Source organism: Notamacropus eugenii, chromosome 1 (assembly GCF_028372415.1).
Source record: "Notamacropus eugenii isolate mMacEug1 chromosome 1, mMacEug1.pri_v2, whole genome shotgun sequence".
NCBI classification, from domain to species: Eukaryota; Metazoa; Chordata; class Mammalia; order Diprotodontia; family Macropodidae; genus Notamacropus; species Notamacropus eugenii.
In genome coordinates this window covers 722,549,420-722,670,178 of record NC_092872.1, presented here as the reverse complement: position 1 = coordinate 722,670,178, position 120,759 = coordinate 722,549,420, and the positions used below count along the sequence as shown (strand labels likewise).

The following is a 120,759-nucleotide window of genomic DNA, read 5'->3' as shown; positions in this document are numbered from 1 at the left end:
CCCTTGTCTCTGTCTTCTCTTTTGTCCTGTAGGGCCAGATAGCTTTCTGTACCCCTTTACCTGTATTTCTTATTTCCTAGTGGTAAGAACATTACAGTTGATCCTAACACTTTGAGTTCCAACTTCTTTAGCTCCCTCCCTCTCCACCCCTTCCCTTTGGAGGACAAGCAATTCAATATAGGCCAAATCTGTGTAGTTTTGCAAATGATTTCCATACTAGTTGTGTTGTATAGGACTAACTATATTTCCCTCCATCCTATCCTATCCCCCATTACTTCTATTCTCTTATGATCCTTTCCCTCCCCATGAGAGTCGACCTCGGATTGCATTCTCCTCCCCATGCCCTCCCCTGTATCCTCCCCCCCACCCTGCTTGTGCCCTTGTCCCCCACTCTCCTGTATTGTGAGATAGGTTTTCCTATCAAAATGAGTGTGCATTTTGTTCTTTCCTTTAGTGGAATGTGATGAGAGTAGACCTCATGTTTTTCTCTCACCTCCCCTCTTTATCCCTCCACTAATAAGTCTTTTGCTTGCCTCTTTTATGAGAGATAATTTGCCCCATTCAATTTCTCCCTTTCTCCTCCCAATATTTCTCTCTCACTGCTTGATTTCATTTTTTTTTTAAGATATGATCCCATCCTCTTCAATTCACTCTGTGCACTCTGTCTCTATGTATGTGTGCGTGTGTGCATGTGTGTGTGTGTACTCCCACCCAGTACCCAGATACTGAAAAGTTTCAAGAGTTACAAATATTGTCTTTCCATGTAGGAATGTAAACAGTTCAACTTTAGTAAGTCCCTTATGACTTCTCTTTGCTGTTCACCTTTTCATGGTTCTCTTCATTCTTGTGTTTGAAAGTCAAATTTTCTTTTCAGCTCTGGTCTTTTCATCAAGAAAACCTGAAAATCCTCCATTTCATTGAAAGACCATTTTTTCTCCTGAAGTATTATACTCAGTTTTGCTGGGTAGGTGATTCTTGGTTTTAGTCCTAGTTCCTTTGACTTCTGGAATATCCTATTCTATTCCCTTCGATCCGTTAATGTAGAGGGTGCTAGATCTTGTGTTATCCTGATTGTATTTCCACAATACTTGAATTGTTTCTTTCTAGCTGCTTGCAATATTTTCTCTTTCACCTGGGAATTCTGGAATTTGGCCACAATGTTCCTAGGAGTTTCTCTTTTTGGATCTCTTTCATGCGGTGTTCTGTGGATTCCTTGAATATTTATTTTGCCCTCTGGTTCTAGAATCTCAGGGCAGTTTTCCTTCATAATTTCATGGAAGATGATGTCTAGGCTCTTCTTTTGATCATGGTTTTCAGGTAGTCCCAGAATTTTTACATTGTCTCTCCTGAATCTATTTTCCAGGTCAGTTGTTTTTCAAATAAGATATTTCACATTATCTTCCATTTTTCCAATCTTCTCGCTATGTTCTGTGATATCTGTCTTTCTCATAAAGTCCTTAGCGTCCATCTGTGCCATTCTAGTTTTGAAAGAACTATTTTCTTCAGTGAGCTTTTGAATCTCCTTTTCCATTTGGCTAATTCTGCTTTTGAAAGCATTCTTCTCCTCATTGGCTTTTTGAACCTCTTTTGCCAATTGAGTTAGGCTAGTTTTCAAGGTGTTAATTTCTTCAACATTTTTTTGGTTCTCCTTTAGCAGGGAGCTGATCTGCTTTTCATGTTTCTCTTTCATCCCTCTCATTTCTCTTCCCAGTTTTTCCTCCGCCTCTCTAACTTGATTTTCAAAATTCTTTTTGAGCTCTTCCATGGCCTGAGCCCATTGGGTGGGCTGGGACACAGAATCCTTGATTTCTGTGTCTTTGTCTGATGGTAAGCATTGTTCTTCCTCATCAGAAAGGAAGGGAGGAAATGTCTGTTCTCCAAGAAAGTAGCCATCAACAGTTTTATTTCTTTTCCCTTTTCTGGGCATTCTCCCCAGCCAGTGACTTGACCTCTGAATATTCTCCTCACACCCACCTCGCCTCCTGGTCCTCCCAGCCAGCGTTTGGGGACTGGGATTCAAATGCTGCTTCCCGCCTTAGGGCTTTTGGCAGGGGCAGGGCTGCTATTCAGTGTGAGAATTAAGTTCAGGTGGTCAGATCAGGGCAGGGCCGCCTCTCAGGCTCAGTTCCCATGGGGGCACCCCACTCCCCTCTCGACCCGCCAAAGAGACTCTCTCACCGACCCCCGTCACCTGTGGGTGGAGGGGCTTGTGCCGCCACTGGAGATCCCGTCCCTGAAGCCTGCTCAGATCTGTACCTCTCGGAGCCACAGCCGCAGCAGGTCTGGGCTGGGCTCTGCTGCGATGGACTTTTTGCAAGAGGTTTGCAGGTCCCTCTGTGGGTGGAGGGACCCGCGTGGCCACTGGAGATCCCATCTCCATAGCCCGCTCGGATCTTTTCCTCACGGTGTCGCAGCCGCTGCAGGGCTGCACTCAGCTCCCAGTCCCGGCGCCCAGTCCGCAGCGCGAAGGACCCCCCGCGAGAGGTTTGCAGGTCTCTCCGGAACAGAAATCTCCCTCGCTCCAATATTCCGTGGCCTCTGGGTGCAGAATTCACCATGAGTTGGTCCCCTCTAGCCGTTCTGTGGGTTGTGGGTTCGGAGCTATGTGTATGTGCGTCTTTCTACTCCGCCATCTTGTCTCCCTTGATCTGTTTTCTGACCCCCTTATCTGTGGACTGAGAGTTTCTGAAGCTGCTGCTGCTATTTAAGCCACTTCCAAGGCCCTGCTGCTGGCATTGCCATAGTGGGGCCTGTGCTGTGCTCCAGGTCCAACCACCACCCCAGTGGAATAGACCTCTGCTACAGATCTCCTAAGTTGTTTTAGGCTGGAAAATTGTTTCATCTATACCTTTTGTTGGTTCTACCATTCCAGAATTTTATTTGAGGCATTATTTTGAAGTCATTGGAGGAAAATTTGGGAGAGTTTAGGTAAGTTCCTGCTTCTATTCTACCATCTTGACTCCTTTACCTCTCACAGTGAGGGAAGGATATGTATTCTCAACTAAACAAGAAATAGAGGAATAGGGGGAATTATAGAAAATTATAAAAGATAAAATTGATAGCTTTGATTACATGAAACTGAAAAACTTTTGCACAGACAAAATCAATGCACCTAGGATAAGAAGGGAAGGAGCTGAATTGGAAAAAAATCTTTGCATCAAATTTCACCAATGATGTTTTGATATTTTGGTGTCAAAAATTGTCCAATCTGCAAGAAAAGTCACTGAAGCAGGGCTCCAAGTCAGTAGCACTTTATTAAAGGGTCCATAGCCCCCTCTAATGAAATGAACCTAAGATCTTCCTTATGATCTGGGATATCCTTGGTCTCCAGGACATTGCTTTTATAGGATTTGATACTGGGTTTGATACCTGAACACCCTGGAGAGACAACACAAAATACAAAATTCCATCGGTTGATAGACCTTGTTTTGCGGGCTACGAATGATGTTATCAACTAAAAAAAATGCCATGGGTGAAGTAGAGGATAGCTCCACTGTCTAAGTGGTCATAAGATAGGCAAGGCAATAGTCATCTCTGGTGACTAGATGGTCATAAGATGATCACCTGCTTATGTTGGACAAGAGAGTGGTCTTGAGATATAAAAATAAGTTGGAGAATTTTCCAAAGAATCAAAGCATCCCACCAATGGGTTTGGACTTGGAATTTGAGCAAAGCAGAATGGAGATATCTTCGTCAGCATTCTTATGGTTGTGCTAGTGAGCCTCATAACTGGTAAAAAGTGGTGATGATTGAATTAAAGTTTGAGACCTACCGTAAGAACCTATCTTATCTAATTATCCTTGTATGATTTATATAAAATGTCAAACTGATTAATATTGATTGAAATATAGTAGGGGTCCAAATGAATCATTCCTTACAGTATCCAAGATATATATATAATATATATATGTATGTATGCATGCATATATATTATAATATATATGTATTTGTAATATGAGATTACCCTCTGAGAGAGGCAGAAAAATGGGAAGCTAAGGAAAACCATGCTGATGTAAAAATAAAAGGTATCAATAACAACTTAGTTTTTTATAAAAATGCTTACTTTCTAGGGGTCAGGAGTTAGGATACAACTGATCCTAAAATCTCATGTAGTTCTCACTGTATATGTGATTAGTATCTTTTTTGAATTGAATGTATAAGTGATTATTACTCTTTTGGATTGGACATTGGCACATAAGGAAACTTCTTCCATCAATGCAAATTGGCCCCTGATGTCCAGTTCTTAGAGTCACTTGCAACATCAAAAGGCTAAGTAGGTTCAAACCACTGAGTACTGGCACAGGAGCTTTGACCTGCTCCATTTTCAACTTGGGCTGGTTTGCCTCTCCTTAGGCATCCTAGTAGATCCCAGATCCTGGAGGCTCACCACAGTGGTGCAAGACTTGATGTTTTTCTCATCAGCTTTAGCCCTACCTCAATCCAGAACTCCTGAGTCCAAGATATCCAACAGCCTTATCTTCCTTGGTGCTAGGGATTAACAGGCATGCACTCTGCCCCAGAGGTAGGACCTGGACCCAGTTCTTCCCACTTCTGAGCCTGGCTCTCTGTCTGCCATGATACCATGCTATCTCAGGCATACATGTGCACACGTCCACATTTTGCCAATACCTAAAGGACCTGTAATTTATTTGGTTCTGGGCAGATGTAGGTCACAATCCTCTATGGCTGGGTGGATGAGCATGGAGAGTTACTGTCACAGAAACATCTAGTTATGTGGTCTCATGGCCCCTGGGTCAGCTCTTGAGGAACAGATAAACAGACTGTGAGCTTGGGCTGCTGATTTTATTTCCAGCTAAACTGCATATTCCAGAGCTCGTGCCCCGTACAAGAGCCTTCAATAACCCATGAGCCATTCGATTAGTGGAAGGTAATGGAAACTGAAGAATGAATACCTTCTGAAGTGTGAACAGTATAGATACAGAGCCTTGCCCGTGGTCGCCAAACTGGTATTTGTCAGGTAATAATAACGACGACTCGCATTTATGGAGCATTTGAGGTTCCCAAAGCGTTTGAATATGTTTTCTCATTAAACCCTCACAAGGGCCCTGGGAGGTGGGCACCATGGTTATCCCCCTTTTAAAGAAAGTCAAAAGCCATGCTTGCTTGGGTGTCGCTGAGTTCAAAGTCAGCATGTAACCAGGACGTGACGTCACACACACCGTCTCACTGTCTCTCACTGTCTCTCTTTGTCTCTCTGTCTCTCTCTGTCTGTCTGTCTGTCTGTCTCTCTGTCTCTCTGTTTCTCTGTCTCTCTCTCCCCTCGCCTCCCATACTCACATTCAACTCTTCCCCCCATCCCCACATTCATTCACCCCACCCCCACTACCCCTCCAGCCCTAAGGAGCTGTCCAAAAACAAGCGCCTGCCTGGATCTGCGGCTGCGCAAAAGCGCCGAACTACATTCCCCAGAAGGCTTCCAGCACAAAGTCGCGGAGGGGGCATGAGGCGGCAGGTGCGGAGGGACTCTGGGAAATGGTGTCTCGGTGTTCCCAGCAGAGACCGAGGCACTGCACCCAGGGCCCGGAGCCCTTTCTGCGCAGGCGCACTTCCTTCACGCCCCGCGTCTCGTGCGGAGGGGGGCGTCTCTTCCTCTGGGGTCCCGCAGCGCCACCTCGGCCTCTCTCTTCCCGACGCTTTCAGCCGGTCCTAGTGCCTGTCTCGGTCTCAAGTCTCTTTCCACTGCTGTCCATACCCAGGAGGCCGGGCCTTGCCTCTCCGGCCTTCTCTCTCAGGACTCCCCCTTACGGTGCAGGATTGGGCGGGATGAAGCCTATCCCGGGGCACAGCCCCCCTCCGAGCCTTTGCACCGTCTGGCCCCTGGAGCCCATTACTCCGGGGGTGGTCGGGCTAGGGCGGCGCAGCAGCGGCACTGCCTCCTCATGCAGCCTGGAACACTGCCTGGAATGCGGGCCACCCTAACCCCAAACACCCGAGTCGCCTCGGCCTCGGAGGCCCCTACCTCCCTTCGAGATCGGAGCGATGTCCCGGCTCCATCCCGCCCCGCCCCCCAGGTTACCTGGATCTGCTTTGCAAAGGGTCCTTTGGGGTCCGCGCACACCGCCGTGCTGGGGACGACGTGAACGAGAAGAGCAGGTCTCCTCACACCGACGCTCTGCTATCCGACCCTCCGCACCGCCCGGCGCCGTGCGGGACTCCCTCGTGCTCTGCTCCCGCGCACTGCGCGAAGTCCTCTTGCTTTCCCGCCGCAGGCTCCTTGTGCAGCCGGGCTGACTCTGCCCGGCCCCGCTTTGGCTGTGCTTGGGAAAGATGCTGGAGGGCTTTACCCTCTCCTCTCCGGCTCGTTGGACAGATGAGGAAACTGAGGCAAACGGGGCCAAGTGCCTTGCCCAGGGTCACGCTGCTAGGGGGTGTCCGAGGCTAGACCTGACTCCAGGTCCAGAGCTCTGTCCCACTGTGTCATCCAAGCTGAATGCTGAAGTGAAACACAGGCAAAACATTCTTACCAGCCCTTGTTTAGGAGTGCTCCGTCCATTACTAAGGGTCCATCTGTGTTTTATTTTATGCTGCGGTGGAGAGGACCAAACCCTGTTCTCAGACACTGTCTTTGTCTTAGGTTCACTTCCCAAGTCTGCCTTTCTCTCCTGAAACCCAAACACCACCTATGCCTAGTCTTCTGTCTCGCTTCCCAAAGCAGCCCTGACCTTCCATTTGGAGAGAAGCATGAGTGTCAGCGAGCAAAATCCTGAGAAGAACTTACCTGGGGGGTGGATTAAAACCAGCCAGATGCATCAGAGTGGCTGCTCAGTAAAGGTGCTGGATAGGGAGCTCTCCCTAAAGACTCTCTCTCTCTCTCTCTCTCTCTCTCTCTCTCTCTCTCTCTCTCTCTCTCTCTCTCTCTCTCTCTCTCTCTCCTGCCCCTCGTCTATCCCTCCTTTTTATCTCAGTCTGTGTCCCTGCTCTCTCTGTCTCTTCTCTGCCTCCCCCTCTTTCCCTCTCTCTCTCTCCTGAGAGGAAGAAATGTTCTTGATTGTGCCCACCCTTCTAAATGTTCTCCAGATCCCATTCTTTTCCTGTCCTTTCTTTTGATTGTTTTCTCCTCTTTCATCTTTAATCTCTCTTGCTTCAAAGATTCCTTTTCTTCTTTCAGATATATTTAAGTCTGACCTATATTTTAAAAGAACAAAGCCTAATCATCTAAATTCTGATTCATCTCAATTCTTTCATCATCAAGCCTTAGAAAGATGTAGTCTACACTTTCTGTCTCCATTTCATCTGGTCTCTCATCTTTCTTGAAATACTAAGATCTGCTTCTTAGTCCTACTGCTCTATGGAAAATGATCTTTGAAGTTGCCACTGATTTCCGTGATATGAGCAGTAGCTTCCATACATATGGCACTTAATCATTTACAGTCTGCTTTTCCTACTTCTAAGGTGAAGAGTGAAAAATATCATTATCCCAATTTTATAGACAAGGAATCTGAGTGAGGCTCAATGAAGTTTTGGTCTCTCCATGGTAGTAATATGGCTAGCAACAGGATATGTTTTCCATCTTGAGTCCAGCACTTTCTTCTCTATGTAATGCTTCTTTCTTCTACCCAAATTAAAGGTTATTTTCTCAGATTTTTTTCCTTATTTCACATCTTTGCAGTCTTTCACAATATCCACTATTCATGACACTAGCTAGGCATTTGTGGAGGAAATTATGCCTTGGGCATGTGGGCATTTGGATTAGAAGATTTCTGAGATTCTTTCCAATCTGATTTTCTGTAGTGTTGCCCTGAACTCTGCCACGATCAGACAATATTTGTTATATTGTGTGAAGTTCTAGGTGCCACAATTTTGTAAAGAAATAGACAAGTTGGAGCACCATCACAACAGAATTATAAAGGCAATGAGAGAAGTGATATCCAAGGGTGAATAAAGGCACTTGATATAGTTGAACCTGGAGAAAGAGAAGACTAAGAAAAGAATGAGTGAAAAGGCATTTATTGTCCATTTACTATATGCAAAGTATTGCGTTAAGTGTTAGGGCTACAAATAGAAAACTTGGTCAGTCCCTTCTCTCTCTCTCTCTCTCTCTCTCTCTCTCTCTCTCTCTCTCTCTCTCTCACTGCCAAGCCTAGAGGCCTGTATTGGGCTACCCGAGTCTTCCTTACCTCACCTCCCGAGGTCTTCGGCTGGCCACGCCGGATGCACATATGAGAGAAAGGACGTTCCAGAGTCAAACAGGGGTTGAGCTTTATTACAGGGTTTCGGTTACAAGTGCAGGGGGTCTTCTTTCTTAGGACGAAGAGGGGGAGATTTCCTAAGGAGGCTAAGCTTAAGGGATTGGAAGTAGAAGTACAAGCAGGGAGAGAGGGGGAGGGGAGAGAGGAAAGAAAAGAAGCGGAGCCCTACTTTTCTCTTTGGCTCCACACGTGCTAAGAGCTTTTAGGCTTCCTCAATCCTACTTAATCTTCAGCCACACAGTTTGCATCTCAATACCGTGCTGTTAGGTAACTAGGTGTGCTCCAATCCGGGACGACCTCGAGGGCAGGGAGACTCCACCCATCAGGTATCTCCGGGGGAGAGGCGGAAATACCAGAGCTAGCCGAGCTAGCTCGGTCTGACCTTCTCGAACCCCCGCTGTTCATGGAGGGCCTCATAAGACTCTAAGATTTAGAAGTCCCACTTTTACCTGCCCGAGACTGTCCACACGGAATTGAGCTTCCAGTCCCAACATCTCTCTCTCTCTCTCTCTCTCTCTCTCTCTCTCTCTCTCTCGGAGAGAGAGAGAGAATTGTTGGAGAGAGACAACACATATAGGATATTTCAGCTGCAAGACACATGGAAATACCCAGTGGTCTATGGGGTGCATTGGCAAAGCATTCAATCAATAAGCATTTATTAAATGTAACTATATGCCCAGTCTGTACTAAGCAATGGGGTACAAAGAAAGGGAAAAATACAGTCCCTTTCTTCAAGGATCTCACTGTCTAATGGAGGAGTCAGCATGCAAACAAACTATGTTCACAAAGATATATACAATGGTTAATCTCAGAGGGAAAGCATTAGTAGTAAGAGTGGACCTGGAAAGGTTAGCTGCAGGAGGTGGAATTTTGGCTGAATCTTAAAGGGAACTGAGGAAACCAAGAAGTAGAGATGAGGAGGAAGGGAATTCTGGGTATGGGGTACCACCAATGAAAAGCTAGAAGCTAGGAAATGGAGTCTTGTCTTTAAGGGAAGACTCCAAGACTAGTGTGGCTGGATCATGGAGTGAATGAAGTAAGAAAAAGTGTAAGAAGAATAGAAAGGGGGTGCAGAAAACACTGCATCTTCTTTAATGCTGTTTTCATGAGCAGAACAATGTCTCATATTGAACCATTCGATAGTGCCAAGGACTTTGGCATAATTGTTGGACAAAGTCTCTCACGTTATTTTAGTGACAATACGAAAAAAATATGGTTCAGATAAAAGCACAGCTGAGTGAATTGTTACCCAGTGTAAAACCCTTATTTAAAGAGCTTTAAATAAAGATTTTTGTCATTTTAGAGTTAGTTATCTAACTCTGAACTTAGTGCTATTATACTCAACATTTCTATTGAGACTCTGAATAAAATCTTACTGCTTGCTGTCACTGGTTTTGCTGAGGACATAAAAGTAGATGGGATACCTCATATAATGCATGACCAAATACATGCATGATAAGAATTTTTAAAAATCTCAACAAGAAGGATGTGCCAAAATATGTGAAATTTTAAAAGGTTCTAAGTAAATTCTTATACGTAAGTTCAAAATATCATTTTCCTAAGGACAGAATTGAGGTTACCTGGTTTGGCAGCAAATCATATTCAAAAGACCTAGGAAATTCAATATTTCTTCAGTTCAAACCAACAACATACTATGGACACTAAAAATATTTTTATGCATTTGAGGTACAATAATAGATGTGCATTGTATAGGTTACAGAAAGTAAGTCTTATTGGGCTCTGACCTATACTGACTACATTTCACATTTTCTGCTCATTTCTAATGCTATAAGTTTGACAGACACAGCTTGTGCATCCAGAGGCTTTATTTGGTTTTGTTAGAAAGCTGCAAATTGCAGTTCAAAAGCAGATAAATGATCTATTTGTTTATTATGAGCCAAAGGAAGAAAATTAATATAAAGAAAACTTTGTCTACAAGTATAAAGAGAGGCACAACTAAGAGATAAATTGCAATGGCTGTTTGTCATAGGAATTAGTCACGTCATTAGCAAAAAGGACAAAGAGAGTATTGTTTCAACAAGGAAGGAAAACAACCAGAATTTTTCAGTGACCTGCAGACAGTGTATGACATTTGGCAAAAGATTCAAAAGAAAGCAGATTTGGAAAGTGAATTTACTGGCTAATAAGACTGTATATGAGATTTAGGATTTCTGGACCACAGATCTTTCCCAGGGATGGTATACACCTTGGAAGTGGTTAACAGTGTGATTCATATTTGAGAGAAAGCCAGCAATGACTGCAATGAACATGAAAAAGTCTTCAGCTGGTAGGGAACAAAAAACTCCTACTGAAGAGAAGACTTTTTAGTGTAATGATTGTGGGAAAGCTTACAAAGGTATACAACATGGGATAATGCATACTGGAGAGAAGCCCTTTAAAAATAAGGAATGAGGAAAAGCCTTAGGACAAAAACAAAACTCAGAACTTTCATTCCACAGAGAAACACATACACTGCAATGCAGTTGAGCCTGCTTTCAAAGTTGAAAGGTTAAAGATTTTAAGAGACTTCCTCCTGCAGAGAAACCATTTTTGAACATAGTGAATATGAGAAAGCCTTGAAGGTTGGACAAATTTTTGCCAACATATAAAATTTCTCATTTAAAAAAGTGTTTAGTGTGTTTAAGAAAGACTTAAACTAGAGGGAACAGGGTAGATGTCCTGCACAGGCCACACAGCCTCACATTTCCTTCAGTCAGTCTTCTTCATGTGACATCAGCTCAATACTTTTCAACATCTCAATTGCCTTCCTTTGGAACTGCCTCTCAGGAGCTTATTAATGTCATTACCAAAATGTAGTACCCAGAATACAATGCTCTAGATGTGGCCTAAAGCAGAATATAGTAGGACTATCACCTTCTTCATTCTGGGAATCATATTTCTCCTTATGGAGATGGAATTCATTTTCTTGACTTGCACTATCAAACTGTTACTCCTGTTGAGCCTGTAATTTTACTTAAATCTCCAGATATTTTTTAGACATCTTGGTACCAAACTATACTTTCCCTACCTTGGATTTGTGAAATTGATTTTAATTGTTCCACTTTATGCTTTTCCCTTAGACTCTATCTTAGTACACTTGGCCCAGTGTCCTAAGCCTGTTAAGAGCTTTTTGAATCTTGGGTGTCAAGTATGTGAGCTGATCCTCCAAGATTTCCATAATCTGTGAATGTAGTAAGCATGTTATCTATGGCCTTAGTAATATCATTGATTGTAACAAATATTAAACAGTGTTGGGCCCAGAACAGATATTGCTGTGGCACTACAATGTAGAACACCTTCAAAACGGAGGGGAGTTCTTGTCAAATGATGTCATCATTCATTAAATACTGAAGAGTCAAGACTGTTGATTTTGAGACCACCTTTAATTATTTGTTGCTATCTCATTCTTTGTATTTGTAAACCCCTAGTCAAGTCCACTGTCTTGCACATAGTAGTCAGTTAATAAATGTTTATTGACTTATTGTTTATATGGAAAAAATAATTGTTATCCTTTATGTCTTTCTTTCTTGGAATAAGCAACTTACATAAGGTGACACAGTGCCAGTTATTGGGGGAGATAAAACATAGTCCTTGATCTCATGTGCTCAGAGTGAAGGGACTAGGGCTAGCGTTAGGGACAATATGACACGCACATAAATAACTATGATTCAAACAGAAAAGTTTGAGATTCAGGCAGGAAAAGATCATTATTTGCTTGAGGAAATCAGGAAAATTTTTGTGAAAAAGATGACATATGTGTTGGGTTATAAAGTGATGGATAGTGTCTCAACAGTGGGAAGAACATCATAGTCTGAAGAAGCAACATGAATGGAATCCTGGAAACAGGGCAACACAAGGTATTTATCTGGGTTGGTGAGCAGTCTAATGCCCTTGGAACACAGCACATGTATAAGAGGTAGCAGTGTATAAAGCAAAGGTGTCAAACATATGAACCTTCCAAGAGCTGACAGAATCAGATTAAAATGTAATTTTGAAATAGGTAACAAAATAAAAATATAACAGAACATTTGTTGTTGTTTGGTCAATTAGTCTTGTTCCAACTCATGACCCCAGTTGGGGTTTTCCTGGTAAAGATACTGGAGGGGGTTGCCATTTTCTTCTCCAGGTCATTTTACAGATAAGGAAACTGAGGCAGACAGGGTTAAGTGACCTGCCCAAGTTCACACAGTTAGTGTCTGAGGCCAGATTTGAACTCAAGCTCTTCTGACTCCAGAGCCAGCACTCTATCCACTATACTACCCAACAGCCCATTTAGTAGAACGCAGATAATGTTAATATATGATTTTCTAGGTCAATATGTAGCCTGCAATACACACACACACACGCACATGCACACATATATGCATATATACACACACATACATAAAATATACACACATATACACATATATGTATATATACATATATTTATATATACATATGTATGTACATATATATATATATCTATAGTGGCCCCATTTCTAACTGAGTTACACACCACTGGTATAGAGGGCTGCACTTGATAATTCCTTGGAATGAACCAAGTTATGAACGATTACATCTTAGCATCAGTATTTCCATGTGGTATGTGTATCTAACAAAGGTTTTACCCAACTGATCCCTATTGCTAAACTAGAATCCACTATTCTAAAGTTGTCACCCTACTAATTAACAAACATTCATTAAATATTTACTACATGTGAGGCATGTGTTCACTAGTTTTTCCTCATGTTCTACCAATGTTTTTATAAATACAGTGAGATCATGCATATAAAACAACACATCTAAATAATTCAGGTAACCAACCACATTTTCCAGGGGGAGAGGACTCCAGAAATTCCTTGGGACATGCTCTCTCATTGGTAGTATTCTATTGAATGAATGAAGGCAGTTGCTTCCTAACCCTCCCCTGCCAGAAGGATCTGATTGCATCTGCTGTGCACTTGCATCATGGAGAACCACTGGTTACCTAGCAGATGGTCCTGGGTATCTGGAATTCCTGGCAAAGTCATAGGGTCATAGATTTAGAAGAGACTTTAAGTGGTCATGGAGCCCAATCTAATTCATTTTAACTCTCATCTTCTAAGTCTGATAATTCATAGATAATTTTAAATTTTGTCATATTAATTTATTCAATTCAACATACAAGTGCTCTATGCAAAATACTATAATGCAGAGAAATACAAAGATACAAAGGAAACAGTTTCTCACAATCAAGGGGTTTCCATTGTACTCGGAGATGCGACATATGCAGAGACAAGTAAATACAAAATAATCTCAGGCAAGACAGAGTACTAACTTGAGGTATGTGACATCAAAAAAAGATTTCTGGCAAGAGGTGCTATTTAAGGTGAGCCTTGAAAGAAATATAAAGGTTCTAAGGGGTAGAGGTGAGGAGGAGTACATTCCAGGCATTGGGTAGCCTGTGTAAAGGAATTGACAGGAGAGATCATGGGTCAAGTTTAGAAAATCCCTAGTTGCCAGGTTTTCTGGGAAGTATTCATGAAGCAAGAGTAATATGAAATAATTTTGGACCAAAAGGCAGGAGCCTGATTGCAGAATGCTTTTAAAGGCTGACTGAGGAGTATTTACTTACTTTCAAGCTCTAGCAGCAATACAGAGCTACCAAAGACAGATTTTGTTTTGACATGTCCCAACAATATCCCACCTCCATAATACTTTACAGTTAAAATGATGACTATGGATGACAGTATATGCAACTTTCCAATTTTTTTAGTAGTTTACTATTAATAGAAAGAGCATGTGATTTCATTTTAATAATTTGGAATTGCCATGTGACCTGAGTTTTGTTACCTATTTATGTAGTTTTCATTGACACATTTATCGACCACTTTAATTCTCTTGCAGTAGTGGATAGAGTGTTAGAATTACACTTAGGAAAATCTGAACTCAAACCTAGCCTCAGACACTTTCTATGTGACAAGTCACAACTTCTCTGTGCCTGTTTCCTCATCTCTGAAATGAGGGAGTTAGAATCAATGACCTCTAAAGACCTTTTCAGTTCTAAATCTTGTCCTGTTATCAATGATCCTGTAAAACGTCCTTTAATGCAAGTCTTTCCGTGTTTCTCTGAATTATTTATAGCCTTCATTTGTACTGTATGATATTCTCTGATGACCACATAGTACAGTTTGTCAGCCATTTTCCAATTATGGGGCAAAAATGATTCTCAGCTTTGGAATGGCCCAAAGAATTGCACTTATGTATATTCTAGTATACTTGGGAAGTTTCTGTCATTGAATTCTTCAAGTTATGAAGCTGGGATCATCAGATCAGAGTAGGTGAACAATGTCATGACTTTTTATCATCATTCCAAATTGTTTTCCAGAGTCAACGGACCAACCCATGGCTCCATGAGTAGTGAATACATGCATCTGTTTTCCCATGGTTGCTTCAACATTGACTTCTTACATCATTTGCCATTTTTGCCAATTTGTGGTGATGCCCTGGAGTTATTTGATTTGCATTTCTCTTATTCAGAAGTGATTTCTTTTCTATCATAATTTAGTGATTTAGAACAGGGGTGGCAAACTCAAATAAAAATGGGACCACAAAGCTATATGTAAAGGGCCCCTGTGGGTCACATGTTAACTTAGTTTTAAAATGTAACATTAGCTGCGTTTTATTGTATTTTTATTTTGTTCAATATTTCCTCCATTGCATTTTAGTCTGGTTTGGAGCACTCTGGAGTATCATGGGCTATGTGCGACTGCAGTCCAATTGTTTGATATGTCATATTATTATCGATAGTTTGCACTTCTTTTGAAAACTATTCATATACTTTGAACATTTGTCTGTTTAGCAATGTCTCTTAGTCATGTGGATTTATGGCAATTATGCATAGATTTTGGATGTTAGACTTTGTAGTATGGCTTATCTGATGGTCTCAGCTGGTGCTTCCAGTTTGAAATTGGAAGAAAATGAGAGACTCTTAGAATATTTAGCAGTTAATAAAAAGAGGTTTATTTAGTCATATCATGAACAGTTCACTAAATGAGGATGCCAAACTTGGCTCGAGTAGGAAGTCCCCTTCATCTCCATACAGAAATATTTTGATAAACAGGGAAGGGAATGGTGCCTCAAGTGGCTGTGATATATATCTCAAGGCTAAAGGGCACTGAGTCCACTTGAGCTGACCTCTTTTATGCCCTTAGGCCACCAAGAAGCTAGGTCAGTGGCAATGGAAACCTTAACCATCTGGGCTTAAAGAGTCTTAGGGATAATGTCCTTGCCTTTGAAGGGGAGCTAGGTAAACATTGCACCTACGCCAACATACCCCATTTGTGTCAAGATCATGCATGTCTTCTAGAGGACCTTCTACCACTTAAATTGATTCTGGGCTATTAGTGGACAATCCTTACCTTAGGGATGTAGGAAGCCTGGCAGAGACAGAACTGGGTGTGGAGGGTGGAGGTGGGGCTAAACCAGAAAGACAGGATTAAAGGGAAACAAAATTTAGTGACCCCCCTGAAGGAGTGAATGACTGTTGAAGGGTATGAAGACCAGAAACCCGAAACTCTGCCACCTTCCTTCAGAACACCTGGGTCTTTAATTTCCATGGTCTGGATCCATGTCTGTAATTCACCAAAGGGCTCCCAATATAAATCAATGACTGTAAACTGGAATAAGTACTTAGGCCATACTGATAAGTTTGGTGAAATCATTGATTCTCATTACAAATCAGGGTTACCTCTAAGGAAGCTTGAAATAATTTCCTTTACTGTATAGCCTGTCTTGGAACCAGTGTTAATATTGAGACTTGCCCTATAGCCCTTTAGTATTACCCATCCCACCAGTCAGAACATTCCCTCTCCCTGGGAGTCTGGTTGTGGGGAATAGCACCAGATTTCTTCCCTTTTAGAAGTTTCTGCTGAGTGATTGCCTCCTTCTTTCTTGGGGAATTAGAAAAAGATGCTTTGTTCATCACCTTCATCCAGAAACTCAAGATTACCAACCAAGTCATCTTTTTGTTTCCAGACAAATATACATTTCCTAAGCTATACAGAGACATCAGGGCACCTCCCAACAAACCAAACCTTAGTCCCCAACGTCCTTTCTGAGAAGCTGTCTGAACTATCTGTTACTAGAGGAAAAAGAGATCTGCTAACTGAATGGGACCTTTGCTGTTTCTTCAAGGTGTAAAGAGGCCACTGAGGGGACAGGTACCTCAAGGCTGGGGCAACTCTGTGGCAAAGGATGGAATAAGGAATGGTTCTAGTGCCTTTCCTCTATTATTTCCCTTTAGTTGTGTATATAACTTGTTTGTACATTTTTTTGCTTGTCTCTCACATTAAATTGTGAGCTCTTTGAGATCAAGGATTGTCGTTTGCCTTTCCTGTATCTTCTGCACTTAGCACAGTGTCCAGCACATAATAGGTGCTAAATAATAGCTTATTTTAACTGACTGACTGAGAAAGGGTGAACCGTAACTATGCCAAAAGTAGTACATTCTTAGTAAGTCTTCCTAAAGACTAGATCTAAGAAAACTCTCCACTGGAGAACCACCCCCCTTTGCAGGATGTCATTACTTTATTTCAGACTTGGTTTCTGGGAGGTAGGACACCTACCCTGATTGAGCCATGAAGGCAAAGTTTTTGATTATTAAAGGCTAATCTCTTGATCTGAGGTGGGAAAAGATCAATTTGCCTGTTGGAGACAGGTTGAAGACCATGTGGTTTTCTGAGTAATGGGTCCTTAGAATGGTGTGAGACCTGTTGGGCAGAAGTTGTTGCCTCATCCATGGCTAGGAAATCAATGGTCCTGCATCTTTCATAGCATTATAGCAACATGACCTGGATTGGCAAATGGATCTGCTCCTCAACATCTATCATTCTCATAACAACTTCAGCTTGGCTGTAGGTTTCCATAGTGGGCATATGATACTTCCAATGAAAAGAAATGGTTTCTGATGTACCCTACAACAATTATCCAATAGGAAGCATATTCCTTCTCTAGAGCTGATACCAAAGATGAGAACCTTTGATTTAATTCCTGTTCTCTCCAGTTACCAGGGCCATGGCCACCACCAAAATCATTATATATGAAGATCTTATCTGACCCATCCTTCAAGACTTTTTTATATACCACTCATGGAATTTGCATCTCAGTCCACTAGAACATGTTAGTATTCCCCCTTCCACCACCACAACCCTTCAGAGTACCTTATGACTAGATTAATGGCTGTGAAAGTCCAGTGGCACATGGCTTTCTTGTAGTGGGTAGGTTGGGGACCCAGGAAAAATGGAGTTGCTCTTCATTAGGAGCCATGTCCTCACAGGTTACCAGAGAGGGCAGGGTGTCAGGGCTAGGACTGGAGGCCTTAGTCTTTGCAAAGTTGTGACTTGTTCATGAAGAGGATTAAAACTCCATCTAGTATGGTTTCAAATGTACTATATCCATTTAATGAGAGAGGTCCCCTGTGCCCTACCCAGCCAGTTAGAGCAACCATCTTGCATTACTCAATTCATAATAGGCAATTGTGAGCTTTACCCCAAGAAAGTCATTAATAAGTTCCCAAATATACCAAAGTATTTATATAAGCCCTTTTGTGATAGCACAGAATTAGAAACAAAGTAAATGCCCATCAATTGAAGAATGGATAAACAAACTGTTGTAATGATTATAATGGAATATTGCTATACTATAAGAAATAATGTGTATGATGAAAACAGCAAGGAATGGAAAGATCTATGTAAACTGGTGCTTGTGTTGTGCTTGTCCTTCATTCTCAAACAGAACCATGATATCAGGGAATGATGACATGACCTGCAGTTGACTTTGATTTGAGTGAGGGAGGGCTGTCAAAGTCACCAGACTCACTTTCTCCTCCTGAGCCATCTGGGTCTACTGGCCTAATATTCATCAGGATGACTGGAGATGACTCAGGATGCAATGGGAGACCCTGGCCCTTTTAGGCTAAGGTCTTTTCAGGTTCTCATTCTGAGGGAGGTAATGCCCATTCAGCAAATAGGACTCTTTAAGAAGTGAGTCAAGGAATGGCTCCTTTAATAATAAAAAAAATCAAACTGGGATGGGAAGACCCTCCGGGTTGCTGACCAAAAGAGAAACAGTTACTATTTACTAGTTATGTATTTTGCTTGCTATTTATTTAAGTAAATAGTAAAAATGTAAACTGATGCAGAGTGAAGTAAGCAGAGCCGAGAAAACAATATACACAATGACTATATTATTATAAAAGGCAACAAGTGCACATCACAAAAAGGAAAAGTGAATGTAACAAAGTTGTAAAAATTAAGTAGACTTTGAATGAGAAGTTATGGGAGAACACCCCTAACTGCCCCCTTCCTGGAAGTGGGAGGTCCACAGATGCTAGGCTTTGCACATGTTTTCAGACTTTTTCAATGTATTGATCAATTGTGCTGATGTTTCTTTCCCTCTATAAACTATAGTATTTGTTATATAGGACATCTTTCTAGGAAGTTGAGGATGAGGTGCATGTAGGATAACTGTGATGACATAAAAAACAGAAGACAAAAATAGAAACTTATTTTTTTAGACAGGAAAATGCCTAAAAAAATAGGCATCTGGAAAAAAGAGTGCTAGTATGATTTTGCATCAACCATTCGATATAAATGAGAAAGTATCATCATCTGTTCAATAAAAAGAAGGTATCCAGGTGGCCAACAGCATTAATGCAAGAGAGAGGTCTAGGAGAATAAAAACCTAGAAAAGACCATCATATTTTTCAATTAAAAGATCATTTATAACTTTGGAAAGAGTAGTTTCAACGGAATGAGGAATTTGGAAACTAGATTGAAAGTTGTTTTGTTTTGACAAGTATTCATAATCTCTCCTTCTCTTTGGGATCACTTGTGTATGTAGAGGAGTTGGCAAACTACTTTATTAACAGAGACTTGAGGAAAGAAGTGTTTAGGATGATGCTAAAAGGGTTTGAGAAGAAAAGAAGGGGAGAAAAGAAGCTCTCAGGTCAATGATGGTCCAAATATTTAGTATGTCAAGAGTTGATTTGATCAAGAGCTGATCTTGGGAGGTTGAGAAATCCTATCAGAACCTAGCTAGAAAACAATCAGTTCACAATGACTGAGACAATTCAGAACGTAATCAAAATGTGACATAGGTTGTCTATGCAAATTTAGAAAGCACTTATTAGCATTTATGTGCTAGGCACTGTAATAAACCCTGGGGATATGAATACAAGCAAAAAGGAAGATAGCCCCTAACCTCATATAGCTTACATTCCAATGGGACAAAACAACACGTAAAAGGGAGGTTAATGGTGTTGAAGTACATAAAGTTAGAAGCACATCTGGGAGAATAAAGATAGTGAGACCCTGGGAGGAACTCACCAATGGGGGCAGGGGCTGGAATACAGAAGAATATTCCATGGTGAGAAGTCCACAAGGATGAATGAATATCCCAGGGTGAGGAGGCCTCAGGTATTAAGGCAAGTTCTAGGGTGAGATTACAGCTGTGGGTATAGTGTCGAACTCCAGGATGTCAGAAAGATATCCAGGAAGAGAATGAAGGTTTTAAAAGGGAATGAAATATTTAAATGATGAATTTAGTGAAAATCTGAACCCTACTGCTGTACTCTATCCAGATGACTTCTTGTTTTCTTTATAAAATATCATAATTTTTTTTTATCCTAATGAGTTAATTTATACCAGTGATCTTAGGTTTTGAATAAATTAGGACTTGTTCTGGCCCCAGGCAATTGACTACAAACTTATCCTGTCCATGGATGTAGGATATCACAGTATGTGAGGCACTAAACAGAAGACTGCAAGTGAATTTTACAGCAAATGTTTACTCTGTGAATAACAGGCTTAAGAGACAGGAATCTAGTTGAAGAAAGTACAGAATAAAATAGAAATTCAGGCCATGAATAACTTTGGTAACTTTGACCTTTATACAAACTCATGGTTGCTTGTGCAAGGGAGATTCTCAGTGTCTAACTCAAGACAATCCTCTTGAAATTTAAGGCAACTTAAAAATATACTCCTTGTGGGAAGACCCAGGCCCATATTAATTGGTCATTATTTTCTACTGCTCCTTTGCTCTCTATGCTTTCAGCCTTAATAACACCCAAATTAAGACTACTCTCCCCAAATAATTTATACAACAATGATATTTTAAAGACAAATAACTTTGAAGGACTTAGGAACTCTGATCAACACATTGGCCAACTACAATTCCAGAGGAATCATGATGAGGCATGCTACATACCTCTAAATAGAGAACTGATGGACTCAGAGTATAGATTGAGGCATATATACATATTTTTTTAACAGGGCTAATATGGACATTTCTCTTGCTTGACTATACATGACTGTAATGGGTTTTGTTTTTCTTGCTTTCTCAATGAAAGGAGAAGAAAAAGTGGGAGAGTTGAAAATAAAATTGAATTTTAAAAATAACCACCCTCCTCAAATTAAGCCAGATTCCAATGTGGCTACTTTGCTAGATTACTTTGCTTTACAAGTTATTTGCTAAAATAGCTGCTGTTAAGTATATTACTCATGGGATGAAATTATCTGTGAAAATATCTTGGTTGATTCCATAGACAAGATTATGACCTTGTCACCTTTCTCTTCTCCCCTGCAATCAATAACCATTCTAGAAGACCAGGCCATCAATCAAACCTTGGTGATTCTTTGTTACCTTGCCTGCATGATTTGGAGCACAGTGGATTTCAGCAAATAGTCCAAATTGTTGGGTATATTCCCAGTTTCCTTTGGTAACCTAATTATCTTGCCACATCTACCCCACTGACTAGGCCTTTGCTTTGAGAGAGTAATCAAAATGAAGAAAGAAACACCATCCAATTTACAGAGTCCATTTGTTAATATATAAGTACATTTTATTATTTGACTAAGTGTTGTAATTATTAATATATTCTTACTCTAATATGTGTGTTTTCAGAATAGGCTGAAGTCTACCCTACTGCTCAAAATGCCTCCAAAAAATATTGAAAGACTTTGTAACCAAGCACTATTAATTCCCAATATTGCTACTAAAAGTCAATTTCCTGAGTTCCAAGTTCCTAAGTCCCATACCAAATAAATTTCTGTTCTTATAGAGTTTGAAATAAGAGGGCAGGGTAACTTCATCCTTTCATGGACAAACTGGCAATGAAAAAAAGGTGGTGGTGTTGCTGCTACTACTACTAGTAGACTTTATATTAAGCCCTTATACTTAAGTCCTGTTGAGTGTCCTGAAAGAGTAAATCACAAAAGACTTCGCTGGGAACAGGGAATTTATCACTATCTAGATTTTGAAGATGCCTTATAGTTAAGGACCTTCTGCCTGCCATCTCCTACTTGAGTGGCTATTAGATAAAGAGTACCAAGAGGCTCTCCCAGTGTGCTGCAATCAGCAGTCACAACCACTATTTTCTCAACAACCACTCTTCTTCCTAAAGAGGATCATCTTTAGCTCAAAGTAGTTCAAACCACCCCACTTAGCTAACTTTATCTCACAGAGCACCACAAATGTGTTTTTTGAGAAGAGATTTGATAGGAAAACACACTGCCATGCAGACAGGTCTGTAATGGTTGACATGATGATGATGTGTGATGATCATACTGTCCTTTATGATAATATTGATGTATTGCTAAGGGAATTGATATGGTCACAGTTCTTGTTACTCATCAACTGAGCAGAGTGGGACTAATTTGACATCTCATTATAGAATCTAAAAATGAGTAAGAAAAAAGGAGATACCTGTAAATGTTATGCTAGAAGTTGTAAAATGTACCCTTTCATTAATAGCTTTTGACACTTGCTTCCCAACACCTCAGTTGAGGAGTAGCTATCCAACTGGCAAAATTCAGAACTCTTATTAGTGCCTGGGGGATCCTTATTGCCTGGGAGAGGTGAGATTTAACTGGAAACATTTAGGATGGGGACAACACTGCAGTATCAGTTGAATAATAAAGAAAGAATAAATTGGTTCAGAAGATTAGAATAAGGCCTTGTCCTTATGTTAGAAGCCCAAATGAATCAATTCCAGGTGGCTTTGGGAGAGCTCTTAATCACTTTTTTGCATGAGGCAAGCACATAAGAAACTTTTCCTCATTAGTAAGTGAAATTATAAAAATAAACTAAGACACTCTTGTGAGACAGAGTGTGCTCTGAAGGCCATGATTTCTTGAAAGATCAGCTTCAGGGATTATATAATGATTCTATCCATAACCTAACAGTTTAAGTAATTCAGGAGTTCTTTCTGATTGAAGTATGCTTGGAGGTGCTCAGGTTGCAACTCTCATAATGTACCGTTCATTAAAGGTCTCATTAAGAGAGTCTGGGACCAAGACATATGGGACCCTGAATGCAGAGAGAATATATGTGGGATTGAACAGTCCACCATATTATACATCCAAAGATGGCTAGAGTTTGGGATTGCTTGGTTCAACAGGAAAGCTAACTACTGCCTCCTAGATGGCCCCTACCTCTTGTTGGAGGAGCTAGTCTTTCTCACCACTTCCTTGCAACTCATCCCCATTGGCATGACTTTTCCTTAGTCAACAACTTTATGCCACCCCTTGGGGGCAGATAAAGCTCTTTGAATTTGCTTCTGGAGAAAACAACAGGAGGGGAGTAACCCATGACCAATTTACTCTGAGAAGCTTAAAAAGAAAACATCTCCTTACTAAGCCTGTTTTGCCTAACACCACAGTTTAGGGTGATTGTGCCCAGAAGAAACCATTGTAATGATAATAGCTTCTATTCATGATAAAATCCATTATAATAATTGCTGCACTTTAAGGTTTGCAAAACACTTTGCAAACATTATTTCAGTTTATCCTCACAACAATCCTGGGAGGTAAGTGCTGTTATCTTCACTTTATAGATGACAAAATTGAGGCAGACAGGCTAAGAGACTTGCAACAGCCAGGCAGCTAGTGTCTGAGACAGGATTTGAATTTAGGTCTTCTATGTCCTGTAATCTATCCACTGTGACACTTACCTCTAATTATGGTTTAGACTGATTTGACTTAATCTTTTACCTGCTAATGAGGAGTTATAATAATGCTCATCAATAAAATCTGAGATATTTCCAGTCCTTACCTGGGGGATACTCCAGTGATTTAGGAAAAGTCTTCTTCAAGCTCCGTGTAGCTGACTATAACTTCTCTTAAAACTGCCCTTGAGCAAATGTGATATATACAATCCAATTACACATTGGATTAACTAATTTTTTCTTAATATGGGCTTACATAAGATAGGTGAATAGTAACATAAACTGATAGAAATACAAACTTGCTATAAATAATAGTTTTATATATATACATATATGTGTGTATACATATACATATAACATACATACACACACCTGTGTGTGTGTGTAGGTATATGTATGTATGCATGTATAAACTTAAGAAAAGTGAGATGAACTTTGGGATGCTCACTGACCCTTACAAAGAAGAGGAGAGAGGAGAGACAGGAAAAGCAGACAGTCAGCTACAGTCTTTTAGGGATCAGTTTTATGTGGATTCTGCACATATCACTGCCCAAGCATAGTGGCAGTTGTGGTGGCACCAACAGTAGCAATGGCAGCCTGAGTGCCCAGAGGGTCTCCTGTTTCAATCCTTCACAACTTGGACAAGACCCATCCTTCCTTGAGCACACTGCCCACTTCTCAGCTCTTGAGATTCAGATCTCTCCTTACTTTCAGATGAGAAGTGAAAGAAACTGTCTTTTTAAACATGGTTACAACCTCACATTTACAAGGGGCATAAAGTAGGGAAGATACTCAAATCTGCTCTGCTAACAGACATTGTATCCAGGGACAGGCATGTAGGACATCAAGACACGGAGAGAGTATAACATGGGTTCTAATGGAAAAATGCCAGATACATGCTATGGACATGGAAATCAACAAGCTACCTGGTCTCTCTAACTCTCCTAGATGGAATGGGTATAGAAACTGATGATAAAGGATCTAGTTAGAGTACAACATAAGGCTGGTTGGGTGGAAAGTATCCTTTCATGATGAGGGTTATTTTTTTGGCACCAATATATGCATTAGAACAATTCACACAAAGACTCAGAAAATGCATTCTATAGTAACTATGGCTAAGGAAAACTGGACTATCTACTATCCCTGCCTATGCCCAAGCTTATATTTCTCATGTCCCCTCCTTCCCCCCCAACCACTTCACTGTCCTGACATGATATGCAATGACTATTGTTGTTTTCATGTCTGACTCTTGGTGATCCCACTTGCCCATGTTTTCCTGGCAAAGATACTGGAGTGGTTTGCCATTTCCTTCCCCAGCTCATTTTACAAATGAAGAAATTGAGGCAAATGGGGTTAAGTGACCTGCCCAGGATCACACAAGTAATGAGTGTGTAAGGTCAGATTTTAATTCAGGAACACTCATCTTCCTGACTTCAGGCTCAGCACTATATCCACTGTGGGCATGCACACACACATCAAAAGTAACTATTGCAACATTATAAAGCAGGGAAGGAAAGGGAATAAACATTTATATAGTGCCACTATGTGCCAAGCCTGATTAAGGATAGCTTAAAAGAAGAGTTATGAGATGTTCCTAGTCCATTCTTTTAAAGATGTGGGAAGAACAAGAGAAGAAGTGTTTATTTTTGCCTAAGATGTGCTAGGTATTGTGTTAAGCGCTTTACCTATGTTAACTCACTTGATCTGCACAACAATCCTGGGAGATAGGTGCAGTTATTTCCATTTTGCAGCTGAGGAAACTGAGGTAAACAGTGTGTAAGGGAATTCCTCAGGGTCACCTAGTGTCCAAGGTAGGATCTGAACTCATAACTTTCTGACTCTAAGTCTCATACTCCACCCACTGAGTCATCTAGCTGGCATATTACACATATTTTTAGACCTTTTCAATTTACTGATCAATTACGCTGATATTTTTCCTCTTTTTCTTTGGTCTTCAAAATATTATTTTTGTTGCTATTGTCACTGTTATATGAGATGGTTTTCTGACAGGGAAATGGGAAGGGATACTGGACCAAATTATGGTGATGCAAAAAACCCAAAAGTTACCAGTAAAAACTTAGTTAAGACAAAAGCTAAAACCAACATACACAACGACAACAATGTAAAATGGAAAGAACCACAAAACAATCAAAAGTGAATTTAACAAAATTACAAAGAAGTATTGCCCCAAAGAAAAGGTTATGAGAAGACACATGCTCCCAATTCCTTTGTGGAAGTGGAAGATTCATGCATACAGAGCATTACATATAGTTTCAGATTTTCTCAATGTAGTCATTGCTTTTGTTGTTTTTTTCCTCTTCCGCTTCTGTTTCTTTTATTTAAAAATATTCTGGTGGGAGGGAGAGAGAGGAAGACTGGGAGAAATTTAGGCAATGTGAAGACAAAATGCCTCAATAAAATTTAATAGAAAAAATAAATTTAGAATATTAAGTAATCATTTAAAAAGGAAATTTTATTGAATCATTATTCCTTAGTGAGATTGGTCTATAGTTCTTTGCCCTGCCTCTTCCTGGTTTGGAATCAATATCATATTTGTCTCAGAAATAACCTTTGATAGAATGCCTTCTGGGTCTATTTTGGAGAATAATTTTTATAGCATAGATATGAATTACTTTTAAGTGTTTGTTGAATTCATTTGTAAATTCATCTGTTCCAGATTTGCACCCCTAATTTGGCTTGCTCATTTTTTTTTCTGAGATTGGGGGTTTAGCTCTTAATTTCTTGCTTTACTAATTTTGGTAGTTTGTATTTTTTTAACCACTTGTCCTTCTCCTCTCAATCCTCAATTTTGTTGGAATATAAATTGTGGGCCATAGTTTCTTAAGTCAAACCAGCTCATGAGTTTGATAAGTTCTATAGTCTTTAGTGCATCTATTTTTCTCTTAATTTTTAAGGCTTCTTTAATACTTTTAGGGTTGATAAATTATTTTCCATTCTTTGTGAAATTACTATCAGTTCACTGATCTTGTCTTTATATTATTTTCAAAGGTAATTTATGTATCTCACAGGCTTAGCATAGTCCCTAACATAGGGTAATCAATTAATGCTTGTTTGTTGAATATGATAACAACCTATTTCCCCAATTCCTTCACCACCGTACTTCTTCTCAAGCTTTGGGGCTGATCTGATTAACAAGCCTTAAATCAATCTGGGAGCAGGGTCTCCCCTGGGACACTATAAAAGAGTTAACTATAAAAATTAATGCCTAAAGCTACAGCTAACATGAGGCATTCAGGACCAGTGTGGTTATGGGCTGCATGTAGAAGATAATGCTTGGCTGGCTCATTTATCTTCAGTTATTACTTTTTTTTAAAAGGATTACCTTGTGGCATATTGTTTTATTTTCTTCTGTCATTGCTGGCTTTGCTGCATTTGGGGGACACTTTTCTGATTATTTGGGGTGGTGAGGGAGAGGTACATCTTCAGTTAACTCCTACCAATACGTATACTCAAAATACATATTTTGTTTCTGTGATTTATTTTTTGACAAACTGTTATGCTGGATATCATTATTTACTCTACATTTAAGTATTTATCTATTCCATGTGTTCTTCATACCAATTATTTTTTATTATTATAATCTAATAAGGGAAATATTTTTGCCTTTTCCCATTTATTTATGATTTCATGTCCTCAATTTTTTAAGACTGTGTGATGCTAAGACATCTGTATATTCTTTAATGTTCTTACTCAGAAGACATCATCTTTGAAATCTAAATTTTCCAGTAGTTGGTTAGGCGATTTTCTTGTCATCTTTTTGTTATATTAATCTGGAATTCTGACGTCATTATCATCTATGCCTTTTTGCAATTCACTTAGTTTCATCTTTAAGAACTAAGACACTGTTATTTGGGGAACATATATTTAATATCACAGTTGTGTCATCTATAGTGCCCATAAACATTATGTAATTTGACACTGTATATTTTTACTGTTGTCCTATCTGAAATCATGATTCCAACTCCTTTGTCTTTTTAATTAGCCTGAAACATTATCCTCTCCCACCCCACCCCCTTCCCAGCCCCTCATTTAAATTTTTTCTGTGTTTATTTTTTTGACGTGTTTCAAAACATTTAGGAAATTGCTGGGTTTTATTCTTAGCCATCCTGCCATTCTTTATTTTTTTGGGGGGGGGGGGAAGAGGGCAGAAGGAATTTAAGTCATTCACATTTAATGTTATAATTGTTAAGTTTGGGTTTTTCTACATTTAACTCAGGTTGATGGGGGGGGGGAGGGAGGATTTTTCCTTTCTCCTCTTATGTCAGTACTAGGTTGCTATGATTAGTTTTGTTCCTTAGACCACTCTCCTCCCTTCCCCTATCTCAAGTTCCTGAATTTGCTTTTATTACTTTTTTCCTTCTTCCGTTCCCAGCTTGGATGAGACTACAATTCAGAATATTCTCTGCTATGAACCTTCTGGGAACTGTGAATTTGTCATCCACCTTATACCCTTCCTATGCTGGGATATTCTAAAAGGGAATCTTCCATGTATGGGCTTTATAGTCAACTCTCATAAGAGATAAGGCTTCTGGAAAACAAAAACCTCACTCCCACTTTAGTCCAGTTCATCTGCCAGTGCTATTGTAGATTTCGGCCACTCTGTTCTTTTTCATTTCTTTTTTGGTCTGTTTTGTTTTTCTGAAAAGCATCCCTTTGCAAAGCCTGGCTCCTGGAAATGCTGCTTTATGAAGGCAGCTTTGTGTTAGAAGTTGCTCTATATCTCTTTTTAAAGGATATCTCACTCTCTTCCAGTCTCATCATTAAGCCTAAACTGTTCTTGCCAAAGTTACTAATGATCTCTTAATCGCCAATCAAGTGGCCTTTCCTCAACCGTCATTCTTCCTGATCTTTCTGCAGCCTTTGGCACTGTTGATCCCTCTCTGCTCCTTGATATTTCTAGGTTTTTGTGGTGCTACTCTCTCTAGGTTCTCCTACCTATCAGCCCCTTTCTCCTAATGATCTTTTCCCACTTGATCACAGATCTCCAGACAGGGTGAAAGGTTGAAGAAATCCCCTTTTCCTCTCAAACTAATGTTGAGGGTGAGAGTATCTTTGGTTCCCTCCTCTCTCTTCATTCTCATTTTCCCCTTGCCAAGCAAGTCTTTGCCCCACCCCCACTCCCAATATTCTGATTTGTTTATGAGGAAAAGTGGGTTTTAGTCCAAACAACATAAATCCTTCCTCCTTCCGTCCTCCTAATTCCTTAACCCCGCTGGTGATCAGCCTCTCCAACCCTTGTGCAGCTAGGTTTCTTTGTGTTCTCCCCTTGACTCTCAGCTACGGTGAGATTTAAAAAGAGCTTTGTTTCCCTAGAAGTCACTGAACATTAATTTTGTTGCTCACTTTCTGTTATCTGCGTTTATTTCCTTTCCTCAGTTTTCTCTTGAGAAAATTACTTGTCACCGATTCACTATATAATATTTATATATGTGGTTCTACTATTTCCTAGATTCTTCGTTCCTTTCTCCTTATTTGTTTCAATGCACTGAATGTTTATCTGCCTGGAGTCTGGCCTGACACCCAACCTTCTTCTCTTAGCCTTCCTGCTTACCACCTCTTATCATTTCTTCCACATATACTTTTATCAGGACTTCATTACCCTGTTTGATTCCTTTCTCCATACGATGCTCCTTGCTTTTGGCTATCTGCATAACCACCTAGAGTTAACTGTTAGGGGGTAGAACCAGATGAAGATCTGCCTTGGAGAGAGATGACTGAAGCTGAGCTTCTACCATCTCCTTCTACACACCACACAAGTCCCTTCCCCTCTGACTGGCTTTGTATTTCTAAGTTTCCCCACAGTCTAGAGTAACCTGATTTCTCTGTCACTGAGGCTGGATGAGTTCTGAAAGAACTTAACAGGGGACAGACTAGATGCTACCATATCCAACATTGGAAAGTCAGACGTAATAGATGATCACCCTGGGAGCAAGAGGGGCTTGGTACATAGAGGAGAAGTCGGTTCATAATCTTCTGATGCCTTTACCTTGTGGAAAAGTGTTTCTTTTTTTTTCACTCTTCTTGCAGTAACTGCAATTGCTTTTGAGGCATATTTGTAATGTGGGTGAGGGAGGGAGATATGCTGTTATGTAAATCTCTCACTCTTGCTATTTTTGTAGAAACTCTCCCAGCTTTGGATTTTGGAGGGACCTTGATCAATTAAAGTGACCTTTGTTCCCAGTGAAGCAGGAAACAATCTTAGTTATTCCCAAAACGTTCAGTCTTAAAACTTAAGGCAAGGCCTTGACTTTCTCCCATCAAACTATGGATCACTTTCTCTACTGAGACAATAACCCTCAAGATATCCTGTAGCAGAGGCAGATATCCTTATCCTGGAACTCAAAATAAGGTTGAGGAATTCAACACATACTTCTCAGGGCCACAGCTGCAGAGCAAAACTTCTGAATCTTTGAATAGGAAGGGGGTAATGAGTCCTTTAACATCATCTCCATTGGTCAATTCCCAGCCAATTCCAAACCAATCCAATATAGTCCAATTCCCAGCCCCAGAAGATTTACCATAATAGATTTAAGAGTTGGAAAGGACCGTAGAGGTCCTTTTTCTTTGTTTCAAATATTATTTTATTTCTCCCCCTCCCCCCCAAATTACATGAAAAATACAATTTTTTATACTTGGTGTTTTTTTTTAAGTTCTGACCAGACAAGTTAAATGACTGACTTAGGGATACTTTGAGTGTTTGAGGTAGGATCTGCATCTTCTTTACTGCAAATTCAGCACTCTGTTTACACCACCATGTTGCCTTTCTTGTACAACATGAGTTTTACTGCTTAACTGAGGGCTTAGCCACCACTGGGATGGCTACTATACCACCCTTCAGGATCTTGATAAAGTATAGATTTCCTTGAGACACTGGCTTTAAAAATAAAGCCAGTTGAGGAAACAATAAGCCAGGGTTTCCAGTGCCATTCAAGAACCATTCAGTGAACGTTCATACTAAGGTCAAACCTAGATCTCCTCATCAGAGTGATCTGGAGTTCTTGGAGTTGCTATATTTTCCCCTTGGATCAGGAAGCAAAAAATTTTTTTAAGTCCATTTGTTATTTTCTCTACTTCTCATACTTAAGTTCCAAAACAGTATCTGAACTAGGTAATTTTTAAAGTCCCTTCCTTTTTATGATGCTATTTCAGACTGGGAAGTACAGTTAGAGTAAATCTCATCCAAATAAACCCAAGGATAATTAATTTACATTTCAAAAGAACTTCCAAAGAGATAGTTCCCATATTAAACATCCGATGGAGGTGGGGGAATCATACTAGGACACTTATCTACTGTATTTTATTCCTTGGTTCTAAGAAGTTATAAAAGTTTAACTATTTTGTTAATTAATATTTTGGTGTGTTTCCTAAAACTATTTTTAAAAAATCAGACGAGTTATATTGGCAGTACTTCATATTTTGCACTTTTGCAACTGAACTGCCACCTGATTGGTAGCTAATGTAACAAAAACAAGGGACATAAAGGATGGGGCTGTTTTTTTCTTCTCAAAGCAACAATTTAATTGATAATAAAACTTGACATTTTGATTCTCCAGTATTTAACAGATGATAAAACTTTATGAAGCATTCCTTCAATTTTATGCATGGTCAATCTCAAGTATGAAAACTCTGGTGAAGAGTGGACTCCAAAGATTTTACTAGAGTCATTATGCTTCATAAGGGATCAGCTCATTCTGAGGGCATTTCCACATTCATTATATATATGAACATCCTCACCAGTATGAATTATCCAATGTTCTACAAGTTTTTCTAGATTGAAAGATTTCCCAAATACATTATAATCAAAAGATTTCTAGCCAATATGAATTTTCTTATATATATCAAAGCTTTTATGTCAGCCTGAAAGATGTACAACATTCATTACATTCAAAGAATCTCTCCAGTATGAATCAACTTCTGGTACTTCAGGTTTCTACTCTAGGTGAAAGCATTCCTACATTTATTTCACTGAAAGGATTTCTCTTTAGTATGAATTCTTTGATGACTAATGCAGGTTGCACTATTGCTAAGGACCTTATGAAATTTATTACATTCAAAGAGTTTTTCTCCAGTATGAATATCCTTGAGAGGTTATTAATTCGTATATTGGACAGAGCATAAAACTTAAGAGTCAAGGAACCCTAATCTGATGCTATCTGGGCAAGTCACTTAACATTTCTAAGTGTCAGGAAACTCTAAGACAATGTTAAACATGGATTGTGATTTACATTGGTAGATGGAGTTCCCACACTTTTGGAATCACAAATCTTGTTTATAATGATGAATGAATCCACTTATGTCCTTCAGTTTTCTACTCAAATTGAAAACTTTCTCACATTTTTTAATCATGAAAACTTTTCTCTCCAGTATGAATTCTCTGATATGCAATAAAGTTGTTTTTTTTTTCCTGCTGAAGGCTTTTCCAAATTCCTTATATTTGAAATGGTCTACAGTAGAAATTCTCAAATTTTTTTTAAAGGAATGAACTGTTTTTTAAAGTTTTCTCACATTTGTTTATATTCAAAGGGGTTCTCTCTATTATGAATTTTATCATAAGCAACAAAATTTGGACTATAAACATTTCCTCTTTCATTCCATTCAAAGAGCTTCATCCCAGCATGAGTTTTTTTATGTTCTTTAAGGTTTCCACTCCATTTGAAAGCTTTCTCACATTCATCACACTGAAATGGCTTCTCTTCAGTATGAATTTTCTTATGTCCTTTGAGGTTTTCACTACGGGTAAAAGCTTTCCCACACTCCTCACACTGAAAAGGCTTCTCTCCAGTATGAATTCTCTTATGTTTATTAAGATCTCCTCTCTGGCTGAAAGATTTCTGACATTCATTACAATGAAAGGGTTTCTCTCGAATATGAGAAAATATCTGATGTCGAGCTAAGCTCTGGTTATTGGTGAAAGCCTTTTCACATTCATTACATCCAAAAGGAGTTTCACCTGTATGAATTCTCTTATGGGTGTTAAGGCTTCCCTTCCGGCCAAAGGCTTTCCCACAATCATTGCATATATAGGGCTTCTCACCAGTATGAATTCTCTGATGTTGCACAAGAAATGAGCAGTATCGAAAGCCTTTTCCACATTCGCTACATTCAAAGTGTTTCTCTCCAGTATGAGCAATCTTGTGTGCATTAAGGCCTCCCTTCTGGCTAAAGGCTTTGTCACACTGATTACATTTATAAGGTTTCTCTCCAGTATGAATTCTTTGATGTCGCATAAGGGATGAACGGTGTCTGAAGGCTCTCCCACATGCATTACATTGAAAGCGTTTCTCTCCAGTGTGAGTTATTTTATGTGTATTAAGGATTCCCTTCTGGTTGAAAGCTTTTCCACATTCATTACATATAAAGGGTTTCTCACCAGTATGAATTCTCTGATGTTGCATAAGAGAAGAACTGTACCTGAAGCCTTTTCCACATTCATAACATTTAAAAGGTTTCTCTCCAGTGTTATTATTATTATTAATTACCCTACGTTTAGTAAGGTAAGAGGTGTTGCTAAAGGCTTTACCAAATGTATTCAATACATATGGTTTCTCTTGAGAATGAATTCGTTGATGTCGAGTTAGGTGTCTATTACTGCTGAAGACTTTTCCACATTCATTACATTCAAAAGGTTTCTCACCTGTATGAATTCTCTTGTGTGTTTTGAGATTTCCCTTCTGGCTGAAGGCTTTTCCACATTCATTACATATATAGGGTTTCTCTCCAGTATGAATTCTTTGATGTACAATAAGGCGTGAATTGTTACTGAAGGCTTTCTCACATGCATTACATGGAAAGAGTTTGTCTTCAGTATGAAATATCTTATGTGTATCAAGGTTTTCTTTCTGGCTGAAGGCTTTCCCACATTCATCACATATAAAGAGTTTTCCTCCAGCATGACTTCTCTGATGTAGGGTAAGGTTTAAAATGCTATTAAAAATTCTGCCACATTCATTACATTTAAGAGGTCTTCCTCGAGTGTGTGTTCTATAGTAATGAATGAGGTTTGATTGATAATTGAAGGGTTTCCTGTACTTACTATATTTATAAAGTTTCTTTCCTAATTCAATTCTATTATATTTAATTAGGTCTGAAAATTGTTTGAAACTCTCTCCAAGTGTATCGTATTTATGGGGACTTTCTCCTCTAGGAAAACTCAGTTGTGGAATGAGGAAAGACCCTAGAATGAGCTTTCTCCCAAATATACTGTAGTCATTAGTGATTGGTACCTGCCCTGGCTGTCTCTCTTGGTTTCCCTTTTGTCTCTCTAACCTTTCATGATGATCCCAAGCTTCTCCCAAATTGGAATTCCAGGGATCCTCCTTTGTGAGTCTCTCATTGGATGGTTCTCCCATAGGAATATACTGCTTTGGCATTGATTCCTTGATTTCATATCCTGTCTTCTGAATAAGAGAATCTGAAAAAAACAGAAAAGTGTCAATATTTACCGTGCTGTGAGAAAGAAAAGTGATTTATACTAAGTTCTAGATTTTGCCTTCTTATTCAAAGTAAAATAACTATTAGTCTAGAAAACGCAGAACACTGAGGGAAGTGAGAGACAGTAAAAGGAAGAGAAGAGTAAAAGAGCACCTAGCTGCCCAGAATTTAATGAATTACATTCTAAGGTATGGAAAAACTTTATAGATTTCATTAGAGTACCAATACTGGGAATTCCACTGCTTCTATTCCCTGTCCACTTTGCCCAAAAGTTTTCAGTTACACGTTTTCTCTTTAGCAATTTCAATTTCTCATCTCACCACTGATTTTCTCATTCACCGGCCTGAAAATATGCTCAGGTCTCTCGAGTCTTAAAATTAAGAAAACAAAAAAAACCCCTAAGGCATTCTCTTGATCTTTCTGGCCCAGGCTGTTTACTGTCTCACTCTTCTAAAAGATATGTACATCTGCTGCTCTCACTTCTTCAAAGCACACTTTGCCTCAACCCCTTACAAGTGCTTCTGCCATGATTCTGGAATCCCTAAATCCCAGGATCTTTTCTCAAGCCTTATCTCTCGAGGACTCTGATCAGTGTTGGTCACTGTGGGCTGCTCTTTCTCCTACTGGATACTCTCTCCTCCTATGGCTTCAGGTGCACCGCATTCTCCTTCCTTGCTGGCTTATCTTTTTTTCTGATCCCTTGTTGTGGGTCTTCCTAAAGGACTGGTCACTGACTCTTCTTTTCTACCAACACTCCGTCTTTGGGCACTTTCACTTACTCCTAAGTTTAAATTCCACTTCCATAAAGATCAGTCCTCAATAAGGGGGAGTCACGTTACAGTGGAGAGAGTCAAAGGATCTGGGTTTAAATCCTGTCTCTGCCACTTACTACCTGTGTGACTATGGGTAAGTCATCTGAACTCAGAATTCAGTTTCCTTATTGGCAAGATGAGGGGGCTGGTAAAGATGGAAACTAACATCACTAAATGGATGATTCTATGAACAGAGAATACAAACACGTGGCAGGGAATCTTGGTAAGTGTGTATGGCCAACTAGTTGAAGGATAGATCATTAAGATGTTTGAAGGTGAAGCAGTTTAGAATGGACACAGAAAACAACAAGGAACATGGGATCTTGGAGAGAGACCATCTAGTCCAGGAATCACCTTCACAACATCCCCAGAAAGGGAACTTCTAGTTTTGCCTAAAAACCTTCAGTAAGAAGGAAATCATGACCTCTCAAGAGAACCCATTTCAGTTTGAGGATGCTCTGTTAGCATGTTTTCCTTTACATCAAGCCTACATCTGACTGTAATTTCCAATCTGTTGGCAATCAGCAGTCAAGCTTCCTGATTCTTAATGATAGGGGTAAATGCCATCAATGCATGCTGCTTCAACAATGCAGTGCAGCAGGGCACTAGGTGTAACCCCTCTGTCCCATATCCTGGTGCTGAAGGGGGCAGCTGCCTCTGCCACTATGTGTGTGACCTCTTCTGTAACAGAGGCAACATCAGGTTGGTCATTTCCCAGAGGCAAATTTCTGGGGAAGGGAAAGTTGCAGAAGACTTGTGACCATGAATGTGACAATGTAAGGGACCCTTGAGGAATGATGACTGCTAAATGGCAAGGATAGAATTAAGATGGCTTCCAGAGAGTCCCACAATGCACAAGGACCAGAGTATGATATAAGTTGGGCATACCAGCTCTGGAGGGCAGCCTGCTGTGGGATAATCAATGCCATTCCTTCTGCCATTGTGACCTGAGGATCACTGTCACCAAGGCACAAGACCTTTCTCTGCTTCAGAAGATGAGACTGCATACTTTTATGGCAAGAGACAATGACTGAGATAAAATAAAACTCTTTTTGTGAGACAGTTATATCCTTGTCTCTCTCTTCACCATAATCAAGACATAGTCTTTGCTATGAACTCCTTTTCACTCACAAACTCCCAACCCCCCAGTTCAAATTCCTTGCCTCCCAATGCCCCTGGATATTTCCAGGTAGGCCTTATGCCTTCTCTTGGGCACACTAAAATGTACAAATAAGAATCACTGGCCTGTCTGCTGTTTCTATGAAGACCTCTAAGGAGCTGTAGCACATTGGGACAAGCACCTTCCACATCTGATTTCCTGGTTTCCTTCGTCTGACTATGCTTCATCTTGTCCATATCCTTTCTACGAGGTGCCCAGGACTGAATGCAATATTCCAATTATGGCCTGACCAACCAGTGACACTCTCACAGAATTCCAGAGTCAGAAGGGACCCCAGAGGCCAGCAAGGCTAACCTAAGTCAGACTGAGAATCCCATCCAAAACCTCCCTAAAAAGTGTCATGATGTGAAACAATGCAGAGGCAAGCCAAGAGAAGGATGTGAGAGAAAGCCTTTGGAAGAGAGAAGAAGAGAAGTGCAACATCAGGAGTGGGAAAAGCCATGGACTGAGACTAGAGGGAGCTTCAGTCTGCAGCCTTGTCATGATTCTAACCAGCCAGGGGCCCACGGACAAGACAAAGCCCCTGAACCTCAGCTTCGCTGCTGCAAAATGGGAAGGTCAATGCACGATTCACCTTAGAAGGTGTAAAAGCACATTGTACGATATCAAGTTCTACATGTATGTAAACTGTCAGTATCATCATGGAGCTCCAAAGCAACCACAAAGATCATGGTCAACAGAACAGCTGAAGAGGAGACAGAATTGAGCATTTCACAAGAGAAAGAGACTAAAGAAAATGGAGCGAGCATACACAACACTTTGGGGACAGATGTTTGGGGCTGGAAAGGAATGAGGAGAATATGGAAGTCAGCAACACCGAGAAAAGGGCTTGTTTCGTGTCAGTTTTAAATACAGGTTGAATATAATTGCATTTGAAAGCAGAAGGAAAGGAAACTTGGAAGAGGGAGAGATTATAGACTCAAGAAGAAAACACCATGGGAGGAGGCAGGAAAGGAAAGGTGTGCAGGTGGAGGCATGAACGCTATGGAGAGGCTGGGGAACAGGAGTAGACAGAGTTATCAGCCAAAGGACTAAAGTCAAAGAGGACATCACGGGGGAGAACTCAGGTCAGACAGCCACAACTCTTCTCCAGAGGCCTGGGAGGCTTTAGGGAAAATGGCCTAACACCCTCAAGCTGTTCCTTCCAAGGATTTCATCTGTCTGACTTTCACTCACCTAGATAAGTGCTTATCAGGACTTCATTCTCTGTCATCCATGGGGTCTCTCTTCTTTCCAGATGGGAGATCACGTCTGGTTTGGAAACTGGGAGCCCTGGTCATAGGGATATAAATGGTAAAGTGCTCAGGAGAGACATCACAGAATTCAATTTTACCTTCTCCCTTGAGGAGTAGAGGGCCTGATAGGAAGATCCAGATGATAGCACAAAGGATCTCAATATTATGTTCCCAGGAAGTGGGGGTGGGGTGGTTGTGGGCAATGGGGATGATCTGGCCTCAAACAAAGCATGTTGGGAGGGACAGCTAACACCCTGGATGATGCAGCATCGAAAAGAATATTGACAGGCATTGGACTTAACTTAATAAGATGAAATTCAATAAGGATAATGGAGTCTTACACTTGGGAACAAAATACCAACTCCACAAATACAAACTGGGGCAAGGCATGGATAGACAGACTGCCATTGCCTCTGATACCAGCTCCATGACTCTGGGTAAGTCATTTCACTTCTCTCTGCTTCAGTTTCCTCCTCCATAAAATGAGCATAATAAGAGCACTCGCCTCCCTGGGTTAGTGAGGATCAAATGAGATATCTATCAAGTGCTTTGCTAACCTTAAAACACTACCTAAGTGCTAGCTATTTATTATTGTTTTACATCAAAAGACTTAGAAGCCTCCACATTACACACATTCATGAGAAGATCCCTGCATATAAAGTCAGGACTCAGTGAAATGCTGCACATATCCCACAGCTATTAGGAAATGAGGGCAAAGACATGGACAGAAGATGATTCAGAATGGAAAAGTCATCCTTACCAAGGAAGATAAAGTTCTCATAGTTCTCCAGCATCACGTCCCGGTACATGTCCTTCTGGGCAGGCTCCAAGCGCTCCCATTCCTCCTGGGAGAAGTCCACGGTCACATCTTGGAAGGTGAGCGATACCTGAAATGTCAAATCATGGTGGTGCTCACTTGGGGACCACTCCTCACAGGGAACAGCAGGAGGATGTGCAGGTATCTGAATGTAAAGGCAGACGCTCTCATGGGATAAGAGTTTGGAGTATTCTTACTTCACTTGTGTGTCTTCCCCACCCCATCCCACCTTTTTAAATCAGACTCTGCATCATATAAGAAACTTTGCTTTAGTACTCAAGGTCAACTTTACAAATCATTTCTCAAACTAAGCCCCAGGTACATTATAAACTTTATTCATGGAAGGCACTGCTCCTTGTCTACATGAACATTCTGGTTGCCCACGGAAGCAGAAAAGGAATATTTACATAGGGAAAACTAGCAAATTCACCTTAAGAAAGAGATACAGAATCTTAGTTAAGAGGAAAGAAAGAAAGAGACTGGAGGACCAGAGATAGAACTATCCCTCAAATGAGGGCAAATAGACGTACCGAGAGGACCTGTGTGATGACAACATTGGTGCAGGGCATTGTAGTGCATAAACTCAGGTGAATGGGACTGTTTTCAGAGGTTATAGCTAATGAGACATTATAAACCATGTAAGTGTCTAGAGACTGTAGGAAGATTCTCTAAGGGCTGCTGGGGTCATGCCTGACAGAAAGGTAGACTTTTGGGGCTTCAGCTCACAAGTTATAGATGGGTCACCACTTATGAAGAAGCATTAGAGGGAGGAGGAAGATTGGGGGAATAGGAGACCAGATGAAGAGCAGGAGAAAAAGCTGAAGGCAGGAAAAGTCAGGGCCAGAATGCACAGGAGATGGGAAAAGCTGCTAACAGATCGAAGAATACAGTAAGGTGATAGGGATTGAGTCAGATGAGACAGTATGAGTCTCTGCAGCTGTTGGAAATCTTTGGAAGAGCTTAATCCTGCTGCTCAATAGAGTTTTCTGGGTTTATTTCTAACAAATGCCTCTCAGGGGCATTTGTGTTACCTTCTACTGCTTTCTCTGGTTTCAGGGGGGCAAACAACAGAAGAAAGACAAGCCTTGTATCTGTATTGCTGTGATAAGAGGATTGGATTTTTCTAAGAGGGAGTTGGATAAAAGCCTTGCCATCTGAACAGCTGGAGGAGGGAAAGGCTGTATCCATTGTATCACTATCTACAGCTTCTGGAGAAACCCCTCAAGCACCCCAGATCTTATCAGAGGAGCTTGGCAGTTCTTTAGTTTAAGGGAAAGGCTTGACATTGAAAAAGTGTAACACTTTCTCTGCACCGACAGTGGAGATGTGCTAAAAGAATTCAGCACTGCTTCGGGTCTAGAGTAGCAGAGAAGTGGGTCTGTCTACTTTAATGAGCTGTGAGGACCAGAAAGGGAACGTAGAGGACAGAAGTGATTTTTACTCAGTTAAGTGATGAATGAGTCAGACTATTTTGTAAGGAAACCAGCGGCATCAAGGTCTGCCATCCGTTGTTTTGAGCTAATCTGAGCACATAGTTTTTCCCACTCATATGCCTGCCTCCTTACTAAATTTCTGTATGTTTGTGGGTATTCTTGTCAATAAATACTATGTACATTGGTTAATGAATGGACTGTTATTGAGTATTACTGTTCTTACCTTCCCTTGACTAAATGTTACCTTCTTTTTGCCTCACTATTTAGGAAATATTTAATATCTAAGCATCAATGGTATTATTTTGACTGATTTTTTATCCATCGATGGGACACATCAGTGAGTATTTGAGAACAACACTGGCAAGCAGAAGTGTACTCTCTCCACTCCCCAAATCAGGGTTACCTCTAGCAATGTTCAAGAGAATTTGAATAGCATCCATGTGGTCATGGTTATGACCAGCTGGTTACCATCTTTGGGAAAAATTCCCAGACCTATTGGTGTGAGAGCAGATGTGGATGTATGAACCAGGCCAGAGAGAGGGATGAAGGTACAGAAGCCACATCAGGCACCACTCTCTAGGCTACATTGCCCAAGTGGTGGGACTGTGGCTACACTTAAGCTATATTTAAAAACTCCAAAACCTCAAATTGATAAATTAAACATGGTGATCATATTATTTTCTAATAAGGTACATCATATCAATTATTCCCCATGATTAATCATGACATTTTGGGCATAATTACTCAGAAGGCAGGTCACAAATGGTATCTCAGAGTACAAATTCTCTTCTCTTGTTTCATCTACAAATCATGTAACTCTGTTATCTTCCAAATAACTACCACCTTTATATGCAAGGTGTATATACATAAAATTCTTTCCCCTCACACAATGAGAATTTGAAAAGGGTAAAACAATCAGGGAATGTTTCATGTAAAGATACATATTTAAAAAAACACAAACGTATACATGTATGAATACATATACATACATATATATTTTAAAAATTATCATCCTTTCCCCTGTCTCTTTACCTGTTCCCCTCCCAAAGAGCCACCTCTTTTAAAGAGAAAGAAAAAAACCTAACCAACATGTCAAAAAACATTGATATTATAAGCAGTATTCCACACTTACGTTCTCCCATTTCTGCATGGGGTTGATTTTTGTACTAAACTATAAAGGATGGTCATAATGTCAGTAGGCAGAGGTGAGAATGAGAACAGTATCAAAGGCATAATAAAATGAACAAAGTCATGTATGCAAGATGAGGCATTCACAAGGGTTAGTCTAGTTTGGAAGGAAACAGAAAGAAATGAAAAAGGTAGGATGATGCTAAAACATATATAACACCATGCCAAAGTGTATGAACTTGATTTTGAAAATCATAAGCACCAAATGTCCCAAATCAAATAAATGAAAAAGAATTGGTTAAATAATAATTTTGGCAGCTACTGTTGTTAAAAAAGGGTAAACATACAAAAAAGGACACTATCTCCATCTCGAAGGAGTTTACATTCTAATCTCGAGAAATGATACATATAGGGTGGGATGTGGAAGCCAGGGAAATGGGGTCATGGTCTGGAGAGTCTCAGGCATGGTGAGTGGATCCATAAGGCAGTTAAGTGACAAGCCCTTTCCTCAAGCAATGGTACTCTTGATTATTGTGCCCAGGACAAAGGGAGGAAAGCAAAGGGGATAGGCAAATGGTATACTCCTACACAGTAGTAAGCATATGGCAAAGCAGATGGTTAGATGGTATGTGAAGAAGCTTTGTCTGGAGCTGTGAAGATATGGTGGCCTAGGTATGTTCAGTTATCAATCAATATGGCTTAGCCCTCGGGCAGGAGTTGAGGGGTATGTAGGGTATGCTAGAGTCAACTCCTAACACTTCTCACAAATTTTCAGTGGGAGCATTTACACCTTGGGAATTGGCAAAAGTTACAAATCAGGGCTCAATTTATTGTTTTGTCAATTGTCTGATACAGAATTAGGAAAGTGATGGAGAAAATGTTAATGTAGAATAAACCTAAAAGTGTGTGGTGCACACATTTTTTTTTTTTCAGAGATCTAGTTGCTAAGCACTTAGCAGACCGTTGGGTTTATGGACTCACTGAATGAATATTTGTATTAAAAAGATGGTCCTTTGTTTCTGGGTGAAGAACATCAGGAGAGAATACTGGTGTTTAAAAAGATGGTTTTGAACTAAGAGCACCTTGGGGCAACTTTCTAAATGCAAGCAAACTCATTCTTTCCTATTCTCTTCTATTCAGTTTCAGTCTTAGCTCACAGATAGAAGTATCTGTCCATGATATACATCCTGAGGTACTCTCTAGAAGGACTGCCCATGTAACTCAATATCATATTTTAGACAGTAGTCATTCTTAACCATTTGTTTTCTTCCTGTAGAGTCTAGTACGCTAACTCCCTTGTATTGCCATTTATGGATCAGCGAACACTTGTAGTATTCTGGGCCTTAATGAAGTTAGCACATCATGTACAACAGGAATATTTGAAGGGCCTTATTATTTGAAGAGAATTTCTCTCCCATTTGGATTCTGCACAGAATATGTCCTATATCAGTATTAAACAACTTAACTTTAGCATATATCTTCCTGTTTAATGCCTTGAATATGGCTGTATCTATCAAAAAATCTTTCTTTTGGAGGCAATCAGGATTAATTAAATTATTAATTAAATTAAATTTAAAATTAATTAATTAAATCAGTGACTTGCCCAGGATCATACAGCTAGGAAGTTTTTGAGGATGTATCTGAACTTAGGTCCTCTTGACTTAAGGGTTGGTGCTCTATCCACTGTGCTGGAATCTTGTAAAATATTAACATGTATCAAACACATCTTATTGGAGAAGAGCTTCTTAGACTGCATTTTTTTATGAGTCAAATGCTTTTAAAAATAATCAGCAAACAATAAACAGCAGAATCTTGCAATCTCTGCACCTTATGATAAACTCTGTGGGTGTGAATATGGTGTTCCACTGTAGAAAATAATTTGTAAAAGTATCATATTTTTATCAAAGATTCTCAAATTTAACATAACATGAAAAATAGGCATTTGAATTAGTAATTCCTAGACCCATAGGATCACCGAGTTACAGCTGGAAGGGACCTTCAGGGTCATCTAGTTCAACCCTCTCACTTTACAACTGAGGAAACTGAAGCCCACAAAATTTAAATGACCTGCCCACAGTCACATAGATGGTGAGTGTCAGAGTCAGGATTGGGTCTCAGGCTATTTAACTTCAAAGCCAATGCTTTTCTCACTGCGCTGTTGCCTCCTCACATTAAAAAAGTGTAGCATCTGTGATTTCTTTCTAAACATTTGGTATGTATGAATGAATAAATGAATGAAAAAAACATTTATTTAGCATTTACTATGGGCCAGGCACTGTACAAAACACATGATACAAACATAAGGAAGTAGAGGAGTCCTTGCCTTCAAGGAATGCATGTTCTTATTAGGGAAAATCAAATAGAGCACTGTGTGCGTCCTTCGTTACTTAAGAAGACCATGCCATCAGAGAAATAACGACATGACTTGCACTTGACTTTGTTTTGAGTGAGGAAGGGCTGGGCAGGTCACCAGCCTCACTTCTCCAGGGCCATCTGAATCCAGTGACCTGATATTCCTCAGGATGACTGGAGATGACCCAGGATGCAGTGGGAGGCCTTGGGTCCTTTAGGCCAAGGTCTTTGCAGCTACTCACTTAGGGTGAGGCAATGCCCATTCGTTGAATAAGTCTGTTTAAGAAGGAGCCAGGGCATGGCCCTTTAATGAGGTCAAGAGAAAGAAAAACATCAGGCTGGGTGGCAACCAGCAACAGTTACTACTGATACTCACTCTAAAGCTAGAAGGGTCCAGAGGAGCCCTTAGGCAGGGGCCCATTGGAGTCCCAGTTTCACAGTGCAGTAGGTTTAAGGTTTTAGGACAGGACAGGACAGGATAGGATAGCAAAGGAGCCAGTAAAACCCAAGTCAACTGGGCATCTTTTGGCCATCCAAATTTACCTTCCTTTGGAGAGTAGAAGGTAGGGGAGGGGGAGGCAGACAGGAGAGGAGTTGAGTTACCCAGCTAGCTGGGTCCCCATTCAGCCAGCTGCATCTACTCACAGGATTGTGTTCGTCCTTCGTTGCCAAAGAAGACCATGCCATCAAAGAAATGACATGACTTGCACTTGACTTTGTTTTGAGTGAGGGAGAGCTGTGCAGGTCACCAGTCTCACTTCTCCTCCAGAGTCCACATACAGCACTAGAAAGAGGCAGAATGGTGGGCATTGGTAGCTACCTGGTTTGGAAATGAACAGGAAGACTGTGGCGATCTGGGTTCCAGGCAAGGTAAGGTAAAGGCTCATCTATCAAGCTAGGATCCAGGAGGCAGTGTCTGAGTTCAGATAGGAGGAGAAGGAGAGGGTGGAGCAATGTGGGCAGCGTGGTTTTGAAATGGCTTGGAAGTGTCATTTCTTCCTTTCTCCATCTTCAAAATTAATATCCTGATGCTTCCAAATTTGTCTCCTCTAGCACATGTTTTGTTTTGAAAACTATCCTGGGCCATCTCCAGTCGTCCTGATGCATATTAGGCCACTGGACCCAGATGGTTCTGGAGAAGAAAGTAGGCCTGGTGACCTCCCTCACTCAAATCAACATCAACTGCAAGTTGTCATCATTTCCCTGATGTCATGGTCCTCTTCAAAAACAGGACAAACACAACCTGTGATTAGTCTGAGCTGCCTGAATGGGGACCCAGCTAATTGGGTAACTCAGCTTTCCTCTCCCTCTCCCTCTCCTCTCCATAGAAAGGTAAATTTTGATGGCTGGAAGCTGCCCAGTTAACTTGGGGTGTACTGAGTAGATTCTTTTCTTTCTGTCTTTGACAAAACTTTAAACCCAGTTCACTCTGAAGGTCATAGATTGGGCCACAATAGATCACTGCCAAAGTTCCACTTAATGGCTGTATTTTGGGCCCTCCTGTCTAGAGTGAATGTCAATGGTAACTGTTTCTCTTTGGAACAGTAATCCTGAGGGTCCTCCCCTCCCAGCTTGATTTTTTTTTCTTTTCTCTTTCCTTTTTCTAATTAAAGGGGCCATCTCGTGACTCACTTCTTAAAGAGGCCTTTTCACTGAATGTGGGTAACCTTACTCTAAGTGAAAAGGCATTAGCCTAAAAAGGGCCAGAGTCTTCCACTGCATCCTGGGTCTTCTCCAGTCATCCTGATGAGTATCTGGCCATTAGACCCAGATGGCTCTGGAGGAGAAAGTGAGGCTAATAACCTTGCACAGATCTCCCTCACTCATATCAGAGTCAACTGCAAGTTATGTCATCATTTCCCTAATGTCATGGTCCTCTTAGAAAACGAAGGACAAACACAACAATTTTAAATCATTATCTTTTGTTTTTACATTAAGTTCATTTCCAAGTGCATCCCACCCTGAACCTTACCAGAAAACCTTTCTTTATTACAAAAAATTTAAAGAGACAAATAGAAAAGCAGATCAGTAAAACCAAACAAGCCACTAATTGTGACAGGATGTGAATGACAAGCTTTTTAAAAGTAGTTGTTAAGCACTGGGAATGCAGATACAGAAGAAAGGCAGGCCCTGCTCTTCTGGAGCACAGCACCATGGTTAATAGCTAGAAGGCTGGGTGAGAGATAGGCAGCACCTGGATGGCAAGACAGAAAGTTGACCAGAATGCTTATGTTTGAGCCTGTCATTACCTAGATATAGTGAACTCCAACCAACCAAAAAAGCATTCCCCAAGGTGTGAGCTGAGAGACTGATTTAGAGTCTCTGGGCAATATAAGGAGAAGATGGGGGCACAACATGGTTGGGATTGGGGCCAACAAGATATGGTAATATATGTAATATTCCATACCCACAACTCCTTATCTTTGCAATGAAGTGGGGGGAGGTTGTTGCTTACCATTTAGAAACATAACAGTGTGTATATAAATATGCTTCTTAGCACTTTATTTCATGCATCAAGGTGTTACAGTGAAGACTTGAGAAATTCCTTTCATATTTGTGAGTTACAGATTTAATTTGATATAAATCTAGCTTTCATTAATGTAATGTGATTAAGTTATATTTTGGAGACTAGTCTACAGCAGTGCATAAGGAACTAAAAAAGCCCAAAGTGTAACCTGTGTGTCTTTTGATTAACTCTCTAAGATATTCCTTTATTCCCTTATTTTATTTTCTGCCCCCCTCAGAAACCTATTAAAAGCACCTTCCCTTCTAGAGTCCACTCCTAAACATCATCTCTTTCATTAGTACAAATACATTTCTTGATAAGGCATTTATTAAGTGTTTATGATATGTCAGGCACAGGTCAAGTAATGGACACGCAAATACATGCAAACAAGACAGACAGCTCCTGCCCTCAAGGACCTTACAATCTAATGGGAGAAGGCAACACATACAGGGGAGCTGGAAGGGGAGGATAAAGGTAAGCATATAGTGGAAATTTATTTATGAGGTTTCTATGCCCTAGCACAGGTTCAATTTTTTAAGGGTGCCATGCACAGTTGAGAAATGAGTAGATTTCTGTTACAAATTAATAGGCAAGGATCAATCATAACTAACTTTTCTAAAATTACATTCATTTCCTTTCTTGTTTTTTGATTTTTCTAAATCCAAAAAGGTCACATTGAGATCTCCAACTCTTATAATTGTACTATCTATTTCTCTCTGTAATTCAACTAATTTTTCTTCAAGAAGTTAAATATCATGTGATTTGGTTCATATATTAAATATGTTAGCTATAATGCCATTAAAGAAAATGTCATTTTCCTGTTTATCTCTTTTTAACCCTCCCTATTTTTACTGTTGCCTTGTCTGAGATTGTGAATGTTACCCTTGCTTTTTAAAATTCATCTGAATCATTAATAAGTTCTGCTCCAGCACCTCAATTTAACTCTGAGTCTTTGTTTCAAATGCACTTCTAGTAAACAACATATTGTTGAGTTTTACTCTCTAATCTATTCTGCTACCCCTTTCCATTTTATGGATGAGTTCATATCATTAATTGTATATTTCCTTCCATCATATCCTCTTTTCCCTCTCTTTACAAAGCGGGTAAAGAGAAGCAGTCTGTTCCAACCCCTCTGTTCCTCCTCTCCTCATCAAGCCCAGGCCCTGATCTCTGGTTTCAACATTTCCATACTTTTAATCTACCCTTCCCTTATGATGAGGTCCCCAAAGCTGACATTTATTTTGTTTGTGAGCATTCCCTCTCTGATCTGTTCTCCCTTTTATGCTACCCTCTCTCCTTTCTCTGTTCTTGATGGTATTCTTGTTGTACAAATTTACTGTATGTGTGTGCTCACCTTTCTTTCTCTGGCTCAGGTAAGAATGAGGCCATGAGAAGCATGCTCCTCTATCCTTTGGTCCATATGTGTAGACTCTTTTTCTTGAACACTCCATTCATATTAAATAGTAAATTCTTCCCCTCTTTGTCATTATTTTTCCCTAGTGAATTCCCTCCTTTTTTCTTTTCTTAAAATGGTAACGCATTTGTCTTATTTATCTGAATACCTTTGTAACCCTTGCAGACATTAGGATTCTAAATGGTTAATCATTTTTTTCCCTGCTTAGAATGTAAATACTTCATCATTCTTTACTTCTTTCCAATTGCTCAAATATATTACCTTTGTAGGTTTCTTTTGACTGTTGTGTTTGTATTTGAAAGTTGATACTCAGCTCCAGCCTTTTCATCAGGGCTTCTTTAAAATCCTCTAGTTTATCAACAGTTAAATTTTCCCTGTAGGAATATGTTCAAGTTTTGCAGGGTAAGTTACTCCTAGTCAAAACTCAATGTCTTTTGTCTTTTAGGATGCCATATTACAAGGTTTTCTACCTTTGCTATAGCTACAGCATAGTCTTTTGTGATCCTGACTGTGGTTCCCTGGTTCTTGAATTCTATCTGGCTCCTTGCAATATTTTTCTTTAATCTGGAAATTCACCAAGTAGCTATGACATTCTTGAATGTTCTGAGTTGGAGATTTCTTTTAGTAGGTGATTGGAGATTCTTTCTAGTCTTCACCTTACATTCTGGAAGCAGTTTTGTTTTATTGTTTCTTAGAATACTGCATCCACATTTTTTGTTTGGTCAGGGTTTTCAGGGAGTCTGACAATTCTTAAATTATCTCTCTTCAAATGATGTTTTAGGTCAGTTGTTTTTGATAGAAAATATTGACAAGGGAGAATAAGCAACTATATCGAACAAAGATCAATATTAGCAAACTGATTTAGTTTAGCAACTTCAGCTGTAGAAACTGTACCTGAAGAAAAATGTTCCAAGATAGGTCCAAAACTCACAAAATATTCTGACTGTTGTTATTTTCCTTGTTGATGCAGTAACATTTATTGAGAATAAAAGTATGTATTTATACTTTGCATAACTGGAACACTGCTCAGAGAGATCAAAATCTGTCTCCCTTTGGTAACAAGTAAAATCTCTCTTGGCTTATGTTATTGGTCTTGGTCTATTTCTCTGTCAGTTTTGGATGTTCAGCCAAGATCTGCCCTATCTAATTGTCACCTCGTATACCTCTCCAGGGATGAGAAGTGCCCCTCAGTCAGTGGCTGTCTGAACTGGATCCCCTTGTGTCTCCAGGGTAAGAACCAGAGGCAGGACTGGTAAGCTTCAGCTTTTACAAGCCCTAGTTAGGCAGCTCCCTGTGTCTCGTCTATTTAATTTTCTGTCATCCTGGTCTTCTATTTGTGTTGGAGATAATGATACTTGGAGAACACTTCTGTCAGAGCCCTTTCTTGAAAGAAAAAAAACTGTCCAGAGATTACCATTTACACACACACACACACACACACACACACACACACACACACACACATATATATTTGTATACATACACATAAGATGTGTATATATTATGTATTTATATTATATATGTATAGATACACACATGTATCTATGTATTTGTGTATATATATGTATAGGCAGACTGGCCTAATGGACAGAGAGCTGGTCTCAGAGCCAGAAAAATCTAGGCTCAAGTCCTACCTCCAACACATCCTGGCAATGGGACTCTGAGCAGGTAGATTTACTTCTCAGGACACCAGGCAGTATTCTAAGGTAGCAAGTGGTAGAGAAGGTGCCAGTCAGCATTGGCAGAGAGCATTTACTCATCAAGAGTTCACTATACAAATGAAATCACAGGTCTGGTTTAAAAAATGTCATAAATAAGTGAAAAGAATTTTCAAGGCTAGGTTGCAATAAAATAGAGAAAAAAAGGGAAGTATTATCCAGAGTCATCTAAAAATGTAATGCCACAGTATTCAAATTACCAAGGGGATAGTTCATAGATCTAGACAAAATAATAATAAAATTCATTCTGTGAATGAAAAGGTCAAGAATTCTTTAAGAAAGAATGAAAAATAAAAACCAACTCTAGGAATGTTAAGGCGAGAGGTAGCATTACCAAATTTTAATTTACATTATACAGCAGTAATTCTCAACTCTATCTGGTCCTGAACAAAAAAGGAGACCAGTGAAAGAGACTGGAAAAATAAAGTTAGAAGGAAGTATGTGTAGCAACCTAATTTTTAACAAATTTAAGAACACAAAGTACTTGAGATAGAACTCTTTATTCACAAACTACTGAAACTACTGTAGAGCAGTTTCGCAGAAAATATGCTTAAACCAGCATCTTGTGGCTATGCTATAATGAATTCTACAGATAAATCCTACATAAGTTAAACTGTAAAAAGTAGATAATGAAAATTTCCGTCCCAACTACGGAAGTTGATAATTTAAAAATTTTTATTGAGGCCTTTTTTTATACCATAGACATTTCTTGATATACTTTCATCTTACTTCTCCTTGTAACAAAAATAATAAAGCAAAAAAAAAGCAGCAACCCAATCTGACAAGGTATGACACATACGCAACCACAGTCTTTTATCTCTCTATTAAAAAGAAGATATGTTTTATTCTTCATCCTTTGGAACAAAGATTGATCCTTGCATTTAATCTAAGTTCAGCTATTTAATTGTTTTTTTTTTTATTCTCAGTGTTTTAGTCATTGTGTATATTTTTTCCTGACTCTGCCTTCTTCACTGTGCATCAATTCATACAAGTCTTCCTGTGTTTCTCTGAAGCCCTATACTTGTTGTTTTTATACATTTATATGACACAAATTATTTAGCCATTCCCCAAATGATGGAAACCCAATTTGTTTCCAGTTCTTCACTAAAAAAATAGGACTGCTATGAACACTTTAGAATATTCATATTCTAAAATGCTATGTCTTTGAATTTGCTGGAAGTCAATGAGTCAAAGGACATGGGAACAAACTTGTAATCAGATCCAAAAAAGGTAGTATAACAAAAGATAAAATATATTACTTCAATTCCATCAAAACAGAAAATACCTTCTCTCTCTCTCTCTCTCACGCACATACACATATACAAACACAGACACACATACACTGTAACCCTAAAACACATACACAATACACACAGATCAAATGAAAATGAGAGATTCAGAGTGGGGTCAATGTAGTGACTGACCATGATTCCAAAAGGCTACTGATGAAGCATGCTACAGATCTAACAGAGGGGTGATGTAGAATGAAGCATACGTAGGGAGATATGAGCAATGTGTAAATCTGCTTTGCATGACTATCCATATTTGTTACAAGAATTTTGCTACTTTTTTATGAGGGGAGAAAGGAAGTATGAGGGAGAGAAAATAAATACTCACTTAAAAAAAGAAAATTTAGAAATGAGATATGAACATTTCTCAAAATATGAAGTGCAAACTATCAACCACCAGCTCAACATTGCTAGTAATTAGAGAAATTCAAATTCAAAGAAGTTTTGAGCTTTTTGAACTCACATATTAAATTCCTAAAGATGGAAAAAAATTCAAGTGTTTGTGGGGATGTGAGAAAACAGGATGTTTCACTGCTTAGGAAGTTATGTACTGGTACAATCAAAATACTTTGCAATTAAGCAAGATAATTTACAAAACTTTTCCCATGCTTGGATCCAGTTATCAGGTCCCACTATTGGGTTTACACCCAAATGAGGTTATTGCCAGCAAGAAAATATCTGTCCAAAAATATTTATAGCAACACTATTTTCAACAGGAAAAAAAATGAAAACAAATTGTCATCTCAAAAATTGAACATTACTATGCTATAAATAATGATAAATAGGAATGCTTCTAAGAAATATGGTATCTATATGAAACAGCATAAAAAGACAAAATTAAGAGAACAATATACACAACTACTTCAACTGTAAGAAAATAAATTTAAATGGCAAACGAGATCAAGAACAGTATTGATTAGTGGAAAGAAATGTTGGTTTGGGGGGTTTAAGGACCTATGTGCAATTCTGGCTATACCAATATATATACCTGAGACCCTGAAAAAAATTACTTAACCTCTCTGGGATTGTTTCCTTATCTGTAAAAAAGGTAATTAGACCAGATGACTCATTAGGTATTTTATAATTCTAAATGTATAAACAATGGATGACATTAGTAATAGCTTATGATCAGTCCCTTCTTTTAACCATTAAAGGACTGAGGCTGCATGTACTATTGGTCATAATCACTCATTTATGTTGTTTTACTTACCTTTTTTCCAAAACTACACACTGTAGGGGATTCAACAGGGAGTAACTCATGGGTATCTATGATGCATCAAAACAAAATTTATCAATATGGTTATTTTTCAAATTCTTGTAAGTATATTTTTCTGTGTCAACAAAACTTGAAAGACAGGCAGCAGGCCTTAGACTTCTTTGCCTCAGTACTAAGAACAAACAGATGAATTTTTCAAGGGAGGGAAGTCAGAGTAAAGACAGGAGGCAAGTGGGAACATTCTGTACAAAGGACCAGAGCAGCAGAACTGGAGCACATGTCAAGACTTAGGTTCTAGTTCAGGTTTGGTCAATGGTAAATATGAGTAAGACATCACCTATTTAAGCTTTGATTTCCCCATGAATCAAATTAAGGGTGATTTCTAGCATTTCCTCAAGCTATAGTGATTATGAATCCTATATCATCTGTCAGAAGCACCAGTCTTCTGAGGTATGGAAAACTGATGGTCAAGACCTTGAATGCAATTACAAACAAAATAGGGGACAAGGGAAAGAAGGGATCACACATTGAGAAAAGGAATAGTAATTCAAGAGAGAGGAAATCCTAACTCACCTGAGATCTGGCTGGTAGGAGACCAGAACTCATTTCCATCTCCTCCTTCATTTTCCTTTCTTGGAGAAGAGCAGAATCTTGAGAAGCCAGAACTGAAGGACAAGAAAGAAATCAAGAGGGAGACCAAGTCCTGCCTTGTAGCTCACCAGTCCACTGCGGTAGAATCTCCCATTTATCATGTGGATGTGATCCCCATGGTCCTAAGAGGGGAGAGGTAAAAAGGAACCCAGAATCAGACATATCTTCCTCATCTATGTTACAGCCTTCCCCAAACCACCGGGTTCCTGTCCACTGCTCTCTCTATAATACTGATTTTGCAGAGCTTGGAAGACTCCACATCTCACTGTTATAAAACAATTCTGGTAGAATGCTGACACATCTCTCTTTCTCTCTCCGTATAATTATATACATATACATACACGTGTATATATAATACACTAAATATGCTATATATATATATACACACACCATACACGTACTATATACATATGCTTATAAATATATAAAACTATGTATTATAGTAGTATATATGTGTTTATTGTATATACATATACACACATACTGTTAGAAAGCTGTATGGGTTGTCCACTAAATATATGTTGTTATATGAGCACTGGACATTCTCCATCCTCTTGGTCTCTCCCATTTGGATGGTCAGGTCAATCTCTAAGGAGTGGTCACAGATTTCTTCCAGGAAGTTCTTCAATATTCTGGAGCTTAAGGCAACCAGCACAATGTCATCCACAAACAGGAGTACTGGAAAGCTCTCACCACCCAACTGTAATATTTCTGACAAATATAAGATTTCAAATAGACTGGGGAGATACTCATTAGGCTACTTTCTCATTTTAAAACTTCTAGAACTCATACAAATAGGTTTCATTCAAACTAGAACTGAATGAACAACACTAGTGAGTGGCCCTGATTCACCAAGGTACCAAAAGACCTGAGAGAGGTAACTGTTGAACTACCTCAGTGAACTCTGAAAAATGATGGAGAGGGGAGGTCCCACAAAACTGAAAAAGGGCAAACATCATCTTAGATTTCTTATAACAAGGGAAGAGAGTAGTCTGCAAACTGTAAGTCTGAGCTGATGCCTCTTGGGTTTGCTCCTCTCCTGTTACCACAGTCACCATTGTATTTCAGGTCCCGTCACTTCACACCTGGATTGCTCAAAGGCCTCTAAATGGTCTCAACCAGCAAAAATGACTTTCCTAAAGTGAAGGTCCAACAATATCGCTCCTCTACTCAAAATGATTCCTTATCACTCCTAAGATCAAATCTACATTCTTTTGTTTGGCACTGAAAGCCCTTCAGCACCTGGTCTGGACCTCCCTTTCTAGACTCACTGTACATTTTTCCACACAATACTCCATTTCTCATCTTTATGCTACAATGGACTCCCTCAAGTCCCCTATTTTCTTTAAAAACAATACCAAGTACTTTTCCTGGTTTCCCAATCCCTCCACAGGAGCTAGTGACCTCCACCTCCAATTTATTAAGTGCCTACTATGTGCCAGGTACTGTGCTCAGGGCTTGGGAGACACAGAGAGCAGGTTCTGCTTTTAAGGAGCTCACAGTCTAACAAGACTGTGAGGAGGAAACAAGAATAAACAACTATTTACAGGCAAGCTAATTGTATACAGGGACAAATTGCAGAACACCAACAGAAGGAAGGCGCTGACATTAAGGGGGATCAGGAAAGGCTTCCTGTAGAAGGTGGGATATAGAAGGAAGCTAGGGACAGGCAGAGATGAGGAGGGAGAGAGTTCTAGGCTGAGCGAAAACCCATGAAATTGTGTGGATTCAGAAGACAGTGTCTCGGCTGAGGAACAGCAAGGCGGTGTCACTGGTCTCCGGATTGAAGAGAATGTGGAGTGAGTTTAAGGTATAAGAAGACCAGAAAGGAAGGGGGCAGGCTATAAAGGGCTTTGAATATCAAACAGTGATACTGGAGATGATAGGAGTTGAGTGAATAAAGAGTGGTAACATGGCTAACCTTGTGCTTTAGGAAGATCAATCTGCTAGCTGAGGAGAAGATGGGTTGGCGTGTGGACAGACATGACTAGGGAGATCAATGAGCAGGCTTTTCAATAGTCCAGGTGGGAGATGATGAGGGTGGTCCTGGTGTCAAAGGACAGAAGGTGGCAGGAGAGAGATGTTATAAAGGTAGAAGAAATAGGGCTTAACAACTGATTGGTTACGAGGAGTGAGATAGAGTGAGAAGTTGCGGATGGCACCTAGATAGTGAGCTTGGGCGAATGGGAGGATAATGGGACCTTAGGAAGAGGGCAGGGTTTGGTGGGAAAGAGAATGGGTTCAGTTTTGGATATGTTTTGTTTCAGATGTTTACGAAACATCTAGTTTGAAATGTCTACTAAGCAGTTGTAAATGTGAGACTAGTGTTCAGGAGAGGTTAGGGCTGGACAAATCTGCAAATTATCCGTATAGAGATGACAGTGAAAACCATGGGAGGTGAGGAGATCACCAAATGAAACAATACAGAGAGAGGGAAAAGAGAAGAGGGCCAAGGACAGAGCTTTGGAGGACACCATTGTTACAAGAAAGAACTAGGAAGAAGATCCAGCAAAGGAGACTGGGAAGGAACAGTCAGACAGGAAGGAGGCAAACCAGAGAAGAATAGTATCACAAAAACCTGGAAATATGAGAACATCCAGAAGAAAAAGGGGGACTGACAGTGTTGAAGGCTCCAGAAAGGTCAAGAAGGGTGAGGACTGAGAGGCCATTACATGTGACAATGAAGAAATCACCAGTAACTTTGGAGTGAGCAACTTCAGTTGAGCAATAAAGTTAGAAGTCAGATTGCAAAGAGTTAAGAAGAGAATGAGAAGAAAGAAAGTGGAGGCACTGATTGCAAACAAGCCTTCTCAAGGAGTTAAGCCAGGAGTTAGCTAGCAGGAATGGATAGATAAAGTGAGGGGGTTTTTGGTAGGGGAGACACAAGCATGTTTGTAGGCAGTAGGGAAGCAGCTGGAAGACAGAGTGAGTGGGGATGGTAGAGCGAGAAATCTGCTGGAGAAGACAGGAAGTAATGGGATCACTTGGTGCATGTCGAAGGGGTAGCCTCACGAGGACAAAGACCACCTCCTCATGTGAAATAAAGAAGAGAAAGTGGTAGAAGGTGACTTAGTGATGTGAAATGAGGAAAGGAGAAAAGGGAGATATAGGTGAATGGTTTTCTTCACTGAAGTATGAGAGAACGTTCTCAGCTGGGAGAGGAGGTCTGGGATACAGGGATTTGGAAGAGTGGCTGTGGTGAGTGGGATAAAGGACTGCATTGTAGCCCAGGTGGGATTATTCAATATCAATCATGGTTGACCTTGCTGGCATGTTGTCATGATTTTCTTAAGATTCATTCAGCAGCACATATACGGAGTGAAGTCAGTGTGCATGGTGGGGATAATCCAGGGCTAAGGCTTGGCAAGGTAAGATCAAGGACAGGATAAGGGAACCAGGCACTCGAGAGAAAGTGTAGGATTGTACTGTTTGACAAGGGGTCAAGATGGAAGGATGGAGAGTGTAGCCAAAGCAGGGGGGATGGCTTGGGAAAGAACTAAGGGGTCATGAGGTCAGAGGTCACACGGAAGAGAAAGACTAGGTTTGGAGGCTGCAAGACAGACTGAAAAGTGCAATAACAACAGTTGCCATGTGATCAGATAAAGCAATTTTAGAGTTCATGAACATGGAGGTAGTTCATTTGCAGTCTGTGGCAAAATCAAGGGTGTGATCATCTTTGTGTGTGGCTAAGGTGGGGTGGAGGAGTAGGTCACGAGAAATGAATAAGTTGAGAATTGAGAGGCTAGAGTGCTTGAAGGAATATCAGTATGTTATGGTTATGCCCCTGGTATGAGGGCAGGAGCTGGGGGAGGGGGCAGAGAAAAACTCAGGCAGAAAGAAAAGCATCTTGGAGGGGGGTCTGCCATCAGAATCTTGTTTGGGTGATAAATATGGACTGAATGAACTTCACAGGAGATGTTACTGAATGATGGTGGTAGGAGAGCCTAGAAATGGCGATGGAGAGCAATACGTATTCCAACTCTCCCCCTTTTACCAGGGAAAATGAATGGAAAGTGAAACCAACGCTGCAAAGGGTAACCAGGGAGGCTGTATCATTAGACACAAATACAATGTATTTATTTTGCATAGTATGTATTTGTAGGCTACAGCATTGGGCTGAATGAAACAAGATGAAATTCCATAACAATAAATATATAAAGATTTATCTACTTGGGTTAAAAGAAATCAAGTTCACATGGAGAAGATGGGGAAGACAATAGTTTATCTGAAAACTCAGTGAACAAGACTCAAAAGAGCTAGGAGTTTTAATGGGGTGCAGATTCAATGAGACCACAGGTAAGTGGTGGCCAGAAAAGTTCATTCAATCTTGGGCTTCATTAAGGGAAGACTAACTTTCAGATGAAAATTCCTTCATATTCTGCCCTCATCTGTTATGCTCTGTTGGCCAACAGAAGTTAAGAACATTGATAAGCCAGATTGTCCAAAGGAGGGCAATCAGAATAGTTGGAGGTTTTGAATTCATGTCAGAAGAGTCAACTGAAAGACCTGGACATGTTGAGTTTGGAGAATGGAAGACTAAGAAGGGAATAACAGGTATCTTCGATTATTTGAAAGTCTATCCCATGTAAACAGGATTAGGCTTGTTCTATATGTCAAGGGAGGTCAGAATTAAGAATCTGTGAAAGATGACAAGGAGCAAATTTAGGCTTGAGGTCAGAAAAGCTTTCTAACAAAGAGAGATGTCTAACACTGGGATAAGCTGTCCCAAGAGAAGTGGGAAACTGCTCCTCCTGGACAGTCCTCAATCAAGGCAGGATGAGATTGGTTGGGTTAGGTCTAGTGGAGATTCTTTTAACAAGGAAGGCATGGATGGAACTACAAGTCCTCTGAGGTCCTTCCACCTCTTGAGTTCTATGACAGGACTCGATCTTTGGATGACTGCAGCAGCACAGTACAAGGCACACAGCAGATGCTTAATAAACGATGATCAGATTGTTTAAGCTCACACGGCTATTCCACAAACAGTGAAAACGGATTAGGCAGCAAACACAGCACTCAGATCAGAGAGGGAGAGAAGGGGAGAAAAGGGAAGGAGGGGGAAGCAGAGAGTAGGGGTGAAGGGGGAGAAGCGAAGGAACCCAGGGAGAGAAGGGGGAAGGGGGAGAAAACTAGAAGAGAGGAAGGAGTGAAGAAGGGAGAAGAGATGAAAGGGGAGAAGAGAAGGGGGGAAGGAGGAGATGGGGGGAGGGGCAAAGAGCCAGAAAAAAGGGCAAAAGGGGAGAAAAAGGGAATGAACGAAGGGGGAAAGGGGTGAAGTGGAAAAAGTAGAAGAGAGGAAGGAGTGAAGGGGAAGAGGGAAGAAAAGGAGGGACGGACAAAGAGGGGAAAGAGGGGACGGAACGAAGGCGAGGAAGGGTAGAGGGGTGACGGGGTGAAAGGGGATCGGGGAAAAGGGAGGAAGGGGGAAAGGAGAAGAACGGGGGAAAGGGGAGAAGAATGGGGGAAGGGGAGAAGAAGAATGGGTGAAGGGGTGAGAGGGGGGATGGGGGAGAAGGAAGTGCGGGTCTGGAAGGTCACAGAAGGCGGCTCTGCGGGTTCCACTCTGACAATATGACCCCCAAAGTTCCCCTTCAGGCACGTCCTCGCTTCTCCCTCCTCCTTCTTCCCCCTCCCCCCACCGAGGACCCCGGCCCAGCCGAGCCCCTGCCCCGCCCCTCCCCCCAAGCAGCTCACACTCACACAGTGCCCCGCCTAGCGCCCCCCCCCCCCCCCCCCCCCCCCCCACGCCTTAACTATCTCCTGGGCCGGCTCCGCCCGGACTCGCCCGCACTCACATTCACTCGCTCGCTTTCATCCTCTCGCACACGTACGTGCGCGCCCACACATCCACCCTACACACCAGCTCACCTGCACAGAGCTCCGCGAAGAAGTAAGGGCGGAAAGCCCTGCCCCGCCCACTCACCTCCGAACTGCGCCTGCGCTGACTGAGCCCAGAACTACCATTCCCAGAAGGCACTGGGGTGGGGACTAGTCGAATGGAAACACGCAGGACATGCGTGCTTAGAGCGGTTACTTCGGGGTGGATTCTGGGAAGTAGATTATGGTTCCAGGACTCATTGACGCCTAACCTCCTGGGAAATGTAGTCAGTGGACTGCCGCTGCGCAAGCGCACTACCCAATCTTTCAGTATCTGCTCGAGAGGCTTTTATTCCTCCTGTTGAGTTTCCTGCCCTTTTAGGTCTCCAGGGCCACGCTTACCGCCGCGAGTAACCCCTGCCGGCCTCCGCCGTTGCGTTCACTCTCCGGAAGCGATGCCAGCCCCGCATCCTTCCTGCCGCCGTTGCGGGGCCTCGGGCTCTCCGCCCCACCCCCACTCGCCTGCACCGGGGCACGCGGGGGGCGGGGTGACTGCCCGGGAAGAAAAGAGGGTGTCGGGAGTCGTGGGCAGGAGCGGAGGAGGCGTCGGTGTGTGCCCGCGCTACCTCCGCAGCCACCGCCTGCGGGGCCCCGTAGGGTGCTCGCCCAGCGGCTGCGGCTTCGTTCTGCGAGGTCGGGGTGCTCCGAGGGGCCTGAGGCTGCCTAGGGTCCGAGACCACGGAGAGGCCCGTCCCCCATCTCCGATGGTCTTCGTCCCTGTCCGTGTGAAAGATCTGATAGAAAGGGAATGCCCGGTAGATTCCGGTGGGCCAGTCCACCGTTAGCACACTGAATGCTTCTTTGCAAGGTTGGTCAACTTTGCTAAATTTTCTTCTCCTCTTCCCCCACGTTCTCCTGCACTCATCTCTGCCAGTCAAGCGCTTCCTCTGTCACTTTCATCTCCCGCTCTCCTAGTACACATTGTATCCTTATTTCCCTCGTCAGTGCCGCTACACATCCTGAGCCAGATGCTTCTATACCCACACAAAAATGCGAATAATAAAGAATAGGAATGGATGTCAGTGACTGGACAGCACATTATTTCAAAGGAGAGCAGAATCGGAAATATCCGTTGAAATAAATCCCATTGTGAATTGAGTTGTCAGATACAACCGATCAGTCTGGTGTTCCCCATCTGGGCCGGGACCATTGAAGTACTGGTTCATCTCATAAATAGGAACAATATTGAGACCCTGTTGTGTGGAAAAGCTTAATTACATGCATGCTCCATAAACTCTGTCCACTTCTTGGTATAGTTTCTAGAAATCCTATGATTCGGTCAACTGAGTGTGAACAAGGTATCTATATACTTTAATATCCTGTCCTAGCAGAAAAAGTTTTAACTAGAATCTTCCACAGGGAAAATACATCATAAAGGGATGCTATGAGTTGTCTTTTTCAGCTATTTTTTGGATGAGATGGCTTTGAAAATGCCTTCTCACTCTGAGATTCTGATATCCTTATACCACATACTGCAACAAATTTCAAATAAGTAAACAACTCATGTAGAAGATATAAAACCACAAAACAATTAGAGGAGATTGGAAGATTAATTATACCATTCACTGTGGATAGGAAAAGAAAACATAATAAGATACAGGATAGAAAAAAATGAGTGAATGAAAAAGTGAAGCCAAGCACTAGGCTAAGAACTGGAAATACAAATACAAAAGCCAAGTGGATCCCTGCCCTCAATAAACTTAAGTTCTAATGTGGGAGGCAGATAACTGCTATCCTGCAAAAATTTAAAGCTTTTTGCATAAATCAACGTGGCCAAAAGGAGAAAAGAAACAGAATATAATAAAAACCTTGGCACTGAACATCTGTGCTACAAATCTGACATCCAAAATGTGTAGGAAATTGACACAAAATTGATGATTCTGAGCTATTCCCCAAGGGACAAATAGTTAAAACATATAAACAAAGAGTTTTCAAAATAAATGACAATTACTGAGAAGAAACAGGAGGTCGGACAAACATTCACTGATAGTGGTAATTGGTTCAACTATTTTGGAAAACAATGTGGAATGGTACAAGAGAAGTTAGGAAATTGTTGATAGCTTTCTATCCATCTGACTGCACTACTGGACTGATAGCCTGACAGTCATGAATGGAAAGAAGAATCCTACGTGTACCAAAATATATACAGCAGTTGCTCATTCTAATAATGAAAAGCTGGGTACACATAATAGACCTAATGATTCAGGAATGACCAAAATAAACCGTGCTATGTGAATGTAAAGGTGTTGGGAATGGAAGCTCAATTCCATGTGGACAGTCTCGGGCGGGTAAAGGTGGGAACTTCTAAATCTTAGAGTTCTCATGAGGCCCCCCATAAAACAACAGGGAATTGAGGAGTGAGATCTTGTGGATTTCCGCCTCTTCCCGTGAGATACGTGATGGGAGGAGCATTCCCGCTCTCGAGACTGTCCTGGATCTGGGCACACCTATTGTTATCTAACAGGCACGGTATTCAGGTGCAAACTACAGGGCCGGGAGAGCTTAATTAGGTCAGGAAAGCCTGAAAGCGCTCTTAGCGCGGAGGGGCCCTGACAGACAGAAGGCCTCTCCTCCCTTTTCCTCTCTTCGCTCTCCCCTCCCCCTCTCTTCCCACTTACACTTCTGTTTCCAATCTCTTATTGTAAGATCTTTGCCTCCTTGGGAGATTCCTCGCTCCCTCCTAAGGAAGAATTTCCCCTGCACTTGTAACCAGGATCCTGAATAAAGCTTAACCCTTGTTCGACTCCGGAAAGTCTCTTCTCTCATACGTTTATCCGGTTTGGCCAACCGAAGACCTGCAATACAGGTAAGGTAAGACTCGGGTAGCCCTCAGGCCTGGCATAAAGGAATGTTATTGTACAGTAAGGAAATCTGGACATGAAGAATTGAGAGACACAGGAAGGTTTGTATGAAGTAATTAGCTTGTGAGTGCTTTGAAGGCAGGAATTGTCTTTTAACTCTTCTTGTATCCCCCCCTCTGAGCACAGTGGCTGGAGCTCAATAAATGTTTACTAATTGACTAAAGGGTGAAAAAGAAATCAGAAGAATGTCATAATGACTACATTATAAATGAAAACAGTGTAAAAAACACAATGAAACTAAGGTCATAAGGTACAAGGTTGGTCTTAAATTATTAATACTAAAGCACAGCCTTTTTCTGTTAAACACATAAGGTATAAAAAGTAGCTTTTGCTTGTACAATCATTTGCAATCACTGAATTTCCTGCTTTTATTTAACCATCAGGTTTTTTTGTTTGTTTTGGTAAGGCCCATGACAGTTTGGTGGTGGTAGAGGGGAGTTCTTTCTTGGAAGTAACCCATGTCAAAACAAAATCTTCGGTGGACACCTATATCTCTGAAACAAAATGCAAACTCCCCAGCCTGTATTCTAAAGTACTTCACAATCTGACTCCCACCTTCCTCTATAATTTATTTCATATTAAGCCTCTTTAATTCAATTTATTCCAACCAAACTGACTGACTGGCTATTTCCTGACCTTAACATGGTCTCTGCTCTTCATGCCTTTGGGCAAACTGTCCCTCATAGCTGCAATGCTCTCCTTACCTCCAGTTCCTAAAATCCCTGGTTTCCTTCAAGACTTAGCTCAATTACCATTTACTTTGGGACAATCTTCCCCAATCTCTCTCCCTTTGTGCCTCATATTGATTAGTGTCCTCTCCCCATATCTACCAGTAAAACATAGGCTCCTTGAGACAGTGCTAGGCACTGCAGTAAGTGTTAGGTGGGCCAGGAGAGACACAACCCACACAAACAGTGCACACCCTCAACAAGAAGCTTACATTCTGAGATGTAAAAAAATAGGTACATGGAAGATATATACCAATGTGATGGAAAGCAATCTTAAGAGGAGAAGGCTTTAGAAGCTGGGAGTACAACAAAAAGTTTCCTGTAGAAGGTAGCATTTGAGCTGCATTTTGAAAGAAGCCAGAGAAAACCAGGGCCAAGGAAGGAGAGCATTTCAGGCCTAGGTCACTAATGCAAAGACACAATGATCTGAAGTGGAGCTCACCCATAAGAAATGGCAAGTAGTCCAGCATAGCTGGATTGTACAGTTCATGGAGGGGTGTAAAGTATAAGAAAACTGGAAAAAATAGGAAGGCTCTGAAGAACTTTAAACACCCAACTGTTTTGTGACAGTGTCTGGAATAGGGGAACTGCTCCCAGGAAGACATATGGTCCCCTGTTTGTTCTCGCTTTCTATATCATTATATGACTAGACCTGGTGGTTTTGAGACTACCATAAGTCTCCCCTTAGGGGAGGCTGTAGATCAGAGAAGCTAGTATTGGAAAAATACAGGCAACAAATTTCCCAAGATTAGTGCAACTGTATACCCCAAAATAATGTTCCCAGCTTCCAGACTGTTTCTCAATTCTGTATGTCCTGAATGCTGACATGAAAATGGCCAGTTCCAGGTGGCCACCCAGAATGAGGGCATAAGTACCCTACCTTCAGGAGTATGGAAGCATCCCTACCGGCTGGAGCACTCCTTTCCAGGTAAATAGACCTCTCTCTTTTCTTCCCCAACGCAGTGCTATCCTTATACACCCTGTTAGTGTGTGTATCTGAGTTCTCTGTTGGATCCCTTTCTCCTTTTCTATTTCCTTGCCAATTCCCTGCCACGGAAGTTTTGCCTTGAACAGACTCTATTGTTTTACATGTTATTCTTGGCACTCGAGCTTGTTTTCCTGACCTCTCAAGCTAACCCACTGGTCTTTCCTTAGGCATAAACCAAGCATTGAGACAAAGACTTAGCCTATTGATAGCTGCAGTGACTCAGGGGAAGCATGGCACTGTGAGTTCAATCACAGAAAGCAAGGTTCAGTGGGAACCCCATTTTCTCTAGGAAGCATTCCCTTACGCCCTGGGACTCTCACAAAACACAGATCAAGTACTTTTTATCTGTTCCTATAGGTAATAGGGAGTCACTGGAGTTGTTTTAGCAGGCAGGTGACATGATCAGACCTGTGCTTCAGGGAAATCACTTTAGTACTAGGTTGGTAGATCAACTGGAATGGGGAAGAGTCTTGAGAAAGAGATTAATTAGGTTACTGTAACAAAGTGAGAGGTGGTATGGGTCTCAAATATGGTGGTGACTACAGACTGAAGTGGAGAGGAGACATGGGAGACATTGTGAGAAGGTAGAAAGGTTGGGCAAGAGATTGGACATAAGGAGTGAATAACAGGGGAGGAGTAAGGATGACAATGAGGTTTGTGAGTCTGATAACTAGGAGGACAGTGGTGTCCACAGTAATAGGGAAGTTCAGAAGAGAGGAGGATTTGGGGAGGGGGATGGAGATAAGTGTTTTATTTCTTTTCTTTCCAGTGATAAACAACAAAAGGCATATAGGTGCTTAATGTTTGCTGGCACTGAGCTTTTTAAAATTTAAAGTCATGTGTAGATGATCAGATAAAAGAAAACTCAGGTGAATCAGGTTGGACCAGATAACCACTAAGAATTCTTCCAGACCTTGCCACCAGCTTAAATGGTCCTCAAGCACTGGACTGGATCATTAGAGTCTCTTAGTGCTGGAACTGCACAACAGACACACCAAGGTCCGCATGGCAGACAAAGAGAAGGGATATATGCCCTAATTAGAGGCTTTCAAAGGCCAGTTTACCATTTGGCAATATTATAGAAGGGATTCTTTTCCAATTATGGGTTGGATTACATGAGCTCTTAAGAATCCTTACAATCTTGAAATTCTGTGAAATTTTCTGAAGCTTTTATCTGAAAACTACAACTGCATAAAAAGCTGCAATATGTAGTCTTTGATGAGCTCCAGAGTATATTAATAACATTTAAGGAGACAGTATCTTTTAAGAGGCTCCCTCTAGAAGGCTTTCCCAAACACACTGAACATCAAAATAAAACAAACACATTTGCTACAGTAAGAATTTTCTTATGTGTAATAAAGATTTGTCTAAACCTGAAAGTATTCTCACATTCATGATGTTCAAGAAGGGCTTCTCTCTAGAATGCACTCTCTTATGGGATGTAATCTTTCAGTTTTATTTGAAAGCCTGTACATTCACTGCATTGAAACTGTTTCCCTTCAACAAACTTTGCTTTCTTCCTAAAGGCTATTCCAAATTTCTTACATCTAGAAAGTTTCTTTCCAGCATGAATTCTAATATTCCTTAAAGTTTCTACATCATTTGGAAGTTTTCCCACATTCAATACACTAAAAATATTTCTCAGGTGTTAGTTTTCAGTAAGGTTTCCCTAATAGCTAAAGGTCAAGTCACATTTATTGGGTTTCTCTTTAATATGAATTTCATGACTGTTTTCCAATGCAAATTTTCCTATAGTCCTATGGGTATCTATGGTCTATGAATTCTATTATGTACAGCAATTTAATTTTTGTCTAGGCTGTTCCACTTTCATTACATTCAAAGTGTTTCTTTCCAGTATACATTTTATGTGCATTAAAGCTTTCTTTATGCCTAAAGGCCTTCCCACATTCATTACATTTAAAGGGCTTCTCTCCATTATGAATTCTCTTATGAATTTCAAGATGTGCTTTTTGCCTGAAGGCTCTCTCACATTCGTCACATTTATGCGGTTTCTCCCCAGTATGAATTTTCTGATGTTGCATAAGGGAAGAGTAGTGCCTAAAAGCTTTCCCACATTCATTACATTCAAAGGGCTTTTCTCCGGTATGAATTACCTTATGTCTAATAAGATATACCTTCTTGCTGAAGGCTTTCCCACATTCCTTACATTCAAAAGGCTTCTCTCCAGTATGAACCCTCTTATGTACGTAGAGGCTTGCATGCCAGCTGAAGGCTTTTTCACACTCATTACATTTATAAGGTTTCTCTCCTGTATGAGCTGTTTGATGTTCAACTAGGTATCGTTTACTACTGAAAGCTTTGCCACATTCATTACATTCAAATGGTTTCTTTCCAGTATGAATTATTTGATGTTGAGAGAGGTTATGAATATTGCTAAAGGCTTTCCCACATTCTTTACATCCAAAGGATTTCTCTGCAATATGAATTATCGTGTGTCTTGTTAGGTACTTCTTCCGCTTGAAGGCTTTCCCACATTCATTACATCTGTAAGGGGTTTCTTCTGTATTTATTTTTTGATGTACAGTAGGGCACGAGGCGTTGATGCTGAAATCTTTACTACTTTGATTATACTTAGGGTCTTTTCCTCGCATATGTAGTCTATGGTAATGAATAAGGTTCGAATGGTAAATAAAAGGCTTCCTGCAATTATACTTAGGAAGTTTCTTCCCCAGGGAGATTCTATTTTGCTTAATTAAGTCTGAACATGGTCTGACACTGTTTCCAAGTGCATCGTATTTGTGTAGACATTTTCCTACAGTAATTTTCTGTTGTGGAATGAGGTTTGACCCTAGATCGATCTCTTTTTCACATGTATTATATTTGTTAGTGTTTAACTCATTAAAAGTATTCCTGGGAATGACTCTTAATTGTCTGGATGGTCTCTCTTGGTTGGTGTTCTGCCTCTCTAACCTGACATCACAATCCCAAGCTTCTTCCAATTTAGAATCCCAGGGACTTTCCTTTATGCGTCTTCTTTCCTTGGGTGATTCTCCTGTAGAAATATGCTGTCTTAGAGCTGACTCTGGGGTTTCCCAATGTGTCTTCTGTACAGGGAAATCTGAAAACCACAGAAGTGCTATTAATACTTATTGCTCTCCAAGGGCACGTAATCAAAAATGAATCCAAAGGATGCCATGGCCCTATAAGAACTGTGTCAGGAACAATAAAGCCGCAGATAGCTAAGGCTCATTGTAATAAATTTTAACGACGATAACAAAAATATCTATGGATTTTTATTGAAATATAGACTAGTTCTAGATACTGTCTCCTTTATCCATGGTCAATCTGGTGCAGTTTAATAAAAATAACAGCAATAATAACAATAGCTGACATTTATATAGAGCTGCTATATGTCAGGCACTGTGTTAAGTGCTTTATAAATAAAATGAGATATTTCTTTTTTAAAATCTTTATATTATTTTCATATCATCTTTATTTCCAAATATATCTCACCCTCTCCACTCCCCAATAAGCCATCCCTTGCAGCAAAGAAAAAAAGGCAAAAAAGAAGTTCAGAAAAGCCAACATTTCACACCACACATCTGTCACCAGCACAAGAGAAGGAAGAAATCCAATGTTCTCCTCTTTTCTCCTGGGTAGAGCTTGGTCATTAGAATTGCACATCATAGAGCCAATATTTTTTAACAAGGAACTGAAGCCCAGGATAACTAAGGAGATGGTTAGAAAGCAACTAACTGCAAAGATTTCATGCATGTCTGAATTTCCATAAAGGGGAACTACAAACTTCAAAATCTGAAGCCAAACCTGGGCAAAGTCGAGGATCTCTTCAGTAAAGATACAATCTGCGTTCACTTGGGATGAAAAGAAGTTGATCCATAGGAAGGGATAAGAAAGAACAAGTGGTTAAGAAGTGATAAAGGTTTAGAGGTCTTTAGGGGGCTGAGGGTGAGGTAATAACCACAAGTAGCTCAGAAATTCTAAGGGGAGAGAGAATGGAGATCAATCGTAATGATTTGCATTGAGTGCACCATGTTTGTTTGTTTTGCCATTGCCAAGGGACAACTTATGTTCCAAGTGTAAGCTGGTCTCCCTTCTGGAAGAGATAGTAAAGGGCATGAGGGGCATCTCTCCAAACTACGGGTAAATAAGGAAAATGAAGTGTTCCCAGAAGAGAGAAAAAAAGCAGAAGTGGGACATCTGGGCAGGAAAGGTATTTCAGATGATAGGGAAGACACCTGACCCTTGTCAAGAAGCTGTTGAGTAGAGGAATGTGTCACATAGTGGTAGAAGGAAAGGACAATAGTACAACCAGAGCTTAAACAAACAAACAAACAAACCCTAGGCTCTTTCTAACTAGAAGAGAGCTGTATGTGTGGCCTGAGGGAGAAGAAGCTTCTTGTCAGCCAAGGAATGATAACATGGAACCAAAGAAAATACAAGGTAAGGGATCCCTTAGTAAACATCAAAAGAAAAAGAAAAGAGTAGGGGAGGCAAAAAGTAATTAGGAAGCTAAAAGCCATAGTCAATAAAAATAAAAACTTCCTTTCATGACCAGAGATTTTGAAATTTGTTGAAACAAAGACACATCTATTTAATATTACAAAACTCCCAAACAGAAAAAGGTAATAGATTATGTGTTTGGGAAACAGATCACAAGCCTGGCACTGAAAGTATAATATAGTAAGGATGAGAACCTTCAATTATCCAAACATCCACTCAAGCTCTGGGCTGAAAAGAAAGCAACTAGTGAAAGAACTCCAAAGAGAAGGAAAAAAAGAGAGTTAATGGAATAAATGGACAAAAATATACATGGAACTCACCAGCCAATTGAGACTATCAAGAGATACGCATAGAAGATAGAAGTGAGAGCAGGCAATAGATCATGGATACAAGAGCATGGACTGGTTCCGTAAAAATTGTGTCAAGAATGCTAAAGCGAAGGGTCAACAAAAATGGTTTGGCTCTGCTGGAGCATACTTGAAAAAAAGGATAAAAGAAGGGATAAGGGTGATGCTTAGGGTAGATGGGAGGATGATAGCTGATAGAAGAAAAAAGGCAGAAGTGCTCAGTTCTTATTTGGCTTCTGGAAATGAGAGAACAAAAATGGATAATAGGGAGTTAATACCTGGAATAATGAAGAAGATAGTAACAGAGTACTGTGCGGTAGGAGCAAGACTGCGGGAACATGACATTGGGTATCATGGTTAATGTAAGAAACAAAAAACAGCTCTGTCCTATGGGAAAACGTACATGCATCCACTTTTGGATGCATGTTCTGTTTCTGTACAATATCTGGTCTGGTCTAAGTGTGGTACAGATAACTACCCCTGTCTTGTCACCATGGAGCATCTGCCTTGTAAACAAGCTCTCCCAGTAAAAGCCATTTACTAGCAAGCTGGCACGGACCTCTCTTTCTTTGGTATCTTGGTACCTTACTCATGATGGTGAGACCATCCCTCTAGATGCCTGCATGGATACAAGCACACCAAAGTGTCATTGATGAATTTAAATCACCTGTTATCAGATGAACTCCTCAGTCCAGGGTCTGAAAGCTTGACTACCCCTATCATGTTATGGCTTGTTTGTGTTTTCCCTCCTGCTCAGGAGGGTTTAAGAAACTTAGTTGGAGGAGGGGGTGGGGGTGGGGATGGGTATCTCTAAGCTGGTTCATTACTGAGGTGACTGCCTTCCAGAAGCTCTCTTAAGCTTTCTGAGATGAAAACTTGGACAACAATGACAGTATTTTTTTTACATCCTTTTAAACTTTGAAGACTGTCCTTTAATTTGTGAAGCTGGTTTTAAATGGATTTTCCAGTTCCCAAGAACTGCATGCATTTTAAACTTGGGACTTGAATTTAAGAACTAGTTAGCCTGATTTAAGTTTTGCCTGCTCTTTAGGGGGAAAGCACCACCTTAGGGGCTTCATTCCACCAACAGAAAGTGACAATTAATACAAAATTTTTCTCTGCATCAGGAGTTAACTTTCCTCTCTGTGATGTCCACCCGCTGCTGCTAGTTCTGCCCTCTGGAGTGGAGGAGAACGAGGAAATCCCCCTTTCTCTGCCCTTCACATGGCCCCTCCAAAGTCTTCTTTTTCTTCATTCATTGTTTCTTCCACCAATCTTGGTAAGACTGAGGCTTCACTTCTCATGAAGTCTGGCTTCATGAAGCCTAGTACAGTAGCCTGGCTTGTTTATCTCCTTCCAAAACAAGAGCAGAAAGAACTGCACACAATACGTTAGAAGTGGCCTGACCACAGCAGAGTTAAGGACAACTGTCGAAGATTCTCAGAATTGTTAGGTCATCTAGTATAATCTGTACCCAGGTGACCCCCTCGTGTACAATGTGACCTAAAGTTTCATAAATAGCCAGTGAAAATTGTAAATGCTGCGGCATTAGAAGAACAATAAGGCAGATAGCAGGAATGTCCTATGTGTAGTGGAGAGAAAGGGGACAAAGTGCTGGGCTCAGAGAACAAAAACGTGGCCTGGAGGCCCTACTCGCCAACGACTACGGGCAAGTCAAAAGCTCACTGAGCTTCACTCATGATCTTCATCTACCAAGGGGGAAAATGAGTATTCTCACTACCTCCCATGAAGGCTTGGAAAGCACTTTGTAAACTACATCCACATGCTACTGCTAGTATCATGGAATTAAATGGCATTCCAAGTTCATTCTCCATAAAGCAATGGGAACAGAAGGTAGTCTGCTCTATAATACTTCAAGAAAGAAAAGAGATAAGAGGAAATGAGGGTAGAGGGTAGAGAGCAAATGCATGTGGGTTTTGCCAATGAAAGGAGAGAGATGAATTAGAATACTGATAACAGGAAACAAGGACAAGCAATATAGGTCTTTTAAATATAGGTCAGGCTATTTATATCTGAAAGCAAGAGAGATTAAGGTCATCAGAAGAATGACAGGAGAGAACACAAAAAAGATGGGACGCAGAGTAAAGCAGGAAGGGCAGCACTCCGGAGGAACATGTCTTTCTCTCAAACTGGATGGAAATATGAGAGAAGAGAGTGGATGATGAGAGTAGAGGAGGAATCTCAGGCTGGCCAGCCATGGTTCTGAGGGCCTTAAGGAGAGTTACCAACAACCTCACTACCCAGCTTAGCTGTTGCTTGCAATGCCTCTGGTCTGCATGCTTACTAACTGCTCACCTGGGTAGGTACTTCTCAAGACTTCTCCTGATGGCAGCCATGGTGTTCCTCTTCTCTCCAAATGGAAGATTAGAGCTGGTTTGGGAACCGGAAGGCCTGCTCATGGGGAAATGAATGGAAAAGTGTTGAGACCAGAGCATCTAAGATCTCAGAATTTAACCTTAGCCTCTTTAGGAATTAGAGGGTATACTAGGAAGGACCTCTGAAAAATGTTCTATATTATGCTTCTAGGAAAATGGGGAATGGATGAAAGGGTTTGATGTGGGCTCAAATGAGCTCATTTTAACATTTTTCCTGCTAAGTGGATAGAAACTATTCATGTCTTTAAGACTTTAGTGGAGAATCTCTGACTTGGATTAACAGACAGCCAGGGAGGAATTGTCCTGGTGACATCATAATAAAACTGCTCATTTCAAACTGTTCAAAAATCAAAGACCTTTTTTTCATGTGGAAAGAGGTAGTAACAATATTGTGTGTTTCTCCACATTGACCATAGAGACTGCAGAGTCTACACCAAAGGATTTAGGAATCTTTGCACATTATGTGCATTCAGGAGAATTCACCAAGTCAAAAGTCAACAAAACACTTCAGGTAGCCCAAAGCCCTGAAGATGGGAGAATACAAAGGTACCCCAATGGCCAAATGATGATTCATATGACAAATCCTGTCCTTACCCAGGGAGACAAAGTTCTCATAGTTTTCCAGCATCACATCTCTGTGCATGTCCTTCTGAGCAGGTTCCAACAGCTTCCATTCCTCTGGGGTGAACTCCACAGCCACATCTTGGAAGGTCAGTGCTTTCTGAAATATCAAAAGATATTCCTGCTCACCAGGGGATTTTTTCCAATGAAGCATGAGGGATATATAAAGATGGCTGGACGGAGAGGAAGCGTTTATCATGGCATTAAATTACCTCTTTCTTGAGCACCTTACTCTGTATCTCATCTTATATTAGATTCTATAACACATTAATAATTTCATTTTACTGCCCAAGGTCAAACTTTCCAATTCTCACCTACATCAACCTCCCAGAGAATCAAGCATTTCCTCTTAATCATCACATAATGTTTTAGCTATTGTATTTCCAGCACCTAGCATAATGACTGGCAAATATTAGGAACTTTAAAAAAATTATTTTATTTTTAATTTAGGAAATAAAACAAGCATTTCCATGACACAGAATTTTTTCTAAGAAAAAGATTATTGCACATTAAGCTGCAAATCTATTGTGCACAACTTGCTATTCCTTTTAAATATATAATAAAGTTAGCATGTAACTTTTTCTTCTTCCCTCTTGCCCCACCCCTCATGGCTACCATTAGACACAAATCTTGTGTGTGTGTGTGCGTGTGTGTATACATACACACATACATATATATATGTACACACAGACACATATATGTAAACTCATTCTCTATGTATTTCTATTTATCAGTTCTTTATCTGGATGCAGACAGTGTCTTCTTTCACAGGACCTTTGCAGTTAATCTGGGTATTTATAAAAGTCAAGATGACTTGTTTGCTCAGAGTTGTTCTTAAACCAGTATTGCTATTACTGCGCACAGCATTCTCCTGGATCTGCTCATTCACTCTCATTACTTCATGCAGGTCTATCCATGTTTCTCTAAAATCAACAAGCTCACCATTTGCTGTAGTACTGCAGTATTCCACCATGAGTGCACACCACGACTCGGAGGAACTTCACCAATGTGTGTGGATTACTTTTTCAATTTTCTCTATTATTATTATTATTTAGAGCAGAGAAAGCTGACTATGTGACTCTCATCCGAGTCTCTGCAGAGACTTGATCGCTATCAGTTGTTTCTTTAAAGCAGGTGTCAAATCTGACTAAGCTGCTCCAACGCTGCCCTGCTTGTCTGCATCTCCTCCTGAATTTCTTTCTGCTCCCTTTTGTGCTTTGACTGTTTCACTGATGTCCTTTTCTTTTATCCTTTTTTGGGGTGTCATTATCATTACTGATGGGGTTCTCATGCCTCAGTCCTATGATCATATCTCTGGAAGCCTCCCAATTTCTTGGTAGGCCCCTGTCATGGGAGAAAATTTTTTCTTGTTGCAGAACACATTCTCTTATCAGAAGAGACAGAGAGGGGCCTGGCCCAAGGACTGTCTTGGCACCAGATCCCCAAAGTCCATGCCTTTGACAACTCCCTCAGTATCAACAAAGTTATCTCTGCATTTTCCCATCCACAACTCCCAAAGACCCTTAGACCCCTTGCATTACCTAATTAGTATCCCCGGCATTCCTTTCCCATGCCCCTTTTCCATTTGCATCATCCTCACTAGCTTTTAGGTTCCCTAAGGACCCTTGTTCACTTCTGCTAAAGTGTTTCAATAAACTTTTTGCTACTAGACTAAAAGAAGGCTTGAGTATGTGAATTTGTTCCAGGCAACCCTGCCTTGGCATTCTTGGGGTTCCAGCACCCCTAACCCTCTTCTTTGTGGTGGTCCAGTACAAACTTGCATGACTCTCAAGCTCTCCTCCTGTCAAGATCAGATGGTTAGTAAGCCTCCTCTCTATCATTTTCTCTCCCTGCAGTTGGGGGTCAACTCTTTAAGTACCTAGGAAGACGTGGAGATGCTTTTTGGGCCTGATGCTCTCAAGCTCTCAGTCAAGTTGTTTGAGGCAATGAACCTAGGCACACCTTCCACTGTGTAGGGGTTGCCCTATCTGGAAGCATACGCCCACTTCTCTAATTTCTCTGGGACACTAGGGAACCTAAGTGGCTGCAGGTGCTTTTTGGTTTCACAGGCTTACCAGCAAAGAAATGGGGTAATCTTTTACAATGTGAAAAAATTTGCCCCTGGGTTATCTTTTAAAGAACTGGAAAAAGTTCAGTTTCTCCTGAGCACCCCATCATTACCTGCTCCACAAACTCTCCCCATCCCAAGAGAAATATAAGCCCTATATCTTCCTGGTTTGCTCCCTAGTAACAAATGAATTGCTAAGCATAGTAGGGATAGGCAAATACAAGCCAGTCAGATAGGCTCTGATCTCAAAGAACTTACATCTAATGGAGGAAAACAACATATAAAGTGGAACTGTTAGAAAGGGGTAGAGGAATGAGAGAAATGCTTGTTTCTCTCTTATAGTAATAACCAACTACTTTTGGGGAGATCCAGGATTTTTCCCCCTTCCTATTTACTCTCTACTAGGTCAAATCAGCTGTGGAAGAATAAGGCTGATCATGAGATTGGATTTAACTTTCTCCTCAATCTTATTCAAACCCCACCCCACTAGGGAGGCCTATTATCTTCTAGTCAAGTTTGGAGGGGAGGGAGGTGGGCAGATTCTTTGTCTAGACTGCCTGGGGGTGGAGGTGATCTGACAGTAAGAGTAACATAATCAAAGCCAGGTCTCCCTCTTCTTCCTTAGAATGAGTCTACCTCCCATTTAAATATACATTCTTCCCATTAATTGTTAAACAGTCAGAGTAGACTGCTGTCTGTCAGGAACACCCACTCTTCCAAGGGCATATAAGTGTCAGTAATCCATCTTTGGTTGACCGTCCTTTTATTATTTGCTAACAATTAATAAAATGATAAATTACCCGGAAATTATGTCTATTGAACTTTTTACATATCACAGGACACATGCAAAGTGGCATGGTTTAGAAAGAGATGGCAAGTGACATGAAGGCCTGGTTCCCAGCAAGGTAAAGCAATGTTCACGTATCAGAGCCCAGGGTCCCAGACAGGCAGGTCACACCCACACACTGGCCATGTCTAAGGATATACACTCATTCTGCAACTCTGGTCCCTCATGACTTTGCCAAGATGTAGGAAGTTTGACGCATCTTCATTCTGGAGCTACGCTTGGTTATTGCATAGAGAAGAGTGCGCTCACATCTAACTTACAGTGCTGTAGTCTTTGTATAACCTGCTCTCTTGTTATCAGTTTTATATTTTTGCACGTGTAGCTCTTTATTTGGTCCCTTTTGTGGATATAACTAGTCATGGTATTGCTGGGTCAAAGACCCAGTTCAGTGACTCTTCTACATTCAGTGTTTTTGAGAAATAGTTCCAGACTGTTTTCCAGAATGGTTAGACCATTTAGCAGTTCCATAAATGGTACAAACCTTCTTACAGCTGCCTTTGCCAATCTGATGGATGCCAAGTGGAACCTCACAGTTGTTCAATTTATATTTCTCTTAGTGCTTTGTAGCATTTTTTCATGTCTGTTGATAACTTGGATTTTTTCTTTTGAGAACTGCCCATGCATATCCTTTAACCATGTATTTACTAGGGAATAGTTCTTGTTCCTAGAAACTTGAATCAGTTCATTTAGTATCATGCCTTTATCAGAGAAACTTGCAATAAAGTTATTTCCCCTTGTTTTCTTGATTTCCATTTAATTTTAGCTACATTGGTTTATTTTGTGCAAAACCTTAAAAAAGTTAATATACCTATTTTATTTTCTGTGATCCACTCTATCCTCTGTTTGGTCACAGCCAAAGATATGAAATGTAGTTTTTTCCTTCTCTAATTTGTTTATGCTATTACCCTTTATGTCTAAGTCAAGTATCCACTTAGAGCTTATCTTGGTAAAAGGTGAGAAATGTTGGTCTATACCTAGTTTCTGCCAGCCTTCTTTCTAGTTTTTGCCAAATAGTGAGCGCGTGCCCAAGAGTTGAAGTCTTTGGGCTTGTCAAATGCTATACTACTATATTCATTTGCTTCAAGGGCATTTCTGTAGGGTTTGTTTATAGGAAGAAAAAGAATATACGAATTCAGAACTGTATCAGTGACAGGTTAATTAAAAGAAAAACACCTTGATCCAGACTTCGAGGCCTCAAGAGAATCATGATGGATCAAGTTAGGCTCTCTCCCTAAAGGAAAGAGGAGTGGACCAGGTGGTTCTAGTCAAGGTTCTGCAGCTGGCGAACTTGAGTAAGAACACAGGCGACTAGACTTAGAGGTGGAGAAGGCCCTAGAAATCATCTAGGCTAACTCCCTCATTTTACAGAAGAAGAAACTAAGGACAAAAGCTTAAGTGATTTACCCAAAGTCATGCAGGGACTAAATGACACAGTTGGAAGATTCTAAATCCCACAAACTTTCCATGGTATGACATTCACCCTTTTTGACTTCAGATTACTCATGTATCAGATCAGGCTTGGATCACAAGATTCCTGAGACTCTAGATCTAATAATCTATGGACTCCAGGAACCCAATAGCACCATACAATCAGCTCCAGTCTTCTGAGAGAGAACACTAAGTCTCTAGTCCTTGGATATGACTTGGTTGAGCACAGAAATGAAAGGAAAGGCAAAGAAATGTACTCTCACTCTGAGGAATGATTAAGCATATCAGGAATGAAAAGAAATGCGAACTCACATGGGACCCAGCTGTCAGAAGCACAGATGTCATTTTGTCCTATTCCTACTTCACTCTCCTTTGGCAGGGAAGACAAGAGTCTTGAGAAGCTAGAACTGAGGAAGAAAAAATAAGTTATTAAAGAATCCAACTCTGCCTTGTTGCTCACAAACTCACCAAGATGAAATTAACTCCACATTATCTGGGTGTAATTCCATGGTCCTTTATGGAGAGAGAAGTCTCAAGGAAGCCAGTAACAATCTGACCTCATCCTAGAATCAGAGGGAAGGACCATGGATATTACTTACTAAGACAGTGATTCTATCTCTTACAAAGCAAGTTCCAAAGGCCAGAACTTTCTTAGGGGAATCAAGAGACATGGGTTGAATGCTCAGCATTTCTCATTATGTGCTATATGATATTGAGTATGCAACTCAGTTACCCTCTTATCTCCTACTTGGCTTGCTGCATATGTGAGAAATCAATTTGCTGAATTATTTGGGGGTAAGCTTGGTGAAAGGACAGGAATAATGGTTAAGAGCAAGTCAAAACTGAAGCTAAGTAAGAACATAGTAAGAAAACACCTAATTAGTTGTTTTAGCAAAGTTCAAGCTACAAGAACTACCTAGGTCAACCACTGATGCTATTAATTTCTGAAAGATCCTGAAGAATGGAAAGGGCCCAGTGATGGAAAAGGACAAAGGCTGGATCAATTAAAAAAAAAAAAGGTGGGAAGGATAGACTATAGCCTGCAAACTAAGTCAATGAATTCTACTGTGATACTTGGCAAAACTTTAGAACATTATTGAAGGGATAATCAGGGAACAACCGGAAAAAAAAAGCAGTGGCAGTTTTTTAAAAGAACAAAAATACATTTTGCTGTGCCAGTTTTGCTGAATTGCCTTTTTAAATTCTTTGTACATGGGACAGCTTTATGGCCAGGGAGAGAAAAGACTATGTTGGGAAACGTGGGTGACATAAAACCAAAGGCTCCCAATAAACATTTATGTTAAAAAAAGGGCTATCAACAACATAAAAAATCATTATCACCTATAGTTTCATCCTACAACCAGGAAAGCACCAAAGAAAAGTCACAGAGAAGCAGCATCAGCCCCAACCCAGAACAGGCTGGGGGAAGGGACATCTGGTTTTCATCTCTTTGTCCCCAGAGCCTAACGCAGACCCTGGACCGTAGGAGGTATTTAATCAATGCTGAATGAATTAAATGAATGAATGAATGCCAGAGATGTGGGAAGACAGGAACACTAATACCCTGATGCTTTTGGGGTGACTTCATCCTAGTGTTCTTATAAACAGTTTGGAATCATGCAAGAAAAGTAAGTAAACCGTTTATGTTTGTTGAGTCACCAAAATAACAGTGGGCATACAAATCAAGGTGGGCAGAAATCAAGTACCTAGAGATATCAGAATCCCATTAAGAGTATTATCTGCGGTAGCCAAACTCTGGAGAGAAAAATGTGGAAAAGTCTTTCCACGCCCTTGGGAATGGCCAACAAAATGTGGCAGAATAAAGTTGCATATTATGAAATAAAAAATATGAAGAATTTGAGAAACACAAGATGCATATGAACAGATGCAGAAAAAAGCATGACTACAATAATGCAAATAAACACCTTTCAAATACAGCTGATCTGTGTGTGTTCGTCCTTCGTTGCCATTAGATTCAATGACCAGTCTGGGTCCTGAAGAACAGATTATGAAACATCCTTCTCAGTTCTTTTATTAGAGAACCACGAGGCAAAATATTTCATAATCTGCCAGGTGTGGCTGCTGTACTATCTGATTTTGCTTAACTGTTTTTCCAAGTTACAGAGAAAGGTTCTGTGGAAGCACCAAGATGGGGCGGGGGGAGGAAGAGTAAGTCCATTTGGAATTGAGAAGCCCTATGGAGCTATCCTTTGGCCATTTAATACTTTCATCAAAAACTCAAAGGCACAGCCAGATGGCTTATTTAATATTCAGGCGGAACAAGTCTGGGAAGGATTGCTAAGGCTCTGGATGATAGGTCATGATGCAAAAAGATCTTGACAGGTTGAACATTAGGCTGATTATAAAAAGATTAAATGTAATAGGGATTAGAATAAAGTCTAATACTTGGGTTCAAAAACCAACTTTACAAGTAAAACAAAGGGGAAGTATAGCTAGACAGCAACTATAAAAAAAATTAGGTATTTTAGCGGGCCACAAGCTCCTAACTTGTGTGGAATGGCACCACCCTCATTGTCCCCCTTTCCAAAATAGTTGAAGTTCAGGTTGCTGAAAGAGAAGGAAACTACCCAGAATGAGAGAGACAAGAGTCCTATGGTTTTTTACCCCTAGAGGGGTATATTTAATTTGAACTATTAGGTCTAGTTCTGGACATCAAGTTAGGGACAACATCCATAAGTTGGAGAAAAGCCAAGCTTCCTTTTAGATAAAGATTGGATGAGGAGGCTACTGAGGTCCCTTAAAATCAGAGATTTTGATATGGGGATGGGCCTCTAGATTACATACAAAAAAAAAAAAAAAGACTTGTAGGAAGGGGTGGAGTGAATAGCTTTCTTTCAAGCATCCAAAGGACTGCTCAATGGAACAGAGAAAGAGGGAACAGTGAACAGTGGAACAGGGCTGGTCTTTCTCTCCTTTGCTCCAAAGGCAAATCCAGGAACAAGATTCAATAATGTAAAGAGGTAGATTAAATTGGATATACTAGATGGGGAGATTTATATCCTCAAAGGATTTTGCCAGCCTAGAACCCGAGGCCAAATCTAGGAATTTGAAATTATATAGAAATAAATATCAATCCCTACTTTAGGGTTCAAAAAATCAACTACATAAGTTGGGGAAGAATGACAGGTTCATAGTGAAAAAACCCCTTGTCATTTTATGGGACTCCTAGCAGACTAAGAACTGTGGATGGTCAATATAAAAGTTTCTTTGTCCCCTTCTGTGTTTGGAAGTATCTGCATTTTTATTTCCGTGTTCCTCTTTCTTAGTAAAAAAACAAAAACCAAAACTATACAGCATCGTTCTGGACACAAGAAAGGAGCTTTTTCTCCATCATGGGCAGTGACCCTTTAGTCCAGGATGGTGGTAGCCAGGGGACTGAGCAGCTCAAAGCCCAGGTGGAAGAGGGCCAGAGAAAGGGGTGTGTGTTTGAGGGAGGTGATGGTGCCATCAAGCATCAGGTTCATTCTCACACATCCCTTCCCTTTAGCTGTGTTCTCTTTCTCATTCTGCCCAGTTCCCCCACTGACTCCTCCCACCTAAACCTTCTCAACCCTAACCTCCCTCTGAAAGCATCAGGTCCAAAAACTGGAGAGTGACTCCCTTTTTCACGTTCTCCTTGATGTCCCGACAAAAGTCAGAAGTATAGTATACTCAGCAAGGATGGGAAAACTGCTGTAACACCAGTAACTCATTTGCACTGAAGCTCTAGGTAAGTAAGGTTTCTGGCCGGGTACTTTTTCTTGATATTGACAATTCAGTTGAGCATTTTAGTATCTACCACGTCTGAGGTGTCTTGCTTTTCAGGGTTATCCCTTAACGCCTTCATCTCCCTGAAGAGTCAGTGGCCAAGTACACCAAAGTAGGCTCCTCTAGACCACTGGAGACAGAGACCAGATTGAGCCACACGGAAGAAACTTTACCCTCAGTCACACTGATAGTCCTACACAGATGGCCAGACTTCCTGGAGATTACGAATAAGCATCTGTAGTGTTTCACTGATTCCACATTTATTCAACTCATATTCATTCAAACTCATGCTCCTTAGAGGATATAAATAAGGGGAGATCAGCAAACAACTGCTCCAGAATGACAGACACTTTCCAGGCTTTGTCAACCCTTCAAGGACCTGTCACAGTGTACCCTCTGGGGAAGCAGCACACATCCTGGGGGTGCTGTTACCAACCAGGTGAGTCCTTCACTCACCAGCTCAATCTAGTCCATACTGGACTATTTTCAGATGGGGAGGATATTCCAGACCCTGTGTCCAGGTAGCTCAGCCTTCAAGAACCCACAAGAAAACACTGGGACCCTCTCAGGAGATATTAGAGTGCCTTTTGAAATGTGAATAACAGATGGAGTCAGTTCCACATGGTGGACAGAGAGTCAGCATCAGGCAAGGGGCCCTAATTTCAAGTCTTGCCTTAGATAACATCCTGGCTGTGTGACCCTGCTTAAGTCAATTAACTTCATTCTACCCCAGGCAACTCTCCCCTGCCTCCACATGCCAATAAGATCATAGGTCTGGCCCCTCTTCAATGTGGCTTCTGACCTCATCAATCCACCTGAGGGGTTCTCAGTTACCAGAGACCTCTTATTTGCCAAATCTTTTGGCCTTTTCTCAGTCCTCATCCTCATGGACTCTGTAGCATCTGATACAGGTGACCACCTCCTCCTCCTGTATATGCTCTTGCTTTTCATAAATCTGCTTTCTTGGGTCTCCCCCTGTGTGGCTGCCTTTTTTTTTTTTTTTTAATGTGGTGGATGGGGGTGGACAACCCGACCAACAAGTACAAACAAGCCAGACTTGGTCAGTTACTAGTTCTCAGATGGCCGCCTAGAGCACCAAGGCGGTAAATAACTTGCAAGTGGTCACAGGGCTAGTATTTATCAGAGGCAGGAATAGTTAGGTCTTCCTAACTTCACGGCCAACATCTATCCACTATAAATACACATACACACACACACACACAAATTTGTCCAACCTCATCTTCAAGGACCTGAAGGAGAAAGACAAAAAGAGAGAATGTCAGTTGGAAAAAGAGGAAGAAAAAGGCAGGGGTGGAAAAAAAAAACTTGGCCCGAGATCAAACAGGATGGAGAGGAAAGGAGAAATAGTGTTATCTGACTCTTTTATTTTGGAGGTGAGGAAAATATGGCACAGAAAAGGAAATGATTTGCTCCAAATCACACAAAGATTCAAAGACCAGGGAAAGAATAAACAGGGGAATTGGGATTCCAAATCCAGGGCTTGCTCCTCTGGACCATCACGAAGGGGACAAAGGCTAAGATGATTAATTGGAAGAAGGGTCTGAGTCAAATAAAAGTTTCTCAGGACCAAAGATGACGTTTCAACAGTACTTGAAGCTCTACAAAGCACTTTATACACCCCATCTAATTTAAGAGGCAGGGTGGTGTAGTGGATAAAGCAGGCCTCAGGACCTGGGTTCAAGTCCAGCCTCTGTGTGATCCTGGGTTTTAACATCTCTAAGTGACCTAGGCAGTTCTTTAAGACCATACATTGCACAACCATTGCTGATCTTAATCAGCAGTTTCCTCACTATGAGCTCTCTATACTGGTGCAATCACTTCTATACAGACAAAAATCTCCTTTGATTCTAACAACCTTATGAGCTAGTTGGTCCTAATAATAATTCATATTACTGAGAATTTTCCCACAAGGATGAGACCTATCAGCATCTTCAGGTCTGCAAAATGCTTCCCTTACATAAACCTGGCCAGGCAGGTGGAGCCGGGGTCATGATTCCCATTTTACAGATACAGGAAAATGCAGCTGAGAGAAGGGGCTTGGCTCTCATCACAAGGCTGACTCAGAGCTGGCTGGCTGTGTCTCCCACAGAGCAGTCTGCCAGAGTGAGATGCCAAGGTGACCACCCCATGAAGGGGGTGGGGTCGGGTGGCCGGAGGGGCATGGGCAGCGGCGCCCCGTCCTTGCCCCGCCCTCACCCATCTGGCCCCAACGTTCCTTCTGCCTGTCTACGGCTCCCTCTCTCTTTAAACTGTCTTTCTATCCCCAGTGTTCAGTACGATGCCCAGCACCCAGTAGGTGCTTAATAAATGCTGGCTGCCTGGCAAAAAGCATCCCCCTGTACCCTAGGAGCCCACTGCCTGTGCCTTTCCTCTCTGCGGCCCAGAGGGCTGCCTCACCCATTGTCCCCCAGGTCCAGACCCCGCCAGGGTCCAGCTGAGCCAGGACCAAAGAACCCTTGGAGTCCATCTCTGTTCCAACCGCTCGGTTTATGCCTTCTTTGACAGATCAGGAAACTGAGGCCCGGAGAAGTTACGAGATACACCCAGGAATGTGAAGCCAGGAAACAGAATGGAAGGGATTCGAACCCACAGCCACCGCATCCGGGTTCTGAGGTCAGGTCCCCGCCCCCGCCCCCACCCAGCAGGAAGTGAAGGAACGGGGGAGCCCCTCCCCCACGGACGCACCCTCACCCTCACTCACCTGCTGACCGCCAAACGCAGGTCTACGCATGGGGAGGAAGGGAGAAAAGCCCGCCCCGCCTGGGGCCGCGCCGGCGCAGAAGCCCTGAACTACGCTTCCCGGAATCCTTCGGAAAAGTTGAAGACCTGGCCAGGAAGAATTTGATTGGACCTAACCCCACGCACGTGATGCTGTTGGCTTGCCGATGGCTTCTGGGAAATGAAGTCTTAGAGAAACACGAGGTCCTGAACCAGTAGGATTCTGGGACATGTAGTCTGAGGTCTCTACGCAGGTGCACTAAGCAGTTACTCAATCGAGTCTTTAGTCTAGCATTTGTTAAGCTCCTGCTAAGTGCGTAATGGAGAAGGTTCGTACGTAATCGGAAACAAGACCTTAGAAGCCCTAGAGTCCATCCCTCTCTTTCTACAGAAAGGGGAAACTGAGTCCCAAAGAAGGAGAATCACTTGCGCTGGTCACATCCCCTCAGAGGCAGAGCAAGATTCGACCTAGGGATCCCCCCGCCGCCCCGTAGAGGAAGGGGGAGGCCCACGGGGCGGGGCTCTCCTGGACCCGGGGAGGGTTCTCTCCCTTCTCATTCCCTCCCCCCTTTCCCTCCGCCTTTCTGTCTCTCTCCCTGTGTACTCTTCTCTTTCTGTATTTCTGTCCCCACTCCCCCTTTCTTTCTCTCCTCTTTCTCCCTCTTCTCTCCATCTCGCTTTCCCTCTCTTTGTACCCTCTTCTCCTCTCTCTCTCTCTCTCTCCCTCCCTCCCTCCCTCCCTCCCTCCCTCTCTCTCTCTCTCTCTCTCTCTCTCTCTCTCTCTCTCTCTCTCTCTCTCTCTCCTTCCTTCTCTCTTTCTCCCCCGATTTCTCTCTACCTTTCCTTCCCCCTTCTCTTTCGCTCCAGGGACCTGGAAGAGGCAGGTCAGAGCTGCTCACGAGCCTTGCCCTCCTCTGTAGGGAGCAGATACACAAAGTAACCTACACAGTGTGTAGCTTTCCTGGACTCTTCTCAGGTGAGGCCTCCTATTAAAACACGTGGGAATGTTCACCATGAACTTAGTCTTGACGCCAATTTCTCCTGAGTGATTCCTGCATTCTCACTGATGCTAATACCCTTTGTCCGAGCTCTGATTTTTATTGTCCGTTTACTTTCTCCTGGGGTTTACTCAGTATCCAAGACGGGCTGCTTTGGATTTTGGAGAAGGAGAGTAACATAATCCAGAGGAAGACTGATCTTGGAACCTTAGAAAGGATGAGAGGAGAGACTGGATACAAGAAGACCAGTCCGGAGGCTCCTACTTCAGCAGGGCAATAATTAGGTTCTGTACCAGTGTGGTGGCCATGAAAATTGAAGAGGGAAAAAGAGATGATCGTTGTTGTGGGGGTGAGGGGGGCGCTGATAATCAAATGGATGTTTATGGAGAGAAAATGTAGAAGACATTTCTGGGAACAAATCCCCATATAGTTTTAGAAATAAATGTATTAGGCCATTTGGTAGAGAATGGAACAAGAAAGAAGGAGTGGAGTGGCTCCCTCCTCCAGGTTCTGGAAGGTCCCCACACACAAACCCCATATACAGGACAACTTGAAGGCAAGATAAATTGAGATGAATATGAGTAAATATTAACATCTAATAAATTTGGGGCAAAGCCAAACACAAAGGAACACCCAACAAGACCTGGGTGTGTGGACCTGTGAGAGACAGCAAAGAGTTAAGTTTCCAAAGAATTAATAGTTGCTAGAGTTACTAAAACAAGTTATAAAAGGGGGCTAGCAGGCAGCAGTTAGGCCCAACTAATCAGGAGACAGTGGCCTTCAGAAAACCACAAAGTTCTTGATAAAGGAGACCAAGCCTGAAATCAGCCTGGACCAGTTGGGGTCAATGACTGGATGAAAGCTTTCCTTCATTGTGATTTCTTAATAAACCTCATGCATATAAGCAGACACACCCCACATAAAATTATCCCTTCACTTTGTAATCATGGGACCTATGATGAGGGAGGGGTACATGACTATACATGCTTAGGGGAAAACATACAGTAGGCGTGTCAAAGAGATTGTGACCCGAAAGAGAATGGACCAATCTGTCCTTTAATTGGAGAATCTGTCCTGAACTAATAGTATAAAACTGATCTCCCTTCTGCATTCGGTACTCCCTCCTTCTGAAGAGGAGTGGAGACTGCTTTCGGTCAAGGCGTTCAATTCCTCTGAGATCAGCTGTAATAAGTTTTCCTTGTTACTTTTCAGTGTTAAGCTAGTAGGACCTGGGGGAACCAAAGATACCTTGTAGCTATTTCCAGCATGCCTGGAGTTACAGAGTTATTGAAGTCAGGGTGACATTCTGGGTTCAAATGTATCTCTAATTGCATTAGTTAAGTTCACACAATATTAGTAAGTGACAAAGTAATCATCCACAAAGAATAGAAGAAAATATGCTTAGTATAGCCGACACATAGTAGACACTGAATAAATGTTTGATTGACTGACATGGGATGGTGTTGGACAGAGTTATGACATATGTTCTGATAAATAAATACAGAGTATACAGAAGAGGGAAAGAGAATGACCCACAAAGGTGAGGGGCTTGGGGAGAGATCAGGAAAGGCTTTAATAAGGGCTGGAAGGGGGGTGTGGTGAGATCCCCACAAAGATGGGCGTACCAGGGGGAGGTCGCCTGGAGAAGAATTCACAGACTCTTCAAGCATTGTTGAAGTCAAGGTAAAAATTTATTACACTTTTCATCAGGCAAGAGTTTTTAGGGAACCTGCAACCTTAGAGGAGTATAGATAAAAATTTATATAGGATATTCTATAGTGAAACATGTGCCAAATATGCTAACTAGGTGGTTTGGGGTGGGATTAGGGAGTGACTAAAGGAGTGGTCACTTCTTAAAGGAACATGCACTTTTGGTATTTACTGCATGGGTAGTTTACCTAAAGTTCATCGGGAAATAGCCCAAGGGGGGGCTACCTGGAGATGCAGTTTTAAGCCTGAAATGTCACTAAGTCAACCAACGGTCAGGGCTGGCTCAGAAATACCAGGTTGCTCTCATCAATGTTGTGTTAGACAAGATAAATGTAAGGGAGTATAGGTACGTCTAAGTCTAGGATACATATGATTGGTCAGTGAGTGGCAAATGTCATTATGACTGAGTGCACAGCCTGTTCAGCCAGTACACAGCTGGTTCAAACTAATAAGTTCTGTAGGTGCAGCTGGCTGCTGTATCAGGAAGGGAGATAATTGTTGCTACTGGGGCAGGCTGTGTCCTTGGGCTGGGGAGAAACTGCCTGGGATAGTATTTTGAGGCTGGGAAGAAATGTGATTTTTAAAGAGAAATGTGATTTTAGAATTGGGGCCCAAGCACATTCCCCCAAGCATCCCAACAGCTTTGCATAGGAGGTAGGATCAGAGTTGTACATTAAAGGGTGCTAGGGATTCTAAGAAGAGAAGAGTGGGGAGGAGACATGGGGAACATACCTGTGCTTGTCATTAACAGGTAATGATTAGAAGGTCACAATGTATGGAAAGAAATAACTTGAAACAAGTCTGGAAGGTTAAGTGGAAGCAAGATTGTAGAAGGCTTTGATAAATACTAGACTTTTTTGTATTCATCCTAGAGGCAACAGAAAAACACTAAAATTTTCAGAGTATGGGAGTGAAATAATCTGTTTTAAGAATATCATTTTGGCAGTAGTGTGGAATGCAGAGTGGGGAAAAATGATAATAGGGAGACTAAAGCTGTCCAGGTAAGAGATGGCAAACCAGAATAGAGGCTTTATGAGTAAAAGAATGGAACAGGTGAGATTTCATGGAGGTAGAATTCACAGTTACTTCAGTGCTATCAACCCCACTCAGTAAGTGCTTCCTAACTGTTTTCAATGCAAGGTGCTCACCTGGGAACTGAGATCGGGGAGCCAAAAACAAAATGTTCTTTGCCCTTGGGGAGATTTCATTACAGTGGAGGCAAACATATACAAATAGGTTAATAAAGGATAATTTATTGTGAACCCCAGTGATAAGAAGGATGGTGGTGCTTTCAACAGAAATAATGAAGTTTGGAAGTGGGAAATGATTGGAAGAAAATATAGTGAGTTTGCCTGTAAAGTTTGAGATGTTTATGGGTGATGCCCAGCAGATCATTGGGAATTTGTCTAGATTTTAGTAGAGAGATTAGGGCTAGATATAACAGTTTTGGACCTAGGGCAGAGCTTTGGCAGATACTCATAATTAGTGGATGGGAGCAGTGGCAAAAGAAACTTTGAGAAGAAATTCTCAGGTAGGTAAAATAAAGCAAAGCAGAGGAGAGGTCAATTTGACTAGCATCTAGGGTAAATGAAGAATGGTGTGGGATAAAGCTGAAAGGGTAGGTTGGAACCAGATTATGAAGCCCCTAGAATGCCAATTTAATGAGTTTAAATTTTACTTGGTAAGGAATGTTTTGGAAGGATTAAAGATTCTTAGGCAAGAGTGACTTGAACACAGCCGTATTAGAAAACTAATTTGGGTTGCAGAAATGCCTGTTTTTGTGATCTCTCAAAATCAACAGTGGTTACGCAAACATACGCAAGTTAAGTTACGCAGACTGATAGCTTCAGGACCTGGACAGGTCATTCATCTGAGCTTGGTGACCAGAACTCAAGGAGACCAGCTCTCTACTTCCCACGTATCATGGGTTGGAATCTATCAGCCGTCTCTGTTCTGTTCTCTCCAGTCCTCACCCTCCTAGGCACCTCTGGCTTCTGGCATCCCCTGGCACTGATCTCTCCACCCAGAGCCCTGATCTTGCTCACGCTCGGATTCTTTTTTTCCCTATTAGAGAGGTAACAAGTTTGCCCAAGCCTTTCGGTTGTCTTGATCCCTTTGCAGCCTCCAGCCCTCTATGAGCTCCGGTGCCCCCGACCTCCCAGAACGGAGCCACTGCTAGATGGACCCCACCGCCCCTTATTCGGGTATCTTCCAGGGTCCTGCAGGCGATGACTACAAGGTGAGCCCCTCATCTTGAGGATCTCATTAGTACAACCAGAGACCGTGGAACTGCCTGAGGGTCCTGGGGTCCCCAGGCTGCGTTGGTCCCCCCTCTGCTCACCCGTCCCTTCCCCCCAATCCTCGGAGGTGGCTCGGACGCACACTGAGGCCTGATCGGCTCCAAACCACGACCCCCTCCCCCTCCCCCCGACACTCTCTTCTCTTTCTGGGAAGGGATCGCGGGGGCGGGGATGGGAGGGGTGGAAACCCCCCCGCGGGGCAGACGTGCACCCCAGAGTATCTCGGCAGAGGCTGGTGGACGCGGCAGCAGAGGCCGGCACGCTCACTCCCGGCGGGGGTCAGTCCAGACCCAGAAACTCTCCCCTTCCCGCCTTTCTCCTTCCCCTGCGCTGCGGGGCTGGGCACTCAGCTGGCCAAGAATGAAAGCCTCTCGAGCCATGGTCGGAGGAACTGGGTAGTGCGCCTGCGCAAAAATAGCCCCGCACTACATTTCCCATGAGACCGAAGAAGCCAGCCCTGAAGGAAATAAACATTCTAGGCACGTGCTGCGGCCTTCCCCGCCCTCGTTCGGACGAGGATGATCCGGAGCCCGCTGGATTCTGGGAGTCGTAGTTCAGCTTTCCGTTTGCGCAAGCGCAGTCCTGGGTATGCAGCCTGAAGGTTTCCGCCTTTCATTCTTGCTGGGTCCCCAGCGGTCCAGGTGAGTGTGGACGGGACTGTGTGTAGCTGTGTGAGGGGGCGCTACCGGACTGCCGACCCATGGGTCTGTGGCTGGCGAGGGAGATGTAAGGAAAAGGAGGAGGGGCAATATTAATAGACGATGTGGAATCGCCTGTCCGCTACAGTGCCGCCGGGACCTGGGTTCAAATCCTCCCCTGCTTCCCAGCTGTCCCCTTGACCAAAACTCCTGACCTCCCTAGGACCCAGTTTCCTTTTCTTTAACGTGATGGGAGTTGAGCTCGGTCGGAAAGGTCTTTCTTTTCTAAATTAACTTTTTATTTTTATTCAAACTACAAAAAAAATCTACATTTTCCCTTCCCAGCTCTCCCTTCCCCTCCTCACCGCCGAGAAAGAAAGGAAAACAAAACTGCTAAAACCAGAGATGGAAAAAAACCCCAAATCCCCCCTGGCCGTGCCCTCAAAATCCCCCAGCGTGCCCTGAGGTCACCCCATGGGAGCCTGTACCCCTGAGACCTCGCTTAGCGTGCTGGGACCTTGTCAACGAAGCCTTTCCCGGGGGTCTGGCTTTCCAGGTGGGCGTGGTGCCGCTGGACCCAGGGTTCTGCCACCCTGATCCGCATCAACCCATCCAGGGCTTCTTAGTTGGCTGAGCCCCCTTCTCCTCTTACAGCGCTGTAACTCTGCATCAGTCAGAGACCACAGCCTGCCCCATTCAGGGGTACCTCCTCAGTTTCCTGGCCTTAATTGCCACCATCAATGAACATTTACTAAGCGCCTCCTGTGTGCTGGGCACTGTGGCAAGCTCTGGGGATGCAGACACACGTAAAGACGGACAGCCCCTGCCTCCAAGGGGCTTACCCTGGAATGAAGAGACTACTATAGTAAAGGAAGCAGAAGAGGGGGAAGAAAAAGGACCTTGCATGGTGGAGAGTGCCAAAGAAGTCCCCAAACAGTGTCGTTGGGGGCAAATAGGGAGAAGAAAACAACCTTGAGCCTGCCTCCCTAAAGTGAGGTGCTCCAAAAAGCTGCTTTAAATATTTTGGTTCATAGAAGTCCTTTTCCAACTTTCTTTGAGCTCTTTAGATATAGAACTAATCTTTAGGTATAGAACTGATACTGGCATCGTGGTGACAAAGGGTATGCCCAGTTAAATAATTTTTTGGCATGTTCTAAATTGCCTTCAGAACAGCTGGACCAGTAACATAGTAACAACAACAGAACATTAATATACCACCAGCATTTGTCATTTTCCATTGTGTCAACTTTGCCATTCTGATGGGTTTGAGGCAGAACTTTAGAGTTGTTACAATTTGTATTCCTTTCATTGTTAATGAGTTAGAGCATCATGTGGCTATTTGTTAGCTTTTATTTCTGGCTCTGAAAAGCAACCTATCCATATCCTTTGACTATGTACTGATTGGAGAATGACTCTTATTCTTATAAATTTGAATCAGTTCCTTATATATCTAAGAAATTAAATGTTTCTTAGAGAAACTTGCTGCAACATACTCCCCCACCCCCCAAATTTACCTTCTCTTTTAATTTTGGCTGCATTCTCTTTGTTTGTGCAAAAAATTTTTTAAAAAAATTAATCAAAATCATATATTTTACTTCCTCTGATTCTATTTCTTGTTTCATTATGAACTCTTCCTTAATCCATTGATCTAAAAGATAATTTTTTTTCTCCTTTAATTTGTGATATTACCTTTTATATTTGTCTTGTTTCCATTTGGAGATTTTCTTGGCATATTTTGTGAGATGTGAGATACCTAGTTTTTTTCCAGACTGCTTTCCAGCTTCCCCAACAGTTTTTCTTGAATTTTGAGTTCTTAATAACTGGAATCTTTGGTGTTACGAAACACTAGACTACTGTGTTTGCTTCTGTTTATTGCATACCTGATCTGTTCTACTGATTGACCTCTTCATTTCTTACCTAGTACTCAATTATTTTGATGCTTACTGATGTTTAGTATTGTTTGATTAGGTCCCCTTCTTTCCAACTTTTTTTCATTATTATCTTTCAGATACCTTTTGTTTCTCCAGATGGATTTTGTTACTATTTTTCATATATGTATAAAGTAATCCTTTGGCAATGAGATTCATATGGTACTGAGTAAGTAAATGATTGCCATTTTCATTATATTGCCATCCTTGATGAGTTAATATTTCTCTAATTATTTTGATCTCTATTTCTATAAAGCTTGTTTTGTAGTTGCATTCATATGATTCCTGTTGGGCAAGTAGTCTACAGAGTATTTAATACTTTCCGTAGTTGCTTGTGATAAAATCTCTCTGTTTATTATTTCTTGGTAGATTTTGTTGGTAATATGCAGAAATTATGCTCATGGTGTAGGTGGGTTTATTCTATAACCTAAAATTTTGGTGAAGTTTATCATTTCAGTTTTTAAAAGTTAATCATCTAGGGTTCCCTAAGTAAACTGTCATATCATCTGCAATAAGTAAATTGTTTTATTTACTCTTGCCTATGTTTATTCCCTCAGTTTCTTTTTTTTAAAAAAAGTCATATTGTTATAACTAACATGACAATGGACTTCTTTGATTAACCCTTGATATTACTGAAAAGGCCTCTAGTTTATTCCCATTACAAATAATGCTGGCCCTTGGGTTTAGAAAGATATTAGGTATCCACTTAGAGAAAGATCCATACATGTTGATTAAAAGCTGCTGTATGCCAGATGCTTTGCCGAGTGCTGGGAATTCAAATAAGGAAAAGAAAGACAGTCCCTGCCTTCATGGCTGCCTCGACTATTTCTTATGGTGTTAAAAACCTATTCTTTATGGTCTTGATCAGACTTCTAAGAAACTCTCCCCCTCACAGGTGTACCCATCTAAAGAGAAAAACATGCTAAGGTTTGTTAATAGCTTAAGTTTCTGATTTAACCCTCCTGTACCAGAAGGATGTAGTTTCTTTAGACCTTGGGATTTTAGGTCACCCAAGATAGTTAGGCACTTTCTTACTATGTCTTGACTTTTCATGTATGTAATTTTTATTCTGACCTTAAGAACTGATGGCCATAGCCTTTCCCTTTCATTCTAATAGAAGGTAGATGTAATCTTGGCTTCCTTTTGACCTTTCTGTGAGGATACTGGGGATCTCACCCAAGTGATGTGTGGGAAATTCCATCCTAGTGGGTTTGGGAGCTACAAGGCAGAAATAGTCTCCTTCCTGACTTCTTTCTTGTCCTTCAGTTCTTAAGATTCTGCCCTTCCCCAAGAAGGAAGAAGCCAGGAGAAAGAGGAAATGGCTTCTAGAACCTTAATGGCTAGATCCCAGGTGAGTTAGAATTTCATCTCTCTCTCTCTCCCTCCCTCCCTCCCTCCCTCCCTCCCTCCCTCCCTCTCTCTCTCTCTCTCTCTCTCTCTCTCTCTCTCTCTCTCTCTCTCTTACTTTATCCCTTTCTTCTTTAGTAATCAGGACCATGTTTGCTGCATAGAATTTGTTATGGTGCCTATAATGATGTTTGTTTAGAATAGCAGTCATTAAATGTTTGGTAAAAATTCACTTGGACCTGGAGGTTTTTTATTTTTTCCTGTGGGAGTTCGTTTCTTACTGTTCAGTTTCTCTGACTGGTTTATTTAGGTTGTCTGTTTCCTACTTTCTTTATTTACATTTTCTTAGTTGTTGATTTCATTTAAGTGTTCAGTATTTTTGCAGTGTAAGTATGACAGTTTCTGATGATTTTCCTTATTATCTTTCCATTTGTTACAAATTTTCACTTTTGATTTTGTTAACTTACTATAAAGCACCAGATAAAGGCCATCTCTAACAATAATAATTTATTAGTCATTATCAATAACTGTCATTTATATGATTATTCAGTTTTGGTTACTCTTTTTAGAAATGTTTCTTGGTTTTGTGTATTAGGTAAGTTATTTTTTCAGGTCTGCATTTGTTGCCTAATAGTTTCAAAGTATTTTCTTTGTTTTGACATTATTAATTTGTGAGTTTTCTAGTTTTTAAAACTATACATTCAGCTCATTATTTTTCTCTTTTTCTCTTTTGTTAATAAAGATCCAGGGTTATGAATTTTCCTCTGAACACTCTTTTAGGTATTTTGCTATGTTGTTTGGTTATCGTTCCCTTTCATTTTTTTTCTTGTTTCTGTGACTTATGTCTTTAACTCATTAATGATTTAGTGTGATACTTTTTCAGTCTTCATTTAAGTCTGTGTTTTTTGTTCACATTTCCTTTATTGATTACAATTCTGTTGCATTATCGTTGATAAATGCTATATTTCAAGTCTCTGCCTGTTTGCATTTGTTATGAGTTCCTTATTATATAGGACATGATCAGTTTTTGTGCACATCCCATGAGAGCTTGAGAAACAAATATATTCCTTATGATTCCCATTCAGAAGTCTCCATAAAATCTAGCAACTCAGTTTTCCCAAAATTTTGTTGCCAACTGTATTTTTTCTTCCTCATCTGATAAAAAAAATCATCACACTTGTTATTTTTATTTTGTTTTTAACAGACTAGTCTTATTCCTTGTCATAACACACAGCCATTCCTTCCACTTCAAATACAGACAAAATTTATCTTGTTGTCTAACAATTTTAATCTTAATGACAGATCTAACTATGTCACTTCTTGACTCAAAAACCTTCAGTGGCTCCCAGTTGTTCCCTGTTGCTCTCAAGATAAAATATGAAATATCCAGCCTGGCACTTAGATTGCTTCATGGCTAGCTCCATTCTACTTTATAGTCTTATTTCACCCACTGCCTTCCTGTCATATTGACCTAGTGCTGCCTGAATATGGCATTTCATCATAATTTCTGCCTTTGTTATTGGTGGTCTCACATGTCCAGAATGGTTAACTGCCTCACCTCTGTCTCATATTGTACTTAAATTCTTCAAAATATTCCCTCCCACTTTTAGGAAGTTGCCACTTACTACATGTAACCATCCTTTTCTAATCTCCTGAATTGACAGTTCTCACTGTCTCAAAATTACTTATAATTTTGCATATACATACATATGTATATATTACATATATACACACAGATATATGTATATATGCATATATACACACAGAGATATATGTATATATGTATGTATATATACATACACATACACACAGGTATATGTATATATGCACATATATGCATGTACATATATACATGTATGTATACATACATACATATATATGATTTCTCAGTAAAATGGGAGCTCCTTGAGGGACATATTGGTTTTGTCTTCATATTTTGGAGACTACATCAGTGCCTTATTCATAGTAGACTTTTAATAAATGTGTGTTAAGTTGCCCCTTCCCACACCAAACAAAAATTTCAGGATTTTACTTATACCTAAACTTTTTTTTAAATCATTCTTTGCATAGCTGAGAGGAGTGTGCTTTAGGAACATTCTGTGTCTGATTACTTTTTATTTGTGGCATCCAATTTCTTTTTTATCTTTTCTTTTTAATTTCATTTTCATATTTTGTGGCTACACCACCTTCCTAAATTAGTCCGTTTCTACTCTCCTACTCAGAGAACCAATCCTTGTCACAAAGAATAAAAAAAGGATGAAGACAAAAGCATTTTAGGAAATCCAAACGACAGGTCAGCTCAGTCTGACAGTGTGTACAATGTTTTGCACTCATAGTCTCTCACTTCTGCAAAGATGCATTTGCCCCTTTCTGTCCCTTCTCAGCTTGCCCTCAGTGGCCTCTTCCATCTGATCAGAGAGCTGAAGGGCAGAACACCAAACTCCTTCCAAAAACTTGCTTTGTAGAAGGCCCACCAACTTCTGGTACCTCCATTCTCCATCAACAGCTGCCTGGCTTCCACTCCATAGAACAATGCGCCTCCTTGTTCCCAGTCCTTCCCCCCCTTCCCCCAATTTTTGCTTCCCCATTAGGTTGTAAGCTCCTTGAAGACACAGACTGTCTCTTTTCCTTATTTGTATCCTCTTTGCTTAGCACAGCGTCTGGCACAGAGTGGGCTCATGATAAGTGTTCATTTAATTGAGCAGAATTGAATTGGAGCTCTTTCATGGGGCCAAGTTTGGTGATTATTGTGCAGCATTCATTATATTTAGAATGGGAGGGGAACTTAGAGGTCTTGGGGCCCAATGTCTTCATTTCACAATTGAGGATACTGAGATACAGAGAAGGTCAGTGACTTGTGTAGTAAGGTTCTGAGGTGGGATTCAAGCTGAGGTCTTCCTGATGCCCAAGTGCAGCTCTGTGTCCCAGCTTCCTAGGTGCCACCTGGGCTGCCTGCGTGAAAACCAGGAATCACATCTGTTTATTGTTTCTGTTACTATTTCTGTTTTGACTGTGGACGACATTGTGCATATTGTTTGGTTGGTTCTGGTTATTTAACTTGCTATCAATTAATTTTTTAAGTTTTTCCTGGATGAATGGTTACATGACTTTCCCAGGGTCATATATCTAGTAAGAGTCTGAGGTAGGATTTGAACTCAGGTCTTGAGTACAAATCCAGCACTCTATTATCCTCTGTGCCACCTAATTTCCTAGACTATAAACTCATTTGTAAAATATCACAGGGCAGGATGCTGAATGATGATGAACACGATTTCCTTATGAAACAATAGTGGGGAAAAAAAGTTTTCGAAAACTTAACAAGAAACCCTTCTAAGAAAAATCATTTGGGGAACATTTAAAGGCTAAACTAGAAGGAGGACAAATCAAAGAAGAAATGGAAAAGCTCTGCAAAAAGTTTTATAACAAACATTTTCATCATCCAGGGTACTAGAATCCCCATACTTGGACCTTCATCATTACAGTCCAAGACATACTTGTACAGTTGCTGGAACTGTTACTGAAGAGAATAATTATAAGGAAAAGTAGCTAGGTTAGACCAAGTGAAAACAGGCAGTTTAAATGTAATGTTTTATTTTTGCCCCCAATTACATATAAAAACAGTTTTAACATTCTTTTTAGATTTTGAATTCCAGATTCTAATAACAGAGAAAGTTTAAAAGTGGGGAAGATAGAAAACCTCTCTGCTTCATTCTCCACTACTTAGTAGCAAATGTTCTCTAAATGAGGTTCTTCTGTAGTAAGTCTTCTGTCACCCCAGAGGAATTAAAAAAATCCAACCATGTACAATTTACACATCTTAGTGAAGTTCATGTGACATGAGGACAACTGGCTGGATTTTAGGTGAAAAGTAAAATGCTAAAACATGGCTGCTAAATTCTTTTAATCTTACCACAAGAGAGGTATGTTCTTATCTGGGTCTGTAGAATGTGTTCTGTACCAAAAGTCAGCACAGCCATGTAATAATCAAAGTCTATGGATCATCCTTTGGGGAGGCAGAGTACTGAGGAGCAGAGTGGGGTAATGCCACACTCCTGGGAACATTTCCTCTTCCTTGCTGCCCTCTGGTTCATGTGCAAGGGTCTACCTCAGAGTCCTCCTGAACCTGTAAACTGCTGACAATGGATGGCTTCACCAATGGACAAATCTAAGCCCTGGACTCATGTTTTATCTCCAGCCCCATGGAGAATGATTACTTCTCTTCCATCAGTCACGACATTTTTCCTATCTGGAGTCATCCTGCTTTCATGAATGATTAAAGCACTTCATTCCTCCCAAATTGAAGACTTGTTTCTACTTATTTTATACGTTTGATTGATTGATTCAGCAGAGAAGTGTGTATTTACATTCACTTAATCCCAGTGCCTTCCCTCTCCTAATTGTTCCTCACTTGTCCTGTCCTTAGCTTGTTTGTATATATTTGTTTGCTTGTGGTCTCCCCGATTAGATTATGAGCTCCTTGAGGGCAGGCTGTCTTTTGTCTCTCTTTATTCCCAGCACTTGGTGCAGTGCCTGGCACAAGAAATATTTAAATTTATTTATTGACTGACTAGAGAGGGAGAAGTAGAAAACCCAGGAGTAAAGTACATGATTAACTGTTCTCTCAGAGTGGGAGGTGATTTGTAAGGTTTATTGAGCAGTAAAGCTAGATTTTCTCAATTATACCCAACCTAATATGAAGTGTGGTACACAGGAAGTCCTCAAGAAATATTTGACTTGGATACCCAGAACCCTGAAAGCCATGAGAACCTTCCCCTTTTCCTTTTGACATCTTTATGTCTTCCTTATGTTTCCTTTGAGAGTTGGTCCTGAGGTGAGCAGGAACATGTTTTGCTATTTTTAGATACTGACTTTCCAAGATGTGACTGTGGACTTCACCAAGGAGGAATGGAGGCTGTTGGGCCCTGCTCAGAAGGACCTGTTTAGGAAAGTGATGCAGGAGAACTATGAGAATTTTGTCTTCTTGGGTAAGGACAGCTTTCTCTCCATGGATTATGATCTTCTCTTGGGTTGTCTTTGCATTCTCATTTCCCATTGACTGGGGGGATTCCTGAAGTGCCAGGCTGTTTTTTGACTTGTGCAGGGAAAGTCTCACAAATACAGATGATGGGGAGAGATTCCTAAATTTCTGGACTCCCAGGGACACAATGTTTCTCTCTCTTCTAAATGGAAAGATCTTCCTTTTGCACAATTAAAAATCAGCAGCTTTATTGTGCTACCTCAAATGTTCATTCCAGTCAAAGGTTCTCCTCTAAAGATCCACACTGTAGGTAACTGAAGACCAGAAAGGTCTCTGGCCTTTGAGTCAAAGATGTATTAAGATGAATTGATTTTCTTTGGTTTCATTCCTTAGATGTCCTTTCTACCACCATCTGGGTCTTGCAAGCATGACCTCTATCTTAAAAAGAAAGTGGATAAGGTTCATGGAATATCTCTCTGAATTCAGCATTTACCCATTTATTTCCCCATTAGTAGGATTTCCAGTTTTCAAATCCAGGATGATCTCCAAACTGGAAAGAAGAGAAACACCATGGACACGAGAGGAAGAAGCCACTTTTTCTTTTGAAGGTGAGTGAGTGAAGAGGAGAAAGATAGGGATTATTCTGAAGCAGCAGCTTATCTGGTCAGACAGCTGGTAGACAGGGAACTCTCCTAAAAGGATCCTAGGCCTGTGGAAGACTGTTGGGGCTGACCTACATGAGTCCTGTCCTGTATTCTCCACTTTTGTCTAAATAAAGTACTTCTGATCTCCCTCTCTTCATATTTTCCTCCAGTCTCAGAGAGAAAGAGAGAGTGCCATTTCTTTAGTCTGAAACTCATGCCTCTCCTTATGCTCCAGATTGCATCCTTTCCTACTTCTTTCTGTGTTTATTATCTCCCCTCCTTGCATCTTTAATCTCTCTTTCTTATGGCTCTCAGGTGTAGGTAAATTTACCCTATGGTTAAAATAACAAAAAAGACCCTTTCCTTAACTTTGTTTCCTGTCTTATTTAACTTGATATTTCTTTTCCGTCATTCCTTTCAAGGCCAAACTTCAGTCTCCACCTCCCAAAATGTCATCTATGCTGTATTTTAATGTCTCTGATCTCTTTCCCTACTTGAAGTGCTACAGTCTGTCACTGCTCTTTGGATCTTTGTGGTCACTATGGAGTTCCATGATGGTAGTGACAGTTTGCATGCATATAGAACTTTATATCTTCCATCATGCTTTTACACCTTGTAAGGGGCAGCCAGGTGGTGCAGTGGATAAAACACCAGTGCAGGAGTCAGGAGGACCTGAATTCAAATCTCACCTCAGATACTCGACACTCACTAGCTGTGTGACCTTGGGCAAGTCACTTAACCCCAATTGCCTCATCCTGGGTCATCTCCAGTCATCCTGATGAATATCTGGTCACTGGATTCAGATGGCTTTGGAGGAGAAGTGAGGTTGGTGACCTGCACAGCCCTTCCTCACTCAAAACAAAGTCAAGTGCAAGTCATGTCATCATTTCTCTGATGGCATGGTCTTCTTCAACAACAAAGGATGCACACACACACACCTTGTAAGGTGAATCATGCATTGACCTTCCCATTTTGCAGCAGAAGAAGCTGAGGTTCAGGGGCTTTGTCTTGTCTGTGGGCCCCTGGCTGGTTAGAATCATGACAAGGCTGCAGACTGAAGCTCCCTCTAGTCTCAGTCCATGGCTTTTCCCACTCCTGATGTTGCACTTCTCTTCTTCTCTCTTCCAAAGGCTTTCTCTCACATCCTCCTCTTGGCTCGCCTCTGCAGCATTTCATTCATGACACTCCTTGAAGAGGCTTCACTCAAGATCCTCAATCTGGCTTAGGTTGGCCTTTTTGGTCTCTGGGGTCCCTTCTGACTCTGAGATTCTGTGAGAGTCTCACTGGACTCTACCTTGGTCAGGCCACAACTGGAATATTGTATTTCATTCTGGGCATCTCATTGTAGGAAGGACATGGACAAGGTGGAGCATAGTCAGAGGAAGGAAACCAGGAAATCAGATGTGGGAGGATTGGAGACCATGTTTGTCCCAATGTGCTGTAGCTCCTTCAAGGTCTTCATAGAAGTGGCAGACAGGCCAGTGATTCTAATGTGTACATTTTAGTGTGCCCAAGAGAAGGCATAAGGCCTGTCTGGAAATATTCAGGGGCGTTGGGAAGCCAAGGCATTGGGCTGAGGTGGGGGACGAGTGAAGAGGGATCAAGGCAGAAGCTACATCTGAATTATAGTCAAGAGAGATAAGGCGGTAACTGTCACAATGGAAGGGACAGCATGTATAAGGATCACAGTCACTGGACACACTGGTATGCTCAACAGAAGGTTGTCATCAGGGATTAATTTCAGTGCTTTTAAGACAGCAGATGGCATTCATAATTCTGTGACAGGTGTCTCTGCATCCTTGCACTTGCAGGATATACCAGGCTCTCTTCACTCCCCTTTCAATGTAGGACTGTCTGAGACCCATTTTCATACATTAGCGCAGCTCAGTGGTGTAAATTAGGGTTTTACAGGAAGAGGTGGGCTCTTGTTCAGGTGCAACCGAACTGACTTTTTGTGTCATGGGTAGCTTCCAACAAGGAAATTCCAGATATTGATCATTTTAGAAAAGGGAGAGCTTGCCAGGCAGGAGGAGGGGACATAGCTAAAGCAAAGAGCCTGCTGCAAGAAAGATAGCATTCTCCAATCCTCCTCCTCCCCTCCCCCCCAAACAAAAACCCTAAAACCAAACCTTCCAGAATTTTTACCTGCCAAAATATGATACAAGGATTGATTGAAGAAAATGGCAATGTCTAGCTTGGAGAAGAGAAGATTTTAGAAGTGGAAGGACAGCTCTCCAAATATTTGAAGGCTTATTATGTGAAAGTCAGTGTGCTTGACCTCAGAGTGCAGACCCATAAAGAATATGGAGATCTCCAATCTTCCTGCATCATTTAACCTGGCTGTGGTTGAGAATATCTCAAGATTTATCAAGCCTGTTAAATACTGTCAGCTTCTGGTAATAGCTGAGGAATAACTTGCCTTGATTCTTGATTATCCCTCACTAGAAGTCTTCAAATAGAAATCAGCTGACCAACTTGTCAGTAGAGTTGGAAAAGAAAGTATTTTCAAGTACAAGTTAGACCTGCCAACCCTGATGGTCCCTGACACCTGCAGTTACTGTGGTGATCCTCTTGATGGGTTACTCGTAGTTCTCCTTCTGTCTCTTGAGCTGTTCTATCTCTGTCCCCTGAATTGTCTTCTCTGTCTCCCAAACCCTAGTTCTCAGCTAGTTCTCAGTGTCTCATTAGTGCTGTTTTCAACCTTCTGCTCCTCTCTCTACACAGCTTCAGACAGGTTTTCTATTGTGAGGCTTTCTCTTCTCTTTTTACTGTCTACTTTTTCCTTTCATAACCTCATCAGTTCCTATGAATTCTGTAATCATCTCTTTAGAGATGATTTCCCAGAATTGTACATCCAGGCTAAATCTTTCCCCTGAGTCCAGTTCCTACATTGCCAACTGCCTTGTGGACATCTCTTGGTTGTCCATGGACATCTCAGCTCACCAGTATAGAATTAATACTCTTTTCCTCTGAAATGACCCTTCCTCCAAAATTCCCTGGGTTTGTCCACCTCCTCCCAGATGACTAGGTAAGTAACCTTAGAGTCATTCTTCTTGTTTCTCTCCCCCCACCACATTTAGTCAATTGCCCAGTCTTGTCAGTTATCCTCCACATTTTTACCATCTGCCTTCTTCTTTTCATTCCTATCACTACCACTTTACTTGAGGTCCCATCACTTCTTGTCTGGATTATTGTGCTACTCTCCTAACTACTCTTCTGTGTCCAGGCTGTCCCCATTCTCATCCATGTGCTACAAGTAGATCTTCCTAAGGGAGATTTCTGATCATGTCACTTCCCTGGACAAAAACCTACGTGGCTCCCTATAAGCTTCTCAGCCTGGCATTTACAGTTCTCCACAGTCTAACTCTAAACTACCTTTCAAGCTTTATCACACATTATTCCTTATCTGACTTTATGTTCCAGCAAGAGTGGATGGCTTGCTCTTCCCATGAATGAAGCAAAATGAAGCATTTTTTCTTATTTCTTCTTCTCCTCGTCCTTTTTATTCTTCTCCTTCCCTTCCTTCTTCTTCTCCTTCTTTATTTCCTTCTTCTTCTTCTTCTCCATCGTCTCCTTCTTCTTCTCATTGTCCTCCTCCTCCTCCTTCTTTTTTCTTCTGGAAATAGGGCTAATGCAGAAACTTGTTTTGCATGACTATATATATTTATAATAGGTTTTGTTCTTCTTGTTTCCTCAATGGGGGAGGGAGAGAATTTGAAACTGAAAATAAAGTAAAATTGGGTTTTTAAAAAAGATATGAAATGAGTAGTATCAATAGAGAATAGGAAAAAGAAGTAAATCCAAAATATTTACAACCAAGGAAGAGCCAAAAGGACTTAGTAATGTATTGAATATAGGGGAAAAGACTTAAAAGAATAGTAGTCTCATGGTCATAAAGGGAGAGAGTGGGAAGGGGAAAAGATGATGAAGTCTGTAAGCCATCTCTGGCCTCTTGGCATTCACACAAGCCTTGCGTCATCCCCCTTGCTTGGAATACACTCCCTTATCATTTCTGCCTCTCAGAATTGTTATCTTCCTTCAAAGCTCAGAAGCCCCCTTCTCCCTGAAGCTTTCCTGAGTCACTTCAGATGTTCAGGTTCTCTCTTCCTTCTCAAATTGTCTTTTATTTATTTATCTGTATGGGTGTTACATTCTCCCTAGTAGAATGGTAGATCCTTATGGGAAGATACTTTCATTTTTATCTTTGTATTGTCTTGCTCCTACTTCAGTGCCTTGTATGGAGTAGGTGGACTACTTTAAGAGAATTAAATTTCTTTTTTTAATGTATTTTTCTAAGTACTTTTATTTTTTCTGTTTAATAGGTTTTTTCTAATTACATGCAAAGTAGTTTTCAAAATTCACTTTTACAAGAATTTGAGTTTCAAATTTTTTTCTCCCTTCCTCCTTCTCCCCCTCCCCAAGACAGCATGCAATCTGATATAGGGCATACATATGTAATCATATTAAACATATTTCCACATTAGTCATGTTGTAAAAGAAGAATCAGAACAAAAAGGAAAAAACCACGAGAAAGAAAAAACAACATGACAGAAAAAAGAGAAAATAGTATGCTCTGATCTGCATTCAGATTCCATCCATAGTTTTTTCTCTGGATGTGGACAGCATTTTCCATCATGAGTCTCTTGGAATTATCTTAGACTATTATAATACTGAGGAGAGATAAGTCTATCCAAGTTGATCATCACACAATATTGCTGTTACCATGTGCAGTGATCTCCTGGTTCTGCTCACTTCACTAAGCATGAGTTCATGTAGGTCTTTCCAGATTTTTCTGAAATCCACCTGCTCATCATTTCTTAAAGAACAATAGTGTTAATTAAAATTTTAAATCCACATCTCTTGTCCTATGTGTTCACTGACCCATCACTTCTGTAACTGCACTTGCATATAGGAGGGTATGTTCTTTTGACTTTCACTTTAAAGTCAATATTTCCACAATTGCAATAATTATCTTTTCCAAAAATATCATTCTTTCCTCTTCACTTTCTCCCTCTCTGACAATGGGACTGCTATTCTTTTAAGCTTTTCCTCCCTATATCCAATACATTAAATCTTTTTTAATTCTTTCTTTGTTATAACTTGCAGGATTTACTTCTCCCAATTCTCTACTGATACTAGTCATTTCATATCTTTTTTTAAAATTCAATTTTATTTTATTTTAGTTCCAAATTCTCTCACTCAAGAGCAAAGCCTGTTATAAATATGTATAGTTATGCAAAATAAATTTCTGCATTAACCTTGTTTCCAAGAAAAAAAAGAAGAAAAAGAAATAGGAAAAAAAGTGTTTCATTCAGCATTTTGAGTCCCTCTGTTCTGTATCTGGAGGTAGACAGCACTTTTCATCTTAAGTCCTTTGAGATTGTGGTGGGTGGTTGTGTTTATCAAAGTTAGTAAGTCTTTCACAGTTGATTATCTTTACAGTACTGTAACTGGGTAAATTGTTCTCTGGCTTTATTTGTTTTGCTTTGTATCAGCTCATAAGTCTTCCCAGCAATGTTCCAGATATGGTTTTGGCAGGGTGGTGTTCCTTGAAATAATCACCTCCCTTAGAATATTGAGCAGCCTAAGATCACATTCTATCATAATACTCTGTTGTCTCCCACTGGGTCCATCAAAACTCATAGGTCTTTTTCAGTGAAATTCTACAGATTCTCCATGCCTCTTTCAGTTTATAGTTGACTCTTGATGTTGAAACCAGGAATTTACATTTATTTCTAATGAATTTAAACTCCTTCAGCTGAGCTCAGGGTTCCAACCTGTCATGACCCTTTGGGATCTTAACTGTAATTTATCATGTTAGGCATTCCTCCTAGCTTTTTCTTATCTCCATATTTGATAAACATGTCACTTATGCTTTCATTCATGGGACTGATTGAAATGTTAAGCAACAGAGGACCAAGGATAGATCCTAGGACAGTCCAATAGAAAACACTCTCCAAGTTGATATTAATATATTAATGACTTCTCTTTGGTTCCAGTCATTTAACCAGTTCCAAGTCTGCCTTACTGTACTATTATTTAATCATTATCTCTCCTCATCCACACAGATGACGTGAGAATACCAGGAACAAATTCTTATTTTTGGTCCAAATTAAATTTGTGGTCAATTAAAGTCCCCAGGTCTTTGAACATGATCTAATACCCAGCCAAGTTTCTCCAGTTCCGTATTTGTACAGTGGATGTTCTAATTGCAGGAATTACATTTATACTTATTAAATTGCATGTTGTTTATTCCTGCCCATTCTTCTATCCTTTTTTAAAAAAAGCTTCTGATCTGTTCATCCAATATATTAGTTATCCCACATACTTCATCAGCAGTATTGGGAAAAGTGCCGTTTATGATTTCATCAAAACCATGTGTAAACATATTGAATAGGACAGGGCCAAATACAAAACTCAGAAATATACAACTAGAGAATATTCTCAAGGTTGATAATTCCTTATTCAGTTCTTTTGGGATAAGGTTACTTAAACTTTTATAAATTTGCTGTCATATACACTCCAATTTTTATTTGTTCATCTTAATGACAAAGACAACTTAAGAGTCTTTGTCAAACAACTTTTTAAAAACTAGATATTCAGGTCTATAGCATCCTCAAACACCAGTCCAGAAATCTTATAAATAAAGAAAATGAGATTGGTTTTATATCATCTCCTTTTATGGAATTGATACTGGGTTTTAGAGATCAGTACTTTGTTTTCTAAGTATTTGCAATTAATTTATATGTTCATGAATTTGGATAGATGTTATCTTTAAGCTTTTCATGCTATAATTTCCAGAATTAATCTGTTTCCCCCTTCTGGTCAATGTGACCTTTTCCTAAGAATTGCCTAGGAATTGCTACTCTGATGACATCTACAAATGTTTTTAATCCCTTGGAACGTAATTCATTAGGTCCTGAATACCTAGTTCTGTTATTGTTTCTTTACCCATGTTAACCTTGAAACCTTTCTTAACATTTTATCTTTTCCGGATCACTGTACATTTTGAAAGAGAAGATAGAATCTATAGTAAATCACTTTGATTTCTCCTAGCACAGGAGACAATAGATAATAATACTTTTTTGTTGATTTCAGATTCCCTTATTCAGAAGACAGGATCTGAAACCAAGAAGTCAACTCCAAAGCAGGGTGTTTGTATAGGAGGATCTTTCAAAGAGAAACTTACAAAGGATGGGCCTTGGGATTCCAGGTTGGGAGAAGCATGGGATCATGATGTCTCATTAGAGAGGGAAAGGGGAAAACAAGAGAGACAATCTAGGCAGGTAGCGACAACTCATAAATGGAATATATTTGGGAGACAGCTTGTTTTGGGGGCAATCCTTGTTGAAAATCAGAGAGTTCCTATAGGAGAAAGTCTCCCTAAATCTGATAGAGTTGGAAAGAATTTCAAACAGTTTTCAGACCTAATTAAACATAATGGAACTGCCTTAGGGAAAAACCTTTGTAAGCATAGTAAATACAGGAAGCCTTTCAGTTATCAGTCAAAACTTATTTATTACCATAGAACAAATACTCATAATAATAAGTATAATGAATCTGGCAAAACTTTCAAGAATATCTCATGCTTTCCTATACATCAAAACAGCCATACAAGAGAAAAATCATATAGATGTAACGAATGTGGGGAAAACTTCAGCCAGAAAGGAAACTTTAATGCTCATAAAGAAACTCATGCTGGAGAGAAACACTTTCAGTGTAATGCATGTGGAAGAGGGTTCAGATACCATTCATATCTTACACAGCATCAAGTAATCCATACTGGAGAGAAACCCTATATATGTAATCAATGTGGCAAAGCATTCAACCGGAAAGGAAGCCTAAGTAGACATAAAATGACTCATACTGGAAAGAAATACTTTGAATGTAATGTATGTGGAGAAGGTTTCAGGTATAGATCCTTCCTTGTACAACATCAGAGAATTCATACTGGTGAGACACCCTATAAATGCAATGAATGTGGAAAAACCTTCAGCCAAAGGCAAAGCCTTAAAATACATGAAATAATTCATCCTGGTGAGAAACCGTTTAAATGCAGTGAATGTAGAAAAGCCTTTATCCTGAAGGGAGATCTTATTAAACATATGAGAATTCATACTGGAGAAAAACCCTATAAATGTAGTGAATGTGAAAAAACCTTTAGCCTGAGGGGATGTCTTAGGGCACATAAGAGAATTCACACTGGAGAGAAACCCTATAAATGTAGTGAATGTGGGAAAGCCTTCAGGCAGGGGGGAGGTCTTAGTGCACACAAGAGAATTCACACTGGAGAAAAACCTTTTAAATGTAATGAATGTGGAAAAGCCTTTAGCCAGAAGGGAAACCTTAAAACGCACAAGAAAATTCATATGGGTGAGACACCCTCTGAAAAGAAGGAATGTGAAAAATTTCTCAACAGAAAGGGAAACCTAAATAGAAGTAAAATAACTCACACCGGAGAGAAACCCTTTGCATGTAAGGAATGTAGCAAAAGCTTCAAGTACAGTGTATTCCTGGTGGAACATCAGAAAGTTCATACTGATGAAACGCCCTATAGATGCAATGAATGTGGGAAAACCTTCAGTCAGAAGAGACGCCTTAGAACACATCAAACAATTCATCATAGTGAGAAACTCTTTAAGTGCAGTGAATGTGGAAAAGCCTTCAGCATGAAGGGAGATCTTAATAAACATATTAGAATTCATACTGGAGAGAAACCCTATAAATGTAATGAATGTGAAAAAGCCTTCAGCCAGAGAGGAGGGCTTGATACACATAAAAGAATTCATACTGGAGAGAAACCCTATACATGTAGTGAATGTGGAAAAACCTTCAGGCAGAGGGGAGGCCTTACTGCACATAAGAGAATTCATACTGGAGAGAAACCCTTTAAATGTAATGAATGTGGAAAAGCCTTCAGCCAGAAGGGAAACCTTAAAACACATAAGAGAATTCACACAAGTGAGTTGCCATTTGAATTTAATAAATGTGAAGAAAGTGTTTGCCAATAGTCCAGACTTAATGACATCAGATAATTTATGCTCAAGAGAAACACCTTTGGTGTAATGCATGTGAGAAAGCTTTAAGTCAGGAGAATGCTTTGAACATAGGCTAATTCCATGGAATAGAAGCCTTTTCAGTGTAATCAGTGTGAGAAAGCTTTCAAATGGAGTGAAAACTTCATGCAATATTAGGGAACGGATACCACAGAGAAACCTTTTGACTATCATGAAGGTGGAAGATCTAGCTTTATTGCACATAATAACATTTGTGGTGGAGAAAACCATTGACAACCAAGAATATGTGGGAAAATTCAGGCATATCTCACCATAAACAAACAGGAACCATACTGAAGAGAAAGCTTTTCTGAATAATGACTGGAAAAATTGTGAACTGAAGTAGTAATTAGTCATAAGTGGTTTTATTCGTTAATTAATTTGAGTATTCCGTGCCATACCAATCAAACAAAGGAGTATTTTATAGAACTAGTTAGAAAAATAATAAAATTCATATTGAGGCAAAAAAGGTCAAGAATTTCAGAAGAAATAAAGAAATGGGAATGAAGGAGGCTTAGCAGTGTCAGGTCTCAAATGAATACTGCAAAGTAATAGTTCTCAGAATTTAGAAAAAAAAAATAGACCAAACAGTGGCACAGATTACATGCACAATATACAGAAACAAGTTATCTAATATTCTCATGTTTGATAAACACGAAGACCCCAGCTACTGGGAAAAGGGACTCACCTGACAAAAATTACTCAGAAAATTGGACAGCAGTATGGAAGAAATTAAATTTGGAACAATGCCTCACAACTTATGCAAAGGTAAATTTCAAATGGGTTCATGGTCCAGTGTAAAAAGTCACCATAAACAAGAGAAACATGAAAAAAATTACCACATCTGTAAAAAAGTTCACGATCACATGTGGAATAGAGGATCACAGATGATAAAATATGAATTTCTGATTACATTAAAAAAGTTTTTGCACAAGCAGATCCCCCAAAGTTAAGATTGAAAGGGAAACACTTAACTGGAGAAAAGAAAATCTTTACATCAAATTTCTCTGACAAAGGTATCTTTTCCAAAATATAAGAAACTTACTCAAATTTATAAGGATAGCAGCCATTCCCCAATTGATAAATGGTCTAAGGATATGGATAGGCATTTCTCAAAGAAAGACAACCAAGCTGTCTTTTGCCATTTGAAAACAAAATGCTCCAAATCATTATTAATTAGAGAAATAGAAATTAAAGCAATTTTGAGATTCTACCTCATACCCATCAAAGAGGAAAAGATGAAAAAAATAGAGAAATGATAAATATTGGAGGGGCTCTGAGAAGACAAATATTGATACAATATTTCTGGGCCTGTGAGTGGGTACAACTACTTGGAAAGCAATTTTTAATTTATACACAAGATGTTACTAAATGGTGTGTGCCTTTTTATACAGCTATACCATTGTTAGGCCTATATGGAAAAGTTCAAAGAAAGGAAAAAAAAATCCTTTGTATAAAAATGTTTATAACACCTTTAAAATTTTTTTGGCATGGTAAACATAAGTAACTAAGGGGATGCTCATAAATTGATGAATGTTGAATGAGTTGTGGTACAGGAATGTGATACAATGCTGTTATGCTGTAAGAAATGAGGAAATTGATGATTTCAAAGAGACATGGAAAGGCTTACGTGAACTAATGCAGACTGAAGTAAACAGGACCAGAATAATTTATGCTTTAACATCACTATTATAAAAATGAGCAATTTTGAAGATTTTTGTAAAGTATTGAAGAATGAAATAAGCAGAACAAGAAGTTAATACAGTATCCACATTGTGAAGACAACTTTAAAAACTGTAAGAACCATGTCAATACCTGACCATTCATGATTCCAAAAGACATACAATGAAACGTGCTGCCACCCTTCAGACAGAGAGGTGATGGATTTAGGCTGCAGAATGTGACTTGTTTTTGTAATGCAGACAATGGGGGAATTTGTTTTGCTTAATTATGAATTTTTGTCTTAAGGTTTTTTTTTCTTTTGGGATAGGTGGGAGGTAGAAAAGAGAAAATAGATTTTTCTTGATTTAAAAAAAATTGAAAATAATAGGAATTTGGGTGATGCTACAGATGCGGAATATTGTATTCACTTTCAGATGAGGCCACTCATTAATTTTCCTAAATTGTTTTACCATGTTACAAGAGACCTCCTTGAAGCTGGAGGGAGTCATCTGTAAATGTGTTAAATGTAAAAACAAAACACCAATAGCAATCACTGAAAACAAAACATTAAAGAATATGAGTTGGTTCATACTGAAGAGAAATTCTTTGTAAGAAATAATAGCAATCTTTCAGTCTGAAATAAAGCTTTGCCAGATGTAGACACACACACGTATGGAAGAAAGAATTTATGAATGTGATTTAGTATTTGGGAAGTGACCTAAAAAAAATCTATAAAATATCTTTTACTTCCTAGGGTTATGCTAGAAGAGACTGAATCCAACTTCCTTATTTTACATCAGGAAATAGGCCTAGAGACATTAAGGTACTGGACTATAGCCAGTGAGTGCCTGAGGTAGGAATCAAAACCAGGCATTCCTGATTCCAAGTTCATTTCCCCATGCACTATACCATGTTATAATGAACATGGATAAGCCCTCAGAACTTTAGGAAGTATCAAAATAATTAATGCTGAAGAAACACCCTATAGATATAATTATTCTGGGAAAAAACCTTTGAAGTATAGACAATTTACTAAACAGATTTTATCCTGGAGAATAACTGCTAATATTTGGGAGAATTCTTTGTAAAATTTCATCCTCTGTTAAATACTGGAAGGTCAAGATGTGAGATTTTTTTTGTCAACTAAATTGTTACATTGAGAGGAAATTATATTCTCTTTCATGTTCTTGTTGGTCCTGACACTTTCTGCTCTTTAAGTGACAGTTGAGATGACAGAATGTAAGCCCTCCGAGTAGGGACTGTTTCATTCTTAGTGGGTCCCCAGTGCCTAATACAGTACCAGACAAATGGTAGATATTTAATAAATGCCTTGATTAGTTGATGTGTCAATACAAGATTTAATATACTACCTGGAAAGGATTTTTTTTTAAATGTTTATCAAAGCTACTAATTTTACTAAAAGATGTAGATAAATATACTATGATAGTTTTTCCCCATGTGGAAGGATGATGTTTAGTATGGGAAGTACCTATGTGGACATTCCTCTAAGGTATAAATTAATTACCCTTAGGCCTAAATAGGTTGAAATTATGCATATTTTCCCACTTAGTCTGAAATAGAATCCTAGAAGACTAGAAATAGGAGGGACCATAAATATTATGTGGTTTAACTGTTAGCCTTGGCACTTAAAGACAGAAAATAGAATCTTGTTTAAATTGCTTATTTCTATCTAGGATGGTGGCCTTATTCATGGCTTTGGGTAGCTGTTTGGCTTACTCCCAGATATGCACAAACAAGTGATGACATAGCTGCAGGCCATAATGGGAGAAAGGTGGAGGTGGGGCTGAAGGTGGCATGGAGCAGCCCTTCTCCACTTACAGCTCCTACCATAATACAGATACATAATAAATGTGACACTTTACCTCTAAAAAGACCTGATGCTTGCTTGTGAAAGTAGGCACCAGAGAGGATTGTAACTTGTGAATTATTGTGAACTCCAAGGCCAGACCCATCGATTGCTTTTCTTAGCAGCCTCCAGATTCCCCCTCTGCACTTTTTTGTCTCTTGATCTCTGTGCCTGTCTCCTCGCTGCCCTTCAGATACTTTACCCCATGACAGCTCCAAAACCTTCTTCCCTAACAACTTTTTTTCATTGGTCAACCAAAGTCAACAAGCATTTATTAAGTCCCTACTGTATGCCAGTGCCTGTGTTGAGCATAGAAAAAATGAAGGATTATTGTCCAGACTGTTGTTTACAAAGCAGGACGCATGTGTATATGTGGTTGGTAGTATCAGGCCACAGAAGTTGGCTCTTTAGGTAAGTCTAGAAAAATTACAAAAATGGTGCTTTTCCCCTAAATGGAATATAGTGCTTATAGCAGGTGTCCTAGAGGGGACTTAGACTCATTCTTATACACAGGGATGTCTATCCAGGACTTCTCTTGGGCACACCCAAATATATATACACATGGAGAGGGGGATTCAGGATCAGAGAGTTCAAATGCTGACTGCCCCTCTCCTCATAGGCTCAGACATGTGGAACCCTGGACCTACTGAGCTGGACCTTGGAGGCCATTTAGTTACTTTAAAATGCAAAAAACATTCTTAGCTTTTGGGCTATAAATAAAAGGCAGCTGGCTGGATATGACACATGGCCTAGACTTTGCCTAGCCCAGGGCTAGAGTATGGTACTGAATCTTTTGAGATGAAATTCAAGAGATAGAAATGTACAGTTTTAAACTTGGGTACAAAAAAAACATTTTCACAAGTTTGAGATGGGGGGGGCATGGTTAGAGAGCAGCTGTTTTGCCAAACAGACAGGTACCTTTGTGGACTGTATGCTCTATATGAGTCAGCAGAGTGATATGGCAGCCATATCTATCCGAGGGATTTTGGACTGCATGGAGAGAAACATGGCTTTTAGGAATAGGGATGTAATTGCTATTGTGTTCTGTCTTCCTCAGATCCCATCTAGAGTACTGATCTCAGTTGTGAAGAAAGGTATTGATAAGGTAGATGGTGTCCAGAAGAGAGCAACCAGGAGAATAAAAGTCCTCTAGTCTATGTTCTGACCTTCACTGTGTCTGAAGTGGAATGACAAAAGCATTTTTTTTTTAGGAAATAGTATTTTATTTTTTCCAATTACCTATAAAGTTTACAACATTCTTTTTAAAATAATATTTGGAGTTCCAAAATTTTGAGTTGCTCTCTCCTTTCCATCCTCCCTCTTCAAGACTGTAAGCAATCTGATATAGGTTATAAGTGCAATCATGTTGAACATATTTCTGCTTTATTCATGTTGTGAAGAAGAAGCAGAATAAAAGGGAAAAGCCATGAAAAACAAAAAAGTGAAAATACTATGTTTTGATCTGCATTCAGATTTCCTAGTTCTTTCTCTAGATGTGGAAAGCATTTTCCATCATGAGTCTTAGAATTGTCTTGGAACATTGTATTGCTGAGAAGAGATAAGTCTATCATAACTGATCGTCACAGAATTTTGCTGTTACTGTGTACAATGATTTCCTGGATCCGCTCCCTTCACTCACCATCAGTTCATGTAAGTCTTTCCAGGATTCTCTGAAATCCACCTGTTCATCATTCCTTATGGAACAGTAGTATTCCATTGCATTCATGTATCACAACTTGTTCAGCTATTTGCCAATTGATGGGTATCCCTTCAATTTCCAATTCTTTGCCACCACAAAAAGAGCTTTTCTGAATATTTTTGTGCATATGGGTGCTGCCATTTTTAATGATCTCTTTGGAATACATACTTAGTAATGGTATTGCTGGATGAAAGTGTATATACACCATTTTTATAGCCCTTTTGACATTTGATAGTTCCAAATTGCTCTCCAGAATGATTGGATCAGTTCACAACTCCACCAAAAATGCATTAGTGTTCCAATTTTCCCACGTCTCCAACAGTTATCAGTTTCTTTTTTTTTTTTGTCATATTAGCCAATCTAATAGCTATGAGGTGGTACCTCATAGTTGTTCTAATTTGCATTTCTCTAATCAATAGTGATTTAGAACATTTTCATGTATCTACATATAACTTTAATTTCTTCATCTGAAAACTGCCTGTTCATATCCTTTGACCATTTATCAATTGGGGAATGACTTGTATTCTTATAAATTTGACTCAGTTCTCTTATATATTTTAGAAATGAGACCTTTGTCAGAAACACTGGCTATAAAAATTGTTTTTCATCTTTCTGCTTTCCTCCTAATCTTGCTTGCATTGGCTTTGTTTGTGCAAAACCTTTTAAATTTAATCAAAATTATCCATTTTGCGTTTTATAACGTCCTCTTTCTCTTGTTTCTTCATAAATTTTTTTCTCCATAGATTGGACAGTTAAGCTCTTCCTTGGTCTCCTAATTGACATGCACATTTATTAAGCTATCTGCTATGTGCTAGGCACTGTGCTAAGCATTTTACAAATATTATCTCATTTGATTCTCATAACAAGCGAGCAAGGTGGGTGCTATTTTTACCTCCATCTTATAGTTGAGGAAACTGAAGCAGACAGAAGTTAAGTGACTTATCCAGCGTCACATAGCTAGGAAGTCTCAGAAGCCAAATTTGAATGCAGGTGTTCCTGAGTCCAGTGCTAGTGCTCTGTAAACAATGTATGATGGATATCATATTGCTTGCCTTCTCAAGGGGTGGATGGAGAGAAGGAGAGAGTTTGGAACTCAAAACTAAAATAAATGAATATTAGAAATAGTTAAGGAACTTTGACAAAGAGGTGTCATTGAACTTCTATTCCTTCATTCAGAGAGATGCTACTGTTCTAATTTTGAATTCCATTACATAAAGTTCATTAGATCTATCAGTAACATGAATCAGAAGCTCGACTCTGCTTACCAGGGCTAGGTGAGAACCCCCAGGCTTCTTCCTCTCTCCCTCACTACTAAGATATAAGTGAGTTGGATTTAAGTGAGGCAGCCTGTGCAAAGTCATCAGTCTGTCTCCTCCAGAGCCATTTGGGTCCAGTGGCAAGATATAGTTCAGAATGATTGGAGATAGCCCCAGATGCATAAAGAGACCTTGGCCTTTTTAAGCTAAGGTCTTTTCCAGGTAACAGTTTGTCTGAGGCAACACCCATTCAGTAGTTAAAGGCAAAGCAAGAATTGAGGTAAAAGATGATCTGCTTTGCCTTCACAAAAGATTCAGTCAGGGAGGGAAAGACCCTGAGAGTTTCTGGTCAGAACAGAAACAATTGCTATTTACACTTGCTCTGAGCCACCAAAATCTAAACAATGGCCAACAGAGGCTTGGACTGGGACTTATTCTTGGCCAATCCGTGAGAGCCAGAGTGATTTGGGTTTAAAGCATAATTAAGTAGCTCCATTTTAATTCCGATGGGTTTTTGCCAAAGCCTGTTTTTTCCAGAGCTCTATTTCTTTTTTTTCTTTTTAGATTCTATTGAGTTTAATCTTTAATTTATTAAAAATTTTCCACTTAATAGTATTTTATTTTTTCCAATTACATGCAAAGATAGTCCTCAACATTCATTTTTACAAAATTTTTAGTTTCAAGTTTTTTCTCTCTCCTTCCTCTTCCCCCTCCCCAAGATAGTATACAATCTGATATAGGCTATACATGTACAATCCTATGAGACATATTTCCAAATTAGTCATGTTGTGAAGGAAGAATCAGAGTAAAAGGGAAAAACCACAAGAAAGAAAAAAAAAGAAAATAGTGTGCTTTGATCTGTGTTCAGACCCCATAGTTCTTTCTCTGGATGTGGTTAGCATTTTCAGTCATGAGTCTCTTGAATTTGTCGTAGATCATTGTATCGCTGAGAACAGCTAAACCTATCAGAGTTGGTCATCACAAAATGTTGCTGTTACTGTGTACAGTGTTCTCTTGGTTATTCTCACTTCATTCAGCATCAGTTTGTGTAAGTCTTTCCAGGTTTTTGAAATCTTCCTGCTCATCATTTCTTACGGAAAAATTGTATTCATTGCATTCATGTAACACAACTTGTTCAGCCATTCCCCAATTGATGGACATCCCCTCAATTTCCAGTTCTTTCCCACTACAAAAAGAGCTTTTCTAAATGTTTTTGCACATTTGGGTCCTTTTCTCTTTTTTATGATCTTTTTTGGATACAGACCTGGTAGTAACATTCAAAGGGTGTTCACAGTTTTATACCAAATTGCTCCAGAACTGTATTTCAAGAAATCCACTTTCCTTTAGGCAGAGCACCCACATGTAAGTGCATGATTCCCTATGTGAACAGAAGAAGAAAGGAAGGAAAAAAAGGAAGGGAGAGAGGAAAGAAGGGAGGGAGGGAAGGAGGAAGGGAGCAGCATTGCCCAACTAGACTTGACCAGTTGGGTCCCCAGGGGATCAGCTACTGCTGCTCACAGAATGTGTGTCCTTTGTTCTTGAGGACCACCAATGGCATCAAGAAGATGATGTCTTGACTTCTAAGTGGATTGGATTTAAGTGAGGCCAGGCTGTGCAAAGTCACCAGCCCCCCTCTCTCCTCCAAAGTTGAGTTCGTTGGCAAGACATAGAACAGGATGACTGGAGATGACCTCCACCTGGCATCTAGTAAGCACTTGAATGCTTGTTGACTGACTGACATTGAAATATCCAGAAATGTGAAAGAGCTTATTGTATCCAATATTGAAGAACAAAGTGGGTAAAAAGTGAACATTCTCTAAATTCTGTCATGGTGGTAGAAGGACAGTCCAACTAACCTGTTGATATATGTTTTATGGATAAGGTACTATACCTAGAATTTCATGGGAAGAGATTAGGTTGAATTGCATATGGTAAATTGTGCAATATGTCACTTTTAGTGATCCCAAACTACACTGTTGTGAAAACCCAATTTTTCCGGTGACATTATAAGGCTCCTGATCATGGAATACCTACCACATTCTCAGAAGACTCAGTTAAAGAAACCTAATGGACAAAGGAAAGATGCATGGCAGTAGTGAATTGTTTGTAGCATACTACCAGTGATGGCTTGTGCATAAGATGTGGCTCCAAAGGCACTGAAGTAGGGACCAGCCCAGAAATGGATGTAGTCTCCTCTTGTAGTAAAGGATGAAAAAACAGATGGATAACTCAGGTGGTGCATGGGGACTCACAAGATCCAAAGAAGACTAGAGGAAGGTCTGCACATTGGTTGGATCATCTATGAAGGATTCATGGAAAAGTTTGGGCAAGACTGACAGAAGGATGAAAAGGCATCAATAAGTTACGAAGTAAATGATTGCCAGCAGAGTGGGGTTGCCATTTTGTGGGAATGGCAACCTTCTGGGTACCCCTTAAATCATGCCTGACTGGCAAGTATCTTGGCTAAGTACCTGCATTTAAAAGTCTTGTATTTTAGAAGAGAAGCAAGCAGGTGAGAGCAGGAGCTAAGGGTTTGTTTCTCTCAAGCCTAAATGGAAAAAAAGGGCAAGATTAAACTAGAATAATAAAGATTAATGAGAAAGGCAATACATTGTATTTGTCTACATCTTCCTCTAAATAGGTTATTTTTTTGGTAAATTGTTTAGTAACACCATGTAAGGTTGCTATGTTTGACTGTTTCAATCAAGTTATTTACTTATTTACAAAATGCATTCCATAAAATATAGAGGATATTATGTTTTGGGCTTAATTCATCATGAACCCTACTGTTGGAATGGACCATGGACCATCCAATGGAATTATCACTGCCTTCTCATAGCCACTTACCCTAATCCCAGGTAAAGGAACTAAGGAGAAATAGTTAAGCCTCTTCATTGTGGGATCTATACCTAAAACATGTAAAACAACAGTTAGGGTCAGAAATTATAGGATAATAGATATAAAGTTGAAGGGATATAAAAGTCATCTTAGTCCCTTATTTTATAGATGAGGAAATGGAGAAGAGACCTGCCTAGGGTCACACAAATAGTAAAACTGAGATGGAATTTGAATTCAGATCCTGTAGCTTTAGTGACAGTGCTCTTTCCAGTGGACCATTTTTATCTAGAGAAGAAATAGGTACACATTACATATATGCATTAAGGGAATGTTGGGCTTGGAATCACGAAGACCTGAGTTCAAATCCAGCTGTGGACACTAAATAGCTATTTGACACTGGACAAGTCAGTTAACCCTGTTTGCCTCAGTTTCCTCATTTGTAAAATTAGCTGGAGAAGAAAATGGCAAACCACTCCAGTATCTCTGTCAAGAAAACCCCAGGTGGGGTTCTGAAGAGTTGGAGACAATTGAAACTACTCAACAATAAATTGTTAATCAATTCTCCACCCTTCCCCATCCCTGCAAAGCTGAGAATGAGTAGAAAAGAAGTGATGCACTGAACCAGGGAAAGAGTTGGGGAGTTCATAGGAAAGTTTCAGAGGCTCTGCATTTGGGGACACAGGGATGTAATATGCTGATGAAAAATACTCTGTGTGTGTGTGTGTGTGTGTGTAAGACATGCTATTTTCTATTGACACGTGTAGTATCAGTGACAGGATAGGAAACTCCTGGTATGGTGGCTTCCTCCACCTGTCACAACTTACACCTTGATAATTTTCCACCTAATCCTGATTGGGTTTCAAATAAGTTGAATTATTTTCTCAAAAAAAATTTTTTAAGTTACTAAATGTAGAAGCTGTGATTGGATCCTGTCTTCCTGCCTCAAGCCCAGCACTTTTATCTGTTTGACTCTTTTCTTTGTAAAACACATTTAGAGAACAAATCTCAAAATACACCAAAGGAAGGAAAAATAATGTTTTTTTAAAAAGCATTTTGTTTTTACTTTTTCCACTTAATAATATTTTATTTTTTCTAATTGCATGTAAAAATAGTTTTCAACATTCACTTTTATAAAATTTTGAGTTCTCAGGTTTTTTCTCCCTCTTCCCTTCCCAAGACAACATTCAATTTGATATAGGCTATACGTTATACAATCCTATAAGACATAATTTCACATTAGTCATGTTGTGAAGGAAGAATTAGAACAAAAGGAAAAAACCACTAGAAAGAAAAACCCTCCCAGAAAATAGTGTGCTTTGATCTGCATTCAAATTTCATAGTTCTTTCTCTGGATATGGATAGTATTTTCCATTGTGAGTCTTTTGAAATTGTCTTAGATCATTGTATTGCTGAGAAGAGCTAAGTCTATCAAAATCAGTCATCACACAATGTTGCTGCTATTGTATACAATGGTTTCCTGGTCCTGCTCACTTCACTCAGCATCAATTCATATAAATCTTTTCAGGTTTTTCTGAAATCCACCTGCTCATCATTCTTGTTGAAAAATTGTATTCCACTGAATTCATGTACCACAATTTCTTCAGCCATTCTCCAATTAATGGACATCCCCTTAATTTCCAATTCTTTGTCACCACAAAAGGAGCTTTTCTAATATTTTTGTACATGTGAATCCTTTTCCTTTTCTTATGATCTCTTTGGGATACAGACCTAGTAGTGGTATTGCTGGATCAAAGTGTATGCACAATTTTATAGCCCTTTGGGCACAGTTCCAAAGTCTCCATAGTTTCCAGAGTGATTGGAACAGTTCACAACTCCTCCAACAATGCATTAGTGTTCCAATTTTCCCATATCTTCTCCAACATTTATCATTTTCCTGTTTTGTCATCTTAGCCAATCTGATAGGTGTGATGTGGTACTTCACAATTGTTTTAATCAGCATTTATCTAATCAATAGTGATTTAGAGCATTTTTTCACGTGACTGTAAGTAGCTTTAATTTCTTCATTTGAACACTGCCTGTTCATATCTTTTGGCCATTTGTCAATTGGGGAATGATTTGTATTCCTATCAATTTGACTTAGTTCTCTATATATTTTAGAAATGAGGCCTTTATCAGAGACACTGTCTGTAAAAATTGTTTTCTAGTTTTCTGCTTCCTTTCTAATCTTGGTTGCATTGGCTTTGTGCAAAAACTTTTCAATTTAATGTAATCAAAATTATCCATTTTGCATTTCATAATGTTCTCTGTCTTGTTTGGTCATAAATTCTTTCTTCATAGATCTAACAGGGAAACTATTACTTGCTCTCTTAATTAGCTTATAGTGTGATCCTTATGCTTGAAACGTATTCATATTGACTTTTTCATGGTATGTGGCATAAGATATTGATCTATGCCTAGTTTCTCCCTTACTGTTTTCCAGTTTTCCCAGCAATTTTTGTCAAATACTGACTTCTTAACCCAGAAGCTGGAGTCTTTGAGTTTATTATAACAGTAGATTATTGTAGTCATTGACTAGTATGTCTTGTGTACCTAACCTATTCCCCTGATCTACCACTTTATTTCTTAGCTGATATCAAATAGTTTTAACGGTTGCTGCTTTATAATGGTTTTCAATCTGGTATGGCTGGGCCACTTTCCCTTGCATTTCTTTTAATTAATTTTCTTGATATTCTTGACCTTTTGTTCTTCCAGATGAATTTTATTATTATTTTTTCTAGCTCTGTGAACCAAGACCATGGGCTTGGTCTGACCATGAGCAAGTGATATTTTTCCAGTTATTAAGATCTGACTTTAGTTGTGTGAAAAGTGTTTTGTTACTGTGTTCATATAGTTCCTGAGTTTGTCAATGATATTAAGATCTTTCTTGTATAGTTCTTTTGTATATTCTTACAACTTCTTCTTAGTATCTTCCGCTTCTGTTAAGTATCTACCATCTTTTGGCTTTTATCATGCCCAGTTTTGTGTGAAAATTTCCCTTGATATCTCTAATTTTCTTGAAGAGATATCTTTTCCATTTTATTGTTTTCTGCTATTTCTTTGCATTGCTTATTTAAGAAAATATTTTTTTCTGTCCTTGCTATTCTCTGGAATTCTCCCTTCAATGGAGTATATTGTTCCCTTTCTCCCTTCCCTTTTGTTTGACTTCATTCCACAGATACTCATAAAAGTCCATCAGATGGCCATTCTGTTTTTGCTCTTTTGTCCCCCTTGGTACGTATTTGTTGATGCCTCCTGTTCAATATTGTGTACCTCTGTCCATGGTTCTCTGGGTACTCTATGTACCAAATCTAATCCTTTAAATCTATGTCACTTCCACTTCATATTCCCAAGAGAAGTTATTTAGGTCACCCCTGTATGGTCTAATGGTTTTTCCTCTTTCTTCAAGGCTGAATTTTGCATTAAGGTGCTCATGATCTAAGCCACAGCTAACTTTAGGTGTTATTTTAAGTGACCACATAGAGCTTCCCCACCCTTGGCTGTATAGTATATAATCAAATTGCTTTCCATGTTGACCACCTGGTGAGGTCCATGTGCAGAATCATTTTTCTGGGTTGTTGATAAAAAGTGTTTGTTATGACCAGTGAATTATCTTGACTAAACTCTGTTAGTCTCTGCCCTGCATCATTTTGCCCTGCAAGGCCAAATTTTCTTGTTGTTCTGATTATCTTTTGGTTTCCTACTTTTTAGTATTCCAATCCCCCATGATGAATGTGACATCTTTTTGAATGTTATTTCTAGAAGGTATTGTAGATCTTCACAAAATTGATCAGTTTTGACCCCTTTGGCATCAGTGGTTGCAGCATGGATGAATGATTTTCCTTGGATTTGGACAGATGGCATTCTGTTAATTTTGCAATTCAATCTCAGTTTATTTTATTTACTTTTTAAAAATTTTATTTTGTACTCAAATATCAGAACACAAATATAGAATAGAGAAAAGAAAAAAAATGTTTCATAAACTTAAATATTGGAACTTAAAAACAAAGTTAAAAAGAAAAAGAAAAGCATGTCATGTGCATAGCAGAACATAAGAGAGGATTCAAATTATGTAACAATAAATTTTCATTTTTAGAAAGCCTGTATGATAAATAATACTTGTGTTGAAAATTGTCCATCTTTTCTTTGCTTCCTTGTGAGCTTTGTACTCTGCTGTATACTTTTTTACTTTGCTCTTTTTTCCCCTCCCTCCCCCCCAGACGGCTGCAATAAAGTTTATCTATGTTTCTCTATAGCTATAGATATATATACACACACATTCATATATACATACATATATAGACATATACTTTCCCAAACCTATTCTATACCTGATCTTTGTTTTTTATTTTTGTGCATATCTCTTGTTTCCTATCCCTCCTGCCTTTTCTATTTTACTTCTACCTTGCCCTCATTACTTGCCTACCCCTCTCCAAGGATCCCTTCCCTATCCTCCCATTCACATAAATCTAAACATCCTTCTATAGTCCCTGTTTACCTATTCCCTCCCCCTACCCTCTAAAGATCCCTCCCTTGTCCACTCCCCCCACTTATGCTCCTACCATTTTATTTCTTCTGAATTTAGAAGACTTTTTATATTCTTCTAAATACATACATATATGTATATATAATATATGTGTGTGTGTATTGTTCCCTCTTAAACCCATTTCTGATGAAAGTAGGTTACCATAACTACTAGCCTTTCTCCCCCAGATAATTCCTCTGTATTGATTCTTCCTCTTGCACCTCATTTGTATTAATAACTCTTTTTAGCTATTCCTAAATGGTTTTTACTTTTTAAACTCAGGTTTTCCCCAATCTTATTTCTGACCTAACTAATTATTAATATGAATCTTAGACATACATTATATATATGTTTCATATATATGTATACATACACATATACATATACCATGCATACATATGTACATATATATATATATGTACATATATATATGTGAAAAGTAAAAAGTAAACAGTCTGTCCTTATGAATCCCTTATAATCAGTCTTTGGTATGTACCTTATATTTCTCTTGATTCTTGTATGTCAAATCTGTTAAGTTCAGAATTTTTTTAAACAAACTCTTGAAAGTCTGAGTGTTTATCAAATTTTAATTTTTTCATTCAGGATAATACTTAGCCTTGCAGGATATGATACTTTTGGCTGGATCCCCAGTTCTTTTGCTCTTTGATACATTACATTCCAAAACCTGTGATCCTTTAATGTCTCTGCTACTAGGTCTTGTGTGAGTCTAATTGTGGCACCACCATATTTAACTTGTTTTAATCTTGATGCTTTTAATATTTTATCCTTGAGCTGGGGGTTTTGGAATTTGACTATGATATTCCTATGAGATTTCCTCATAGAATCTCTTTTTTTATTATGGTGATAAATGTTATTTTAATTAATTAGAAATATACTGGGTAGCTGTGATATTGTTGACACTTTTGTTATATTTTAATGTGTAAGTCATAGAATCTCTTTTAAGTGGTGATCGATAGATTTTTTTTCTATTTCTGCTTTCTCCCTTTGTTCTAATTCTTCAGGTGAATTTTCTTTAATTATTTGTTGTATTATTATAACAAGATTCTTTTTTTGATCATAACTTTCAGTTAGTCTGATTATTTTTTATATTTACTGTTCTCGATCTATTCTCCAAATCTGTTGTTTTTCTTATGTTTCACTTTTTCTTCTGTTTTTTCATTCTTCATACTTTGTTTAATTATTTCTTGATCTTTTATGATTTCACTGGCTTCACTTTGCCCAATTCTAATTTTCAAGGTGTCAATTTCTTCCTTAAGATTCTAGATCTCCTTTTTTAATTAGTTGACGTTCCTTTCATAACCTTCTTGTTTTTCTTGGATTATTATTTATTTATTTTTAGTTTTTCCTCCATCTGTCGTTTGCTTTTTAAAGTCTTTTTTTTTAAATTTTATTTATTTAAATTTAAATTTTTAAATTCTGTTTGGACAGGTAACCATTTGGCACTACTCGTTAGGGGTTTCTTTGCTTCAATATCCTCCTTTGAAATGATCCCAGGTCATCCTTATTCCCATAATAGCTTTTCTATGGTTGGATTCTTTCTCCTTTGTGCATTTTTTTTGCGTGATGTAATAGCTTAATTTTTGTAATCATCTCTAGCCCTGGGGTATGGAAAATGGTACCTCTTGCTCCAGATCTTCAGTTCTCCCTTCTAGCTTAGAACCAAAGCCAAATCTCCAAGTGCTTTCAACCAGAGGCTTTCTGCCCCACTGCTTCTGTATTTCCCAGGGGTGTGCTGGTTCCTTCTCTCCCCTGCCACTCTTTGCAGTACATTTGGGTTTGGCGTCTGTAGAGTTTCCCTCAATCTTCCGGGCCTCAAATACCCAACTCCCCCTACTATCTGGGGGGTAAAAGTTCCTGTGGCTGGGGCGAGTGCAGCCTCCCAAACCAAATATGCCCAAGGCTTGCCACTTGTTTTTAAAAGGGAACCTAGCCTGGAGGTGTTTACTCTTCAGAGGGACCAAACCTCATCCCGGAATTTTCCTTCTGATCTTCTCAAATTGTCCCTGGAAGACCCTAGTTGTGCCCCTATTCTTATTTACCTCCACCCACACTTTGTTTGCCCTAAGGTGCTATTTTAACTCTTCTGTGGGGGAAAATCTTGAGAGCTTGGAATTTTCTGACCTACTCTGCCATCTTCCCAGAATCCTGTCCTCAGTCTCAGTTTAAAAGGATGAGATACTCTTTTACAGACTCTGAGGGTATGAGAAATGAGTCCAACAATAAACCCCCAACTGTGAGAAACATGCTCACTGTAAACAAAGAACAATACTTGTTGAGAAAACAGGAAAGCTTTCATTAAGCTTTATATTCATTCCTCCTGTCGACCTGAAAACTTGGTTAGAGAAAAGGCAACATGGCTAAATGCATACATTTTATGATTTAATTAATTAATCAATTCCCCATAAAGAAAACAGTTACATAGCGCTATGGAGTCAGAGGTGACTCTGACTAGCTAGTACAGAAATCATCTGTCTTAAGTACATTTTGCCATGAGAAAGAAACTCTCCTAATTAAGCAAATCATAAATTCAGTAAGACAGGACAATTAACAAAGCAATGTTAGTCAGGCCTTGAGATTCCAAGCTGGGTAAACATATGTCTCAGTGATAAGGAAAGAAACCCCACCACTAGTAAGTGGCAGGCTTCCTCCCTTAAACAGATAATTGACATAGGAAAGGGCAAACAATGTTCAATAGAAATTATGATCTAAGATGTCTATATTTTCTTTATCATTAATACGCCATAACATAGTATATGTCTATAGATCA

The 120,759-nt window shown here is 40.1% G+C and overlaps 2 protein-coding genes across 2 annotated transcripts; one reads left to right on the top strand and one right to left on the bottom strand.

Annotated features, from left to right (window-relative positions):
- Window positions 1-25,630: 25,630 nt before the first annotated feature.
- Window positions 25,631-80,424, bottom strand: LOC140520207 (uncharacterized). Its single transcript, XM_072634021.1, has 13 exons — window positions 80,208-80,424; window positions 74,334-74,428; window positions 69,652-69,778; window positions 68,978-69,073; window positions 63,650-64,911; window positions 57,598-57,989; window positions 57,247-57,545; window positions 51,301-51,392; window positions 50,722-50,777; window positions 48,139-48,205; window positions 37,615-37,741; window positions 36,796-36,891; window positions 25,631-33,607 (listed from the first exon to the last, which is right to left on the bottom strand). Exons 2-13 carry the CDS (start codon window positions 74,364-74,366, stop codon window positions 31,698-31,700), a joined length of 4,557 nt encoding a protein of 1,518 aa, XP_072490122.1. The 5' UTR covers window positions 74,367-74,428; window positions 80,208-80,424; the 3' UTR covers window positions 25,631-31,697.
- Window positions 80,425-86,011: 5,587 nt separating this feature from the next.
- Window positions 86,012-111,829, top strand: LOC140521608 (uncharacterized). Its single transcript, XM_072636848.1, has 6 exons — window positions 86,012-86,177; window positions 88,183-88,271; window positions 89,369-89,453; window positions 94,311-94,434; window positions 94,940-95,035; window positions 102,170-111,829. The coding sequence occupies exons 3-6, from the start codon at window positions 89,421-89,423 to the stop codon at window positions 104,080-104,082; spliced, it is 2,166 nt and encodes a 721-aa protein (XP_072492949.1). The 5' UTR covers window positions 86,012-86,177; window positions 88,183-88,271; window positions 89,369-89,420; the 3' UTR covers window positions 104,083-111,829.
- The last annotated feature ends 8,930 nt before the right edge of the window (window positions 111,830-120,759 follow it).

Coding starts and splice junctions, on each gene's coding strand:
- LOC140521608 (XM_072636848.1), top strand. CDS start 89,421: ATGGCTTCTAGAACCTTAATGGCTAGATCCCAG. Junction 89,454..94,310: donor CCTTAATGGCTAGATCCCAG/GTGAGTTAGAAT, acceptor TGCTATTTTTAG/ATACTGACTTTCCAAGATGT. Junction 94,435..94,939: donor TGAGAATTTTGTCTTCTTGG/GTAAGGACAGCT, acceptor TTTCCCCATTAG/TAGGATTTCCAGTTTTCAAA.
- LOC140520207 (XM_072634021.1), bottom strand. CDS start 74,366: ATGACATCTGTGCTTCTGACAGCTGGGTCCCAT. Junction 57,546..57,597: donor GGCAGGGGTTACTCGCGGCG/GTAAGCGTGGCC, acceptor ACAGGAGGAATA/AAAGCCTCTCGAGCAGATAC. Junction 36,892..37,614: donor TGAGAACTTTATCTTCCTTG/GTAAGGATGACT, acceptor CCCTATGACCAG/GGCTCCCAGTTTCCAAACCA.